Below are 144,179 nucleotides of genomic sequence, written 5' to 3'. Positions count from 1 at the left end.
ACATTTCAAAATTAAATTTTCAACGTTTCCCAGACTGCTGCTCATGTTGTTAGTGACATTGGAATATACACGACATCCCTTTTGCACAGTAGGCAAGCCATAGTTGAAATCGCTGCTGATATACATACATATATAAACCAAATTCAGATCGGAAAACGCTTCCATGCAGGGCACAACATTGAGAAAGCTTAGGGAGTTGATAAAACTTGTCAGTGGTATATATCCACCTTCAGAGCTTTTTTACTGCGTCTTCAAAGAACAACAGTTCAAGAATTGAGTCTGTAGATCGATCATATTGGATTTAGGACGACGACTGAGCAACTATGGAATTGAGATAGCTGGAGCACTATGGAATTGAGATAGAGAGAGCTGGACCAAACGCTTGAGCACTATGGAATTGAGATAGATAGCTGGACCGTCAAAGGCTCTACAGACAGACTGTTGCTGGGTTGACATCAGAACGTGATGGTGAAGTTCGAAAAGCTGCAAACGGGGAAGAACTGGAAAATACCCAAAACGAGCGACACACCTGCTTGATGGACTTGGGCGCGGTAAACAACACGATATCTGATCAAGTCAATGCACGGCTAATCAACCGAATAGAATATAGAAGACAAAATTTCATTTCATTCAACATTTAACAACATTCATTTATTTGGTCTTGTCTTGGTGGGGTATCAGATATTAAACTGATAAGAACAGATACTACACTTGATCTTAGCCAAAAGGCCGAGAAAGGTATGCTTTTCCTCTTCTCTTTCGGTTATTTTACTATTGCTCCCCTTCTCCTCTATCCCACTCATTTATGCATGTGGGATAACTCATTTCTATTTCTTCTGATACCACTTACCATTTAAATAGACATGCTCTTTAATATCAAACTTATATTTTCTATATTTTCACCATCTTCACCTCCTTAGATCTATTTTACTTTTCGAATTGAGGGATCAAATCTCTTTTCACCTTAAAAGAGGTTTGCCACATTTGATGCCAATCTCTTTTCACCCTAAAAGAGGTTTGCCAGATTTAATGCCTTACCGCTGAATTCACATGGATGTTATAATTAAAATTATCTAGAAAGTACAAATATGAACTTTATTGCTTTTTATATATAAATAAAATTAATTAAATATCATAATATTATCTACAATTAAAAATATGAAACTTCATATATATAATATCAAAATAATTAATTATATGGGAAACAATCACTAAAGATTTTTATTTTTATTTTTTCCCTTTCCATGTTATCTTAAACTTGTGGTGGATGTTATCGTAACATAATAATAATTTATATATTAATATCAAGGAAAAAATTACACTATCTAACAATCCTTTAGTGTGATGTTTAATGCCATTGGACATAATCAATGGAGATCATTGCTTATCCATTCCTTGAAGTCAAATTCACCGGGATGTGTCTTAACTTAGTCAAATTTAATCAACAACCTATTGTTATGTTGGCCTTTCCATATTTAATCGCCCACCGCGTCAACGTATTGATCATGTTGTAATTGTTGATTATGATACAATATAGCGTGTTTAGTTGTCTTTGAGAAAGCATAATGAGTTTACTACCAAGTTAACATAAAACAAATTTATTAATGGTTTTGAAAGATTAATCCACTGAGACATTTATATTAACTACTTGTGGAGAGTATATCATGATTTGATTTTGGTTATTCACGAAAGGTATATCAAGGTCTAATTTCGCTGCGATGAATATATATATATATATATATATATAATTCACCGTTACAAACTAAACTAATACTCACATAAACTAAACTAGCATAAGAATTAAACCTATACACTTATTGAGTCAGTTCTTGGGTTATAACACTTAATCTATTTGGTGCTTCACTCACACAAAACACTCGTCAAAGTTTAAGCTCTCTCGCACAGAAGCCTAGTCAAAGTTTAAGTTCGTGTGCAATGTACAACACTTTCAAAACTCTGCTCGTGAGTAACTTTCACATCTGCGTTGTTTCGAAAATGTGTTGCTGACCATTTTACAAAACCCTAATCCCAAGTCCCCTTCTCCACTTCCCCTTCTCACCCAAGTCCCCTTCTCCACCTCTGCGTTTGTCTTCACACAACGGGCGGGCGCTCACCCGAGCTTCCCAAGAACCCGTGCCAAGTCGTCGCACAAACCGGCGCCCATGCCTTTGTTCAACCGTCGGGCGCTCCCTTGCACAATCGGGCGCCCACACCCGTGCACGCCCTACTCCGACCGGCGGGCGCTCCTCTACCCACGCCCTCACCCAAAACCAAGACAGTGCGTTCCTCTTCGTGTAGCCTCGCCCAAGGTTGGGCGCATCACTGTTCTGCGTCTTCCCTTTATTGCTGCGGCTACTCTTTGTCTACGCACTTCTCCTTGTTGGATGAGCGAGTTCGTTCGCTTGCCAAATGAGCCCAACTCGCATACAATATGTACGATGTCCAACGGTTATGCCATTCCCTTGGCCGACCCGTTCAATTCATCAACCAACGTTTCTGTTCATGCGTGTGGCTTGGTCGGCCCGTCGACCAACGCCCTCAACCATAACTTCCAACTGTCGGCTTCATAGATGGATTGCCCATGCTCATCCATCGTATAAATATGTTCGTTCAACCTTCTTTCATGCGTGTTATAATATACCTTCACGCACTTTAAGTCTGAACTTGCGTTCGCTTATGTTCCCCAACTCGTTTGCTCACCAACCGAGCCGCTCTCCGTGCCGGTGGGCGTGCCAAGGACTGCAGGTCCTTACATCCCCCTCCACCTGAAGTCGTTGTCGTCCTCGACAACATACTATCCTGGTAGCCATCCACCAAGATCAAGATTTCCATATCTGAACAGTCTTATCCATGATATCAACTCCTCCAGATACTGCAAACATCCCTGCACATATGTAGAACCACCATCTCCATCATGTCTCGTCCTCATCCTGTAGTCTTTCATCAGATGCCAACACACTTCCATCATGTGCCGACATTGCCTCGTCCTGATAGTCACATCTTTCTGCACACTGGTACCCCTCATGACTCGAACTGGTCGGGTGATCAGTCCAACTGTCACGCTCAAATCATAAGAATGCACATCCTTATGTCCCCATCAGCCTTTCCCTGACTTCTGCTACGTCTCGGACTCATCAAGAATCTGTCCAGTTCCCATGCTCAGGTCCATGGAAACTCCATCCCATCTGCAACATGTTCAAGCCATGGCCTTGTTGCACAAGAGTGTACAACCTCTCCACCAGCTCATACATTTCCATGTCACAACAGCATCTGCACAACATCCTTTGCTTCGGCATTCCCCATAGAATGTCCATGAATGACACCTCTACACATGCTTCTACATAATGTCCCTGCATAACTGTCATGCTCCATGTCTCCAACCTGATGTCCATGACTCTAATTGTCCATGATGTCCAACCCATGTAGACTCCATCCCAACATCTGGCCATCTGCATCCAAGTCTGCAATCTATCATAAAGAAGCCTCCTCCCAAGGCCCCTTGCTAAGTTGGTGTAGCCCCTCCCAAACAAGGTCCCTACACCAACCCTTCTCCAAGGTTGTCTATAGAGAAAGGAGGGCCAGGAAGTTTCCTCCCTGACTCTCATCCACCCATGTATCAGATTGATGTTGTGTCCTCAAGTATCTGTGCACAGCCTCAATCTCCTCACATGTACACCCAAGCTCCCCAAGCTTGGCTTTCGTCAACTGAAAGTCATATATGCCCATAGCATACCTGCAAAAATCCACTACGCCAGCCGGATCTCTACCTTCATAATCTTCTCCAACCACTACTTCTGAAGTAGTACTCGGACTCCCTTCTTTTGCAACTCCATTATGAAGATCATCAGTAGAAGATGTCTCTGTCAAGTGCTCCAAGGTTCGTGAGATTGCCCTCTCACTTACTTCATTCTTCCTCGCTCTTGCAACGAAGTCAATCAACTTCCCTTCCTTCGTTGTTTGAGTCATACTCCCAATTCCTCTTTGCTCCACATCCTCATGCTTCACATTCGGATCTTTGGGATACAAAGTCATAGAATTCATCCTCGGTCTATACCCCAAGCAACTCCTTCTATTCATCGGAACCAACATGGTTCTTCCTTCAGCTGTGATCAAGAGAATGTCCCGGTCCACCATTGGTATGGCTTGTGCAAGTCTCATGAAATCTTGCCCCAGCACCATAGAATGATCATCCATGTCCATGATCCTCAAGTCCAACTTTCCAAACCACGATCCCACTCTCACCTGAGTGTTTTCCATCACACCAACAACAGCTTTCGTGGTAGAGTTGACTCCTTTGAAAACACTCCATTCCCTCTCCATCTTTGCTTTCTTTCCAAAAGACTTTGTTGCTTTCCTGCTTAAGAAGCTATGAGTAGCTCCCGTATCCACCAAAGCTGCAAATCTCTTGCCCTTCACGGTCACCTGCACAAAACTCAGCTTCAAGGCATCACCTCCTTCTGTCGACTTTATCTTGTGTCTCACATCAGCAACCTTCTTCAAGAATTCGGCCTCAGAAGTGTCAATTGGCTTGTGCTCCAACTTGACATTCCTCCTAAGGTACTTTACTTCCTTGCTTGGCTCTTCTAAGCAACTCGATCCTGGTCTAGCTTGATTCCCTTCAAGCTTGTCCTCCATCGCATTCTGCTCAAGTGCACCAACCAAGTATCCATTGACTACTTCCATAGAACTAAGCTTCCGAACATCCTCTGGATTGTCTCGGTAGTGAGTTCCCAGCCTGTCAATGTAGTCGAGCTCTTCCTGCTCTATTACAACGATCTTCTTTCCAAGAAGACTCTTCCTTATCTCTTCCTCAATTTGCTTGATTTCGGCTTCCATCATGGCACTTTTCTTCCTTAACCGGGCTCTTCCATCCAAGAGCTCTTGCAGACCAAGACGACTCTGTCGGATCTCCTCATCAAGTTCCTTGAGTTTGCCATCCATCGTAATTTCGCATTGGCTCTTGAGTTCTTCAAGTTCCTTCCTTAGTTCCGAACAGCCTTCCCGAATCTTCATGTTCTCAGCCTTCATCGAAACCCAGCTAGAACTCCATCAACCCATCTGTTCCAACACCTTGTACCGAAAGACTTCACCTGCATTATGTCTAGATTCACCTGTCGTAGGTTCATCCACCATCTTTGCCTTTCAGCCTTCTCCAAGTTCCTTGCAAAACATGAACCAGCTCTTGTCCCACTTGTATGTGAAATCATCTTCCTTCACCTGCAAGTACCTGTCACGAGCAACCCTTTGCTCAAACACCAACTGTCAAGTGTTTACACACCTGCTTCACCCAGCTTCCTACAAGACTCCTCCAAGTCTTCAGACTAGCTCTGATACCACCTGTCACAACGTCGGAGCCTCGGTAGTCTTTCAACCGCGCTTGGCGAGGTGCAGCACCACCAAACACTTTCTTTTCACCAATACTTATGTTCGTGGACTACGCCTAACCATATATCCTACTTAGTTTGTGTTTCGCAACCAAGTAATTATTAATGTTTCCTTTATACCAATGAACACCCATACACATCCATTAACATCAACAATATACAAGAGAACACAATTGCACAGTATAAAGGGAGGGGCAACTCCCTAAACAATGAGTCTGCTCCAATAATATATTATTCAACTTTGCAAAGTTACAATGCTTTACAAGTATACTTGGAAACACCAAGTTTCATACTTAACCAAATTTACAACTTCATCACACCTCCGTGTGATAACCAAGATTTCCTTGCCCAAGTCGGGCGGACACGCCCTCACACGCGCTGCCTTCCGCACTTCACAACCGAATCTTGTTTCTTCGTGCACGACGAGCGGGTGACTCCACAAAGTCACCAAGACACCCTTCGTTTAGCTCCGCACGGTGGGCGACCTCACCCCAAGTCCCCTTCTCCACCTCTGCGTTTTTCTTCACACGATGGGCGGGCGCTCACCCGAGCTGCCCAAGAACCCGTGCTAAGTCGATGCACAAACCGGCGCCCACGCCTTTGTTCAACCTGTTAGCGCTTATTTCACCTAGGCTGAGATAGACAAATCTCAAGGCTACATCAAACCATTACACCTCGTAGCTAGCCCTACGAGGAAGGAGAAGGCTCTCTCCGGTCAGACTCTAGGTATTTTCTCAATGGGGTGAGCTGACCAATTAGGATCAAAGATATTAGGCTAGTAAACTGATAAGGAGGATTGATTTAAAGTTTTTGGGGTTTTTGGTGGCAATTGGAGGGAGTGCAATTCAGGGTGCGGGGATTGGGCTCAGTTTTTGCAGGGGGGTCTTTGGGGCAAGGTAGGAACTTGTGCTGATGCCTTTGGCTTGGATGAGTGATCAGGGAAGAAAGAGAGGGGGGCTAAAGAGGGCAAACAAGGACTTTGAATCCTCTTTAGACAGTGGAAAACATCAATATTAAACAAAATTGAAAGCTGAGCATGTAAACATGAGTTCAAACTTTATCACTTCTTTTGTTTAATCAGCAACAATAGATTAAGAGATGTAACACATAAACAAACTTACAGTAACAAGTAGGAGACACACCATCAACACAATGATCCACAAGAATCCACAATGAAGTCTGCAAAACCCTGGCCTTCCTTTTCCTCAAATTGCAGAGATACAAGTAAAATATACAATAGGAGCTTCTCCCTCAAGAGTCCAACCATCAAAATGAGGATGATAAGGCATCATATAGCTGATCTAACTCCTTTCCCCACCTCTAGGGGTCGAGCTCAGCTTCCTAGGAGCAGTTTGAACTAATTCTAAACTAAGAACTAGATAATAGGCAGTCAAAACAACTTGCCTCTAAAACTTAGGAAACTAATCCATGCATTAAATTTTCACTATTTACATCAAAGAAAGTTCTAGAAGTGTCAAAGGAGAGTAAATGCATCCATGTGCCATGAAAATTACACCAAAGTTTCTTATTTACATGCCCAAAAGTCATCCAAGAGTAAAAACAGTGTTTTGCTGGCCGAAATGGTCAAATCTGGGAATTTTCCCTGAGTGGTCGCGCCCCTGATCCTGAGTGGTCGCGCCACTTTGTAGCTCTGGTTGAAGGCCTTCCCGGTGTCCAAATCAGGTGAAAGATAGCTCGTTGGAAAGGTCTGGGAGTCTACTTTCCAACCCAAGTGGAATTTCTGAATTTGGAGTTGATTTGACCCCTCAAAAATCATTTCTCCCAAGGCAGCTTTCTGCAACTCAAAAAAAGGGGCAGAAAGTCAAAATTTGCATGTATTTTGAGCTTTTGGAGGCCCAAATCTCCATAAAATTTGAAACCCATCCATATCCAAGTGTATTTTGTCATGAAAAATCCAAATATGTAGAGTTTTCCTCAATCTGAGCTGTCCCCATGAGTGGTCGCGCGGGGGGTGAGACCACTCAAATGACCAAAACCTGTAAAATGCCAAAAAATACCAAAAATGCCTCAAAATCCTCAAAATTTCTTGTGTTTGCTGCTGGGAGGATACTAATGAGTATCATGGTGAGTGAGTGATGCCTCAGCCAAGATACGGAGTGGGTTGGCCTTCTTCTTCCTCGAAAGAGCCTCGTTCAACCGCCGTTGAAGGATCTTCATCCTTGCTTTGCAAACATGCATTCTTGCCCAATAATGATCCTTCATGTGTCTGAGCAACCTTTTGTCTCGGTTGGCTCTCTCCAACAGCTGCTGCAAGTGTACATTTGAACTGATGAGCCTTGATTCCCGGTCCCTAGGCCACAAGTCACCCGGCCTCCTACGGTTCAAGTCTCGGTTGCTACGAATTCTCCATAGTTCATCCAACTCTTTTTCCTCTTCTAGTTGCTTGTTGCGCTGCCCCAAGTAATTTATTGTCCACTTGGCCCTATCAAGCTTCTCCTGCAACAAACGGTTTTCCGCCTCTCTTTGTCGGATGATCTCGTGCAAATCTGATGTAGGGGAGCGAGCATCAAGATCAATGATGTCAACTGGCATGTCAATGGATCTCTCCTCCTCGGTCACGGGCTGTTTGCCCTCTCGTACCGCTGATGAAGAATGCGAGGCCCCTTCCACCTGATGTGGAGATAACACTCGCTGACCTGTAGCTGATGATGATGGCGAGACCCCTTCCACCTGCTGTGGAGAAAGTACTCGCCGAGCTGCTGCAAACAAGGCCCTCGGGCCTTTCTGATAAGTGAGGCGAGGTGAGAAAGCCATGTGTCTCGGAACAATAATCTCGGGCTGGTGTGATGGACCTCCCTCCTCATAAATGGTCTCTGGCTGTGGCTGTGGCTGTGTAAAGAAATCCCGAGAAATGAAGTCTGCCCATGCAATGCCCTGCTGAGTCAACTGATGGGCAACAATAAGCTGGATAAGACCGTGATGGCACAAACTCCGATACTGCTGAGCTGGAGACCGCCTCTGGAACACTGACATCATCCTCTGAATATCATGGAAAAAGAAAACCGGGATGTTCATCATCCTCACCCGGGTGAAGTGCATCAGCAAGCGAATGTGATAAGAGAAGACCCGAGAAAATCTCCCCTCGCATGTGAAGTAGTGCATGATAAGCCGCATAATAGAAGCATACTCCGCCCGGAGGAACCTGAAAGGAAAGATCCCTGACAAATGACTCATGAATGCTGGCCTGACATATGGCTCGAAATATACATAGTCCAGCATCTTGCGCTTTGACCACACCTCACCCACATTGGGTATCCCGGTAGCCTCTGAAATCATTTTAGGAGAGAACACAAAATTCACCCCTGCAAGAGTGACCTGCCCGTCATGAAGGTGCAAAACAAATAATCGGGCCAACTCCCTGTGGTGCTGAATCTGGGCCAGTCTCTCACAAAACTCCAGACATGACATGTACCGGAAAAAAGTCACTGCCAAAGGGCAAGCCTGTAACTCTGCTAGAGAAGTGGGCTCTTCTCTCTTATGATGACCACCTTTGCCACCCTTCCGAGGCCTCTGTACCTCAGACTCCGAAGAAGAAGACCGGTCATCACCTTGCTCATTAGTTTCAGTGGTTGACATGATGTTATTGAGCAAGGTGGAGAAAAAGAACACAACTGATTGCTGCCCTGCCTGCAAAATGCTGAGAAGTATGTTGTTTTCAAGGGGAAAAAATCATGAAGGAAATGTTAGGGGTGGGGACTTTTAATAAGGAAAGGGAAATATATAAAAACAGGGAATTTAAAGGACTGATTCACAAAATATCAAACATGTTCCTCATCTCTTATCATTTGGAAATCATTTGCAAATAAATACTTTATTAGGGAAAATATGTGTAATGATCACCAAGGGAAAGGACAATATTTTTTTTTTTTTAACATGGGGTAAAGGACAACATGATCATAGGGGTATGGGGTAGCATCAATCACTAGCATCAACAGGCTGCTCCTTTAATTTGTCTTTGAATGTACTTTATAAGCATACTCTGTTTTTTCAAGTTTATGTGCTTTTGATGCTAAGGGGAAACAAAGCATTAGTTTGTATCTGTCATGAGGGAAAAAGGGGCTTTAGTTACATGTTGACAAAAGGGAAGAGGGAATTCAATTGCACTGGGATTTTTAGGGAAGGAATAGAGCAATTGAACTGGGATTTTAATGAAGGGAAAAGTAGGGAAAACAGAGTTTAAAATTGGGGAGATGCAACAATTGTTCCTGTGCAAACCCTATCACAGCAAACTGTCCATTTTGAGCATCATGTACAGCTGTATATTGTTGATTTTGGCATGAATGTTTACACATCATCCTTGCCTCAGATTTTTACACAACAATATGTCTTTTTGCTCTTGTAGTGGCTAGGCTATGGCATGGTAATACTTGACTCTGTTTTTGTGGTGAACATGCACATGCATTTGCCATATATATATACTCTTCTTTTTCATAACATTTCTTTTTATCTTTGCTGTGTTTTTATATATCTTTTGTTTATTAACTGTTGTGTGATAATGCTTTAGGGTTTGAGTAGGGTATATAGGCATTAGGGTTTGGGATTTTTAGTATAGTTTGCAAATGAGATAAAAGAGAGAGACACACTGACATTTGTGAACCAAAATGGGAAACCAAGGAGGGAAAAAGGAATTATAAACCTTGAAAAACAAACATAACCCTAGCATAATGCCTACAACACAAACAATCATTCCTATCCTTTCTCCATGCATTTTTTTCTGTGATAACATACATATCAAGCCCATGAATTCATATCTCTAGCTTTCAAATGTATAAAGAGACCCTACCTCGACCGATTGAGTGAATGAGAGAGAGTTTGGGTCGATTTTGGAGGTTCTTGGGCAAATTGGCATGAGTGGTCGCGCCCCCGTGCTGAGTGGTCACGCCCCTGCTGAGTGGTCGCGCCCTTGTAAATTTACACAGCAAAAATTGCGCTGAGTGGTCGCGCACCCTGCCTGAGTGGTCGCGTACCAGGCAAATACCCAATTTTGCTGCAAATTGCCTTCTTCGACCTCTCAAGTGTGTTTGCTTGCTCTCAAATGCATAATGAGGCTCCTTAGAGGGAAATTTGGCCTTTATATGCCCAAATTTGAAAAAATTAACTCACCAAACCCACTTTGTAATGTTTTTGCTTTGGCATTCATTTTAACACTGTTTTTGAGTTCATTTTGTCCTGATTTTGGCCTTTTGAATGTTTTAACTCCGTTCTTTTTGCAGGTTAGCCATCTGAGGGATGCTAATGAGGAGACCAGGGTTATTGCCGGCATTTTGGAGAATTTTGAAAATTTTCTTTATTTTTGCAAATTTCACATGACCTTGGGTTTAAAAACAGAGTTTTTAAAACCAAGGTATAAATGAGCTGCAACTGATGAAAAATATTAATGAAACATATGTACATGCTTCCTTCTGGTTTGCTGGGCACATGAACCTTTGACTCATGACCTTGCAGTGATTTTTTACTTAAAACCCTAGACCTAAGACTTGGGATCTCAAGACCAAAATAAACAAGTATAACACAAGCTCATTAAATGACATGACCTGCTCCAGCAAAACCAAGAAGGGAACAAAAGACCAGCTCCTCCATCAGTGTTATGGCATGCCTAATGGGATGCAAGACTGACACTGATGAGACACCTACTTATGCAAAATGCAAAGAGCTTTTGATCACCGATGGAGGGCTCAAGACCGACACTAACATTGGCTCCGTTTGGGGATGGTAGCTCCTTGGAGGTGCCAAGAACCTTAGACCTCTGGGAGAGCAGACTAGTGCTTTATTTATCGGGCAATGGAGTCAACTTGTAAACCTATGACCAACCATGGAAATGACTTTATTTGACTTGGACTAAACTGAAAATGTGAAAGGACTAAGACACACACACTGACCTACTTTTGCAGAAAATAAACAATCTGAAAACTTCACACCAACTAATCACCATCCTTAGAATTATAGCCTTCACCGCGGGCCCCAAACTAAGAATGAGAGATCAGTTCACACTTGCTGTAATGAAAGGAAAACGGTAATTACAATGAGAGTGATTAGAGCAGCATTTGCTCAAGCATGATATCTCTTAAGAAGTCTGCCATTCACCGACCCACCGGGACAGTCATCGCCATTCATCTCCTTGAGAAGGAAAGCATTTGGACCACGGTATGCAGCAATCTTATAAGGACCTTTCCACAAATTATCAAATTTACCGTGCTTACCTTTGTCCTCATTTCGGGCATCCCATCTCAAGACAACATCTTCCAGCTGAAAGTTATCCGACTTTGCTTTCTTGTCATAAATTTTCTTGATGCGCTCTTGTAACTTCAAAGCATTTTGGAGCACTTCTTCCCTTGTCTGTTGTAAGTGAACCATTTGATTGATGCGCCTTTGCATTGGATCCGGATCTTCACCTGCCTCTTGAAGCAATCTTGTAACCGGTACACTAAGTGATGTTGGAAAAACTGCATCAGTGCCATAAACTATTTCAAATGTGGACATGCCAATTGACTTCTTTTGACTTACCCGATCAGCCCATAATGCATTCACCAATTTCTTGTGCCAATTTTTCTTATTAATTTCCAGCATTTTCTTGATGATGTTCACTAGTGATTTATTCGATGATTCAGCCAGCCCATTACCTTGCGGATGATAAGCGGTTGAGTGCCCCAAGTTGATGTTATACTTATAACAGAAATCAACCATCTTTTTGGACTTAAACGCTGCTGCATTGTCTGTGATCAATTTGAATGGGCAGCCAAAACGGGACAAGATATTATTTTCAAGAAAAGAGATGATTACCGAATCTGTAGCCTGGCGAGTGGGAATTGCCTCTATCCACTTTGTGAAGTAATCGGTAGCGGTTAAGATCCAACGGTGCTGCCCGGATGATGCTGGGTGGATTTCGCCAATAAAGTCTAAGCCCCACTGCTGAAATGGCGCACTAATCTCCACCGGTTTGAGAGGCAATGGCTGCAACTTTTGCTTTCCTTGAAATATTTGGCATTCATGACAGCTCTTCACCGCTTTGTACACATCAGAAAATAGGGAAGGCCAATAAAAACCAGCTCGCAAGATCTTGTTGGCCGTTGTCTTCCAAAACAAATGACCTCCACAATCACCTTTATGGAAGTCTTCCACTGTTGCCTTCGCTTCCTCTTCGACCAAACAATTCAGCAAGATGCCTCCGGGATCTTTCCAATAAAGTGCAGATTTCAAAATGCAAAACTTAGCAGCCTTTAGCTTTAATGTTCTTGCCTTATTTCTTGACATTTCGGGAGGTGCAGATAAGTTTTGAAGTACATAAACTATATCAGCATACCAAGGTGAAGAAACAAAGATGTCTGATACCTGAACTGCTGAATTTTCTTCGTCACCATCAGATAAGGCAGCGATCAAGTTGATGTCAAGAGCATGAAGTTTTGTTTCAACCATTAATTTCGCGAGACCTTGACCTTTAATCAGCTTGGTAGGCTTGATTTCAACATCATACTCTAAGAGAGCAGCAATCCATTTGCCTCTCCTACCTTCCGGCTCTGTTTGTACCAAGACATCCTTTACGGCCGCATTAGGAACATATGCCAACACATGAGAGTTGAGAATATATACCCAGAAATCTTTCAAGGCTTTGATCAGCGCCAAAGCTTGCTTCTCAATGATGTTATAGTTTAGTGCTCCATCTCTAATAATCCGGCTGAAAAAAGCTATTGGCCTCTCAACTCCTTCTCTTTTTTGCATCAATACTGTTGCCAATGTATGCTCGGAAGCGAAAGAGAACAAGATGAAATCTTGAGTATAATCGGGGCTGATCAAGGTAGGGGCTGAAGACAAGATTACCTTGATTAGATTGAAAGATTTGACTGCCTCCTCGGTCCACTTAATCTCGCTGTCCTTCCGGAGCATATTGGTTATTTCTCTAAGGTGCTCTGCAAGGTTGGGAATGAAGCGGCGCAGAAAATTTAATTTGCCATTAAAAGACTGTATTTCCTTCTTGTTTCGGGGCTGCTCTAGCTGCTGAATTGCTTCCACCCGTGCGGGATCAATTCGGATGCCATCTTTGGAAATGATATGTCCCAGCAATTTGCCTTCACTCATGGCAAAAAGACTCTTTTTCGGGTTCAAGGAAATGCCATATTTTCTGCACTTTTGGAACACTTTAGTTAAGTGAAATAGATGCTCTTCATCTGATTTGGAAAACACGGTTAGATCGTCAAGATACACAACTAAAAATACATCCTTTTCATTAGCGAAAGCCATATCCATAGCTCGCTGAAATGTGGCACCCGCATTTTTCAACCCAAATGGCATTTTGGCGTAGTGAAATGTTCCCCATGGTGTAGTGAAGGCTGTCTTATCACGGTCATCCTCGTGCACTAAAATCTGATTGTACCCGGAGTATCCATCAAGCAATGAAATTCTTGAAGCGCCCACTACCCGCTGCAATATGTGGTCCATTTTAGGCAGCGGATAGTTGTCCTTTAGCGACACTTTGTTTAAATTTCTGAAGTCTATGCACAAGCGAATCTCACCGGTCTTCTTTCTCACAGGCACTAGGTTGGAGATCCAATCTGAAAAGCGAATGGGAACTATGATTCCGGACTTGTAGAGCCTATTGACCTCTTTCTCAATCAAAGGCAGCAACTTGGGATTGATCCTCCGCAACTTTTGCCGAAAAGGCTTTTGATTTGGCTTTATAGGAATAGTGTGCTGGACGATGCTTGTATCATATGTCTTTAAGTCTGAATAATCCCAAGCAAAGACATTAGAATAAGATGACAATAATCTGATATATTGACTTTTTACCTTGGGTGGTAATGCTTTAGATAACTTGACCATCCTTGGATTGTCGGCTGTCCCGAGATTCACATCTTCAACACCTTCATCCGTTGGCTTCAAGGTTGGCTTGCGGGCCACATCATCTTGATCAAATAATTCTTCTAAAGGAATCAAACCTTTTGGAATATAATTATCTTTGAGCTGCAAAACATCCATTTGATTAACTCCTTCAAGTTCTATGTCAATTGAGATTTCTTCAAATTTACCTTCTCCATGCAAGAAATCTTTGATCTCCTCGTCATCTTGAAACACTTGCCAACATCTTTGATTATCCGGGACTGTAGGACGGTGCTTTACATAGATTTCGAACTTGTTGCTTGAATTCATTGGTATCTTTAAATTACTTGCTGCCTTTGCCAATGCATCCGCCACACCGTTTTGAATTCGGGGCACACAAGTCAAAGTATGTTCTGAAAACCGCTTCAAAATATCTAGGACAGCATTGCGGTAAGCCCGCATACGAGGGTGTTTGGCTTGAAATTCCCCCTTCACTTGTTTGATAACTAATTCGGAGTCGCCATAAACCGCTATCTTCTTTGCTTTCAATTTGCGAAGGATTTTCAAACCAGCAATAAGAGCCTCATATTCTGCTTCATTATTTGAACAATCAAAAGCTAATTTATAAGAACACACCCGTACCTTGCTTGGAACTTGGTTTTGGACTGAAAATGGACTTCGAATCCATACACCTATGCCAGCTCCATCGCTGCCCACTGCACCATCAAAATCCATGGTCCAAAGACCATCCTCATCATCATCTAATTGCTGCACTTGTGATGCTGTTTCAGTCATAATTTGCTGCCCATTTGTCTCAGCGATTGATCTTATGACAGCAGTCCTTTCTTCGCTTTCCGTTCTCAAAACTTCTCTGAAATTTTCTGCAATACCTGGGATATCTTCTACTTGAACCAACTGACTATCTACCTCACTAAAATTATCAGCAAATAAAACAAAGGATTCTAAATCTGTTTGTACATAATTTACAGGATGATTTACTGGCTTTTCCTTGCTAGTAATCATATACTTCATCTTTTGCTCTCGGTACACCTTTCTCATTTGGCCAAACACCGGAATAGTAGCATATGAAAAATCAAGCTGAAGTGTACCCTTTAGCTTAGCTCCCCATGACCTTGAGAGCAGCATGCCAAACCGTGGAGGAATGTCCGCCACCACAACATCCATCAAAAGATTCTTTGCTGGGATTTGATCTAGACTCACAACCAAATCTTTAATCAAACCGATGCATCTCACCCGGCTGGAATCAAATGAGTATAGATCATGGTACTTTCTGGTAATGTCAAGTCCCAACTTCTCCATAATCGCCTTAGGCATTAGATTGTGTGATGCTCCCGAATCAAACATGGCGTTGTGAAGAATAAAATCATGAATTCTCAAACTGATATAGAATGGAGGAACATCACTTTCGGGAGACTCACCATTTAGAGCTGGCCCAAAGATCAATTCCGGCTGGTCATCCTCTACGTTCACCACATCTAACATTGGGTCAATGTTGAACACTTTAGAAATTTATGCACGATATGTACTGTTCTTCATGACTTCTGTCAATGGAATGGTCAATTTCAATTTTGCAACTTCATTCTCAATGTTGAATGCTTGACTCTTTTCACCTTCCTTTGCCGGATTGTCTCGTTTTTCTGCTCTATCTTTGGGTACATTTGATGGCTGATCCATCTTGTTTGCTGGAACTGTTTGAGTTGATGAAGGATCCATGATTTCTTTACCTTTTCTCTGTGGAACAGCAGCACCATTTTTTGCCAAGTTTTCCGCCTTCTTTTGAATCGGATGTATGGGAATTGTTCGGTTTCTCAATTGTCTCTGTTGTCCTTGCTGAGCTGATAAAGCGTGTAAGTAACCTCTTTGATACTCTTCTGACTCTTCTTGAAGTACAACATCATTAGATAGAATGTAATGCTCATCTTGAGGTGTATAAGCATTACTTACCAGCTCTTCTTCTTCCGTGATGTATGTGGGCAGATCATCGGGAGTGAAAAAGTGATTTTCTTCACCCACACCTTCACCTTCATCTTCTGATTCTTGAGTGACATAATTTTGCTGAAATGGAGGTTGGATTGGCTGCTGCACGGCCGCTTCTTGTGCTCGTGATTCCCGCTGCTTGATTCTATATTGGGGCTGCTGTTGTTGACCTCTGAAATTTGGGTTTCGAACTTGAGGTTCCGGTTTGCCAAGACTAAGATTTTGGAATGCCTTTTTCATCTCTTCCACTGTCCGAAGAACTTGAGAAGTGGATGCTGCCTCTTCTTTGATTGTGACCTTCTTCTCCGCCTTCATTCTTGCCCTTTTGTCATTCAAATTAGCCTCCACACTGACTGCAATTTTCTGCATTTCCTCCAAGGTAGGAGGATCTCGGTCCCGCAGTGAGTAGGCCATCTCCGGATCGAAACCATCCGGGAACTTAAGCAATGCGGACTTTCTTCATGGTTTCAAATCATCGGGTATAACGTTATACACTGAATTAAATCTGATGATATAATCTTGAACCGACTCACCCGGATTTCGCTTGAGGTTGTTGTACTCGGCATTGATTTGCAGCGGGTCTTTCCTTATTTCCCATCGGTCCAAGAATTGATTCTCGAGTGCTTCTAAGGTGGTGATGCTGTTAGCTGCCAACCCTCTGAACCATTTTCTTACTTCTTCGGCAAATGTTTGCACGAACAACCGCATGGTAACATCTTCTTCATCTAACTCATATAGATCAAAGAAAGTGGACATTTTATCGATATGTTGCTGTGCTGTAATACTTTGCGGAGTGCCATCAAACATGGGAATTTTGCTTTGGTAATCAGCAGGCATATCATGAAGATTAGCAGGCAATACAAGTGGGGCAAAACGGGCTCCCATTTTTCTAGGTAATGTGGGTCTTGGAGTAGCAGGCGGAGTAGGTGTGGCAGTATGAGGAGTAAGAGGAGGAGAAGTAGTATGTGAAACCGACGGCGAAACAACTGTAGATGGGGGATGAGTAACTATGGGAGTGATGGCAATATAAGGGGGATTTGACTGTTCATGCACCGTGATAGAGGATCCAATATGACCAGAGATATTTTCAAGGAAATCAGCAAGAGTTGTAGCTTGTACACGTGTCTGGAGATTCCTCAAAATGAAATTTTCAACTAATTTATTATGCCTCTCAAATTCAATGGCAGCTGCAAAATCAGGATTAGGAACTAGAGTAGCAAGTGCACTTTCAGATTTAGCTTTAAACAACGACAACTCGAAACTTTCATCGAAATCAAGATCTTCAAGATACTCAAAAATAGCTGGGCATGAATTAGATCTAACAATTGGTCTTGGACCAGTAGCCAGCTTGTTTTCGCGGATAAACTAGGAAAGGAAAAACCGCTCAGCCGTATGGAAACTCTTAGCCCATCATCCGAAGCTTAGAGTCCATAATGATACTGGGATAAAGATGTCACTGAAGTGAGGGTTTCAGAAGCTCACGGAGATTGACTGAAGCAACGTTTATCTACTAACGCTGATGTAAAACAAGAGCGTGTTCAAAGGCTACCTGGTGTGACTTCAGGCTCCGTCTAAGACTTGCGAAACACACACATCAACACACAAACAAGTTTGTTCTTCCCCAGTATGGTCGCCAGTATGTTAGCGCTTGAAATTTCACCTAGGCTGAGATAGACAAATCTCAAGGCTACATCAAACCATTACACCTCGTAGCTAGCCCTACGAGGAAGGAGAAGGCTCTCTCCGGTCAGACTCAAGGTATTTTCTCAATGGGGTGAGCTGACCAATTAGGATCAAAGATATTAGGCTAGTAAACTGATAAGGAGGATTGATTTAAAGTTTTTGGGGTTTTTGGTGGCAATTGGAGGGAGTGCAATTCAGGGTGCGGGGATTGGGCTCAGTTTTTGCAGGGGGGTCTTTGGGGCAAGGTAGGAACTTGTGCTGATGCCTTTGGCTTGGATGAGTGATCAGGGAAGAAAGAGAGGGGGGCTAAAGAGGGCAAACAAGGACTTTGAATCCTCTTTAGACAGTGGAAAACATCAATATTAAACAAAATTGAAAGCTGAGCATGTAAACATGAGTTCAAACTTTATCACTTCTTTTGTTTAATCAGCAGCAATAGATTAAGAGATGTAACACATAAACAAACTTACAGTACCAAGTAGGAGACACACCATCAACACAATGATCCACAAGAATCCACAATGAAGTCTGCAAAACCCTGGCCTTCCTTTTCCTCAAATTGCAGAGATACAAGTAAAATATACAATAGGAGCTTCTCCCTCAAGAGTCCAACCATCAAAATGAGGATGAGAAGGCATCATATAGCTGATCTAACTCCTTTCCCCACCTCTAGGGGTCGAGCTCAGCTTCCTAGGAGCAGTTTGAACTAATTCTAAACTAAGAACTAGATAATAGGCAGTCAAAACAACTTGCCTCTAAAACTTAGGAAACTAATCCATGCATTAAATTTTCACTATTTACATCAAAGAAAGCTCTAGAAGTGTCAAAGGAGAGTAAATGCATCCATGTGCCATGAAAATTACACCAAAGTTTCTTATTTACATGCCCAAAAGTCATCCAAGAGTAAAAACAGTGTTTTGCTGGCCGAAATGGTCAAATCTGGCAATTTTCCCTGAGTGGTCGCGCCCCTGATCCTGCGCGCCCCTTTGCAGCTCTGGTTGAAGGCCTTCCCGGTGTCCAAATCAGGTGCAAGATAGCTCGTTGGAAAGGTCTGGGAGTCTACTTTCCAACCCAAGTGTAATTTCTGAATTTGGAGTTGATTTGACCCCTCAAAAATCATTTCTCCCAAGGCAGCTTTCTGCAACTCAAAAAAGGGGCAGAAAGTCAAAATTTGCATGTATTTTGAGCTTTTGGAGGCCCAAATCTCCATAAAATTTGAAACCCATCCATATCCAAGTGTATTTTGTCATGAAAAATCCAAATATGTAGAGTTATCCTCAATCTGAGTTGTCCCCATGAGTGGTCGCGCGGGGGGTGAGACCACTCAAATGACCAAAACCTGTAAAATGCCAAAAAATACCAAAAATGCCTCAAAATCCTCAAAATTTCTTGTGTTTGCTGCTGGGAGGATACTAATGAGTATCATGGTGAGTGAGTGATGCCTCAGCCAAGATACGGAGTGGGTTGGCCTTCTTCTTCCTCGAAAGAGCCTCGTTCAACCGCCGTTGAAGGATCTTCATCCTTGCTTTGCAAACATGCATTCTTGCCCAATAATGATCCTTCATGTGTCTGAGCAACCTTTTGTCTCGGTTGGCTCTCTCCAACAGCTGCTGCAAGTGTACATTTGAACTGATGAGCCTTGATTCCCGGTCCCTAGGCCACAAGTCACTCGGCCTCCTACGGTTCAAGTCTCGGTTGCTACGAATTCTCCATAGTTCATCCAACTCTTTTTCCTCTTCTAGTTGCTTGTTGCGCTGCCCCAAGTAATTTATTGTCCACTTGGCCATATCAAGCTTCTCCTGCAACAAGCGGTTTTCCGCCTCTCTCTGTCGGATGATCTCGTGCAAATCTGATGTAGGGGAGCGAGCATCAAGATCAATGATGTCAACTGGCATGTCAATGGCTCTCTCCTCCTCGGTCACGGGCTGTTTGCCCTCTCGTACCGCTGATGAAGAATGCGAGGCCCCTTCCACCTGATGTGGAGATAACACTCGCTGACCTGTAGCTGATGATGATGGCGAGACCCCTTCCACCTGCTGTGGAGAAAGTACTCGCCGAGCTGCTGCAAACAAGGCCCTCGGGCCTTTCTGATAAGTGAGGCGAGGTGAGAAAGCCATGTGTCTCGGAACAATAATCTCGGGCTGGTGTGATGGACCTCCCTCCTCATAAATGGTCTCTGGCTGTGGCTGTGTAAAGAAATCCCGAGAAATGAAGTCTGCCCATGCAATGCCCTGCTGAGTCAACTGATGGGCAACAATAAGCTGGATAAGACCGTGATGGCACAAACTCCGATACTGCTGAGCTGGAGACCGCCTCTGGAACACTGACATCATCCTCTGAATATCATGGAAAAAGAAAACCGGGATGTTCATCATCCTCACCCGGGTGAAGTGCATCAGCAAGCGAATGTGATAAGAGAAGACCCGAGAAAATCTCCCCTCGCATGTGAAGTAGTGCATGATAAGCCGCATAATAGAAGCATACTCCGCCCGGAGGAACCTGAAAGGAAAGATCCCCGACAAATGACTCATGAATGCTGGCCTGACATATGGCTCGAAATATACATAGTCCAGCATCTTGCGCTTTGACCACACGTCACCCACATTGGGTATCCCGGTAGCCTCTGAAATCATCTCAGGAGAGAACACAAAATTCACCCCTGCAAGAGTGACCTGCCCGTCATGAAGGTGCAAAACAAATAATCGGGCCAACTCCCTATGGTGCTGAATCTGGGCCAGTCTCTCACAAAACTCCAGACATGACATGTACCGGAAAAAAGTCACTGCCAAAGGGCAAGCCTGTAACTCTGCTAGAGAAGTGGGCTCTTCTCTCTTATGATGACCACCTTTGCCACCCTTCCGAGGCCTCTGTACCTCAGACTCCGAAGAAGAAGACCGGTCATCACCTTGCTCATTAGTTTCAGTGGTTGACATGATGTTATTGAGCAAGGTGGAGAAAAAGAACACAACTGATTGCTGCCCTGCCTGCAAAATGCTGAGAAGTATGCTGTTTTCAAGGGGAAAAAATCATGAAGGAAATGTTAGGGGTGGGGACTTTTAATAAGGAAAGGGAAATATATAAAAACAGGGAATTTAAAGGACTGATTCACAAAATATCAAACATGTTCCTCATCTCTTATCATTTGGAAATCATTTGCAAATAAATACTTTATTAGGGAAAATATGTGTAATGATCACCAAGGGAAAGGACAATATTTTTTTTTTTTTAACATGGGGTAAAGGACAACATGATCTTAGGGGTATGGGGTAGCATCAATCACTAGCATCAACAGGCTGCTCCTTTAATTTGTCTTTGAATGTACTTTATAAGCATACTCTGTTTTTTCAAGTTTATGTGCTTTTGATGCTAAGGGGAAACAAAGCATTAGTTTGTATCTGTCATGAAGGAAAAAGGGGCTTTAGTTACATGTTAACAAAAGGGAAGAGGGAATTCAATTGCACTGGGATTTTTAGGGAAGGAATAGAGCAATTGAACTGGGATTTTAATGAAGGGAAAAGTAGGGAAAACAGAGTTTAAAATTGGGGAGATGCAACAATTGTTCCTGTGCAAACCCTATCACAGCAAACTGTCCATTTTGAGCATCATGTACAGCTGTATATTGTTGATTTTGGCATGAATGTTTACACAGCATCCTTGCCTCAGATTTTTACACAACAATATGTCTTTTTGCTCTTGTAGTGGCTAGGCTATGGCATGGTAATACTTGACTCTGTTTTTGTGGTGAACATGCACATGCATTTGCCATATATATATACTCTTTTCTTTTTCATAACATTTCTTTTTATCTTTGCTGTGTTTTTATATATCTTTTGTTTTATTAACTGCTGTGTGATAATGCTTTAGGGTTTGAGTAGGGTATATAGGCATTAGGGTTTGGGAAGGAAAGATAGGCATTAGGGTTTTAGGAACTTTGGGATGGGATTTTTAGTATAGTTTGCAAATGAGATAAAAGAGAGAGACACACTGACATTTGTGAACCAAAATGGGAAACCAAGGAGGGAAAAAGGAATTATAAACCTTGAAAAACAAACATAACCCTAGCATAATGCCTACAACACAAACAATCATTCCTATCCTTTCTCCATGCATTTTTTTCTGTGATAACATACATATCAAGCCCATGAATTCATATCTCTAGCTTTCAAATGTATAAAGAGACCCTACCTCGACCGATTGAGTGAATGAGAGAGAGTTTGGGTCGATTTTGGAGGTTCTTGGGCAAATCGGCCTGAGTGGTCGCGCCCCCGTGCTGAGTGGTCGCGCCCCTGCTGAGTGGTCGCGCCCTTGTAAATTTACACAGCAAAAATTGCGCTGAGTGGTCGCGCCCCACCCAAGTGGTCGCGCACCCTGCCTGAGTGGTCGCGCACCAGGCAAATACCCAATTTTGCTGCAGATTGCCTTCTTCGACCTCTCAAGTGTGTTTGCTTGCTCTCAAATGCATAATGAGGCTCCTTAGAGGGAAATTTGGCCTTTATATGCCCAAATTTGAAAAAATTAACTCACCAAACCCACTTTGTAATGTTTTTGCTTTGGCATTCATTTTAACACTGTTTTTGAGTTCATTTTGTCCTGATTTTGGCCTTTTGAATGTTTTAACTCCGTTCTTTTTGTAGGTTAGCCATCTGAGGGATGCTAATGAGGAGACCAGGGTTATTGCCGGCATTTTGGAGAATTTTGAAAATTTTCTTTATTTTTGCAAATTTCACATGACCTTGGGTTTAAAAACAGAGTTTTTAAAACCAAGGTATAAATGAGCTGCAACTGATGAAAAATATTAATGAAACATATGTACATGCTTCCTTCTGGTTTGCTGGGCACATGAACCTTTGACTCATGACCTTGCAGTGATTTTTGACTTAAAACCCTAGACCTAAGACTTGGGATCTCAAGACCAAAATAAACAAGTATAACACAAGCTCATTAAATGACATGACCTGCTCCAGCAAAACCAAGAAGGGAACAAAAGACCAGCTCCTCCATCAGTGTTATGGCATGCCTAATGGGATGCAAGACTGACACTGATGAGGCACCTACTTATGCAAAATGCAAAGAGCTTTTGATCACCGATGGAGGGCTCAAGACCGACACTAACACAACCGTCGGGCGCTCCTTTGCACAACCGGGCGCCCACACCCGTGCACGCCCTACTCCAACCGGCGGGCGCCCACACCCGTGCACGCCCTACTCCAACCGGCGGGCGCTCCTCTACCCGTGCCCTCACCCAAAACCAAGACAGTGGGTTTCTCTTCGTGTAGCCTCGCCCAAGGTTGGGCGCATCACTGTTCTGTGTCTTCCCTTTATTGTTGCGGCTACTCTTTGTCTACGCACTTCTCCTTGTTGGATGAGCGAGTTCGTTCGCTTGACAAATGAGCCAAACTCGCATACAAATATATATGATGTCCGACGGTTATGCCATTCCCTTGGCTGACCCGTTCAATTCATCAACCAACGTTTTTGTTCGTGCTTGTGGCTTGGTCGGCCCGTCGACCAACGCCCTCAACCATAACTTCCAACCGTCGGCTTCATAGATGGATTGCCCACGCTCATCCATCGTATAAATATGTTTGTTCAACCTTCTTTCATGCGTGTTATAATATACCTTCTCGCACTTTAAGTCTGAACTTGCCTTCGCTTATGTTCCCCAACTCGTTTGCTCACCAACCGAGTCGCTCTTCGTGCCGGTGGGCGTGACAAGGACTGCAGGTCCTTACACTCCTGCTCTCCATTGATGATGAGGGCCAATGTCTGCTCATCAACCTCCACCGTCGCGTCCTCCTGTGGCTGGATTTCCTTCAAGAACGGCGTCTGGCCTATCAAATTTAGCCGCGACCGGAGGAGGGTTGACCGGGAGGAGAGCTCGGGGAGGATTCGATCTATATCTTCCTCCACTATCGACGTTCTATTCCATTCATATTAATATGTTAAATTAGCGAGAAGTTCTGGCATCGAGGTAAAATAGAGTTTGGCCCTAAAACAAATCACAACCACCTACCACCTGTAATCAACAACTTGACCGCTCATATTCCTTTCGCATATGGCAAAGTGTCAGGACCCCGAGCTGGCACCAAGGCCAACGGGCGACGCTGATGGGTCGTGCTCACTTGATGGCGAAAAACCGACTTGGAGGTACGATGAGAGTGCCCAAGTGTGACGAGCTCGCCCACACGGAGGAGAGGCGCCCAGGTCGACACAAGGGGCAGCGTGCACGAGTTGAGGGGCGCACGCCCTAGGCGCGCACACACGAAGGCGGGGCACCGAGAGAGATGTAGTGGGCACGACATATGTGGTATATCGAAGGGCACATGAAGAAGAGTGCCCGCCCACAGCGGAGAGCGTGCAAGGGAGAACGCGCACATCACAACGTAGCGACAACCTAACTCGATGGACCCGTACCCACGAGCGCGCCCGCACACAAGGTGTGGCGCCCGGGCGCCGCGACGGTGCAAGGCGCAGCGGAAGTGCGACCGAGACATAGCGAGCAGGTGCGTGACGGGCGAGCGAGCAGGCAGCGCAATGTGGAGTGTGCGACACAGAAGTGACCAGAGGTGGTAGCGTGGGCAGCACGGTAGGCGAAGCTCCTAGGGTGGGGTGCGTCAGCACACCCACAAGCAGGTCGGCCCAGGGGCGCGCCCGCACAAGATGAAGGGTCGACTCAAGAAGTGAAGCGGTGTGGGCCCACTAAAATCAAACGACTAGAGCATCTATAAGATGAGGAGCTCGACACTTGGAGGAGGTAGCAAGCAAGTTCGCACAAGATAAGTAATATCACAAAGCTAATCGCAGAAAGGACAAAGTCAGCGATATCGCAGAAATGTAAGGGGTCTGATATCGCAGAACCGCGGGGTTTACATTGCATAATTTGAGAACGTAGCTAAGGCACGTCGCAGAAGGAGGAGACCTCACCCAAGCGAGCTGGTTTCTGGGCAGGGCTGAGGGTTGGTTTTCTGGGCTGTTTTGGGACTCCAGTTTTGGGGTTTCTGTTGGGAAAGGTGCACACCTTGGGTAGGACACACCCTGGTTGCGAAACTTGGCACTTTTCACTAGTGAGTTGGGTTGGGCCAACCACTGCCACTCTTTGTACTTGGGCAGCGCATGAATTTGGACACGGCTGGCCCCTTTCTATCTCCACTGTAAATATTATTTCAAGTTTAAGAGTAAAGGGGGGAAGTGTTTTGGGAGTTGCCCCCTCCTATCGCAAATACTTGTGTTCATATTGTTCTTTACGATATCGAAGACTGTTAATGAGTGTTATTCCGCTGCTTGTACTGAGGTTACAGTATCACATAATTGTATAATTGTTGAATGAAATAATTGAATATAATATCACTTGAATGAAAAATTGGATAATTGTTGAAGCGAATGAGAAGTTAGGTGCAGTCTGGGTTAGAGTAGTTGTACAACTGCGACGAAATATCACCGGTGGCGCACATCGCCCACAGTGATCATAAGGCATCACAGCGTGGGGCCGTGACAAAAAGGAATCCATCTCCAAATGACTTGGTGCATCCAAATCCCCGTGGACTCAAGGAAAACGCGCCAAAGGGGAAGATAAAATCGGTGGACTATGAGAGGTAAAAGACCCCTTCAATCTTTATCACTCACATGGAACTCTCAAAGAACAACGTTCAAGCTCGAGACTAAGATTCTGACAATATGCTTTTAGGGGTGAAATGTAAGTGCACACTCAGTGACACTGAAAAGATCAGATTAACCTTCAAAAGACAACGCACTTTAAGGGATACAACACATTGACAACAAAAAACGATGAAGTAAACAATGAACATGGTCATTCAAAGTTCCTCCTAGTAGGATTTGTATCCAACACAATCAATAAACATCTCCTTAATCGCACATGAACGTCATCACCATCCAACTATTTGCTACAAGAATATGTGAAGAAGACAGAGGAAAAAAATGCTCCCATTTCCCCGAACAATTTAATAGAGAAGAGTTATCGATCACTGCAAAAGCATTGGATTAAGTGTTTTCCTTGCTGTAAGAGCCTTTAAAAGGAACATCTCTTTTTGTTATTGTAAAAACATTTGCAAAATAAATTATCTTGGTTGGAGTTGAACCCGTGTCTCTCAGATGAGAGATGAGTATCCCAGTCAACTAAAATGCAACAAAGAAAACATTGAAATATAACTAGAAGTAATTCCAAAGACGATTTAGTTTTAGATTCAAAAAATTTGGGAATCTTTTTATTTGTTTGCATCGTTAGTTTAATAAATTAGTCACTTGAATTTGTTCAAGGCAATGCAACCCAAATATCGAGCTTGTGTTTGTCATTGAAAAACAAAAGGTGTATATTGGCAAATATCCAAAGCCATCCTTTTATCTACCCTCAACTTTGTGGTGATGGATGATATCGATTCTACATATTGTATTATTCCTGTGGTCTGCATCGATAATTCCAGAGTATCTTCTACTTTCTCCACCCTCCCCTCATTGGGTGCTAGTCATGCTGATAGGGATTTCGCTGGTCATTTGGGGGTCGACGACACTTATATCCGGGAAGGGTATTGCTCTCCTTCAGTGTATCCACCCACTTTGATGCTTCAATTTGGTTCCATTAGTGGACATCAGCCGCCTACTAATTCGATGGGGCGTGATACTGAACTTTTGAAATTAAACCCGACACTTGATTTGGAGCCTCTTGCCATCCACTTGAAAGTGTCGCCATCAGATGGGGTGAATGTGAGCCACCACTCTCGACTATATTATAAAGAAGCGACGGGTGAAGCATAAAGTAGATGGTATTTGGGGGTTGCTCCTACAGGTGTCTCTTTAAATTTTTGGAGGGGTCAAATCCTACCTTCCCATCTTCTCGTGCGAATTCACCCACTCAGGACTTAGAGATCTCAAGCTCGTCAGTAAACTTTCGATATGAGTCACTGAATATTTGGGGCCTGGGAAGCTCCGTTAAACGACAATGCCTGGAATATTTTATTAAATTCCATCATCCTTTTATCATTCTTTTGCAGGAGACCATGATGCCCGGCCTTTACTCTTAAAAAATTGTCATGGGTGGAGGGTTTATGCTACAGATGCTTCAGGACAATCGGGGGGTTTGGATGTGTTATGGGATCCATGGGTTGTCAACTTCTTGGCCTATAAATATTTTGCAGGTATTTTACTATCCGGGTTTGCCAGGGATGCTAAGCTCCGGTTTCATATATTGAATATATTATGGGGCCGAAATTACTTCTTTTAGCTGAGGAGTTGAGAACAACTTGCGTCATATCTTGTGAGCTAAACTCTACATTCATCATGTTGATTGCAAAGGTCTCAGGCCCAATTTCTTTCAAGGACTCTCGACCCATAGCATTGTGCAACATTGTGTATAAAATGATCTCTAAGATCATTGCTAACCGGTTGAAAGTTACCCTATAGAAACATATTGCGTCGGAACAATTCAGGTTTCTTAAAAATCATCAAATCTAGGATGTCGTGGCCATTGCCCAGGAATGTTTACATTGTATCAAAATGAAGAAAAATGATGCTTTATTGTTGAAATTGGACCTTCACAAGGCATATGATTGTGTTGATCGGGAGTTTCTGCGTTCGGTGCTTCATAAGATTGGCCTCTCTAGATTGGTGATTGAGTGGATTATGGCTTGTATAGCTACTGCAAATTTTGGTGTCTTAACCAATCGGGTGCCTTCATGCTTTCTGAAGGCATCTCAGGGCTCACTCTCTCCACTGTTGTTTTTACTTGTCATTGAAGGCATTGGCAGAATGATTTCGGCGGCACACTCCCGTGGGTCATTCTCGGGTATGGAGATTACTAGGAACATTTTTATTACCCATCCCATTTTTGTGGATGATGTCCTCATATTTGGGAATATTTCAGTTATGGAATGACATGTATTGCAAAATATTATATGCACTTTTGGTGATGCCACGGGTCTATACATGAGAAAAGCTAAATCTCAGTCGATTTCTTCGTCTCAGGCGGAGGCCAATGTTTTGGAGACAACGAGATTATTTGATGCTGAGAAGGTTTCATTGTGCGAAGGGTTTAAGTATCTTAGTTTCTCCCTTACACCTAATAATTATGGCATTAAAGATTGGGTTTGGCTAACCAAAAAATTTGAGCATAGGTTGTTATCATGGTCACACGAGTGGCTCACAATTGGCGGAAGGTTGATTATGGTGTAAGCGGTTTTGCAGAGTATTGCAGTATACTGGTTGCATCTATATCTGATGCCCAAATACATCATCGAGAGGATTAAATCCATTATGTCTAAGTTCATTTGGGCTTGTACTAAAGATGGTTTCAAATTTCAACTTGTTTGATTGGAGGATATCACCTCAAGTAAGGAGGGTGGGGGTTGGGGAATCATGGATATTGGAAAATCCAATTGGGTTTTATCGATGAAGAGTTTGTGGTGTTCTTTAAATCGTGTTGGTATTTGGAAACGAATCATTAAGGATAAGTATCTGAAAAACCAGTCTTTGGTAACTTGGATTAAGGATGGGGCTGGTGTCCCAGGTGCTATCTCATATATTTGGCGGCGCAAGATGAAAATTAAACATTGGCTCTTGGGGAACTTAAAATGGCATATTGGGTCTATTTTCGGGGTGGATACCGGTCTAGATCCCATCTATGGTTTTGTCGGTGAGCATACATTACCTTTCCCACTCATTCAACATCTTCACAATCTCGGTATTTATTACATTAACCAATTGCAGGTCCCAACCAGCCCTTTTATATTGCATCCTATGTGGCCTGGTTTGTGGGACCTTGGCTTATTTGGTACACTGGCTATGGCTTGGGACATATATGTGTACAATCTTAATACAAATGAGATATTTTTAAGTGGTTGTGAGGATATTTATTCGTGGGATGGAAATACATTATTGGGACAAGTATTAGTTGAGGAAGCATATTTGCACATCACATTGACGTCTCCTTTTTCTATGTCTAAAAGATGGTTCAAAAAGGTATGGAGTTGGAACATTCCATTAAAGCTCAAATGATTTGGCTGGTTAGCTTGGCATAACAAGATATTCACTTGGGACAATCTTTGTCGGCGGGGGGGGGGATTCTGTGGTCCTGTCAGATGTACCTTGCGCAAATCGGACCTGGAAGATGTGGCACATTTTTTTTTAAATGTTCGTTCGTGGCGTCTATCTGGTTTGATGTGACGCATAGTTAAACATTTTCGCTGATTTGAACTCATATACATTGGAATTATGCTTGTAGGAATGGATGTCTGAATGTAAAGGATATCGTTCCTTGCCTCTATTTATCATCTGGGGTATTTGGAGATGCCGAAATTCATGAGTTTTTTAAGTGCAGGTTCAGAATATCAATAGTATCTGTTATTTATCTTTTTTGCTTATTTCAGAGAATTTGGGCCTGTTCTTGACAAGGCCTCTTAGAGACATCTATGACTCAGGAATATCGGTGGTTGTTGTCTGGGTGGGTTTTTTGGTGGAGCTGCCAAGAATAACAAATGTGGTTGTGGCACACACATCATTATTAGTCCTCGTGCACATTGTCATTTTTGTTGGCATGGGGGTGAAGTTTCCAACACTCGTGCGTAGATTATTCCATTATGGGGATTGTTATACTCTGCTAAGTGGCTATCTAAAGAGACTTTGGAGGTATTTGGAGATTCTAAGGTGATTATTTAGTGGGTAGCAAAGCAATCTTCTTTCAATCCTCCATTAATGACAAGCTGGTTACAAAGAATTCGGAGGTACTTTTTTATGGGGGTGAACTTCTCTCATATACACAGGGAGCAAAATAGAATTGTGGATGCAAAATTTAAGGAGGGGCATCCCCAATTGCCCGAGGAGATCTTATAATCGGCCTTCATAGACAACACATTTTAGGGTTCGGGGAAGATCTACTTCACATAAGCTAATATTTTTCATGATGTGGATATGTTTGTTTTTCTTTAGAGTTGTTTTTTATGGCTTTCTATTGTTATGTTGTACGAGTGACAAAATTTGAGCAAATGTTTTTGTTCAAACATAGCTAGTTTAGATCTGTGACTGGGATATATTTTTGCGGATTAGGATGTATGCTGGAAATGGTGGAATTTTGACACATGCTACATGTAAACAACCTCATCTTAATATAAAGTTGTTAGTTTTTTCTTTGTTGAATAAAAAAGTATACAAAGGCATCCTAATTGGTCGTGCCAGGTGCAATGATGGTTTAGAATATGACATGGCTAACATGAAGATCACACCAACAAGCCAGAAGCAAATTTGAATATCATCGAGAACAAAACACACTATAGGAAGTTCATAAGGTGTCATTATGACGTCACTTTGTTTATGGATGAACTTCCCCAACAAAATGTTGAACTTTCATTCTCAAACGATTCCCAAGAATCCCTTGATTTGTTGAAGAAAAATTTAGGCGAGGCTCTTACTCTAAGAATTCATGATTGAAACAAGTCGTTTAGTGCGCAAGGGGATGCCACAAATAGTGTTGTTTGTGCCATCCTACCTCAAACCGAGGAGGGAAATATTGGCATCCACATCGTTATGTCAATAAAAAAATGAATTAGGCAGAAAGGAACTATTTGACGATACAGAGAGGTGGCCTTGGAACATCACTCTCTCTGCATGAGTTATAACATTACATCTCGTGGCTCTCTTTTATCGTCCATGCATATCAAGTTACACCGATTTACCTTGTGAACGAGTGAGTGCATCATGACCACCTTTGCATGTGGCTCTTGCTCTTCCAAGAATTCAACTTTCAAATTCTTGCATAGACGCGCAAGTTTTGCCACAACCTAGACCACTTGCTAAGAATGAACTCGAGAGAAGAACCAACGATATAGATGATTGAATTCCATGTGCACATGTAGTCGAAGTCAAATATTTCGTAGAGGATCTAGTGTAGATTTCATTCTTTCGTGATAGCCAAGTAAACTTAGACATGCAATAACATAAGACATGTGTGTCGTTTTGAATGTTGTTTGCTACACATTGACTCGTGGAAACTTGTACAATTGGGAGCGAATGATACCTTGAGGAGATGTGCCCCTAGTCATGAAAGTTGGGCATCAACGAATGAGCACATGGTGAGGTTTCGGGTGGACATTACCGGACCTGCATAACTTTCTCGTACAAGCTCCGATTGAGGCGATTCTTGCGCCAATGGAAAGGTATTGGCGTGTATATTATGGAATATGGGCACATAGTAAGGCCAGGACCACAAAAGGCGTTCATTTAAGGCATGAAAATGGCTCTAGAAGTTGTTGACTTGAAATTTTTCGAAATGGGACCACCCGTAAAAATGGTCCCGTGAGTTGATTCTTCCACTTCTCCCACTCTGAAAGCATCAAGATGGATGGAAATTAATATAATGATCCAAACCATATCACCCATGTAATAACGTGGTAGCCTAATCTGCACAGAGATTGCATGCCTTTTTTTTCCTTGGTGACTTCTTAGGGAAACCTAAAGGATGCTTCCTCACATTTGTGGACGACTTCCTTAGTAACCCCGTTGGCATAGACTAGTGTACCTCGCCCAAGGGGATTCACACTGAGCACCTGCTGGCACAAAACTACCCGAATGCCCAAAAAAATTTGTGACAACTGGTCGAGCTAATCCCCTCGGTTACAAAGACTATAGAACTTGTGTAGGTACTTGACGTAATTCTCAAGGAGTGGGTAGATCTCTATAGAGATATGAGACCCCATTATAACCCCTTCTTCCATAGCCACCATTTGAGATGTGGGCAATTGAGTTTTTTTGGTCCATTTTTTAAGAGAGGAGGATGATTGAAGCGACTGACGTAAAAGTAGAACTATGACATGAACAAAGCGGGTAGAAATGGAGCTACTTTTGGGACTATATCACAAAGACAACAAGTAGGTTTATTTATGAGAATATCATTATAAGGTTTTGATGCCCCTTGTTAATAATATGTTATCAAGGGACCCACTTTTAAGTCATACCACTAAGATATTAATGCAAGAATTCATCATTCAACATATAAAGAGCTCTCTTTGCCACGCTCGGGCCAAAGGAGTAGCACCGTCTTCCAGCGAGATTTCGATGAAGAGCCCGACCAAAATTTGAAAGATCAGCAGGGATAAAAAGGATGACAAAGGCTTGAGATTGTTAAGAGCGTGTAGGAAAACCCACAAGAACAAGCATGCCATATCCCATTTAAAATTACGCGAGGACAAAAAGCAGTGGCACTCGATGCCTCCGACAACAAAAAATACATGCGTGCTTAAACTTGACAAAAAGTAGAACTATGACATGAACAAAGCGGGCGGAAATGGAACTAGTTTGGGACTATATCACAGAGACAACAAGTAGGTTTATTTATGAGAATATCATTATAAGGTTTTGACGTCGTAAGACGTTGAAATTAACTTTGTAGAATTTTGAGTCATTGATTTTCATGTTAGACGATAGAAATGGTTTCAGCCATCAGATTGATTGAAAACTGTTATTTATCGGTTACAATTCGTTACCCAATGGCCTCAGCCATCCTTTGAAAAAATTTCTAGCTTGGTTATGGAAAAAACCGCAAGCTTGGTTATGGCTTACACGGCAAGACGGAGTGAAATATGTTTATCAGACACAGGGCAGGGGATAAACAATAAAAAAGGCAGTAGCAGGTCAAAGGATTGAGACTCCTGAGAAGCATGGGTAGTAGAAATGCAGAAGTGAACTTACATTTCCCTTTGGGATTAAGATCCTTCCCTACAGAGGAAGAGCTCGTGGTCCATTGCTTGTGCAAGAAAGCGACCTTGCAGTCACGCCATGTTTAAATAATAGCAAATGTGGACCTCTACAAATATGATCCATGGCAACTTCCAAGTAATTTTTCAAATAATAGCAGATGTGAACCTCTGCAAATATGATCCATGGAAGCTTCCAAGTAATTTTTCATTTTTCCTCTGTAAGCTTTGTAGCCCAATTCCTGGAATGTGTAAATAGAAATAATTCGGGGCTTACTGAAGAGCTTGTTCTGTTCTTTTATTGTTTACAGATAAAGCCTTGTTGGATAGAAGGAATCGTACTTCTTCACTCCCCGGATAGAAAGTACCAAAATGGGTCAAGGCCTAATAGGGCGGCTAGTTCTGGATACTAGAAAGTTGTTGGTTCTTATAAGCCCATCACTGCTAAAGGAGGAAAGAAAAGAGTAGGCATGCCGCATCAAAAATTCTCTCGTCTTCTATTTTGGGAAGGCACCCAAAGACTCAAAGACCAATTTGCTCATGCACGAATACCGTCTTGCTGATCTTAATAGGCCTGCAAGCAAGAAATGCAAGGAAGAAAGGCAACTTAAGAGTAATTTATTCTGGTTAGACATGGTTCTTTTTTTGGAGACATGTGTTCGGATTTTGTTCCATACTAATATTTTCTCTCTTCATTTCTTCCATGTCTCGTAATTCGTAATATGGCCATGGGCAATAAAGATATTGAGGTTGAATTACACTTATTTTTATGTCTACTTTAAAGAATATTTTAGAATCTTATAGATAGATATAGAATGGATTACACCACAAAATCAAGTGAAATATATTTATCAGACACAAGACAGGAGATAAACGTTAAAAAAGGCAGTAGCATGTCAAAGAATAAAGACTCCTCGCAAGCATGGGCAGTAGAAATGCAGAAGCGAACTTGGATAATGCCTCGGGGATTTAGATTCTTCCCTACAGAGGAAGAGCTGGTAGTGCATTACTTGTGGAAGGAAGCAACCTCGCAGTCACTCCCCCTTCAAGTAATAGCAGATGTGGACCTATAAAAATATGATCCATGGACTCAAAGACCAATTTTCTCATGCACGAATGTCGTCCTGCTGATCTTAATAGGCCTACAAGCAAGAAAGGAAGCTTAAGAGTAATTTATTCTGGTTAGACATGGTTCTTTTCATGGAGACATGTGTTCGGATTTTGTTCCATACTAATATTTCCTCTCCTCTTTTCTTCCCTGTCTCGTAATATGGCCATGGGCAATAAAGATATTGAGGTTGAATTAGGTTTATTTTTTTATATTTTTATTTTTACTGTAAATTTCAAGAATATTTTAGAATCTTATAGATAGATATAGAATGGATGGCCATGGGCAATAAAGATATTGAGGTTGAATTACGCTTACTTTTATATTTTTATTTTTACTGTAAATTTCAAAAATATTTTAGAATTTTATAGATAGATATAGAATGGATTGCACCACAAAATCAAGCGAAATATCTTTACCACAAAATCAAGTGAAATATCTTTAACAGACACAGGACAGGGGATAAACATTAAAAACAGGTAGTAGCAGGTCAAAGAATCGAGACTCCTGAGAAGCATGGGTAGTAGAAATGCAGAAGCGAACTTAGATAATTCCTCCTGGATTCAGATTCTTCCCTATAGAGGGAGAGCTGGTAGTGCATTACTTGTGCAAGAAAGCAACCTCTCAGTCGCTCCCTGTTCAAGTAATAGCAGATGTGGACCTCTACAAATATGATCCATGGCATCTTCGAGGTAATTTTTCATTTTTCTTCTTTAAGATTTGTAGCCCAATTCCTGGAATGTGTGCTTACTGAAGAGCTTGTTCTGTTCTTTTATTGTTTACAGAGAAAAGGCAGCTTAAGAGTAATTTATTCTGGTTAGACATGGTTCTTTTCTTGGAGACATGTGTTCGGATTTTGTTCCATACCAATATTTCCTCTCCTCGTTTCTTCCATGTCTCGTAATATGGCCATGGGAAATAAAAATATTGAGGTTGAATTACACTTATTTTTATTTTTACTGTAAATTTCAAGGATATTTTAGAATCTTATAGATAGATATAGAATGGATTGCACCACAAAATCAAGTAAAATATCTTTATCAGACACACAACAGGGGATAAACGTTAAAAAAGGCAGTTGTAGGTCGAAGAATCGAGACTCCTGAGAAGCATGGGCAGTAGAAATGCAGAAGCGAACTTATATAATGTTGTGTTTAACAAAATATTTATGTTTTCTTTTGGTTAATTCTTAACCTGTTTCATAGGAAAATGATATTTATGTATCAATCCACAAATTAGAGCAGTTATTATATAGCATCAATTATAATAAGCATGGAAATATAATTAAGGAAGCCATATAAATTATATTTTTGAAGCTGCTAAAATTAAAGAAAATTGTTATAACTTATTTCAAATAACCATAGATAATTAAATCTTGGTTGATTTTGCAAATTATTAATCTAGATTTGTGAATTATTAATAGTATCCACAGAAAAAACAATAACAACAAAAATAAAAGTAAAAATACTTATAATTAAGTAATATCTATATATATATATATATATAGGTATATGAGATTAAAATAAATAAATTAGAAGGAACAATATAATGACTTAACAACTTAACACAATCACATTAATAAATGTGGTTGATATACTAATCATTATTATTGTTAATTATAATTTTTATTATAATAAAAAGAATGTTTTTTGTTTGTTTGTTTGTTAATTTAATAATTTATTACCATTAATAATAATTATTCAAATTATTATGTAATATAGAAACTTCAAATATTTTTGAAAAAAAATGATATTTATTAAGAAAACAATATACAATATTTTTTCTAAATGTAATGTCCATAAGCATAAAATTTCAGTTTGAAACATCTATAGGCAAGGAGGAATTACCGTTGCTTTGAAAATAAATTTGATTTTTACTTATAATCTTAGTTTATTACCATTATAATTATATATATATATATATATATATATATATATATATATATATATATTGAGATTAATATTAATTATTTTTATTTATAATTATAATAATTAAGTAATTAGTTATTATAAATAATCATGGCCATTGTTGACCATGGACGCCTATAGTGGATGGGCACGAATAGGCATAACCACCATTTCAATGGTGACCATAATGAAGTCATGGTTAACTATAGAGACAAAATAGTTGAAATATGGTTGAAATCAACCATGGTCCAATGTCGCATTATCACAAAGATTATCTCGATATGAAAATCAATCATGGCCAACCATGGTCAAACGTCATATTGTGACAAAGATTGTGTCAATAAAAAAATCAACCATGGTCAACTGTGTTTATTTTAGGGTTTATAATATTTATCTTAGGGTCTCATATCACTGGGTCAAGTGTGATCAACCATGGTTCATTATTGTTAACCATGGTCGACCATGGTTAGCCATGGTCCAACGTTGTAGGGTTTATAATATTTATCTTAGGGTCCCATGTTACTGGGTCAAGTGTGGTCAACCATGGTTCATTATTGTTAACCATGGTCGACCATGGTTAGCCATGGTCCAACGTTGTATTATGACAAAGATTATTTTAATATGAAAATCAGTATTGGTGAACCATGGTCGGACCTCGTATTGTGAAAAAGATTGTCTCAATCCCTCGGGTTCTAATATCAAAATATGAAAAATATTGTCTCAATCCCTTGGGTTTATTAATCCAAGGGTTCAAATTCCTAGGGTATAATACTATTCACATGGTTTATAATAGTAATCGTAAGGTTTAATATAAATCCCTTGTGTCTATAATCATGGTCAACCATGGTCCAATGTGAAGAAGAAGACTAGTTGCCTGTTCCAACGTCTCATTGTGACAAAGATTGTTTCAATATGAAAATCAACCATGGTCAATCATAGATCTAAAGGCTTTAGGAAGATATGCAAATATAAACATAGATCTATCTTAAGTCCTAATCTACCAAATTGCACCAATTGGGTAGTCGAATTGGCTTGGGAGTAAAACCAATTTGTTGTTATGTTGCATGTGGAATCTTAGTTTTTTTTTCATTCATTTACAACCAAAGTTCTAATTTTGGCTTATAATTTGAGATTTCTGGTCGTTGTTTCAAACTGTATGTGTTTGAGGAAGATAAATGAGTTCCCTAAAACAAAAACAAAAAAGTCTTAAACTTGTAGGTAGGATAATGCCCTACAAAAAATATATATTTCCTTTTCCAAATTGTTGGAGAAATTCAAAATTTATTTACAAAATTGTTATAGTCCTTTGTACACACATGTTTTAAACTATAAAAAATTTCTTTGTACCGTTGTCTAGCACGAGGAAGTGATCAAGAATAAATATGGACGAATTGTACCAAAACAACCTTAGGTAGCAAATCAAGATCTATTTCTTCAACAAAGGACTCATGATTTGTTTTCTTCAACATAAGACTCATGATTTGTAAGGCTCAAGGAGGCAGTAAGATTTCATTATAGCATGGTCCTTCTATTTTTTTGGTCTTTCAACAGTTGTCAAAGAAGCAATAATTAGTGTTATATGCTATCTATTGCCTTACAAGCATTAGTTAGTGTTATATGTTATCTATTGCCTTACATAGGAATCATGATTTGTTTTCTACAACATAAGATTCGTGATTTCTAAGGCCCAAGGAAGCAGTAAGATTTCATTATATCACAGTCCTTGCCTTTTCTTGATATTTTTTTGTCTTTCAACAGTTGCCAAAGAAGCATTAATCAGTGTTATATTCTATCTATTGCCTTACAACACTTCCTTTGAAACATATGGCGCAAGTGCTAGTTAATAATATGTTATCAAGGGTGTTATGAAACCAACTCACAAAAATATAGAAAAGTGAGATAAATGCCTTAGAATTCAGCCTCTTCGAGGGGGAAACCTCCTTTACATCACAAAAATGAACAATTCTTGGATGATACAAATGACAAGACCTCCTTTCTATATATAGGAGTCTAAGGGGTCATAATATAATCGGAGCCGACATAACAATAATAATGTAAGGGCACAACAATAACAATAGTGGGTTTCTATGGGGTACATTAGTAACAATATGGGGACTGCATGGGTACATCAATATAATAATGGGGTTGTACAAATAACAATAGGGGGTTACACTAGTAGTACAGGTGCCTAACAAAGGGACCCACTTTTAAATAATACCATTAAGATATTAATGCAAGAATTCATCATTCAACATATAAAGAGCTCTCTTTGTCACCCTTAGGCCAAAGGAGTAGCAGCGTCTTCCAACGAGATTTCGATGAAGAGGCCGACCAAAATTTGAAACATCAGCAGGGATAAATAGGATGACAAAGACTTGAGATTCTTAAGAGCATATGGGAAAACCCACAAGAACAAACATGCCATATCCCATTTCAAATTATGCAAGGACAAAAAGCAGTGGCACTCGATGCCTCTGACAACAAAAAATACATGCGTGCTTAAACTTGACATGATGGCGCCTATGGAAGATAGACCAATAGATATTACGACTTCACAACATGCATTACAATGCCTATAAAAACAAAAGACGCACCGAAATCTCGCCATGATCAAATATAAGAAATGAGCAATTCAAGAATGGAGACCTTGTACCAATATATGGCAGTAAAACTAAGGGTAAGATGAGAAAATTGGAAATCACTAGACTTGGAACTTATATTGTCAAAGACATTAGAGCTAATTGCCTCGTCCAAATAGAAACACCCATTCGCATTCTTCGAGCGATGTTAGTCATCTCGCCGCTTCATTCCATTTTGAGCTAAATCCAAATCGTCCCATAGCGTGCGAAGAATGGCTTCTTTGGTGTGAAGCGTGAAGTCAACTTTTTGTAGCTATGGTGTGCCTGGTAAATAGGAAGCCATTGCTAGGAGTTTTTGGCCACAGGCAGCAACACATGGCGTCATTTAGGTAGCACCGTGATGAGAGGTATTACGCCACAATTCTGTAAGGGGTGGCCATCATTCTCATTGGTGTTGCCCTTTCGAGGCAAAGCATCTCAAACAAGTTTCCACGCACTCATTGACCACCTCTATCTGGCTATCAATTTGGGGATGACGACCAGTGCTCACTTTCAATTGAGTACCCTAAAGTTTAAACGAATCCTGCTTGAAATTGTTGGTGAGTGCGGGATCTCGATTCAATGCAATGGAAAGTGTGATGGCATGCAACTTAAACATTGGGTCCACAGAAACATGAGTAACCACAGAAGGTGTAAATGGGTCCGATAGGGTACAAAAGTGAGCACATTTGCAAACGTGGTCGAAGAACACCATGGTGACATATTGGTTGTCTGTTTTCAGAAGGTCCACTGTGAATTCCATGGAAATGTCGGTCCTGATGGTGGTTGATATTGCTAGTGGTGGCGACACTTCTTCACCATCTCACCCTTGTTCCTTTAACAAGCACCACATGTAGGTACAAAATCCTAGATGTGTGTTTTCAAGCCTTCCCGCAAGGAAGAGCGCGTAGTCGATTTGTAGGTACGTTGAAAGCCAAAGTGCCCGTGGTGGGAGATGAACACAACTCCTCTAAGAAGGGCATTGTTTTAAAGCACAATTTTGAATCAAAAGAATGCACGCTTTATGCTTCAAGGTATCGTGTTGCCGCGTGTAGCCCTCAGGGGGATTGGGATTCTCTTGAAGCACTTGGATGAATTGAACCGCCATGTCAATATCGAGCCATTCTTGACAAGCGTTGACGAGGCAATCAAGTACTGTAAGGATAAGGCAAAGAGAGATCCTTTCTCCTCATATTTCTGCAATAAAGCAGATGCCTCGTTGCCTTTGTTGTATATGATCTCATAATCACGTCGATGCATCTTAGTGACCCATCTGTGTTTCTCCAAGGATGGTAACCTATCGTCGAGAAAATACTTCAAACTATGACGATGATCTCGATTTGGAAGCAACTCCATATAAGATATGGGTGTCAAGTCTCGACTACGCGAAAGATGGCCATCATCTCTTTTCTCATAGGTGGACTTGCCCACGTTTTTGTCAATTGCATCAACATAGCGCCCACACCCCTGCCTGATGCACCACATTCCAAGCGCAATTGGGCACTAGTAAAGTGGGTGCATTGCACATGGCTTCCTTTAAAGCTGAAAAGGCCCACTCGACAACATCGTTCCATACAAAAGGCACTTGTTTTTAAAGCCGAAAAGGCCTACTCGACAACATCATTCCAAAGTTACCGACAATATCTTACACGTAGCCGCAACAATTATTCCGTACATGGACGCATGTCCACAATGGTAAGAACAAGCATCGGGCAAGGTTTGAACCTCAATGAAGGCCATGTTACCTACCCACTTTCACTAACGGGTATCAACAACGGCGATAATAACAGGGACGAAATTAACGAACTGAGAGTGCACCATGTTACCTACCCACTTTCACTAATGGAGATGAACAACAAAAAGAATAATAAGGATGGAATTAACAAATTGAGGGTGAATATCAACAGCAAGAATAATGTAAGGATGAAATTAAGGAATTGTGAGTGAATATCATCATCAACAACAAGAATGATATAAGGATGGAATTAACCAATTGGGCATGAATATGATCAACAAGAAGAATAATAGAAGCGTTAACGAATTGTGAGTGAATATGATCAACAACAACAAGAATGATGTAAGGATGGAATTAACAAATTGGGCGTGAATATGATCAACGAGAAGAATAATATAAAGATGAAATTAACAAATTGAGCGTGAAGAAAAATATAAAGATGAAATTATCAACAAGAGCAATAAGAATAAGGATGAAATTCTTCATTCAACACCACCAATAGTAATAAGGATGAAATTAAGCAATTGGGTGTGAATATTAATGAGGATGAAATTAAGCAATTGAGTGTGTATTTTTTAATTATGGATTGAGACATTATTGTATGGTGGATATATATATCCCACATTCAAAGTGGGGATGCACGGAAGGAAAGGAGGGGGTATAGAGGGGTAAGATGGGAATGTTCAAAACATACTTACCTGGGCGGGGTCAATCGATGATCAAGAAGGTCGATGGCCTAGGAAGACCACTTCCATTGCACTTGGGAGGGGGGTCGAGGAGAGTGCACGTCATAATTTGTGGCAGCGGAGGCTCGCGTTCGCGCGGCCTCCACACAAAAATTAAAATCAAATAAAATTAACTGCAAACTACGGGAGCTTCTCTAAATCTAACAGTCTGTAAGTCCAGCGGGAGCTTCTCTAAATCTAACAGTCTGTAAGTCCAGTTAAATTAATTAGCGGCAGCAACGCGGGCCTCCACACAAAAATTAAAATCAAATAAAATTAACTGCAAACTACGGGAGCTTCTCTAAATCTAAGAGTCTGTAAGTCCAGTTAAATTAATTAGCGGCAGCAGCTGCCTGCCTTAAATCAAACTATTTGTAAATCCAGTTGAATAAATTGCCGGAGGTCTTACTCCATGATTACATACATAGTTGAGTGCTCTGCTCTGCTGCGAGGCGAGAGAAGAGGGATGCTACGCGATTCCGTCCTAAATCTTCTTGTTACTGTTTGCCCATTCCTTTCAGAGATTGGTATTGGGTGCTAATCTTCTTGTGTTCCTGTTTGTTAAATCCTTGGTCGCCATGTCCCCTGCCGCTGCTGCTGTCATGTTACAAGTGAGCTTGAGTTTAATTGTAGCTTTCAAGAGGGTTTCCGTTGTTGTTACCATTCGCCGTAGAAGGCTCCTTGTGATCATAGCCTCTTGGAGCCGTTCCTCCATGCTACTATCCCCACATTCTCAAGTTCCTATATTTCTCTGTTCTTGTTCTTGGGGGGAAGGGGGAAATTGACCTATGAGTGGGGCCCAGGGACAACGAAAAACAACCCGGCAGAGGCGTGTGCTCTACTTCATGGATTGTTATCGTTGTACGCAGATAGAGTGAGGACGTTGATCGTCATTGGCGATTCAAGCATAATTATCAACCTTTTGGACCCTAAAAATGCTCCCAGGTCCAAAAATGCTCCCTCTTAAAAGCAAGTTAGCATCGCTCATCGCTAGAATTCGAAAAGAGACCCTTCGTTTCCAAGAGGTTACCTTCTTCCGGGCCCCGAGGGCTCTCAATAACCTCCTTCCAGTGCCCGAGGGCTCTCAATAACCTCCTTCCAGGGCCCCGAGGGCTCTCGACCGACAAGCCGGCAGTCTTGCAAATGGAGGCACCACGCTGAATGAGGGGATCTTGGAAAATGTACTAAACAACAAGTTGGCATCACTCCTCTCAACGGACAAGCCAACAGTGTTGCAAATGGAGGCACAATGCCGAATGAGGGGATCTCGAAAAGAATAACAAATAGCAAGTTGGCATCAATCATCGCGAGAATTCGAAAAGAGATCCTTCGTTTCCAAGGGGCTTGCCTTCTTCCAGGCCCAGAGGTTTCTCAACCCATAGGCCAGGCCGTGGGTCTTGCAAATGGAGGCTGCACGCTGAATGAGGGGACCTTGAAAAATAAAAATACAAGAATTTGGGGGTTTTATATTCCTATCCCATCCCCTAAATTTATTTTCAATTCACCAAACGTGATGGCATGTTTCGAGCTCGGTAACAACCAACCCGTGTCAAGTCAATTACTTTTGAGAGAAATTTTCGGATGAAACTGTGTGGAGGATCAATTACTTTTGAGAGAAATTTTCGGATGAAACTCTGTGGAGGATGTTTAATCCTGTCCAATTACTTTTCAAACTTTTCAATTCGCCAAACATGAAGGTGTTTGTTTTCGAGCTCCACACACGTCGAGTCAGTTCACATGAGCTCGGTAACTGAAGGAAGGAGACCTAACAAACCGATCAAGATCAAGATTGGGTGTCGTCAAATGACAAGCCCAAGAAGGAGGTGTAGCTCCCACAACTGTGGCTAGGAGTAGCAGCGCTCTGTTTGTTGGCAGCAAATAATAAATTTCTATCTCAAGTAGGAATAAGGAAGGGATGCTTCCGAGGGCCAAACGGGTGTAGCGGATGCCTGGAGGAAGAGGAAGACTGGATCATTTACAAGAAACCTAGATAGGATCCTCCATGATAGCAATCACAAAAACCTGGGTCAAACAGGGAGGAAGACTCAATCTTCTACTAGTGCACTAAAGAAACCTAGATAGGATCCTCCATGGTAGCAATCTTCTACTAGTGCACTAAAGAAACCTAGATAGGATCATCTCCAATGATGATTAATTTGATCAAGGGGTTTCCCCACCTCTCACATGCAGATGTTCTTCAAGTGCCATGATGGATGGATTCATTTTGTGACAAGGTGGATTGACGGCTTGAATTGCCATCATTAAAGTTCCTTGATCCTCCCACATTATTCCTATATGATGCTCTCTATGCATGATTCTCGATGTGGAGTTGTTGATTTTTGTGTTTTCGTATCCCCCGGAGGATGCTCCAAATCTGGATATCTTCTTGCACCCGTCCTTCCTGCTCCTTACCTGTTTGAGTTTCAAATTGGCTATGAGGGAAGGCGACAATGGACTCCAACCTCCAATGGTCCGTGGAAGATTTTCGATTCCTTAATTGCTCACGGTTGAGTTTTGAGTCCCCTTTCAGGTTTATGCTTCCACATTCAAACAAATTTATGGACGCTTCCGTTCCTTCTTGGATGCCACAACGTCGACATAATCCTTGGCAGGTTAGACTATATTCCCTACAGCAACATAGGCTGGTTCTTCCATGCGATTCCTCATTACAAACTCAAAAGCTGCATTGCTAGGGCAACCTCTTGAAGAACCATCAAGATCGAAATCGAATTTAGAATGGAGACTTTCACAACTGGACATATAGTAATTGGATTTCTGGTTTTTACAGCGTGAAATATATGTTATATCTATTTTTTGAGCCAACGTGGTTCAAGTGAAACACGGGCTAACAGAACAGTGGAAGGGCAGAGAACAGTTTTGCAAACGTTTGGCTCAGCAATATTTCATGCATTCCAATGTCACAATTGATTTTTGTTACCTTGAAAGAAGGGGCCCAAGACCAAAGTTGCAAATTCCCATTCCTATTTGCCCATCGTGTTTGGATGATGTTGTTCAAAGTGTCATCTGCCTTTTGCCCAAAACGAGTCCAGCAATCCTATGTCTGTGGAGAGGAGAAAATGCAGAGACAGGGTAACCATAGATTTTCCAAGTTTTAAAAGGAGCCATTGACAGCTGTTTTGAACAGTGAATGTGAGTGCGACCGAGACTCAGACCTATGGGTAAGTTGGGAGAAAAAAAGGACTTGGTCGTGCTGTGGTTTTAATTGTTATTGTTGTAACAGCAACAGCCATTGGAGGTTGCAAGTGCAAGCATTGTAAATTCCATTACCAGGATAACTAATAAAATAAAAAGGAAAACCCGTTGTGTTTATTTCTTTCTATTATTATTCCTTGAGCACATGCACATGCTTGAGTTTGTGTCCCACCCAACTTCCCAGTGAACTGAACTGAACTGTGCGTGATGCTCTGTAGGCAGGGGCGGTCTTTGTCCAATCACCCTTGCTGCACCAAATAGAGTCAGAGCACAGAGCATCTAAATCTTTACCAATCAAAGTGAACTTCACATTCTTTTGCCCAAAATGAGTTCAGCAATCCTGTATATATATTTTTGAGCACGCACCCTGCACTCTCCCTAAGAAATCAATCCCTATTCTGCCCTCGTCGCAACATCATCTCATTGACTGTTCTGCCCTCTTCGCAACATCATCTCATTGACAATGAAAAAAAATCCCTGAACTCTCTAGAAACGTACTCACCCACATTGTCACATTTCAAAATTAAATTTTCAACGTTTCCCAGACTGCTGCTCATGTTGTTAGTGACATTGGAATATGCACGACATCCCTTTTGCACAGTAGGCAAGCCATAGTTGAAATCGCTGCTGATATACATACATATATAAACCAAATTCAGATCGGAAAACGCTTCCATGCAGGGCACAACATTGAGAAAGCTTAGGGAGTTGATAAAACTTATCAGTGGTATATATCCACCTTCAAAGCTTTTTACTGCGTTCTTCAAAGAACAACAGTTCAAGAATTGAGTCTGTAGATCGATCATATTGGATTTAGGACGACTGAGCACTATGGAATTGAGATAGCTGGACCATGCGATTGAGCACTATGGAATTGAGATAGCTGGAGCACTATGGAATTGAGATAGATAGCTGGACCAAACGCTTGAGCACTATGGAATTGAGATAGATAGCTGGACCGTCAAAGGCTCTACAGACTGTTGCTGGGTTGACATCAGAGCGTGACGGCGAAGTTCGAAAAGCTGCAAACGGGGAAGAACTGGAAAATACCCAAAATGAGCGACAGTTATACACCATAATAATACCTGCTGGACTTGGGCGCGGAAAACAACACGATATCTGATCAAGTCAATGCGCGGCTAATCAACCGAATAGAATAGAATTTAACATTTCATTCAACATTTAACAACATTCATTTATTTGGTCTTTGTCTTGGTGGGGTGCGCCAGGCTGGTGCTGTAGTGCAACGCAAAAGCGACGCCCGAGAGCCCCAATAGCAACCTATTGTAAGTGGGCCCTTCCCCTAGAAAAATACATTTAATATCATGTGATTCTATGAACCACGTATCAGATATTAAACTGATAAGAACAGATACTACACTTGATCTTAGCCAAAAGGCCGAGAAAGTTATGCTTTTCCTCTCCTCTTTCGGTTCTTTTTCTATTGCTCCCCTTCTCCTCTATCCCACTCATTTATGCATGTGGGATAACTCATTTCTATTTCTTCTGATACCCCTTACCATTTAAATAGACATGCTCTTTAATATCAAATTTATATTTTTTATATTTTCACCATCTTCACCTCCTTAGATCTATTTTACTTTTCGAATTGAGGGATCAAATCTCTTTTCACCTTAAAAGAGGTTTGCCAGATTTGATGCCAATCTCTTTTCACCCTAAAAGAGGTTTGCCAGATTTGATGCCTTACCGCTGAATTCACATGGATGTTATAATTAAAATTATCTAGAAAGTACAAATATGAACTTTATTGCTTTTTATATATAAATAAAATTAATTAAATATCATAATATTATCTACAATTAAAAATATGAAACTTCATATATATATATATATATATAATATCAATTATATGGGAAACAATCACTAAAGATTTTTATTTTTATTTTTTCCCTTTCCATGTTATCTTAAACTTGTGGTGGATGTTATCGTAACATAATAATAATTTATATATTAATATCAAGGAAAAAATTACACTATCTAAAAATCCTTTAGTGTGATGTTTAATGCCATTGGACATAATCAATGGAGATCATTGCTTACCCATTCCTTGAAGTCAAATTCACCGGGATGTGTCTTAACTTAGTCAAATTTAATCAACAACCTATTGTTATGTTGGCCTTTCCATATTTAATCGCCCACCGCGTCAACGTATTGATCATGTTGTAATTGTTGATTATGATACAATATAGCGTGTTTAGTTGTCTTTGAGAAAGCATAATGAGTTTACTACTTGTGGAGAGTATATCATGATTTGATTTTGGTTATTCACGAAAGGTATATCAAGGTCTAATTTAACAGCGATGAATATATATATATATATATATATATATATATATATTCACCGTTACAAACTAAACTAATACTCACATAAACTAAACTAGCAGAAGAATTAAACCTATACACTTATTGAGTCAGTTCTTGGGTTATAACACTTAATCTATTTGGTGCTTCACTCACACAAAACACTCGTCAAAGTTTAAGCTCTCTCGCACAGAAGCCTAGTCAAAGTTTAAGTTCGTGTGCAATGTACAACACTTTCAAAACTCTGCTCGTGAGTAACTTTCACATCTGCGTTGTTTCGAAAATGTGTTGCTGACCATTTTTACAAAACCCTAATGAAGCAATCTTTCGGTTCAGAGAGCCCTACAAAATCCCATTGTGATTGGTTTACCTGAGAGAGAGAGAGAGAGGCATGAATTGCAGGTTAAGAAGCTGCTCCATGCCCCATACAGGGGAAAAAATGCGATCCTGTGAAATAGCGTACGACGCCCATGGGCAACCGCATCTCTATTGTGGATCTCGAGAAGTCGAAGACTGCGACGATCCCCTACGAGAACACCAAGAATGCGATGTAGATCGCTGTCCCCCAATAGGACCCTCCTTGTCACGACGCTGGAGCCTCGATAGTCTTTCGACCGCGCTTGGCGAGGTGCGGCACCACCGAACACTTTCTTTTCACCAATACTTATGTTCGTGGACTATGCCTAACCATATGTCCTACTTAGTTTGTGTTTCGCAACCAAGTAATTATTAATGTTTCCTTTATACCAATGAACACCCATACACATTCATTAACATCAGCGATTATACAAGAGAACACAATTGCACAGTATAAAGGGAGGGGCAACTCCCTAAACAATGGGTCTGCCCGAATAATATATTATTCAACTTTATAAAGTTACAATGCTTTACAAGTATACTTGGAAACCCCAAGTTTCATACTTAGCCAAATTTTCAACTTCATCACACCTCCGTGTGATAACCAAGATTTCCTTGCCCAAGTCGGGCGAGCGCGCCCTCACACGAGCTGCCTTCCGCACTTCACAACCGAATCTTGTTTCTTCCTGCATGACGAGCGGGTGACTCCACAAAGTCACCAAGACACCCTTCGTTTACCTCCGCACGGTGGGCGACCTCACCCAAGTCCCCTTCTCCACCTTTGCGTTTGTCTTCACACGACGGGCGGGCGCTCACCCGAGCTTCCCAAGAACCCGTGCCAAGTCGTCGCACAAACCGGCGCCCATGCCTTTGTTCAACCGTCGGGCGCTCCCTTGCACAACCGGGCGCCCACACCCGTGCACGCCCTACTCCGACCGACGGGCGCTCCTCTACCCGCGCCCTCACCCAAAACCAAGACAGTGCGTTCCTCTTCGTGTAGCCTCGCCCAAGGTTGGGCGCATCACTGTTCTGCGTCTTCCCTTTATTGCTGCGGCTACTCTTTGTCTACGCACTTCTCCTTGTTGGATGAGCGAGTTCGTTCGCTTGCCAAATGAGCCCAACTCGCATACAATATGTACGCTGTCCAACGGTTATGCCATTCCCTTGGCCGACCCGTTCAATTCATCAACCAACGTTTCTGTTCATGCTTGTGGCTTGGTCGGCCCGTCGACCAACGCCCTCAACCATAACTTCCAACTGTCGGCTTCATAGATGGATTGCCCATGCTCATCCATCGTATAAATATGTTCGTTCAACCTTCTTTCATGCGTGTTATAATATACCTTCGCGCACTTTAAGTCTGAACTTGCGTTCGCTTATGTTCCCCAACTCGTTTGCTCACCAACCGAGCCGCTCTCCGTGCCGGTGGGCGTGCCAAGGACTGCAGGTCCTTACATCCTCCTCCACCTGAAGTCGTTGTCGTCCTCGACAACATACCATCCTGGTAGCCATCCACCAAGATCAAGATTTCCATATCTGAACAGTCTTATCCATGATATCAACTCCTCCACATACTGCAAACATCCCTGCAACATATGTAGAACCACCATCTCCATCATGTCTCGTCCTCATCCTGTAGTCTTTCATCAGATGCCAACACACTTCCATCATGTGCCAACATTCCCTCGTCCTGATAGTCACATCTTTCTGCACACTGGTACCCCTCATGACTCGAACTAGTCGGGTGATCAGTCCAACTGTCACGCTCAAATCATAAGAATGCACATCCTTATGTCCCCATCAGTCTTTCCCTGACTTCTGCTACATCTCGGACTCATCAAGAATCTGTCCAATTCCCATGCTCAGGTCCATGGAAACTCCATCCCATCTGCAACATGTTCAAGCCATGGCCTTGTTGCACAAGAGTGTACAACCTCTCCACCAGCTCATACATCTCCATGTCACAACAGCATCTGCACAACATCCTTTGCTTCGGCATTCCCCATAGAATGTCCATGAATGACACCTCTACACATGCTCCTACATAATGTCCCTGCATAACTGTCATGCTCCATGTCTCCAACCTGATGTCCATGACTCTAGTTGTCCATGATGTCCAACCCATGTAGACTCCATCCCAACATCTGGCCATCTGCATCCAAGTCTGCAATCTATCATAAAGAAGCCTCCTCCCAAGGCCCCTTGCTAAGTTGGTGTAGCCCCTCCCAAACAAGGTCCCTACACCAACCCTTCTCCAAGGTTGTCTATAGAGAAAGGAGGGCCAGGAAGTTTCCTCCCTGACTCTCATCCACCCATGTATCAGATTGATGTTGTGTCCTCAAGTATCTGTGCACAGCCTCAATCTCCTCACATGTACACCCAAGCTCCCCAAGCTTGGCTTTCGTCAACTGAAAGTCATATATGCCCATAGCATACCTGCAAAAATCCACTATGCCAGCCGGATCTCTACCTTCGTAATCTTCTCCAACCACTACTTTTGAAGTAGTACTCAGACTCCCTTCTTTAAGGCTAGCACTTGCCAAATATTCCTCAAATTCACAAGAGGTCATGCCAAACTTTAAGGCTAGCACCTTGACCAACCAATACCCACAAATATGCACCCTTGGGCAACCCAAGTAAAACCCAACCCTTAGAAACTTTCAGAAAAACTTGTTCGTGCTGGGTCATTGGGTGAACCTCACTGCCCTGTGTTCTTCCTCTTTCTTTAGTTGTGATTCTCCTTGCGTCCTGCGCGTTCGACCTACGACCTTCTTCTTCTTTATTGTGCGAACTCACATCCGAGCCCTTTGTTGGTTCTCTTCACTACACAATCTTCTTCTTCTTATATGCATCCTTGGGAGAGTTATTTCCTTGGGCCGATGCCCGTTCATCGTGTCGATCTGATCTGTCGTGTGTCGCGCAAGCGCGCCTCTTGTCAGGCACCTTATCTTGCATAACACGCGACTCTGCTTTAGGCACCCAAATGTTGTATGGGCACGCCCGCACACGGTCGTGCTATTTTGTGATGCACGCCACACCCCCCACCTTCGCTTCATAAATCTTTGACCGACTGATCTTCCTTCAGCCGCATGTCTCTTATCTTCCACATTACGTAAAGCCCACGCTGACGCACTGGTGCCCCGCCTTTGTGCGGGCGTTCCTAGGGCGCGTACGTCTCTTGGCATGCACCCAACGCGATGTCTAATGGACCACTTCGTTCCAACTTGTTCCGACCTTCTAGCTCGCATGCCCGGTGCGTCACGTATTGTGCTGGAAGGTTAACGTCCAACCTTCATGTGGGCGCATCTGGGGCATAGGGCCCATCCGTTCCATTGGGGGGAAACACATCCAAATGAATCAACAGCTATATCTTGCGTTCAGTTCATTCAATTTGCTTCATGCTGCATGCACCTTCCTTCATGTAGTTAACCTCACCCATACTTCACCATCTTTCGGATGCCCTCTCAGTGGGACGTGCTTGCCTTTGTGTTGGCCTCACGTCCCACCACTTCGTCCCAGCCAACCTGGGCGCACCTCTTGGGTGCGCTCAGGTCAAGGGATTAACATCCTCCCCTAATTCAAAATGGTTGTCATCCTCGACAACAACTCCACTCGGAAAACTTCTTCGCCAAGACCGAACTTCATGAAGTCATCAACTCTGAGATGCACTCATCCTACTGCTCAAGTCGTTGCTTCACGAATTCTTCACTTCCTTTGTTTGAACCTTCATCAAGGCCCATGTCTTCATGCATGAAAGACTCCTCAACCTCACTCTCATTAGCCACAATTCATCTCAATCATTCGCACTGCCCCACCTCACAGAATGTCGCCCCCTCCAACGTGGTTGCAATGCATCAACTGCAACTTGTATTGTGCCAACCCACCGCACATCATCATGTGAAATTTTGTTGCCATACTCCAACTTAACTCCAACACACCTTAGCACATTGAGCTCCCTCGTGACTCAAACTAGTTGGGTGATTAGTCCAGTCTACACGTCAAAACCATGAGAATGTAACTCCTCATGCCTTCGTCGGTTGTTTCTCCAACACTTCGTTGCATCTTCAACTTTGATCAAGAAATACTCCCATATTCACGCATGAATCCTTGAACCAACACTCAACTGTTGTGTCATATCTCAGTCCATGAAGAAAATTCATCTCATCTCAGATATATTGCTCTTCGAAATTGTTAGAGGGGCAAGTCTTCACTTGCCTCATCATCTCGTCTATGTGTTTCCCTTGGTCATAGACCAACAACCGCATCCATCAAAATGTTAAGTCTCATCAGTCCCAACCCATGCGCGAGTGCCTAAACCAAGGCCAATTCATCGCTCGAAGTCTTCATTGGCTGCAACTTCCTTCAAGTTCCTCAAGTCATCCTAGGATTCTTCGAACCATCTTCCTTTCATCACTTCAGGCAAATGAACTTGTCTTGGTCACAAGTCCCATTGCAAGTCGCCTCTACCTTCCTCGTCGTATGAACAATTTGTCCATGTCTTCCTTAAAACTGACCATGGCTTTGCTGCTTGAATGCGCCCAACATCCCCGTTGGTCCTTCTGCAAAACTTCTTTATATGGCATTGCCACGTCCATCTTGTGAAACATTCTTGCTTGGCACTTCTGCTTGATTCCTCTATGCGACATCCCCTTGCTAGCGCCCTTGCTTAATGTCCCTACGTGATTTATGCCATGGCCTTCTCTTCAACTTGAGTGAGTAGGTGCTTGGTTTCCCTCACTCATCATCATCGCAAGTCCCTTCCTCCAATGTTGTCTCCCCTACTAAAGGGTTGCCAAAGACTTCTCCTTGCATTAGAGAATTTTTGATGTCTAAAATAGGCCTCAAAACAAAAATGTACAACCAAAATCAACTTTACAAGAACCTATGGGATTCAAGATAATTATGTCAATCATGGGGGATGATTAACCATTTTTGCAGTAAAAAATTGAAAAGGTGAAAAAAATTTAAAAACTACTTTTTCAACTTATCTCCCTAGGGTTTTACTCAACTTTAAAATGGGAACACTCATTGGATGTAGAATTTAATTCCTCATCCAAGGAGTACCCATGTTGCATACTTTGATGGATTGAGCTACACAAAAAACGAGAAATACATGAAAAACATGATTGCAATAACGTTTTTCATGTATTTCTCGTTTTTCGTGTAGTTAGGTCCATCAGAAGTATGCAACATGGGTCTCCCCTGGATGAGGAATTTATTTTTGCGTCCAACGAGTGCTCTCGCTCAAAATTTGAGTAAAACCATTGGGAGATAAGTTGAAAATACGAGTTGAAAAAACCAGTTTTGTTTCTGTTTTTGTTTTGGTTTTTTTTTTCCCTCTAAAATTTGATGATGTAATCTAATATTATTTGATTATTTCCACTATTATTTCATAATATTCCTTAGGAGGGCCCATTTTAGACCTTAGAATTTCTCTAATTGGTGCAAACAACGCTCCAATGATTAAGTCCACCCAAATATGTGTCATGACGCCTTCCTCTTTGATATGCCCTTCCTTCCTTATTTGCATGAGTTGTGCTGGGCATTGGCCAAGTCTTCACTCAACCGAACATGACTCATCCATCACATAAGTTCATCATGTTTCACGCTTGTCTCGGGCATTCCCACTGTCTACCCCGAGGTCGAATACCACTTGAGCAAGACCTGCATCAAAAAACGTCCCTCTGCCCTACAATCAAACAGGGTGTCATCCCAGCCTGCAAAAGGAAAGTCGCCCATCGCATCGGAAAACACAAGCTTCCTTCGCCCATTTCTGCATAAGAACCAACTTCCACGAATTTGGCTCAACCTCTACAAGCTTCATCCCACAAAGTTCTTCCTCTTTCGTCGACACGTTCACAACACTTTCTTCACACTTAACCATCGGGCCAACTTCCTTTTCATATGACACAACTTCTTCTTCATCACGGCTAGCAGCTTAAATCTTCCCAACCGAATAACCAACGCTAAGAAGATCCCTTCTAACCCTATCTTCCAAAAATTCAAGCTCTTCTCGCAACCTTGGCCTCTCTTCCCTCATACAGCCCTACCTGATTATGAGATGCATAAGTCTGTCACGACTCTATTCCACGGCCCTATTGCAGACCTGCCATTGTTTATCACTCACATAGAACTCTCAAAGAACATGCTTTAATCTCGAGACTAAGATTCCTGCAATATGCTTGTGGGGGTGATATGCCAAGTATCCTTGGACAAAAAATAACATAAGAATTTGCATCATCGTGAAGGTTGTTTGCTACACGTTGACTCACGGACACTTGTACAATGGAGACCGAATGATACCTTGAGGAGATGCATCCCTAATCATCAATAAAGAAGCACACATTAAGGTGTCAAGTGGACATTACAGGACTGACATAACTTTCTCATACGAGCTCTGATTGAGGTGATTCCCGCGCCATTGGAAAGGTATCAGCGTGCATGTTATGTAATTTGGGCGCACAGTAAGGTGAGCGCGGGACCACAAAAAGTGTTCATTTAAGGCATTGAAACGACTCCTGAAATTTTTAACTTGAAAGTTTCCAAATTGGGACTACTCGGAAAAATGGTCCTTTGAGATGATTGCTCCACTTTTCCCATTCTGGAAAGCATCAAGATGGATTACAAACGACATAATGATCCAAACGATATCGCCCATGTAATACTTTGGTAGCCTAATCTGCACATAGACTAGATAACTTCTTTTCTCCCAGAGAGACTTTGTAGGGAAACCTAAAAGATGCTTCCTCACATTTTGTGGATGGCTTCCTTAGTAAACCTCGTTGGCATAGACCAGTACACCTAACCCAAGGGGATTCACACTAAGGACCTGCTGGAACGAAACTACCCAACTGCCCCACAAAATTTGTGGCAATCGATCGAGCTAACCCCCTCGGTTACGATGACCATAGAACTTGTTTAGGTACTTGACATAAGTCTCAGGGAATGGGTAGATCTCTATATAAATATTAGATCCCCACCATAACTCGTTCTTCCACACCACCCATTCGAGCTGTGGCCAACAAAGTTTTTTTGGTCCATTTCTTTATGAGAGGGCGACGATTGAAGCCAAACAAGTAAAAGTGAAACTATGATGCGAAGAAAGCAGGTAGAAATAGAACTAGTTTGGGAAAACACCACGAAGACAACAAGGAGGTTTATTTATGAGAATATCATTATAAGGCTTTGATGCCCCATGTGAATAATAAGCTGTCAAGGGACCCACTTCTAAGTCATACCAATAAGATATTAATTTAAGAATTCACGATTCAACGTATAAAGAGTTATGTCTGTCACCCTTAGGCCAACGGAGTAGCAGAGTCTTCCAACGAGATTTCAATGAAGAGCCTGACCAAAATTCGAAAGATCAGTAGGGATAAATTGGATGAGAAAGAGTTGAGATTTTTATGAGCATATGGGAAAACCCACAAGACAAACATGCCATATCCCATTTAAAATTGTGTCGGGAAAAAAGTGATGGCTTGAATGCAATCGATGCCTTCGGCAACAAAAAATACAAGTGTGCTTAAACTTGACATGCCGACGTCTATGGAAGATAGACCAATAACTATTATGACTTCTAAACATGCATTGCTATGCCTAAGAAAAGAAGAAGAACAAGCAACGCAATCCCGCCATGATCAAAATATAAAAAAGAAAAGAAAAGAAAAAAGAAGAAGCAATTCAAGAACAGAGACCTTGCACCAATATATGACAATAAAACTAAGGGTAAGATAAGAAATTTGGAAATCACTGGAGTTGGAACTTATATTTTCAAATACATTAGAGCCAATTGCCTTGTCCAACTAGAAACACTTGTTCCCCTTCTTCAAGCGATGCTAGTCAGCTCGCCACTCCATTACTCTTTGAGCCAAAACCAAATCGTCCTGCAGGGTTTGTAGAATGGTTTCTTTGGTGTGAAGTGTGAAGTCAACTTCGTGTAGCTAGGGTGTGCCTGGTAAATACGAAGCCACTGCTAGGATTTTTTGGCCACAGGAAGCTGCATATGGTGTCATTTTGGTAGCATCGTGATAAGAGGTATTACACCAGAAATGAGTAACAGGTGGCTATTATGCTCATTGGTGTTGCGTTTTTTAGGCAAAGCATCTCAAAGAGGTTTCCAAGCACTTATTGACCACCTCTATCTGGCCATCAATTTGGGGATGATGATCGATACTCATTTTCAATTAAGTGCCCTAAAGTTTAAACGAATCGTGCTTGAAATTGTTGCCGAGTGTGGGATCTCGATTCAACGCAACGGGAGGTGGGACGACGTGCAACTTAAACGTTGGTTCCACGAAAACATGGGTAACTACAGAAGGTGTAAATGGGTGTGATAGGGTACAAAAGTGAGCACATTTGCAAACGTGGTCGACGAAAATGATGATGACATATTGGTTGTATGCCTTCAGAAGATCCATGGAAATGTCGGTCTTGATGGTGGTTGATATTGGTAGTGGTGACAATGCTTCTTCGCCATCTCACCCTTGTTCTTTTAACAAGCACCACATGTATGTACAAAAGCCTAGATGTGCGTTTTCAAGCCTTCCCACGAGAAAGAGCGCATAGTTGATTAAGAGGTACGCTGAAAGCCAAAGTACCCGTGGTAGGAGATGAACACAAGTCATCTAAGACGAGAATTGTGTTAGAGCAGAATTTTGAATCAAAAGAATGCACCCCTTATGCTTCAAGGTATCTTGTTGTCATGTTTATCTCTTAGGGGGGTCGAGATTCTCCTAAAGCATTTTGGATGAATTGAATCGCCTGTCGATATCCAGATACAATTGACAACCTTTGACGAGACGATTGGGTACCGAAAAGGATAAGGCAAGGAGAGATCATTTCTCCTCATATCTTTGCAATAAAGCAGATGCCCCACTGCCTTTCTTGTATATGATGTCACAATCATACATATGCATCTTAGTGCCCCATTTGTGTTTCTCCAAGTATGATAGCATATCGTCCAGATAATACTTCAAACTATGAGGATGATATCGATTTGGAAGCACCTCCAAATAAGATATGGGTGCCAAGTCTCGGCTACATGAGAGATGGCCATCATCTCTTTTCTCATAGGTGGACTTGCGCAAATGTCTGTCAACCGCATCATCATAGCTCCCAAACCCCCGCCCAATGGATCACATTCCAGGGCAAAAGTGTTAGTTAAATAGGGCACTACTAAAGCGGGTCCATTGCACGTGGCTTCCTTTAAAGTTGAAAAGGCCTACTCGACAACATTGTTCCATACAAAAGGCACTTATTTTTAACGCTAAAAAGGCCTACTCGACAACATCGTTCCATACAAAGGGAACTTGCTTTTAAAGATGAAAAAGCCTACTCGACAGCATCGTTCCAAAGTTATCAATATCTTACACGAAGCCCCAACAACTATTGCGTGCATGGTTGCATATCCACAATGGTAAGAGCAAGTAGCGAGCAAGGTTTGAAGCTTAATGAAGGTCGTGTTACCTACCCACTTTCAGTAATGGATATCAACAACAACAACAATAAGAGGGATGGAATTAACGAATTGTGTACCATGTTACCTACCCACTTTCACTAACGAATATTAACACTGACAATAATAATAAGGATGAAATTAACCAATTGAATGCGGATATTAACAACAACAACAACAATAAGGATGAAATTAACAAATAGAGTGTGAATTTTAACAACAACAACAATAACAAGGATGAAATTAACAAAAAGAGTGTGAATTTTAACAACTACAACAACAATAATAAGGCGAAAATTAACAAACAAAAAAAAATTAATGAGGAGGAGGAGGATGAAATTAAGGAATTGAGTGGGCATTTTAATTTTGGATGAAGACATTGTATGGTGGATATATCCCACATTCAACGTGGGGATACATGTAATGAAAGGAAGGGGTATAGAGGGGAAGATAGGGAAGGTGCAAAACATACTTACCTGGGCGGGGTCAATTGATGATCAGGAAGGTTGATGGCTTAGGAAGGCCATCTCCGTTGCACTTGGGAGGGAAATTTCTATTTCCACCTCTATAGCATTATAAATGCCCTCTGACATGCGAGGGAAATAGCGCTTGCCCTCTCTCTGTCACTCGCTCTATTTCCCCCTCTCTCCACACTCTATTCATTTGTTCACGTGGGCATTTATAGTTTCCACTTGGGAATATAGAGGTGGAAATAGGAGTTTTCACTTGGGAGGGGGGTCTACCTACCAAATGGGAGAGTGCACGTCATAATTTGATTTGGTAGAGCGCACGTCATAATTTGTGTCAGCGGAGGCTCGCGTTCGCGCGGCTTGCCTCCACCCTAAAACCAAAATCAAACACGACCTGAGTGCACGTCATAATTTGATTTGGTAGAGCGCACGTCATAATTTGTGTCAGCGGAGGCTCGCGTTCGCGCGGCTTGCCTCCACCCTAAAACCAAAATCAAACACGACCTGAATCAAAGTATTTGTAATTCTCCTTATTAACCAATTACCCCAATTTTAGACTCTTTGAAATTCCACCCCAAATTATTGGAGACAGCTTATCCTCGTACTTCATCTTTTACATCTTGATTGCATCTTTCGAGGGTTGAGAGACAGCTCATCCTCGTACTTTATCTTTTACATCTTGATTGCATCTTTCGAGGGTTGAGAGACGAGAGGAGCGGAGTGGAGTGCCGCAAGACAAGATGCTACGCGATTCTGTGCTCCAATCTTGTTGTTATTGTTTGTTAGCAAATGCCGTTCCTTTCACAGATTGATTCTAGTCTTCCAATCTTGTTTCTAGTCTATAAAATATATAAATAGCCATAGCCATTGCTGGACAACGCCAATTTCCTAGTCTATAAATAAGCCAGTGCTGGACAACGCCAATTTCCTAGTTGTTATACTTTGTTTGCAAGTGCCGTTCCTTTTAGTTGTTATACTTTGTTTGCAAATGCCATTCCTTTCACAGATTTAGATTTATATTTACATTAGTGTTCCAATCTTCTTCTATTCTATAAATATATATAATAAAAAAAACCAACTACACACGCATTGTCTTCAAAGTTACTCCATACACTTTATGCTCAACCTAATTGTTTGCTCCGTTTTAAAAAGTCTAATTTAATGACTCTGGTTTGGTTCATGTCCCAGCGGTGGAACTTATTCGTCAAAAAATTTCACAGTAGACACAAAAGCGAGGCAATCGTTTCTTATTTGTTTGTAGTAAACTGTTGGATATATTCATGTTTCTTATTCGTTTGTATTCATTTAATTAAATCTCTTGGATATTCGTGATTTGTTTGCATTCTTGTACTAAACTGGTGGATATTCCTGATGCGTTCCCCGTATCAAGGGGACGTTGTGTTTGTGCTGCGTTTCCTTTCTTTTGGGGGAAAATATAAATTGTATATTTACTGTATGAAAGAGAAATTCTAATATGCATTGCAATGCGCCTGAGCATTCAGGAAAAGCTCTTTGTCATTATCAAAACCTGACAAAAAAAAGCCCAGTTACTACATACATACAAAAGAATTAATTGTCATACAAGCTCTTCTAACAAAAACTTGGATCCAGATCTTCCTTCCCAGTGGAAAAACAAAGAAACGAAACAGCGCAGATCTATCAGCGTCTGTCATGCAGTTTTTAGCCACTTGTTGTTGCTAGTCTCCATATAACCATCTCACAGTTGCAGGGTGTTAGTCATATAAGCATCTGACATTGGCCGAGAGTTGGGACTCGGCTTCTTCCTCCTATGTAGGAAGATTTTAACTCTACAAACGTGTTGAAAAGAAATTTTATTGAAATTCTCTCTCAGCTCCTTGGAAAGAACCTTCCAGGATTGGGGACGTTACTATTGATCTGGTCAATGGCTATCTTCAAATCTCTTCGAATTTGAATGTGTAGACTTCTTTTTACTATTGCCAGCCCTATCAGCAATGCAATGAAAGAGAAATCAGGTTTGCCCAGTTGTTTGTAGCCTCTCCGAATGCTGCTTTGAAACTTGCTCCAAATACGAAATTCTTCTTGCCCCAACTTCAGGTTTGCCCAGCTGTTTCTAGCCTCTCCGAATGCTCCTTTGAAACTAGCTCCAAATATGAAATTCTTTCTGCCCTACCTTCAGGTTTGCCCAGTGGTTTGTAGCCTCTCCGAATGCTTCTTTGAAACTTGCTCCAAATGCGAAATTCTTCCTGCCCCAACTTCTGTTGCTCTCCTTGTCACAATCCATAAAAAATGTTCTCATGCATACCACTTCTGTGAATATGTGGGTATACATTTGTCCTTGCAGGCCTTTTCTTTCGTGGTCTCCACACCCCTCCATATGCAAATATAATTTAGTGGATGGCCATTTGTCCTTGCAGGCTTTTTCTTTCGTGGTCTCCACACCCCTCCATATGCGAATCTAATTTAGTGGATGGCCACCTTTCCGGGTCTCCACGCCCCATGGACCCACCTTTCGGTCACAACATCAATAAAATTATCTTTCTTTCTTCTTCTTCTGTTTTTTTTAATCTTATCTTCCGGTTCAGGGGTTTCAACTTTTCACCTATCTCTATTTGAATCTATTGTTCAATTAAGGTGGTCTCTTCCTTTTTGTATCATTTGTCAGAGGTTTTTAATCATGCCCAGCGTCACTAGTTTGTACGGGGGAGTTTTGAATTGACTGCCCCCTAGACCCATGACTTGGGAGGCGTAGCGCGACGGGGGAGGGGATTTCATCATTGTGGTTATATGGTACTCTGTGGTCTAGGCTCTTTAAGTTGAAGACACTTGACGTCTTCCCCCAATGGCACTGGAGGTTAAATCCCTGGTTGCCGTGTAACATTCAAGAGGGTTTGTGTTGTTATTACCTTTCGCCGTAGAAGGCTCCTTGTGATCATAGCCTCTTGGAGTTGTTCTACTATCCCTGGACAAGTACATTGTCAAGCTCCCATATTTCCCTGTTCTCCGCGGGGAGGGAAATTGATTTATGCGTGGAGCCTAGGGACAACATAAACAATCAGGCAGAGGCATGTGCTCTACTTCAGGGATTGTTATCGCTGTACACCGATAGAGTGAGGATGTCGACTGTCGTTGTTGATTCAAGCATAACTATCAACCGCTTGAACCCTAGAAAAACTCCCTCAGAAAGCAAGTCCGCATCACAGAATTCGAAAGGAGACCTTTCGTTTCCAAGAGGTTACCTTCTTCCAGGCCCTGAGGGCTCTCAACCCACAAGCCGATAGTCTTGCAAAATGGAGGAACAATGCTGAATGAGGGGATCTTGGAAGAAATACTAAACAACAAGTTGGCATCACTACTCTCAACCGACAAGCCAACGGTGTTGCAAACAGAGGCACAATGCTGAATGAGGGGATCTTGAAAGATTAATAAAATGCAAGTTGGCATCGCTCACCACAAGAATTCGAAAAAGTTACCTTCTTCCGGGGCCCGAGGTTTCTCAATCGGCATGCCAGGCTAGGGGGCCGGTCTTGCAAATGGAGGGACAACGCCGAATGAGGGGATCTTGAAAAATAAAAATAAAAGAATTTGGCGTTTTATATTCCCATCCCATGCCCTAAATTTATTTTCTAGTCACCCATCATGAAGGGCATCCCTTCCTTATTCCTACTTGAGATAGGATTTTATTATCTGCTGCCAACACACAGAGCGCTGCTTACTTCTAGCCACAGTTTTGGGAGCTACACTTTCTTCTTGGGCTTGTCATTTGACAAGACCCAATGTGAAGTCAATTATTTTCAATTCACCAAACATGCCTTCATGTTTGGAGCTCAGCAACCGACACATGTCAAGTCAATTCACATGAGCTCTGCAACCAGAGCATGTCGAGTCAATTCAGCAAACATGAAAGCATGTTTGGGGCTCAGCAGCGAACACATGTCAAGTCAATTCACCAAACATGAAGACATGTATTCAACTCAACGGCCAAAAAATGTCAAGTCAATTCAACGAAGATAAAGGCATGTTTCGAGCTTTGGAACCAACACATGTCAAGGCAATTCAACGAACATGAAGCCTTGTTTTGGGCTCACCAGTCGTGTGTCAAGTCAATTCACAAAACATAAGGCATGTTTCGAGCTCACCAACAAACACATGCCAAAGCAACCAGATGAAAATGGGAAGAATGTCAAAGACCACTGGACAATTTTGGGAGGGGAGGGCTGAACATTTCAGATTAAAAACATTAAAAGGGACAATATTGGAGCAATGCTCGATATCTTTGGAATCAAAATCATCAACATTAAACACGGAAAGAGAAAAGTGATTCGTTAAAAAGTGTATAATTCAAAATTGGTTGGAAAGCCTAAAGAGAAAGGACAATAACTGTTGAGAATGCAACAAGATGATGGAGCTTAGTGGAAATAAGTCGCCTTCACTAAGTGGGCCCGCAGGGTCTTTTTGGCGCAAAGTCTATTTTTAGACATATGGATCATGGTTTATGAGTTGCAGGATGCTATTTATGGATGATTGGTCATGTTGGGAAAAATAGATGGATTTCTATTTCTGGTTCACAACGGAGTGATCAGAGTCTATTTTTAGACTGCCAGGCTAAAAATAGAAAAGTCAAATATTATTGTTTCATAATAATATTTAGACTATAAACATTATTTTATCCTCTTGGAGCACTTCAGTTTGAGCTACAGATGTGGTACATGCAACTGTCAGAAGGAAATACGCTTTTCTTGTGGGTCAGTTGAGCTATTGCATGCAGGACTTCAATTAGAACTCATGTGGTTGAGTTTGGTGGAGTTGGATGTGGAGTTGATGGAGTTGTGTTCAGTTTGACTTGGTTAAACTAGTTGTAATTAGTCTAACTGCAAATAGACTAGTGATGAGTGATGTGAATTAACTGATTAAATTAGTTCACTAATTATTAACTCATAATACAACTGAAGAATACATCAGTGAACTCAGTGCATGTACAGTTCAATGGAGACAGGTGTTAGAGGTTGAGATTGCTATCAGTTGTGACTATAGTTGTGCATGAGATCTTGCACAATCAATGGATTGAGTATGCCCATGAGGATTATGCAGTATATGCCCAGTGAAATAGCCTGTGCTCACGTGATTTTCACTATGTATTGTGCAATAGAGGCAGGCAAAGCAGTGGAGAAGATTTGAACCTGTGACTTGTTCAGATCTGAGCTAGTTTTGTGTGTAACAGGTGGAGATAGTGCTGGATACTTGAGAGGAGTATTGTACTATGTATTGTTACATGTTCTCAATTATTAATATACAGATAGTGTGGGGTTTTCAGCTGTAAGCTTTCCCCGGGTTACATACTGTGTTAATGTGTGCATGCGATTGATATTTCATTGTTTTTAATGCTGCTAAATTGATGATCAACGTAGAGGAGGTTATGTATTATGCATGTATTCCGCAATAGTGTATAATCGGGATAATCTTTGTGAATAAGTGTTTATTATTCAAAATTTCTACAATAACACCTGACAAAGGAAAGAGACGCAACAAACCAATCAAGATTGGGTCTTGTCAAATGACAAGCCCAAGAAGAAGGTGTAGCTCCCAAAACTATGGCTAGAAGTCAGCAGCGCTCTGTGTCAGACTAGGCAGTAACTCCTCAACACAAATTGATTCGTATATTTTATTCCTTCAGGTTGGTCTTTATTATATACATGAGGGAGAGACTGTTCACTTCATCTCTCGATGACTGTTCATATTACTTATTATTTATTTACATTATATTCACCCAATCCTGATGATTAGGTGTCAACATTCCCCCCCTTAATCTGAAGGGATGTTGGTGAGTCCAAGCATCATTCTAAATCGTTCAAGCTTTTCTCTTCCAAGCGCTTTGGTGAAGATGTCTGCAATTTGCTCATTAGTGGAACAATGACGGAGATGGATTGTTTTGGCCTCAACATGATGTCGAATCAGATGATATTTAGTATTGATGTGCTTCATTCGATCATGGAACTTTGGGTTCTTGGCCAACTTTATTGCAGAGGTATTTTCAATCATGAGTGGAGTTGATTGTACTTGTTTTACCTGCAAATCTTCAAGAATTTTCCTGAGCCACACAATTTCTTTTGTTGCTTCCGCTGCTGCCACGTATTCTGCTTCTGTTGTGGAATCTGTTGGAATTGATTGTTTGCATGATCTCCAGGATACAACTCCTGATCTAAGTCTCATAGCATATCCTGAAGTAGATACCCGAGTTTCTTTGTCTCCATCGAAGTTTGAATTAGAGTATCCAATCAAGCTGAAGTCGTCCACTTGTATATACTTGATTCCAAAATCTTGAGTTCCCTTCAAGTACCTTAGAACTCTTTTTGTAGCAGACCAATGTCCCTCACAAGGCTTTTGCATAAACCTGGAGAGGATTCCAACAGCGAACGAAATGTTTGGTCTGGTAGTAGTTAGGTAGTTGAGACTTCCTACAAGCTATCTATACTTTTTTGCATCCTCAAATTCTTTTCCTTCAATAGATGTGAGCTTTAAGTTTTGTTCCATTGGAGTGGTAAGAGGATTACATTCTGTCATGCCAAACCTGTTCAACAGATCTCCAATGTACTTTTGAGAAAGAAATATGGACTTCGGATGTTGGGTTACTTCAATGCCAAGATAGTAATGAACATAGCCCAAATCAGTCATTTCAAAACTTTTCCCCAATTCCTTCTTTATGGATCCAATGTAGCTTTCATTGTTCCCTATCATCAAAAGATCATCTACATATACCACAAGATATACCACTGTTTTGCCAACTTTCTTGACAAATAAAGTTGCATAATCAAGATCATAATGTTTGAAATTGAGTTTTAGAAGATGGTTAGTTAGTTTTTCATACCAGGCTTGTGATGCTTGTTTGAGGCCATACAAGGACTCCACAAGTTTGCATACTTTATGTTCATGTCCTTTCATAGAAAATCCTTCAGGCTGGGACATAAAAACATTCTCTTTTAGATCTCCATTCAAGAAAGCAGTTTTTACATCCATTTGATGGACTTTCCAACCGTTCTGAGCTGCTAGGGCAAAGAGTGTCCGGATGGTAGCCCATTTTGTTGTGGGGGCAAAAGTATCCTCATAAACGACCCCTTCCTTCTGTGCAAAACCTTTTTCCACGGACCTAGCTTTGTGCTTGTCAAGTGAGCCATCAGCTTTATACTTGTTCTTGTAGACCCACTTGCAGCCAATTGGTTTGGTTCCTAATAGAGGATCAACCAGCTTCCAAGTGCCATTCTTTATGAGGGCATCATACTCCTTTTGCATCGCTTCTTTCCATTCATCATGAGAAGCAACTTCTTTGAAGGAAGTTGGTTCAAAATTTGTAGACAAGTTTAATTCACAATCATAAGAAACATCCATATCAACAAGTGAATTAGAGTCATCTGCATCACCTCCAGTTTGCCGGTTTGAATTTCTAGTTCCTGTCTTTCCAACCTCATCAGGATGAACACTTTCAAGTGTCTTTGTCAGGCACTTTGGGGGACCTTTCTTAGATGGTCCAGGCTGCTCCGTTGATTGAGTTGGGACTGAATCAAGATTGAGTCTCCCAATTCTATCAATCACATCACTTAAAGCATCATCTGTTGTTGGAGTTTCATGTAGGGGAGAGTGTTCATCAGAAGAAGATTCCACATGTTGATCTAGCATAGGAATCCCCCCTTCAAGATATGGAATCTGATTATCAAATTATTGAAATGATTTTGCTTTTGCGAATCTATCCAAGAGATCAAGTTGCCGATCAACAACATTGTTAGTTTTGGATGATTCAAGGAAAATTTCATCTCTAGATACAACAAACTTTTTATTTACTTCATCATAGAAACGATATGCTTTGGAGGTGTTTGAATACCCCAGGAAGATACATTTACGACTTTAGCACAAAATTTGTTTCTATGTACCTTTGGTATCAAGGCATAACAGGTGGAACCAAAGACCCTGAGATGCTTTACCGAAGGAACATGTCCATACCACATTTCATATGGAGTCTTGTTTCTAATCGCATTAGATGGAAATCTATTCTTTATATATGCAGCAAATAGAACAGCATCAACCCAAAACATTATCTTTACATTTTTGAAGAAGAGCATGGATCGTACCATATTTAAGATTGTCATATTCATTCTTTCAACTACACCATTCTGTTGGGGATTATAAGGCACAGTTGTTTGATGTTTGATCCCATGTTGACAAAGATAGTTTTCAAATTCATTTGATGTGTATTCTTTTCCATTATCAGTGTGAATAGACACAATATGAGATTGTGCATCATTTTCAATCCATTTATGAAAGTTCTTGAATGTTTGAAAAGCATCAGATTTGTTCTTCAATAAATAAACCCAACACATTCTAGTGTAGTCATCAATAAATGTCATCATATATTTATTTCCATTTACAGAAGGAACAGGCATTGGACCACATAAATCTGAATGAATGAGTTCAAGTTTTCTATGTGCTCTTGAATGTGAATCATGAAAAGACTATTTGCTATGCTTTCCTAGAATGCAAGCATCACATTGCTTAAATTTCCTAGGAATTGTAGGCAAACCAACAACACCATTTTTCGTCAATAAGCAGAGGCTCTCATAGTTCAAATGTCCAAGTCTAGCATGCCATAATAAACTTGATGGAAGTGTACCTTCTTCATGATGAGAATTGTATGAGAAATGTTGTGCACGAGCAGAGGTACCTTGCTGTTTGAGAAGCCTTTCTTCTTCTATTCCCCTCATGACAAGTGAGTGGTTAGATGCTTTTCTCACCTCAAGCTTGCCATCAAACATATGAATTGAGTGACCTTGCGGGCGGATGTGGACCAAGGACAACAAGTTTCTCTTTAGCTGTGGGAGATAGAGAACAAGATGCAGAAGAAAGTCTGGAAGACTAGGCAATTGAAGCCTGATTGTGCCAAGCCTTGATGGCTTGATTTTTGATTGGTCTGCAAAGTATACTGCTCCATCAACATTGTTAGTAAATTCTTCAAAAAAATATTTTCTATGAGTCATGTGGCAGGTTGCTCTTGAATCAAGCAACCAATCATTTTTCCAAGAAGCAAGTGAAGCATTAAATAAATCTTCATTTACTCCAATGTTACATTGTGCCACAACATAGTGAGCGGATTCAGGTGCTTTACCTTTGTCCGTATCATCAATTTTACCTTTCTGTTGGTTTATTTGCTGCTTAATTTTGTCCCATGGTAACTTGCATGTAGAGGCATCATGTGATCCATTTCTTTTGCAGCATATGCAGTGCAAATTTGTCTTTTCTCCTTGAGAGGGTTTGCCCCCTTGCCTCTGAAATATCTTCCTCTTCCTCTTTGACCACCTCTTCCTCTGGAAGAATCTTGAGTAGGATTCTTTTCTTTATGAGCAAGGCACACAACCTCTTCAAAAGATTCAGGGGCTATCTTCTTTCCAAAATCTTTCTCTCTTTCAGCAAACTTTTTCACAAGAGAGTGAAAGATGATATCTTTGAGATTTCCATTTGCTTGCAATGACTCAAGATAATTGGAGTAATTAGGATAAATTGCCTTGAGAAAAGCGATAATAGGAATATCCAATTCAACCTTAGTGGATTTGAGATCATGCATTATAGATTTTAATTCGGATGCAAGAGCAAGAGGATCATTATTTTGCAATTCAAGAGTGAAGAGTTTAATCATGAGTTGAACAACTTCAAGTGCAGAATGTGAGTCATAGAGTTCTTTTAGCTTTTGTAAGGCTTCAAAAGCAATTGAAAATGGCAAAATATGGTGACTCACCTCTTCATTTACAGATGCTGCGATTAATGCATAAGCTTTGTTGTTCTTGTTTTCCCAAATGACGAGCTCTTTGTTTGAGGTAGGCTGTTCTAGCTCTTTGTCTCCGTCGCCAATACACATTCATTTCCACAACTCATTGAAAATAAGGGTGTGTTTTATCATCCGGGACCACTCAGAATAGTTCTCCTTGCCAGTGAGAACTATTCTCACAACGGATATGATTGAATGCATTGTAAAATCTTGTACTGTAAAAAAACTATGTACTGTAAAAAATATACTTCTGCTGGCAAAAATGTACTTCAGAATAATACAGACTCATTCTTCCTTCTTGATTAGGTAAGAATTTTATTTAATATACAGAGAGTATTGTATTCTATATAGAATGTCAACTGTTCAAACACCTATCATAACTTGAATTCTGATGTAATTGGAATTTGTCAAAAAAAATTGGACGGATGCTTTTCTCAAAAGTGAATGGTATCAAAGCGTTCACTTTTCACCGCACGTAGGAGTGCTGATCGTACTTTATAATCATGCTCTTAAATAAATCTTCAAAAAATAAATCTCTATTAAATAAATCTCTTCATTGTTGTTGATACCAGCAACAATGCTCTCAACGCAGCAGCGACACCATTCTCTCAACGCAGCAGCTACACCATGCTCTCAACGCAACAGCGTGGAATGAGCAACCATTCAGCACTCCATCCACATGGACAGTATGGCAAAGAGCCCAGAGAGCGAAGAGAATAGAGGGACAAAATATGGCAGAAAACTAATACAAGGAGTTACAACACCAAAGCTAATTTTGGGAGATGGCTCTGATACCATGTCAGACCAGGCAGTAACTCCTCAACACAAATTGATTCGTATATTTTATTCCTTCAGGTTGGTCTTTATTATATACATGAGGGAGAGACTATTCACTTCATCTCTCGATGACTGTTCATATTACTTATTATTTATTTACATTATATTCACCCAATCCTGATGATTAGGGGTCCACTGTTGGCAGCGGATAATAAAATCCTATCTCAAGTAGGAATAAGAATGGGATGCCTTCCAAGGGCCAAACAGGTGTACCGGATGCCTGGAGGAAGAGGAAGAGGAAGAGGAAGACTCGGTTATTTACAAGAAACCTACATAGGATCTCCATGATAGCAATCACAAAAACCTGGGTGAAGACTCAATCTTTTACTAGTACAATAAAGAAAACCGAGATGGGATACTCCATGGTAGCAATCAAAAAATACTCGCTCAATCAAACAAGGACAAAGATAGACAACATTATATGGGAGAGACAATGTGCGAGCAAAGTTCCATCTACTGCAAACATAAGTTTAGGAGTTTGTGTAGACCGTTGGAGGATAGTAAGGCGTTCATCTTAGTGATCTCCTTGTCAACGACTTTACACATCAGACCATCCAATGTACTTGGCTCTAGGTTCCGTTGTGTAAAGATGATGATTGATTTGATCAAGGGGTTTCCACACCTCTCCCATGCAGATGCTTTCTAAGTGCCATGATGGAGGGATTCCTTTTGTGATAAGGTGGATTGATGACTTGAATTGCCATCATTAAAAGTTCCTTGATCCTCCCACATTATTCCTCTATGATGCTTTGTGCATCATTATCGATGTGAAGTCATTGATTTTTGTGTTTTCATATATCCCAAGGAGGATGCTCCAAATTTGGATATCTTGTTGCACCCGTCCTTCCTGCTCCTTGCGTGTTTGAGTTGCAAACACTGGATGAGGGAAGCCGCCCTTATTTTTATTTATGACAATGGACTCCAACCTCTAATGATGCATGGAAGATTCTCGATTCCTTAATTGATCACGATTGAGTTTTGAGTCCCTTCCATGTTGTTTTATGCTTCTACATTCAAATTCATGGAAGTTTAGTTTTCGTTCCTTCTTGGCAGCCACAACGTGTGACATAATTCTTGGTAGGTTGGACTATATTCCCTACAGCAACATGGGATGGTTCTTCCATGTGATTCCTATTTACAAACTCAAAACCCGCATTGCTAGGTCAACCTCCTGAAGAACCATCAAAATCGAATTTAGAACGGAGGGTTTCACAACTTGACATATTGTCGTTGGATTTCTGGTTTTTATAGTGCGTATATAGCTAACGTGGCTCAAGCGAAACGCGGGCTACCAGAGGAAGAGAAGAGAACAATTTTGCAAGTATTTGGCCTAGCAATATTTCATGCATTCCAATGTCACAATTGAATTTTGTTACCTTGACTCAAGGGGACCAAGACCAAAGTTGCAAATTCTCATTACTATTTTCCCATCGGCTTTGGATGATGATGTTGTTTTCCCAGCACGAGTCCAGCAATCCTATATTTGTGGAGAGGAGAAAATGCAGAAACATGGTATAACCATAATGTTCCCCAGTTTTAAAAGGAGTCATTGACAGCGGTTTGAACAGTGAATGTGAGTGCAACCGAAACTCAGACCAATGGGTAAGTTTCGAGAAAAAAAAGGACTTGGTAATGTTGTGGTTTTAATTCTTATTGTTGTAACAACAACAACCATTGGAGGTTGCAAGCATTGTAAATTCCACTACTCGGATAACTAATAAAAATGAGGGAAAGCCCGTTGTGTTTAGTTCTTTCTATTATTCATTCAACACATGCACACTGCTTGAGTTTGTGTCCGACTGAACTTCCCAGTGAACTGAACTGTGCGTGATGCACTGTAGGCAGGGGTGAGATATTTGTCCAATCCCGCCTTGCTGCACCAAATAGAGTCATAAGCACAGAGCATAGAAATCATTACAGTCAAAATCAACTTCACAGTGTTTGTTTTGCCCAAAATGAGTTCAACAATCCTGTATATATATTTTTGAGCACACCTTGCACTCTCCCTAAGAAATCAATCCCTATTCTGCCCTTTTCGCAAACCTTGTCTCATTGACTATTCTGCACCCTGCACTCTCCCTAAGAAATCAGTCAGTCCCTATTCTGCCCTTTTCGCAACATCATCTCATTGACAATGAAAAAAATTTCTTCAGAACCGTACTCGACCCCATTGTCACATTTCAAAAGTAATTTTTCAACGTATACCAGAGTGCTTCTCATGTTGTTAATGACTTTGGAATATACACAACATCACTTCTTCCTGCACGCCTTTTGTAAAGTCAAGCCATGGTTGAAATCGCTGTTGATAAATATCAAATATCAAAATTCATTTGACATGCACACCTGCTCTGCTTCTGGATTAAAACATCTAATTTCATTTGACATTACACTTGCATCCTTGCTCTGCTTCTGCTTCTGGATTAAAGATGAAAATTCATGCGCTTTGCATCTAAGTTTCAATCAAACAAACCATTCCCCAATTTATTTATTTATTTGGCCTTGCCTTGGTGGGGTGCACCATGCTTGTGCTGTAGTGCAACGCACAAGCAACGCCCGAAAGCCCCAGTAGCAAGCTATTGTAAGTGGCCCTCCCCCTAGAAAAACATGTTTAATATCACATGTGGTTCCATCAACCAGAAAACCCCAATAACAAGCTATTGTAAGTGGCCCTCCCCCTAGAAAAACAGGTTTAATATCACATGTGGTTCCATCAACCACATATTAGATATTAAATTGATGAGAACAGATACTACACTTGATCTTAGTCAAAAGGCCGAGAAAGGTATGCCTTTTCCTTCTCGCGGTGTCCCTTTTCTACAACTCACCTTCTCCTCTAACCTACCCATTCATGCATGTGGTATAAATCATTTTTATTCTTTCCAAAAACACTTACAATTTAAATACAGAGGTCTCTTAATATCAAAACTTAAACCTTCAATATTCTCATCGCCTCAGTGCTCTCTCTTTATACCACTCCACATTCATGTTAATCTAGTATTTACCAAGTCACTAGAGGTATCAAATCTCTTTTCACTCTAAAAGAAGCCATATCCGGAGTTAAGATGGATCTATCTCCCCTCCCTATAATTAAAATTATGTAAGAGTTACAAATATAAACTCTATTGTTTATGTATAAACAAGATTAACTAAATATTAAAATATTATCTAAAATTAAACGAGACGAAACATTTGATATATATTTATGAATAGAATATCAAAATAGTTAATTAAACTTAATTATATGTGGAAAAATCACTAAATATTTTGTTCTCATTTTGCCCCCTTCCAAGTTTTTTTCCAAAGAAAAAATAATTATGATAAAAAGTTACATATCATATGTCGAAGCATCCTTTGACTGTATGATGGATCTTCATAAAGATCTGTATGAAGACTATTTTGCCTCCTTCAGCAAAAGAGACGTGGAGAATATTGAGCATAACAAGAGCCTCCTCTATAGAGGAAAAGAACTCCCTTCCTCAGCACCATAAAAAAGTATCAACAATTTTCCATATATTTAGCATCCATGGTAATAAAAAATAGCAGCAAGCATCTTTCCCCCGGGTCTCCTCTATCAAGGAAAACAACCCAAGTTGAGAAATGATGTCCAAGTCTAGATTTTCAAAAAAGAAACTCTGAGCTGTATACAAAAAGAAACTATATAAACCAGTCTGCTAAGTCTTCAGAAGCATGCATCTATACATAAGGAGGCTAGTTCGAGAGATGGATTTCTCCATTGTTTTCCTCCACTATTCTCCAACTGGCCATAGCTTGTTGTAGACCTTCTTTAGAAAGCCTGTTTGCTGAATCGTTGCGCTTATGTTAATGTGATGAATAGAGAAAACATTAAAAGATAATTTTAAATGCTAAATTTCTTCTAAGAAAGGACACAAGATATAACTTTGACATCTGCTTTGATCATTTGCCCATTTGATAACATTTAATGAATCCCCAAAACTCTGAATTGTGAAGATGTTCCTGTGTATAAGCCAACATAGGAGCAGCTTTAGAGTAGATAATTCTGCAAAATTATTTGAGCCACTGCCTAAGCCCATGGAAGCTTTTAGAGACTATCTTTCATTTATATGGATGATTAATCCTGCTCCAACTTTGTTATTTTGGGATGCTCCATCAAAATAAGCCCATGACACTCCTTCCTTGATTTGTTCTTCTCTAACCTGTCTGGGCATCCTTTCTTCCTCTGAATTAGGTATGTTTGAGTAAATAGATGTACATTGAATGGCGATTGATTCAACAGGGGTTTCCTTGTCTAGAAAGATGGTTCTAATTCTTGCAATCCAGATACCCCAAGAGATAATAGGAGGTAGATTCTGCAATTTCCCATTTGAATATAAGCACCACCATTTATGCCATGCTTAAGGGATATTTCCCCCTTCCCAAGCTGTTGGTAATTGAATAAGCTTCTCAACCTCCACCCATACTTTTTTAACTACAGGACAGCCAATAAAAAGGTGTGCTATAGTTTCAGAGTCATTTTTGCACATAGGGCATCTTCCTGGCCCTGACTTAAACCTGGATTAGAGAATGTCCCATGTAGGGACTTTTCCTTTTAGAATACACCAGAAGAAAAGCTTGGCTTTAGCAGGGCACTTTAGCTTCCATAATGACTTTGCCCACCATTATGGATCTCCCCAACCTTTCTTAGTCATGAGGAACTTGTATCCAAATTTTGGGGAGTAGGATCTAGAATCAGCGTGAGCCCACACCAGCTGATCCGGTTTGTCTTTTAACCTTACATTAGATCTGAAAAGTTCTTGAATGTAGACCTTCCAATCATTCCACCAAGGGGGATGAAGGTCCAATTCCTCTCTTGATTTCCATGCTTGTCCCCATATGGATGAATGACCATTTTCTCTACCTGATTAAGGAAAAAAAATCCTTTTGACTTTAGATGCCTGATCATGCCTGGGGGCAGAGAAAAATTTTCGTTACACCCCACCCAGGGGTCCCTACCAATTCGAATATTTTCACCATTTCCAATCTGCCAGGACAAGCCTTGTTCAATAATCTTGAAGGCATCTATAGTCGCCCTCCAGACTACCGACACATTTCCTCCTTTCTTTTCTGGGTTCCTTATCCAATCTTCAAGAGGGGTGGGGTCAATGTATTTCCGTTTTACCACTTTCGTCCAGAGATTTTCCATATTGATGATTCTCCACCCTAATTTTGCCGCCAGGGAGGTTCCGAAAGCAGTGAGGTCTTTTATACCCCACCCTCCCCATTCTTTCGGTCTTGCCACTTTCTCCCAGGCAACCCAGGGAAGCACTGAATCCTCCTTTGATCTAGCCCATAGAAATCTACTACAGATTCTTCTTATCTTTTCCAAAATACCTTTAGGAACCCAGGTCAGCGCAACCCAGTAAACTGGAATTGCTAGAAGGACTGATTTAATTAAAGTTAGCCTTCCTGCTCTGGAAAGCCACCTGAAGCTCCAATGAGAGATTCTGGTTTCAATCTTCGCTACCAACCAATTCCAGTCCTGTTTCCTGTAATTATCTGGTTTCATCCAAAACCCTAGATATTTGAAAGGATCTTCGAGCTTATAAACATCAAAAGGAAGAACTGAGGTAATTTGGCTTGTCTCCTGTCTGTTAAAGCCTTCCAGAATGAGCTGAGATTTCCTATGATTCACTTGCATCCCAGTAGCTTTCATAAAAATCTCAAGAATCTTCTTAATCTCCTTTATTTTAGACTAGTTCCCATTGCTGAAAAGTAAAATATCATCGACAAAGAGAACGTGCGAAATGAATAAGTTGACTGCAACCTCCAACCCTTTTAAAGTTCCTTCCCTTTTGGCTTTTATAATTAGTTGACTCAGCCCTTCTGTTATCAGAAAGAAGAGCAGTGGGGACAAAGGGCATCCTTGTCTTAACCCTCTTTGTCCTTTGAAGAAGGGAGAGGCTGCTCCATTAATAAGGACCGCATAACTGACACTGGTGATACATCCCATAATCCAATTGATAAAGTCAACTTTAAATCCCAGATGTGTTAACAACATTCAGAGGTAGGTCCAGCTGATTCTGTCGTAAGCTTTTGACAAATCAATTTTCACCACTGCTCCTTTCCTTTTCATCTGTTTAACACTATGAATTGTCTCTTGAGCCACCCCAATGGCTTCATGTATTTGGCGACCATCCAGAAAACCAAATTGTTCGTTTGAAATGCATCTAGACAAAATTGGCTTTAAACAGATAGCAATCACCTTAGCTATAATTTTATAAATGTTGTTGCACAGTGATATAGGTCTGAAATCTTCAAACGATACTGGATCTTCTTTCTTAGGAATAAGGGCTATAAAGGTTGAGTTGAAAGGTGCATAGACCATACCTTTTCTTCTGGATTCCTCAACCACCTCTGTTAATTCTGAGCCAATCTGATCAAAGAAATGCTGGAAGAGTTCAATAGGCCACCCATCAGGCCCAGGGCTTTTGTCTTTGGCCATAGATTTTATAATACTCTCCACTTCTTCTGTTGTGACTTCTCCCTGCAAACCCTCGGCTTCTTCCTCCTCCACATATCGGGGAAAACATTGCGCTGTTATGATAACCTCTGCTAAAGTTGTCTCCCCTTGATTAGAGAATAATTTTTGGAAATGGTTCCTCCCCATGAGCGAGGGAGATTCAAAGGTATTGAACTCTCTACCTTCCTCGTCCTTCAACTTCCAGATGGTATTTGTTATCTTCCTACCTTTTGCATAATTGTGAAAAAAATTCGTATTTTCATCTTGTTAGCGCTTGAAATTTCACCTCAGGCTGAGAAAGGTACACCTCAAGGCTACATCAAACCATTCAGCCTCGTAGCTAGCCCTACGGGGCAGGAGAAGGCTCTCTCCGGTCAATCTCGGTATATATTCAATGGGATGAGATGACCAACAAGGTAACACTGATATTAGGCTAGTAAACTGATTTAAAAAGGTTGATTTGGGGTTTTTTTGGGTTTTTGGTGGCAAATTGAGGAATTGCAATTTTGGGTGTGGGGATTGGACACAGTTTCTGCAGGGGGTTCCTTGGGGCAAGGTAGGAAACAATATTGATGCCTTAAAGTGAGATGGATGATCAGGAATGAGAGATGAGGAGCTAAATAGAGCAAACAATGAATTTGAATTCCCTTTAGACAGTAGAAAACATTGAAATTAAACAAATTTAAAAGCAGAGCATGGCTAGCATGAATTCATACTTTAACACTTCATTTGTTTAATGTGCAGCAGTAAAGAAAGGAAATGAATCACATAACAAAGCTTACAAGAACATTGAGAAACACACCATCAACACATGAGTCCACAAGAATCCCAAAGATGACTGCAAAACCCTGGTCTTCCTTAGCCAAAAATTGCAGAGATACAGTGAAATAATACAATGATAGCTTCTCCCTCAAGAGTCCAACCTTCCAACCCTTGAAAATGATTAAGAAAATACATAATATAGGCAAGAAAACCTCTTTCCTTGCCTCTAGGGGTCGAGCTCATCCTTCTAGGAGCTGTTTCAACTAATTCTAAACTGAGCACTAAAATCTAGGCAGTCAAAACAACTTGCCTCTATAAGCTAGGAAACCAATCCATTCATTAAATATTTACCCTTGACATGAATGAATCTTCTAGAAGTGTTAAACAAGAGTAAAAGTGTCTTAGAGTTACAATAATTACATCAAAGATAATCATCTTCAACTCCAAAAAGTCAAACCAAGTCAAACTGTGCTTTTCCGAGCTGTACAGTGAAACCTGGCAAAGTTTGCTCAACGGGTCGCGCACCCCTGCTCAACGGGTCGCGCACATTGGGAGATCTGTTTGAGGCACTTGCAGGTGTTAGAATTGGGTGTAGGATAGCTCGTTGGAAAGGTCTGTGAGTCTACTTTCCAACCCAACTAGAATTTTTGGATTTGGAGGTCATTTTCCCTGTCAAAATTTAATTCTCCCAAGACTGGTTTCTACAACTCAAAAAAGGGGCAGAAAGTCAAATTTTGCATGTATTTTGACCTTCTGGAGGCCCAAAACTCCATAAAAACTCAAGTCCATCCATGGACATATGTAATTTTACATGAAAAATCTAGAAATGCTGAGTTTTTGCCAAGAGGAGTTGCCATGACAAAGGGTCTCACCGGGGGTGAGACCCGTTGAGGAGCCAAAACCTGTAAATTTCCAAAAAATGCCAAAATTACCCAAAACTTTCAGAATTTTTTGGGATTTGAGCTGTGGCTAGGCTAATGTGTGCCATGATCTTTGAGTGAAGCCTCAGCCAAGATACGGAGGGGATCGGGCCTCTTTCTCCTTTTTTGTGCCTTGGCCAAACTCCTTGGATCCGGCGATTGTAATTTTGGAATTTCTCTAAAACCATGACACCTGTGCAAAAAGTGAAGGAGGTTTTTCTTCTTTGGCATGTTATGGACAAAAACCTCTCTCAGTTTTCCAAAATTCATCTTTTATTGCTCTGAAACATCATTTGAGTGCAACTTGTCCCGATGTGTGAAACAAGGGATTTTGTCGAAATGGAGCGAAATGAAGGGGATAGGGGGCTTCTAAATTCTTGGGGAAATTTTTGGAAGTAGGGAGGGATGTTAGGAAGCAGGGGAAAGTGGAATATCAGAGATTGAGTGAGGGGAAGGGGTCCAAAAGGGCAAAACACAGGCCCAACCTAGAAAATTGCCAAGTTGTAGCTAGAAACTAGGGTTTGTGCAAAAATGAGGAATTTGGCGGATCTAAGGGATGGGAAGTGTTTGATAAGGTACTTTAAGGATAGGGGAATGTGTATGAACATCAGGAAACAAGTTTTTCCGTTGATTTGACCATCCAAAAGAAATTGCCTTCAAAACCCTAGGAGAGGGAAATGACCTTGCCTAGGCACAACTGAAGCATGAATAAGGTGTAACATGACCCAATGGAACCTAATATGATGATAGCAACCCTCTGAATGATTATAGGCTCAGCTGAATGATGACATGGACTGACATTTGGAGAACTTTGAAAAGTGTGAAAGCAAACCCTAGACCTAATACCTAGTGACCAAATTTTGCTTGAAGACTCACTGAAATCACAAAATTTGACCTTGACACTTCAAAATCACTTTGTAAGAGCATATTTGATCACTGGAGGAAGGCTGGAAAGACTGACACTAACACATCTCCAGCCACCAACCAGATTGCCCCGCTTTTCAACCTCCATTCCTCTTCTTTGTCGAGAAGAATTTGACTTCTCTGCTTTTCTAACAACAAGATCCTATCCTTCAACTCCTGAGATTCATATCCATTCGATTCAGGATTTTCCAATTCCCCAAGCTCCAAGTTAATATTGATTAAGTCTTCATTTTGTTTCTGCTTTCTCTTCTTTGCCCGCTCTATAATGGCCTTCTTCAGTCTTTTCAAATTTTCCATGAGAAGAAAGCTCTTGTCATCCATGGCATTCCTACACGGGTGTTGCCAAGTTTCATTAAAAAGCTTTTTGAATGATTCCTCCTACATCCAGGATGCATTGAATTTGAAGGGTGTTGCCGACTTAAGGGGAGGCTTGGATAACTCGAGAAGGACTGGAAAATGGTCCGAATTTCCCCCCTCACCTACCCACTGTCTGAAAACCAGAATTCTGGAAGCTAGATCTTCACATAGAAGAAAACAGTCTAATCTTTTTGCAATTCTAGCTTCACCTGTTCTACGATTCCTCCATGAAGGTTTCAGTTTTAGCAGATTTACATCTATCAGATTATGCGTAGCAAGGGAATTCAAGAAGAAATATGATAGAGGGTCTTCTCTGGCAGAAGGACCCCAAGTCTCGACATTCCCAATAGCGAAATTTAGATCTCATCCTATCACCAGATTTTGACTTCTCATCACTTATTTAGACAAGAGATTGTTCCAAAAAGAGACTCTCTCCTGACATGGGCCGTAGATATTTAAGATCATCAGAGGGAAGTCAAAATCAGGGGACATAGCTTCCATTCCAAACACATGATCCATCCCCCACATATTTAATAGTTTTAGTCTTCCTTCCCTGAAGCCTATAGCCAGGCCTCCCGAGTGGCCAATGGAATCCAAAGCTTGAAATTGCCACCCCGGGAGAGTAGAACAAAGAGATGACAGAACTTCTGAACTCAAGCCTAAAGTCTCCTGCAACATGAGTACGTCTGGGTTACAATGCTGTACCAACTCCTTCAGGGCTAGTTTTTTGGGTTTACTGGCTAAACCCCTGCAGTTCCATGAAAGAAAAATCATTTTGACACATCCATATAGGGTTTCGCCGCTCTAAGCACCCCAGGAATCGACAGTTGTTTACCATCCGCCACGTCAAATTTTGCTTTCACCTGAGCCTTAGACAGGTAAGACTTCCGGCCCCTAGATTTCTTCATAGAGGTCAGGGGTATATCCATGCCTAAACCTCTGATTGGATCTCCAGAAACCGGTCTTTTGTCAAGGGAACGCAGGTTATAATGACATGCCGGTTTGGAAGGAGAGATTTTTACTTCACAGATTTCATTTGGAGCCTCTTCATAGTTCAGGTTAATCTTGGGGATGGATGAAGTAATGCTTTCAACACGAGAGTGTTCAACAGATGAATGACTATGAGAATTTGAATTTAGGCATGCATCTTTTACTTCATAAGGAGGAGGCATAGAGGGAAAACAAGAGTCCAGACGCGTACCCATCGTTTCTTCAAGGGGGACAACAATCCGCGCCGCTTTCTTGGTGTTCACATAGGGGAGCGTCGTAGTCTCCAACATCACAAGATCCATGACGGAGACGCGGTTGCCCATGGACAACAATCCGCGCCGCGATTCAACCACGATTGGTCGCGGGGGGAGGACTCGACCGAGAGGGGGGCTCAGAGAGGATTCGATCTATATCTTCCTGCATTGTTGGCGTTCTCTTCTATTAATATTAATATGTTGAATTAATATTAATATCTTTTATGTCCTATGAATTCAACGTATTAATATGGTCAATATTTAGAAAATATTTACATTTAACGTCTAACACCTACACATCTCCCCTGCACTGCATTGAAGTGTGGCTCTCGGCACAATCCCCCTCCTCATGCTACCCAATGGTTTTGTTGTTTAAGTTTCCTCCTTCACTGCCTCGTGAAACATCCAATGGACTTAGAAGAAGGTAAAAATGATAAATTTATTTCATAAACAGACTGGACTTGTGGCAACGGACACATGCACAATCTTTGAAAGTTCATTCAGCTTTATGATCATATAGCCCATTAATTCCATCCACATGAAAAACTAGGATGTGTCATGCCGTATGAGGCTCATTTTTGTTTCGCGAAAACCTAGCGATTGACATAATTATATAATTTCTTTCGGACATTGGAGGTAAAGGCAAATATTGATGCGACGTGGCTAGGCCAGTTCTACATTACTAACCTTGGATACAAAATAAGGTCTAAATAGAGAATGTTTTTCCCACCGCCCTAGAAAGTGACATTGAATATGCGGGACGAACACAAGGAAAATGATTCTTAATTAAGATGTGTCAACCCTCGTCTATCCAAAAGAGGGAAAATAAAAAGAAAAAAAGGAATTTCATGTTTACACGTTCACTTCTAATACTACTCATGTTTACCATGCCACCATTAGAACCTTGTCAACCATTCTGGCAAGTTTGTGCAATTCAGAGCAAATTTGTGTTTCCCACTTCCGGTGTTGTTTGTGAGTATCGCACGTCATTCTCGGTCCAAAATCATTTTGTTTAGTGTATGCACTGTCTTCTCGTAACCTTTCTCATCCAGATCTTTGGACGTCATCCTCACTACTTAGACAATGGTTAGGCCCATGACAAGTTGACCATCGATTTTCCACCTTAGCACTCGTGGCTCTTGGCCTTCCATGCCTCATATCCTCCCATTCTCGCCTTTTCATTGCCAAAGTGCCTTGTAAACACGGCAGATATATTCTCCCCTTTTCGGGGCCGATTTTCACATGTGGGTAGCTAAGCACGTCTTCTTAGAGATTTTCACCACCACGCAATCAACCATTTGATAGTAATGCTTTCATTCTTGTACAACCGTGCTCGGCTCTGGTTTTGTTCCATTTACAAATTCTTGTAATTGTGGTTATTAAATTATTGATGTATATCATTTATATTAATTATCTGTGAAATGTATATCATGATTTTATTTTGGTTATTCAAGAAAAGTTTATCATGATCTAATTTTGTTGCAATGAGTATTAACTTTTTTTAGAATCTATTGGATCAAATTACAAAGACATTGTTGGAGAAGAAATGGCCTTTTCCGAATGAATTTGAACATAGATTCTGCAACAAAACCATTGGTTTCAGGCTTGTGGGCATCCACGTCTCCATTGTTATTAGACCCTTGGGCTTGAGTGCGCTTGAAGGCACGTCCCAAGATAGTATTGCTTGGCCCATGTTGACTTGACGACGTTGGTGGGATCACGCGAGGAGTCGTGCGGCGAGACCACGAAGTCTGGCGCCTTGTGATGGTGAGAGTGACTGTCCAATGCCACTGTGCGATGGTAGTCGGGCGCCTTGTGATGGTGAGGGTGACTGTCCAATGCCATTGTGCGATGGATAGACCATATATGATGGGCGACCTAGATGACAAGTACGCACGAGGCATGATGAGTACTTTCACGACCCCATGATGGTCGCACCGTCGTGGGCGTGCAACACTGACGAGATTTTGTATCAAGGAACTCAACTACTTTCTCCCAGACTACGCCTGTAGCCTCTGTGTCTTTACAAAATCATTTTCAACTTTGCGGAATTAAGTTTTCAGAACATTTCCAACGCAGCGGCCAACTTCTTAACACCTAGCCAATTATTCACTTCAATCGTTAAGAATTCAATTACTTCATATACATTCATTAAACTTGCGATATCGTAGCTTCACTCAGAATCACCAAACAACATTGGCAACAGAGTAAAACTTCAACAAACACAAGTATATGCGACGAGAGGGGGGGAATCCCAATAAGGACTTCTCCCCTTTATATTAACTTCAATTCGAATATTACACAAGAGTTAGGAAATTGTTGGCTTAGGCCAACGCACTTGCCAAATATTCTTCAAATTCACAAGAGGTCATGCCCAACCATAAGGCTAGCACCTTGACCAACCAATACCCACAAATGTGCACCCTTGGGCAACCTAAAAAAAACCCAACCCTTAGAACCTTTCAGAAAAACCTGTTCGTGCTGGGTCGTTGGGCGAGCCTCACTACCCTGTGTTCTTCCTCTTTATTTAGTTGTGATTTTCCTTGAGTCCTCCGCCTTCGACCTACGGCCTTCTTCTTCTTTATTATGCGAACTCACATTTGAGACCTTCGTTGGTTCTCTTCACTAAGTGACATTCTTCTTTTTATATGCATCCTTGCGAGAGTTATTTCCTTGGGCCGACACTCGTTCATCGTGTCGAGCCGGTATGTCATGTGTCACGCAAGCACGCCTCTTGTTGGGCACCTTATCGTGCACAACACACGACGCCGCTTTGGGCGCCCAGGCACCCCAACGTTGTGTGGGCATGCCCAGGGTGCGCACGGTCGTGTTATTTTGTGACGCACACCACACCCCCCACCTTCGCTTCATAAATCTTTGACCGACTGATCTTACTTCAACTGCATGTCTCATCCACCCGTCTCTTATCTTGCACATTACGTAAAGCCCACGCCGACGCATTGGCACCCCGCCTTTGTGCGGGTGTTCCCAGGGCGCGTACGTCTCTTGGCATGCACCCAACACAATGTGTAATGGACCACTTCGTTCCAACTTGTTCCGACCTTCTAGCATGCATGCCCGGTGCGTCACGTCTTGTGCTGGAAGTTCAACATCCAACCTTCATGTGGGCGCGCTTGGGGCGCAAGACCCATCCGTTCCATTGCCAGGAAACACATCCAACTGAATTGATAACAGTATCTTGCGTTTAGTTCGTTCAATTTGCTTCATGTTGCATGTACCTTCCTTCATGTAGGTAACCTCGCCCATACTTCACCATCTTTCGAATTCCCTCTCAGTGGGACATGCTTGCCTTTGTGTTGGCCTCACGTCCCACCACTTCATCCCAGCCAACCCGGGCGCACCTCTTGGACGCGCTCAGGCCAAGGGATTAACATCCTCCCCTAATTCAAAATGGTTGTCATCCTCGACAACAACTCCACTCGGAAAACTTCTTCGCCAAGACCGAACTTCATGAAGTCATCAACTCCGAGCTGCAATCAACTTGTTGCTCAAGTCCTTGCTTCACGAACTCTTCACTTCCTTTGTTTGAACCTTCGTCAAGGCCCATGTCTTCATGCATGAAAGACTCCTCAACCTCGTTGTCGTTAGCCACAATTCATCTCAATCCTTCGCACTGCCCCAACTCACAGAATGTCGCCCCCTCCAACATGGTTGCAATGCATCAACTGCAACTTGTATTGTGCCAACCCACCACACATCATCATGTGAAATTTTGTTGCCATACTCCAACTCAACTCCAACACATCTTAGCGCATTGAGCTCCCCCGTGACTCAAACTAGTTGGGTGATTAGTCCAGTCGACACGTCCAAACCATGAGAATGTAACTCCTCATGCCTTCGTCGGTTGTTTCTGCAAAACTTCGTTACATCTTCAACTTTGATCAAGAAATACTCCCATCTTCACGCATGAATCCTTGAACCAACGCTCAACCGTTGTGTCATATCTCGGTCCATGAAGAAACTTCATCTCATCTCAGAGATGTTGCTCTTCAATTCTGTTAGAGGGGCAAGTCTTCACTTGCCTCATCATCTCGTCCATGTGTTTCCCTTGGTTATAGACCAACAACCGCATCCATCAAAATGTTAAGTCTCATCAGACTCAATCCATGCGCGAGTGCCTAAACCAAGGCCAATTCATCGCTCGAAGTCTTCATTGGCTGCAACTTCCTTCAAGTTCCTCAAGTCATCTTAGGATTCTTCGAACCATCTTCCTTTCATCACTTCAGGCAAATGCACTTGTCTTGGTCACAAGTCCCATCGCAAGTCGCCTCTACCTTCGTCATCGTATGAACAATTTGTCCATGTCTTCCTTAAAACTGACCATGGCTTTGCTGCTTGAATGCGCCCAACATCCCCATTGGTCCTTCTGCAAAACTTCTTTATATGGCACTGGCACGCCCATCTTGTGAAACATTCTTGCTTGGAACTTCTGCTTGATTCCCCTATGCGACATCCCCTTGCTAGAACCCTTGCTTAATGTCCCTGCATGATTTATGCCATGCCCTTCTCTTCAAATTGATTGAGGAGGTGCGCTTGGTTGCCCTCACTCATCATCATCGCAAGTCCCTTCCTCCAATGTTGTCTCCCCTACTAAAGGGTTGCCAAAGACTTATCCTTGCATTAGAGAATTTTTGAGGTCTAAAATAGCCTCAAAACAAAAATGTACAACCAAAATCAACTTTACAAGATAATTATGTCAATCATGGGGGATGATTAACCATTTTTGCAGTAAAAAATTGAAAAGGTGAAAAAAATTAAAAAACCACTTTTTCAACTTGTATTTTCAACTTAAAGTGGTAACACTCGTTGGATGTAGAATTTAATTCCTCATCCAAGGAGTACCTACGTTGCACACTTTGATGGACCGAGCTACACGAAAAATGAGAAATACATGAAAAACGTGACTGCAATAACGTTTTTCATGTAGCTAGGGCCATCAAAAGTATGCAACATGGGTCTCCCTTGGATGAGGAATTTATTTTTGCGTCCAACAAGTGCTCCCACTCAAAATTTGAGTAAATCCATTGAGAGATAAGTTGAAAATACGAGTTGAAAAAACAAGTTTTGTTTTTGTTTTGGTTTTTTCCCCCCTCTAAAATTTGATGATGTAATCTAATATTATATGATTATTTGCACTATTATTTCATAATATTCCTTAGGAGGGCCCATTTTAGACCTCAGAATTTCTCTAATTGGTCCAAACAAGGCTCCAATGATTAAGTCCACCCAAATATGTGTCATGTCGCCTTCCTCTTTGGTGTGCCCTTCCTTCCTTATTTGCATGAGTTGTGATGGGCATTGGCCAAGTCTTCACTCAACTGAACATGACTCATCCATCACATAAGTTCCTCATGTTTCGCGCTTGTCTCGGGCATCCCCACCATCTACCCCAAGGTCGAATACCACCTGAACAAGTCCTACATCAAACAACGTCTCTTTGCCCTACAATCAAAGAGGGTGTCATCCCAGCCTTCCAAAGGAAAGTCACCCATCGCATCGGAAAACACAAGCTTCCTTCACCCATTTCTTGTCTCAACCTCTACAAGCTTCATCCCACAAAGTTCTTCCTCTTTCGTCGACACATTCACAACACTTTCTTCACACTTAACCATCGGGCCAACTTCATCTTCATAAGACACAACTTCTTCTTCATTGCGGCTAGCAACTTAAATCTTCCCAATTGAACAACCAATGCTAAGAAGATCCCTTCTAACCCTGTCTTCCAAAAATTCAAGCTCTTCTCGCAACCTTGGCCTCTCTTCCCTCATACGGCCAAACCTAACCATGAGATGCATAAGTCTATCACAACTCTATTCCAAGGCCCTATTGCAGACCTGCCATTATTTATCACTCACATAGAACTCTCAAAGAACATCCTTTAATCTCGAGACTAAGATTCCTGCAATATGCTTGTGGGGGTGATATGCCAAGTGTCCTTGGACACAGAATAGCATAAGAACCGTGCATCGTTGTGAAGGTTTTTTGCTACACATTGACTCATGGACACTTGTACAATGGAGACCAAATGATACCTTGAGGAGATGTGTCCTTGATCATAAAACTTGGGCATCAATAAAGAAGCACACGGTGAGGTGTCAGGTGGACATTACAGGACCGACATAACTTTCTCATACGAGCTCTAATTGAGGTGATTCTCGTGCCATTTGAAAGGTATCAGCGTGCATGTTATGGAATTTGGGCGCATAGTAAGGTGAGTGCGAGACCAAAAAAAGTGTTCATTTAAGGCATTGAAACGACTCCTGAAATTTTTAACTCGAAAGTTTCCAAATTGGGACCACTCGGAAAAATGGCCCTTTGAGCTCATTCGTCCACTTTTCCCATTCTGGAAAGCATCAAGATGTATTACGAACAACATAATGATCCAAACAAGATCGCCCATGTAATACTTTGGTAGCCTAATCTGCACATAGACTAGATAACTTCTTTTCTCCCAGAGAGACTTCGTAGGGAAACCTAAAAGATGCTTCCTCACATTTTGTGGATGGCTTCCTTAGTAAACCTCGTTGGCATAGACCAGTACACCTAAACCAAGGGGATTCACACTGAGCACCTGCTGGAACGAAACTACCCAACTGCCCAACAAAATTTGTGCCAATCGATTGACCTAACCCCCTCGGTTACGACGACCATAGAACTTGTTTAGGTACTTGACATAAGTCTCAGGGAATGGGTAGATCTCTATAGAAATATTAGATCCCCGCCATAACTCATTCTTCCATACCCACCATTCAAGCTGTGGCCAACAAAGTTTTTTTGGTCCATTTTTTTATGAGAGGGTGATGATTGAAACCAAACAAGTAAAAGTAAAACTATGACGCGAGCAAAGCGGGTAGAAATAGAACTAGTTTGGGACAACACCACGAAGACAACAAGGAGGTTTATTTATGAGAATATCATTATAAAGCTTTGATGCCCCATGTGAATAATAAGTTGTTAAGGGACCCACTTCTAAGTCATACCAAAAGATATTAATTTAAGAATTCACGATTCAACGTATAAAGAGTTATGGTTGTCACCCTTAGGCCAATGGAGTAGCAGAGTCTTCCAACGAGATTTCAATGAAGAGCCTGACCAAAATTCGAAAGATTAGTAGGGATAAATTGGATGAGAAAGAGTTCAGATTTTTATGAGCATATGGGAAAACCCACAAGAGCAAACATGCCATATCCCATTTAAATTGTGTCGGGAAAAAAGCGGTGGCTTGAATGCACTCGATGCCTTCGGCAACAAAAAATACAAGTGTGCTTAAACTTGACATGCTGACGTCTATGTAAGATAGACCAACAACCATTATGACTTCTAAACATGCATTGAAATGCCTAAGTAAAAAAAATAAAACGCACTGTAATCCCGCCACGATCAAAATATAAAAAAGAAAAGAAAAGAAGAAAGAAGAAGCAATTCAAGAACGGAGACCTTGCACCAATATATGACAATAAAACTAAAGGTAAGATAAGAAATTTGGAAATCACTAGAGTTGGAACTTATATTTTCAAAGACATCAGAGCCAATTGCCTTGTCCAACTAGAAACGCTTGTTCCCCTTCTTCGAGCGATGCTAGTGAGCGCGCCGCTCCATTACTCTTCGAGCCAAAACCAAATCGTCCTGCGGGGTTTGTAGAATGGCTTCTTTGGTGTGAAGTGTGAAGTCAACTTCGTGTAGCTAGGGTGTGCTTGGTAAATACAAAGCCATTGCTAGGATTTTTTCGCCACAGGTAGCTGCATATGGCGTCATTTTGGTAGCATCGTGATAAGAGGTATTACACCAAAAATGAGTAAGGGGTGGCTATTATGCTCATTGGTGTTGCATTTTTTAGGCAAAGCATCTCAAAGAGGTTTCCAAGCACTTATTGACCACCTCTATCTGGCCATCAATTTGGGGATGATGATCGATACTCATTTTCAATTGAGTACCCTAAAGTTTAAACGAATCGTGCTTGAAATTGTTCGCGAGTGTAGGATCTCGATTCAACGCAAGGGGAGGTGGGACAACGTGCAACTTAAACGTTGGTTCCACGAAAACATGGGTAACTACAGAAGGTGTAAATGGGTGTGACAGGGTACAAAAGTGAGCACATTTGCAAACGTGGTCGACGAAAATGATGATGACATATTGGTTGTAGGCCTTCAGAAGATCCATGGAAATGTCGGTCCTGATGCTAGTGGTGACAATGCTTCTTCACCATCTCACCCTTATTCTTTGAACAAACACCACATGTATGTACAAAATGTTGGGAATTTCTGTTAATTCCAAACAAAACTGACCAAAATAGAACAATACTCTGTTTTAACACAGCGGAAATAAAAATCGTTTGCGGAATACGGTGTTTCGGCAACGCAGTTTCGTCAATTGCTGAATGCAGTGTTTCAGCAACGGTGTTTCAGGAACGTTGAAACTGGTGTTTCAGCAACACTCTATTTTGACGCCTCGTAACAAAAAAAAAAAAAAAAATCTGATAATAAAGTTTCAACAACGCACAACAAAAGGGACTTTGTAGTCATTAACGATACTTCCTCTAACAGAGGGATTACTACAAGGCTGCTTTAAAGACAGTTCAAAAACTTAAAAAAAAAACTTCACGCTGTAAAAAAAAATTAAAAAAATTACATTACTGTGTCTGCACTTTGCACTGGTATGTCTGCACTCCTGTGCATCTACAAAACACTTTGTTTCTGCTCAAAATTAACGCTACTGTAACACTTTTTTTCTTTCTTGAAAAATTTTACACTGCTGTGTGTAAGTTTTTCATTCTTTCATACGTGCTGCTGCGTATTACAAAAAAAAACTTCTGCATTGCTGTGCATTAAAAAGAAAACTCTCTATCAGTCTTTTCTACACCGTTGTGTCTGCGTTTTATAGTGCGGGAAGCGGTCATAACTTATCCATCAACTGCTTTAACTCGCTGATGAAGTCTCTACTACAATCTGCTGCTCATGATGAACAAATCTGATCTTTTGTTGTATTTCTTGAGTCGGTGGTGTTGAAACCCATGGCTGATAAATGCTGCGACGGCTCGAGGCTGGTTCTTTTCACTTTCGGCCATTCTGCTCTTTAATGCGGTTGTTTAGAAGTAATGGCATAGCGGTGGATCTGATCTTCCTCCTTCGGGAACACAAAAACAATTAAAGGGTGAAAAGACAGTGATGGCGGTGGCCCTTTTTTTAAGTAAAGTAGTTGTTGTTGTTCAACTGTTCACTGCAGTTGAAATTATAATTTCAACACTCCCCTTTAATTTCAACTGTTGGGTTATCAGTCATACCCAGACGTTTCCTTAAAAACTCAAAACTTTTCTGGTCCAATGGCTTGGTCAGAATATCGGCAACTTGTTCCTGAGTCCTGCAATGTTGTAAAATGATTTCTCCATTGTTCACCAATTCTTTGATGTAGTGAAACTTTGTGTCTATGTGTTTCGTTCTCTTGTGGAACATAGAATTCTTGGACAACGCAATAGCTGAGCTATTGTCACAAAAAATAACCGTTGCTATTGCCTGCTCTTGGCATAGACTTCTTAACATTCTCCTCATCCAAACTGCTTGACACGCTGCTGCTGTAGCTGCCACGTACTCTGCTTCTGCTGTAGACAAAGCCACAATTGGTTGTTTCTTGGAAGCCCATGAAATGGCTCCTGAACCTATGTGAAAAACGTAACCAGATGTGCTTTTCCGGTCATCTACACTTCCAGCCCAATCACTATCTGTGTATCCAACTAAATCTGAACATTCTGAAATAGTATAAAAAATGCCATACCTTTTTGTACCTTTAACATACCTCAGAATTCTCTTTGTTGCCTGCCAATGTGTTTCTTTTGGCCTCTCCATGAATCTGGAAATTAAACTAACAGCATGCATTATGTCCGGCCTAGTTGCAGTTAAATACATAAGGCTGCCAACTATGCTCTTGTACACGCTAGGGTCAAAATCCTTGCTGTTGTCCTCTTTGCTGAGTTTTAATCCCATCACCGTGGGAGTGATTGCTGCCTTGCTGTCCTGCATGTTAAATCTGCCCAACACTTCATTTACATATTTTGCCTGCGAAATAAAAATTCCATTTTTATTTTGATCTACTTGTTGAGATTGCAACAAGATGATGGAGCTTAGTGAAAAGAGTCGCGTTCACTAAGTGGGCCCGCAGACTATTTTTGGCGCAAGTCTATTTTTAGACATATGGATCATGTCTATGGATTGCAGGTTGTTGTTTATGGATGATTGATCAAGTTGGGAAAAAATAGATGGACTTCTATTTTTGATGAAAGTGTGAGTGATCACAGTGTGAGTGATCAAAATCTATTTTTAGACTGGCTGTCAAAAATAGAAAAGTCAAATATTATTATCTCACAATAATATTTGGACTATAAACTTAATCTTATTCTCTTGGAGCACTTCAGTTTGAGCTACAGAGGTGGCACATGCAGCTGTCAGAAGGAAATACACTTTTCTTATGAGTTAGTTGAGTTGTTGCATGCATGACTTCAGTTAGAACTCAATCAGTTGAGTTTGGTGGAGTTGATTGTGGAGTTGTGTTCAGTTTAGCTTTGTTAAACTAGTTGTATTTAGTCTAACTGGCAAATAGACTAGAGATGAGTTGGGTGAATTAGTTATTAATTAATTCACAAGTTATTAACTCATAATACAACTAATGAATACATCAGTTAACTCAGTTGCATGTCAGTGCATGTTCAGTTCAACAGGGACAGGTGGTAGAGAATCAGATTGCTATCAGTTGTGACTATAGTTGTGCACCAGATCTTGCATAATCAAGGGATTGAGTATGCCAATGAGTTTGCTCACGTATTTTCCCACATTATAGCTTGTGCTCACGTCCAACAAAGTGTGAGTGACTATTTTGCAGGTAAAAAACGAGTTTGCTGAGCCATTCTCATCAGTTCTTGAGCAGTGGAGGCAGGCAAGCAGTGGAAGAGATTTGGAGATCAGATCTGAGCTGTATTGTGTGTAACAGAGGTGGAGATACTTGTGAGAAGTATTATGCTGTGTAATGTTACATGACTCAATCATTAATATACAGATAGTGTGGGGTTTTTAGCGAGATGCTTTCCCCGGGATACATACTGTGTTAATGTGTGAATGCTCTTGATGTTTTATTGTTATTGATGTTGCTATATTGATGATCAACGTAGAGGAGCTTATGTATTGTGTATGTTTTCCGCAATAGTACATGATCAGGATAATCTCCATTGAATATGTGTTAAATTATTCAAAATTTCTACATGGTATCAGAGCTAGATGATTTGTAGAAAAAGTTTCTACATGGTATCAGAGCTGTTGATCATCAGATCTACTATTCAGGAAGTGTTTACATTCTATTTCTCTAGGCAGAGCCTGTAATCGGGCCAGGTAGCCTCTGGATTCATCCTTCCTTTGGAAGGTGAAATATCCGGTAAAAGCCCATACAGTCAATCTCTGTACGAGAAATATTTTGTTCTCACGAATTCTAGATCGGAAGCAGTTGAGTTGGTTGCTGGTGGAATTCGAATTTGCAGCAGTGTTTTCTTGGTGACAACACATCAATGTCTTTCAACAAATTGCGATTGGAGTATGCTCTTGAGGGCAGCTCAAACTATATTGCATGGAAGGACAGGATGGAGGCAGTATTGGATGATAACGGGCTGAAGGAGTTCATAGATACAGATATCCCAAAGCCTATTGATGCTGCTGAGGCGGAAGTTTGGCAAAAGAAGACTGCAAAATGTCAAAGGATTCTGTTGGAGGGCGTGAAGGATCACATTGTGTCCAGCCTCCATGGAAAGGCTACTACATATTTGATGTGGAAATCATTAACAGAATTATTCCAAAGCAAGAGCGATCAGAGGAAGCTGGCGCTCAAAGATAAACTCAGAAACATCAAATGCGAGAAGGGTGGCAGTATTCCCAAGTATCTCACGAAGTTCACTCAGTGTCGAGATGAGATGGGAAGTGTGGGGGTTACTGTCGATGATGAGGACTTGGTGAGCTTGGCTCTCCTTGGTCTTCCGAAGAGTTGGCATTCCTATCAGGACTCTGTCAATGGTCGGGAGAAGTTTCCAGGATGGGAAAGACTATGGTCAGATCTTGTGCAGGAGGAGATCAGGCGGAGTACCAGGGACGGATCTTCGTCAAAGGGAGTTGATGAAGAGAATTGTGCTTTGGCTGCCAAAGCAAAGAAAGGGAAGAGCAAGAAAGCTTCTTAGTCTGGTGCGAAAGGCAAGAAGCAGGATATGTCCAAGGTGAAGTGTTTTCATTGTCACCAGCACGGACACTATGCCACAAATTGTCCGCAAAAGAAGAAGAACAAACAAGCTGCTGGATCTGCAGGGGGAGAGGGCTTAGCTTCTCGGCCTGAGCTTGATTTTTCATTGATCGCATGCTTGGTTTCAAGTGTGATGGGATCAGTGTGGTTCTTGGACAGTGGTGCGTCTTTTCACATGACGGGAGATAGAGATTTGTTCTCTGATCTGGAGGACAAAGATCTTGGAGTGCACATCGAGATGGGCGATGATGGTAGATACAGTGCGACCGATATCGGTACCATTTCCTTTGAGAGGGAGTCTGGTAAACCCTTTGTATTGAAGGAAGTCATGCATGTTCCAGGATTGAAGAAGAATCTCATCTCAGTGGCGATGTTAGAAGACAAAGGGTATGATGTTGTTTTCAGCGAGGGAAAGGCCTTCCTGCGCAGCAAGACAACTGGTGAGACCCGAAAGATAGGGGTTCGAGTGAGGAACCTTTATCAGTTGCATGTAGATGGATGCGCAGCAATGGCAGGCAAGGCAGAAGGATTGGTGAGCCGGGATGATGGCGAGTTGTGGCACAGGAGGTTGGGTCACCTTCACCATGGAGCCTTGAAGATACTGCAGCAGATCACTACAGGGCTTCCTAAAGGCACACTTACGCAGTCAGATCAGTGCAAGGGGTGTACTTTGGGGAAGTTTGTGAAAGCCACCTTTCACAAGAAGGATAGTCGCGCCACGACGATCCTTAAGAGAATTCACACAGACGTGTGTGGACCTTTCTCAGTTGCTTCGACAACAAAACACAGGTATTATGTGATTTTTTTTGATGATTTCTCTCATAAGTGCTGGTTCTTCTTCATGCAGAAGAAGAGCGAGACATATTCAAAGTTCTGTGAATTCAAAGCACTGGTCGAGAAGGAGTCGGGGAAGAAGGTGAAGGCTCTTAGGAGCAATAATGGTGGTGAATACATCTCGGATGAGTTCAAGGATTTCTACAAGACAGAATGGATTCGTAGAGAGCTCATAACTCCCCATAACCCACAGCAGAACGGGGTAGCTGAGCGAAAGAACAGAACGATTGTGGGTGCTGCACGGGAAATGTTGCATGATCAGGGCCTACCCCTTCACTTGTGGGCGGAAGCATGCAATACAGCAGTTTATGTGCAGAACCGTTGTCCTCATAGGATACTTGGCATGAGTACACTTGAGGAGACTTATTCTGGTAAGAAGCCTGATCTTTCTCATTTGAGGATTTTTGGTGCTAACGTTTACATGCATGTGACGGAGGATGCCAAGAAGAAGTTGGAGCCGACCACAGAGGTTGGGATATTTATGGGGTACACTGATACGCCCCACAACTATCGTGTGTATTTGCCAGACAGTGGTAAAACTGTTGTGCGACGAGATATAAAATTTCAGGAGGAGAAAGCCATGAAGTGTTCGCTTGAGAGGGAGCTACACTTGCATGCAGATGAGGAGCTATTAGTTCCTAAGGATGAGCTTCAGGACGTGGATCAACCACAGGACGAGGTTCATGGAGTGGAAGAGACCACTCATGCAGCGCCAACCATCAGAGGGCGAAAGTGCTTGACAGAAGCTGAGTGACTGGCTCAAGATGCAGAGAAAGTTGTAGGACCACCTACAGCCCAACGCAGGTAGAGAGAGTCACCTGATCGGTACACTGGATACATGGCTCTTATGAGCAAGTGTGTTGTGACTAAGCCATCCTCTTTCGAGGAAGCTGTGGAGGATCCCGCATGGGTAGACGCCATGGTGGAAGAGTATGATTCTATTGTCAGAAACAGTGCATGGGAGATTGTTCCTAGACCGGAAGGGAAATCAATGGTGGGTTCGAGATGGATCTACAAAGTTAAGCAGGCAGCTGACGGGAGTGTGGAGAAGTACAAGGCAAGATTTGTTGCCCGAGGCTTTTCACAGATTGAGGGGATCGATTATGAGGAGACCTTTGCACCTATCGCAAGGTATTCTTCCATACGGACGATTCTTGCTTTTTCAGCGCAGATGGGATGGCACATTCATCAGATGGATGTGAAGACTGCGTTCCTCAACGGAGTCATTGAGGAGGAGGTGTACATTGAGCAACCTGAAGGCTTTGAAGTCTTCAGCAGCGAGTCGCATGTGTGCAGGCTCAAGAGAGCGCTGTATGGGTTGAAGCAAGCACCACGTGCTTGGTACACACGGATAGACAGCTATTTCACAGGACTTGGATTCTCCAAGAGCGAGGCGGATCCGAACCTATACCAGATTGTGGTGGAGGGTAAGTTGCTTATCATTGTACTATATGTTGATGATTTGATTCTAACGGGTGATGAGCTGTTGATACTGTCATGCAAGAAGGATCTTGCTACAGAGTTTGAGATGAAGGATTTGGGCCTCCTTCACTATTTCCTGGGATTGGAAATATGGCAGCGCAGTGGTGGACTGTTTGTTTCTCAGGGCAAGTATGCTCGGGAGATACTGGAGAAGTTCAACATGCATGGCTGCAAGCCTGTTGATACCCCTCTTCCTGGAGGTTGGAGGAAGGAGGATACCACTTCGGGAGAAGAAGTGGATGCCACTGTTTATCGACAGTTTGTGGGGTCGCTGATGTATTTGGTCAATACACGACCTGATATATGCTATGCAGTTAACCAGCTTTCACAAGCTATGGTTAAGCCTACCAAGCTCTTCTGGAAGGCGGGCAAGCATGTATTGCGCTACTTGAGAGGCACATCGAGATATGGTTTGTGGTATAGAAAGGAGGATGAGGTGAAGCTATGTGGCTTCACGGATGCAGATTGTGCAGGGAGCCCAACAGACAGAAAGAGCACATCAGGAGGGGTCTTCAGTATTGGATCGACAGCAGTTTCTTGGTACAACAGGAAACAAAGATCCGTGGCACTCAGTTCAGTGGAGGCCGAGTATATGGCAGCAAGTTTGGCTGCATGCGAGGCTATATGGATGAGGAAGATCCTAGTTGGTTTGTTCGGTTCTCATTTGGATCCTACTGTGATTTACTGTGATAACCAGAGTTGCATTAAACTCTCGGCTAATCCTGTATTTCTTGATAGATATAAACATATTGACATCAGGTACCATCATATCAGAGATTGTGTGCAGCGGAGGATCATGTTACTTTCGTACATTCCAACGGAGGATCAGGATGCTGATATTCTGACGAAGGCTCTCACCAGGAGCAAATTCGAGTACCACCGAGGTAGGATATGGGTTGCTGATAATCCATATCTTGTTGAGAGGGAGTGTTGAGATTGCAACAAGATGATGGAGCTTAGTGAAAAGAGTCGCGTTCACTAAGTGGGCCCACATGCTATTTTTGGCGCAAGTCTATTTTTAGACATATGGATCATGTCTATGGATTGCAGGTTGTTGTTTATGGATGATTGATCAAGTTGGGAAAAAATAGATGGACTTCTATTTTTGATGAAAGTGTGAGTGATCATAGTGTGAGTGATCAAAGTCTATTTTTAGATTGGATGTCAAAAATAGAAAAGTCAAATATTATTATCTCACAATAATATTTGGACTATAAACTTAATCTTATTCTCTTGGAGCACTTCAATTTGAGCTACAGAGGTGGCACATGCAGCTGTCAGAAGGAAATACGCTTTTCTTATGAGTCAGTTGAGTTGTTGCATGCATGACTTCAGTTAGAACTCAATCAGTTGAGTTTGGTGGAGTTGATTGTGGAGTTGATGGAGTTGTGTTCAGTTTAGCTTTGTTAAACTAGTTGTATTTAGTCTAACTGGCAAATAGACTAGAGATGAGTTGGGTGAATTAGTTATTAATTAATTCACAAGTTATTAACTCATAATACAACTAATGAATACATTAGTTAACTCAGTTGCATGTCAGTGCATGTTCAGTTCAACAGGGACAGGTGGTAGAGAATCAAATTGCTATCAGTTGTGACTATAGTTGTGCACCAGATCTTGCACAATCAAGGGATTGAGTATGCCAATGAGTTTGCTCACGTATTTGCCCACATTATAGCTTGTGCTCACGTCCAACAAAGTGTGAGTGACTATTTTGCAGGTAAAAAACGAGTTTGGTGAGCCATTCTCATCAGTTCTTGAGCAGGTATTAAGCAGTGGAAGAGATTTGGAGATCAGATCTGAGCTGTATTGTGTGTAACAGAGGTGGAGATACTTGTGAGAAGTATTATGCTGTGTAATGTTACATGACTCAATCATTAATATACAGATAGTGTGGGGTTTTTAGCGAGATGCTTTCCCCGGGATACATACTGTGTTAATATGTGAATGCTCTTGATGTTTTATTGTTATTGATGCTGCTATATTGATGATCAACGTAGAGGAGCTTATGTATTGTGTATGTTTTCCGCAATAGTACATGATCAGGATAATCTCCATTGAATATGTGTTAAATTATTCAAAATTTCTACATGGTATTAGAGCTAGATGATTTGTAGAAAAAGTTTCTACATGGTATCAGAGCTGTTGATCATCAGATCTACTATTCAGGAAGTGTTTACATTCTATTTCTCTAGGCAGAGCCTGTAATCGGGTCAGGTAGCCTCTGGATTCATCCTTCCTTTGGAAGGTGAAATATCCGGTAAAAGCCCATACAGTCAATCTCTGTACGAGAAATATTTTGTTCTCACGAATTCTAGATCGGAAGCAGTTGAGTTGGTTGCTGGTGGAATTCGAATTTGCAGCAGTGTTTTCTTGGTGACAACGCAGCAATGTCTTTCAACGGATTGCGATTGGAGTATGCTCTTGAGGGCAGCTCAAACTATATTGCATGGAAGGACAGGATGGAGGCAGTATTGGATGATAACGGGCTGAAGGAGTTCATAGATACGGATATCCCAAAGCCTATTGATGTTGCTGAGGCGGAAGTTTGGCAAAAGAAGACCGCAAAATGTCAAAGGATTCTGTTGGAGGGCGTGAAGGATCACATTGTGTCCAGCCTCCATGGAAAGGCTAATTCTCATCAGTTCTTGAGCAGGTATTGAGCAGTGGAGGCAGGCAAGCAGTGGAAGAGATTTGGAGATCAGATCTCAGCTGTATTGTGTGTAACAGAGGTGGAGATACTTGTGAGAAGTATTATGCTGTGTAATGTTACATGACTCAATCATTAATATACAGATAGTGTGGGGTTTTTAGCGAGATGCTTTCCCCGGGATACATACTGTGTTAATGTGTGAATGCTCTTGATGTTTTATTGTTATTGATGCTGCTATATTGATGATCAACGTAGAGGAGCTTATGTATTGTGTATGTTTTCCGCAATAGTACATGATCAGGATAATCTCCATTGAATATGTGTTAAATTATTCAAAATTTCTACACTACTTCTATTCCTAAGAAGTATCTCAGCAAACCCATGTCAGTCATCTAGAATTCTTCTTTCATGACTGATTTGAAATTTTCAATGAGGTAGTCATCATTACCTGTAAAAATCACATCCTCAACATATAACACAACAATTAAAATTTTACCATCCTTTTCTTTGATGTAAACGGTGGGTTCTCCCTCACACTTCTCAAATCCGTTCTCCAGTAGATAGGAATCTATCCTATTGTACCACGCTCTTGGCACTTGCTTCAACCCATAGAGAGCTTTCTTCAATCTGCAAACTTTGTGCTCTTGGCCTTTCTTCTCATAGCCTAGAGGTTGTTCAACGTAAACCTCTTCCATTAACACTCCATTCAAGAATGCTGACTTCACGCCCATTTGGTAAACTTTCCATTTGTTTTGTGTTGTTATGAATAGCACTGCTCTCACGGTTTCCATTCTTGCAACCGGTGCGAAAGTCTCCTCATAATCTCTCCCATACTGCTGCTTGTATCCCTTGACAACAAGTCTTGCCTTGTGCCTTTCTATCTTGCCTTCAGCATTACTCTTGGTCTTGTAGACCCATTTAACTCCAATGACTTCTTTACCTTTTGGTAGCTCAACTAAATCCCATGTCTTGTTTCTTTCTATGGCATTCATCTCCTCATCCATAGCTTCTATCCATTTCTCATCTTTAATTGCATCTTCGAAATGAACAGGGTCATCAACATGACAATACAAAGCAAACAAAGAATTCATTCCTTCATCATAAATGTCACTTAAATTTCTGAATTTCTTACCTCTTTCATTTGGTGTGCAAGTGCTTGAGGACGCACTTGAATTTCCTCCTTGTGGTGTGCTTAGAGAAGCACTCTCATTTCTCCTCAAGGGTGTCTCTTGCTATCCTTGTGTTGGCGCTGTTGTTTGGGGTGTTTCAGCCATCTCCTCATCTTTTTCATCATGAGACAAAGAATTTTTAACATTCACTGTTTTCTCTATGCTTCCATCCCAAGCTTCCTCCTCAATAAATTGAACATCTCTGCTCACAAAAAAACTTCTTGGTAGATGGGATATACAACCAGTAAGCTTTGGATTCCTCACTGTATCCAATGAAAATACATTTCTCCCCTTTGTTGTCCAATTTCTTCCTTAGCTGATCTGGTATGTGTGCATAAGCCACACAACCAAAAACTTTCATGTGGGTGACTCCTTGCTTTCTCCCACTCCATGCTTCTTCCGGCACTTTGTTAATCACTGCTTTTGTAGGACACCTATTCAAAATATATACTGCACAGTGTACAGCTTCAGCCAAATAATCATTTGGCAAATGCTTTGCCTTCAACATGCTCCTCGCCATATCCATGATGGTCCTATTCTTCCTTTCAGCAACTCCATTTTGCTGCGGGGTGTACCTTGCTGTAAATTGCTTACGAATTCCATTTTATCTGCAAAAACGTAAAAATTCTTTGGAGATATACTCACCTCCTCTGTAAGTTCTAAAAACCTTGATACGCAGCCCACTTTGATTTTCTACAAGTGCTTTGAAATTTTTCAAACACTTCACTTTTGTTCTTCAAAAAATAAACCCAAGTCTTTCTGGTGAAGTCATCAATAAATGTTAGAGAGTATTGGCTGCCTACAAGTGATGGAGTTTGCATCGGTCCACATAAATCTGAGTGGAGAATCTCTAAGGGTGCCTTTGCCCTTATGCTTTTCCCAGTTGGAAAACTTTCTCTGTGTTGTTTCCCCAATATACAACCTTCACAAAGGTTGTCTGGCTTCTCTATCAATGGTAATCCTCTTACCATTCCTTTTCTACTCAACAAATTAAGACCTCCAAAGTTGAGATGTCCAAATCTCAAATGCCACAACCAATTTTCATCCTTTGGTACGCTTTGGAGAGCCTCTTGTGTCACTGCTGCAATTACTTCTTTATTTTTCAAATCTGCCCTTATTCTAAGAGGGAACATCCTGTTCCTCGTCATCTTCACTTCAACAATACATCTTTTGCTAGGTTTTCTATCCATGATGGTGCATACATCATTCTCAAAGAAAACATTGTAACCCTTTTGAACAAGTTGTCCAATACTCAAGAGGTTACACTTCATTCTGGGAACATAATAGACATCTGCTATGGTTTTCTTTTCACCTTTCTTTGTAAATATTTTAACTTCTCCTTTTCCCATAACAGAAATTTTACTATCAGTCCCAAGTGTGACTTGTGACTGCACACTCTGATCTAAAGCAGAAAACAAGGCTATGTTTCCTGTCATATGGTTGCTGCAACCAGAATCTAGAAACCATATATCTTCACTGTTTGTTTCAGCCATATTACAAACTAACAACACATTATCTTGGTTGATATTTTCTCTAGTGATATTTGCACTAGATCTATTACTCATATCATGCTGCTTTTTCTTACATTCATTTGCATAGTGCCCATATTTTTTACAGTAATAACATTGGACATTGGATTTTTCATACCTTTGTCCTTGAGCATGATATTGTCCACTTTGTTCGTTGCTGCCATGGCCTTGGTTCTGATTTGGATTGCTGCCTCTTCCTTGAACGTTTGCTGAACTGTTTCTTCCACCTCTGTATTAACTTATGCATTTTCCTCTCTTGTTTCCTCTGCCTTGGCCTCTTCCTCTTCCAAATGACATCTGGGTCTTGAAGACTTGCTCTAGAGATGAGTTTTCATTTCTACTCAACCTCTGCTCATGTGTTATCAGTGATGCATGAAGTTCATCAACTGAAAAATTTGAGAGATCCTTTGTCTCTTCTATGGTAGTGACAATCACATCAAACTTTGAGGGTAGGCACCTCAATAGTTTCTCCACAATCCTCCTTTCTTCAAGAGTTTCTCCATGAGACCTTATCTGTGTGACCAGACCAATTGCTTGTGTGAAGAATGAGTCAATATTGTCTGACTCCTTCATGCGCAGGTTCTCAAAATCTTTCCTCAGCAACTGTAGTTTTGTTGTCTTCACTCTCTCCATGCCTTGATAGGCTGTCTTGAGAGTTTGCCATGCTTCTTTAGATGTCTTGGCTGCTGCTATCCTTGGAAACACACTCTCATGCACTGCTTGATATAAAAATACAAGGGCTTTTGAATCCTTCTTCTTATTTCTCTTCAATAGCTCTTTCTCTACCTGAGTTAATCCATTAAACTCATCTTCATTTGCTGGCTCTTCAAATCCATATTCAACAAGTTCCCACAAATCTTGAGAAGCAAACAGGGCTCTCATGGTTATTGCCCAATAGTCATAGTTTTTCCCATTGAACTGTGGGAGATGAGTATTAAAGATACCCATGCTAGTGCTGGTGCTGGCCATTCTTACAATACTTGACTGTGTTACACAAAAAACTAATCTGAAAAATACCTTGACAGTGTTTTCACTCTGCTGGATAATTTGCTGCAGCAAGAAACCTTCCTTCAGCTTCTTTGACGTCTTCAAAGAGCCTGGACAAGCTCTGATACCATGTTGGGAATTTCTGATAATTCCAAACAAAACTGACCAAAACAGAACAATACTCTGTTTTAACATAGCGGAAATAAAAATCGTTTGTGGAATACGGTGTTTCAGCAACGCAGTTTCGTCAATTGCTGAATGCAGTGTTTCAGCAACGGTGTTTCAGCAACGCTGAAACTGGTGTTTCAGCAACACTCTGTTTTGACGCCTCGTAACAAAAAAAAAAAAAAAAAAAAACTGATAATAAAGTTTCAACAATGCACAACAAAAGGGACTTTGTATTCATTAACGATACTTCCTCTAATAGAGGGATTACTACAAGGCTACTTTAAAGACAGTTCAAAAACTTAAAAAAAAACTTCACGCTGTAAAAAAAAAATTACATTACTGTGTCTGCACTGCTGTACATTACAGAAAGCAAAATACTCTGTCTCCTTTGAAAATCAACACACTATTTTGCACTGCTGTGTCTGCACTTTGCGCTGGTATGTCTACACTCCTGTGCATCTACAAAACACTCTGTTTCTACTCAAAATTAACGCTGCTGTAACACTCTGTTTCTTTCTTGAAAAATTTTACACTGCTGTGTGTAAATTTTTCATTCTTTCATATGTGCTGCTGCGTATTATAAAAAAAACTTCTGCACTGCTGTGCATTACAAAGAAAACTCTTTATCAATCTTTTCTACACCCCTGTGTCTGCGTTTTATAGTGCGGGAAGCGGTCACAACTTATCCATCAACCGCTTTAACTCGCTGATGACGTCTCTACTACAATCTGCTGCTCATGATGAACAAATCTGATCTTTTGCTGTATTTCTTGAGTCGGTGGTGTTGAAACCCATGGCTAATAAATGCTGCGACGGCTCGAGGCTGGTTCTTTTCACTTTCGGCCATTCTGCTCTTCAATGCGGTTGTTTAGAAGTAATGGCATAACGGTGGATCTGATCTTCCTCCTTCGGGAACACAAAAACAATTAAAGGGTGAAAAGACAATAATGGCGGTGGCCCTTTTTTTTTAAGTAAAGTAGGTGTTGTTGTTCAACTGTTCACTACAGTTGAAATTATAATTTCAACACAAAAGCCTAGATGTGCATTTTCATGCCTTCCCACGAGAAAGAGCGCATAATTGATTCATAGGTACACTGAAAGCCAAAGTGCCCGTGGTAGGAAATGAACACAAGTCATCTAAGACGGGAATTGTGTTAGAGCAGAATATTGAATCAAAAGAATGCACCCCTTATGCTTCAAGGTATCTTATTGTCATGTTTATCTCTTAGGGGGGTCGGGATTCTCCTAAAGCATTTTGGATGAATTGAATCGCCCGTCGATATCCAGATATAATTGACAACCTTTGACGAGACGATCGGGTACCGAAAAGGATAAGGCAAGGAGAGATCATTTCTCCTCATATTTTTGCGATAAAGCAGATGCCTCACTGCCTTTCTTGTATATGATGTCACAATCATACAGATGCATCTCAGTGCCCCATTTGTGTTTCTCCAAGGATGATAGCATATCGTCCAGATAATACTTCAAACTATGAGGATGATATCGATTTGGAAGCACCTCCAAATAAGATATGGGTGCCAAGTCTCGGCTACATGAAAGATGTCCATCATCTCTTTTCCCATAGGTGGACTTGCGCAAATGTCTGTCAACTGCATTAGCATAGCTCCCAAACCCCTGCCTGATGGATCACATTCCAGGGCAAAAGTGTTAGTTAAATAGGGCACCACTAAAGCAGGTGCATTGCACGTGGCTTCCTTTAAATTCGAAAAGGCCTATTCAACAACATTGTTCCATACAAAAGGCACTTGTTTTTAATGCTGAAAAGGCCTACTCGACAACATCGTTCCATACAAAAGACACTTGTTTTTAAAGATGAAAAGGCCTACTCGACAACATCGTTCCAAAGTTACCAATATCTTACACGAAGCCCAACAACTATCGTTCCAAAGTTACCAATATCTTACCTGAACCAAGGTATTTGTAATTCCCCTTATTTTAACCAATTACCCCAAATTTAAACTCTTTGTAATTCCACCCCAAATTATTGGAGACAACTCATCCTCGTACTTACGCTCTAATCTTGTTGTTATTATTTGTCAGCAAATGTCGTTCCTTTCACAGATTGATTCTAGTCTTCCAATCTTCTTTCTAGTCTATAAAGTATATAAATAGCCCAATTTCCTAGTCTATAAATAAGCCATTGCTTCCTAGTTGTTATACTTTGTTTGCAAATGTTGTTCCTTTTAGTTGTTATACTTTGTTTGCAAATGTCGTTCCTTTCACAGATTTCACAGATTTAGATTTATATTTACATTAGTGTTCCAATCTTCTTCTATTCTATAAATATATATAATAATAAAAAAGCCAACTACACACGCACCCGCCATTGCTAGACAAACGCCAATTTCATAAATTACACAAGTTTCTCTTCAAAGTTACTCCATACACTTCATGCTCAACTTAATTGTTTGCTCCATTTTAAAAAGTCTAATTTAATGCTCCTGGTTTGGTTCATGTCCCAGCGGTGGAATTTATTCGTCAAACGTTTTCACAGTAGACACAAAAGCGAAAAAGTCTAATTTAATGACCCTAGTTTGGTTCATGTCTTAGCGGTGGAATTTATTGGTCAAACGTTTTCACAGTAGACACAAAAGAGAAAAAGTCTAATTTAATGACCCTGGGTTGGTTCATGTCCCAGCGGTGGAATTGATTCGTTAAACGTTTTCATAGTAGACACAAAAGCGCAAAAGTCTATTTTAATGACCCTGGTTTGGTTCATGTCCCAGCGGTGGAATTTTTTCGTCAAATGTTTTCACAGTAGACACAAAAGCGAGGCAATCGTTTCTTTCTTGTTTGTAGTAAATTGTTGGATATATTCATGTTTCTTATTTGTTTGTATTCATTTAATTAACTCTCTTGGATATTCGTGATTTGTTCGTATTCTTGTGCTAAACTGGTGGATATTCCTGATGCATTCCCCGTATCAAGGGGACGTTGTGTTTGTGCTGCGTTTCCTTTCCTTTTGAGGGAAAATAGAAATTGTATATTTACTATATGAAAGAGAAATTCTAATATACATTTCAATGCACCTGAGCATTCACGAAAAGCTCTTTGTCAATATCAAAACCTGACAAAAAAAAGCCCAATTACTGCATACATACAAAAGAATTAATTGTCATACAGGCTCTTCTAACAAAAACTTGGATCCAGATCTTCCTTCCCTGTGGAAAAACAAAGAAATGAAACAACGCAGATCTATCAGCGTCTGTCATGCAGTTTTTAGCCACTTGTTGTTGCTAGTCTCCATATAACCATCTGACAGTTGCAGGGTGTTAGTCATATAGGCATCTGATAGTGGCTGGGTGTTAGTCATATAAGCATCTGACATTGGCCGAGAGTTGGGACTCGGCTTCTTCCTCCTATGTAGGAAGATTTTAACTCTATAAACGTGTTGAAAAGAAATTTTATTGAAATTCTCTCTCAACGCCTTGGAAAGAACCTTCAAGGATTGGGGACTTTACTATTGATATGGTCAATGGCTATCGTCAAATCTCTTCGAATTTGAATGTGTAGACTCCTTTTTACTGTTGCCAGCCCTATCAGCAATGCAATGAAAGAGAAATCAGTTTGCCCAGTTGTTTGTAGCCCCTCCGAATGCTTCTTTGAAACTTGCTCCAAATACGAAATTCTTCCTGCCCCAACTTCAGGTTTGCCCAGTTGTTCCTAGCCTCTCTGAATGCTCCTTTGAAACTAGCTCCAAATATGAAATTGTTCCTGCCCCACCTTCAGGTTTGCCCAGTTGTTCCTAGCCTCTCTGAATGCTTCTTTGAAACTTGCTCCATACGAAATTCTTCCTGCCCCAACTTCTGTTGCTCTCCTTGTCAAGATCCATCAAAAATGTTCTCATGCATACCACTTCTGTGAATACATGGCTATACTTTGTCCTTGCAAAATTTTTCTTTCGTGGTCTCCACACCCCTCCATATGCAAATCTAATTTAGTGGATGGCCACCTTTCCGGGTCTGCACGCCCCATGGACCTACCTTTCGGTCACAACATCAATCAAATTAATCTCTATCTTTTTTTTTATATATATCTTATCCTCGGTTCAGGGGTTTCAAGGTTTCACATATCTCTATTTGAATATGTTGTTCAATTAAGGTGGTCTCTTCCTTTTTGTATCATTTTTCAGAGGTTTGTAATCATGCCCAGCTTCACTAGTTTGTAGTGGGGAGTTCTTAATTCACTACCCCCTAGACCCATGACTTGGGAGGCGTAGCGCGGCGGGGGGAGGGGATTTCATCATTGTGGTTATATGGTACTCTGTGGTCTAGGCTCTTTAAGTTGAAGACACTTGACCTCTTCCCCCAATGGCACTGGAGGTTAAATCCCTGATCGCCATGTAGCATTCAAGAGGGTTTATGTTGTTATTACCTTTCACCATAGAAGGCTCCTTCTAATCATAGCCTCTTGGGGTTGTTCTACTATCCCTCGTTAAGTACATTGTCAAGCTCCTATATTTCCCTGTTCTCCGCGGGGAGGGAAATTGATTTATGCGTGGGGCCTAGGGACAACATAAAACAATCAGGCAAAGGCATGTGCTCTACTTCAGGGATTGCTATCGCTGTACACCGATAGAGTGAGGATGTCGACCGTCGTTGCCAATTCAAGCATAATTATCAACTGCTTGAACCCTAGAAACACTCCCTCGGAAAGCAAGTCCGCATCACAGAATTCGAAAAGAGACCTTTCGTTCCCAAGAGGTTACCTTCTTCCGGGCCCTGAGGGCTCTCACAACCCACAAGCCGATAGTCTTGCAAAATGGAGGAACAACGCTAAATGAGGGGATCTTGGAAAAAATACTAAACAACAAGTTGGCATCACTACTCTCAACCAACAAGCCAACAATCCTGCAAACGGAGGCACAATGCTAAATGAGGGGGTCTTGAAAAATTAATGAAATGCAAGTTGCCATCGCTCACCACAAGAATTCGAAAAAGAGACCCTCCGTTTCCAAGGGGTTACCTTCCTACGGGCCCCGAGGTTTCTCAATCGGCATGCCAGGCGAGGGGGACGGTCTTGCAAATGGAGGCACAACTCGAATGAGGGGATCTTGAAAAATAAAAATAAAATAATTTGGGGTTTTATATTCCTATCCCATGCCCTAAATTTATTTTCAATTCACCAATCGTGAAGGGCATCCCTTCCTTATTCCTACTTGAGATAGATTTTATTATCCGCTGCCAACACACAGAGCGTTGCTTACTTCTAGCCACAGTTTTGGGAGCTACACTTTATTCTTGGGCTTGTCATTTGACAAGACCCAATGTGAAGTCAATTTATTTTCAACTCACCAAACATGAAGGCATGTTTGGAGCTCGACGACCGACACATGTCGAGTCAATTTACATGAGCTCTACAACCAGAGCATGTCGAGTCAATTAAGCAAACATGAAAGCATGTTTGGGGCTCAACAGCCAACACATGTCAAGTCAATTCACCAAACATGAAGCCATGTACCCAGCTCAACGGCCAAAAAATGTCAAGTCAATTCGACGAAGATGAAGGCATGTTTCGAGCTCTGGAACCAACACATGTCAGGTCATTTGACATAGTTACCGGAGAATCCACAGTAAAAACCATTTTCCTTATTTGACCTTTATATTTTTTGGTTATTTACTGATAATCTATTATTTTGATCCTGGTCCTTTGGTCAATTTTAGCGGATGGTCAAACTAGCCGTTGGAGGCTCTGCTCGGTTTATATAACATGCTAAGTTGGATCTGTTTCTTCAACTTGTCCTGACGATGAACCACACTGGTTGGTTCGAAACGCGTCGATAAATGACATTCCATGTGATTTTCGCCGAAATCTTTCTCTAACTTATTATGGATCACAGAAGTTTAAACTCTATTATTGAAAACCATTTTCCGTCGACGTTTCAAATCCCAACTAGAATCCATCATCAGGACTTCTTGAATGCTTGATAGTAGAAGAGCTTAATTGAGGGTGCAGCGCTTCTTGCTATCTTCACTCTAAATTTTTCGAGTAAAATGATTTCACTCCACCTATCCCCTCTGTATAGGGAAATGATTATGGATTTAAGACATCTGTGGTTTATATCTTTTGACTTAGTTACCGGCGAATCCACAGTAAAAACCATTTTCCGTCAACGTTTCAAATCCCAACCGGGACCCATCATCAGGGCTTCTTAAATGCTTGATTGTAGAAGAGCTTAATTGAGGGTGCAACTCTTCTTGCTATCTTCACTCTAAATTTTTCGAGTAAAGTGATTTCACTCCATGTGTCCCCTCCGTATAGGGAAATGATTCTGGATTTAAGACATCTGTGGTTTATATCTTTTGACTTAGTTACCAGAGAATCCACAGTGAAAACCATTTTTCGTCAATGTTTCAAATCCCAACCGGGATCCATCATCAGGACTTCTTGAATGCTTGATAGTAGAAGAGCTTAATTGAAGGTGCAGCGCTTCTTGCTATCTTCACTCTAAATTTTTCGAGTAAAACGATTTCACTCCATGTATCCCTTCGGGTCAATTCAACGAACATGAAACCCTGTTTCAGGCTCACCAACCGTGTGTCAAGTCAATTCACCAAACATAAGGCATGTTTCAAGCTCACCAACAAACACATGTCAAGGCAGCCGCGATGCCGGGTGAAAATGGGAAGAATGTCAAAGACCACTGGACAATTTTGGGAGGGGAGGGCTGAACATTTCAGATTAAAAAAACTAAAAGGGACAATGTTGGCGCAATGCTCGATATCTTTGAAATCAAAATCATCAACATTAAACACGGAAAGAGAAAAGTGATTCGTTAAAAGTGTATAATTCAAAATTGGTTGGAAAGCCAAAAGAGAAAGGACAATAACACCCGGCAAAGAAGAGAGACGCAACAAACCAATCAAGATTGGGTCTTGTCAAATGACAAGCCCAAGAAGAAGGTGTAGCTCCCAAAACTGTGGCTAGAAGTCAGCAACCCTCTGTTTGTTGGCAGCGAATAATAAAATCCTATCTCAAGTAGGAATAAGAATGGGATGCCTTCCAAGGGCCAGACAGGTGTAGCGGATGCCTGGAGGAAGAGGAAGAGGAAGACTCGGTCATTTGCAAGAAACCTACATAGGATCCTCCATGCTAGCAATCACAAAAACCTGGGTGAAGACTCAATATTTTACCAGTGCACTAAAGAAAACCGAGATGGGATCCTCCATGGTAGCAATCACAAAAGACTCGCTCAATCAAACAAGGACAAAGATAGACAACATTACAGGGGAGAGACAACGTGCGAGCAGAGTTCCATATACTGCAAACATAAGTTTAGGAGTTTGTGTAGACCGCTGGAGGATAGTAAGGCGTTCATCTTAGTGATCTCCTTGTCAACGACTTTACACATCAGACCATCCAATGTACAACAATGTAAACTATGAAACGGGAACTGATACTGTTACCCGTTTCGTAGAGATAGCTAAAAAGTGACCTGATTTTGAAAATGGGTGATGCAGAACGCACATGTTTTTTCTAGAGCATAGTTTTTGGCACTTTAGTTTTTTTTATGTACATCATGTTTTAGAATGGTAGTGATTTTCATGCTGATTTTAAAAAGTGAGCATTTTGCATCACACTCCTTTCATAAAAGCCCTGTTTTTTGGCTTTAAATTTTTTAATGTATAAAATGTAAATAATTATTTAGTAAATTTGATAATTTTTGAAGTGGTCGTTTTCTTCACATTTCCTTGTTTTTTATTATAATTTAAAAAAAAAAAATCGTGAGGTTTTTACTGTTTTGCATTTTTAAATTAGAAGGTCGATATTTAGACTTTTCGATATTCTACATATTTATACATCCTTAATTAATTTTTCAATCGACATGAAATAATTGTTTCTAAAAAACAATATTTTTTAACAATGGACATAAAAATAACCATTTTTAACATAAATATAACTAAAAAACTACACGTTTTGATAATTTTTTGTTAGAATTGACATGTCAAAATCACAATTTTTATACGATTATTTTAACTAAAAATGGTTAAATAATAGTTTTTTCTATGAATTTCATGTCAAAAAAATAATAAAAATCACTTTTTTTTTTTCAAAAAATAATGATTAACTTAAAAATCAATGCAAAAATCACATATTACCAATATTGAACGTATAACAACCATAATTGAGTGTTTATTCTTCTCATAAAATGTCAAAGTCAAAACATTGCAAAGCTTGATTTACAAGCATAACTTAAATTTAATCAACAATGTCACGTAATCCAAACTCTTCGTCCTCTAGAGTTTCATCATTGTCCTCTTCCACAATATTTTCTGTTTCATTTTGCTCATTTTCCTCTTCTAATGGGTCTTTGATGTCTGCGAAACTCCCAATGTATGTCTTTCCAAACATTCCATGTAATGGTGGTTGGGGTTCCTTTGCCTTTTTTGCCACACGTGATTCACTAAAGTCCCCTTTCTTCAACCCAATTTCTTGCATTGCATCTGGAAGAAATTGAAGAGCATTAATTATTTGCTGAATGAAATTGCACTGTACTGGATCTTTTTCAATTGCAATGCAATTTCTTCATTTTTGAAGGCAACATGCTAGTGTTGTACCTAATTTTCAAGCACAAAAGAAATAATGAACTAAATTAGTACAATGACATATTAATTAAAAAAATAACATATTGAAATTCAATTCCATATAATAAAACTTACCTGAGCCAGAAAATAAATCCAAAACCCAATCTCCTTCATTTGAACAAATGTCTATAAGATAGTTAATCAATAACTGTGGTTTTTGATAAATGTTAACTATCTCTCCTTTTGCTTCTTTGTCTTCATATGTTAGTTTTCTCACAACAGCATCATAACTCAGTATTTGGCTATGACTCTTTCTGTCTACCCGATTAAAAATCATAGACATATGGCTATCATCTTTTGCCCAACTATCAATATGAATGAACTCACAATCATTTATAAATTGTTGATCTTCATTGTGAAGAAGATTTGGCTTTTCCCTGTAACACGAAATAGTAAAAGTTAAATTAACTTGTACATAAATAAATTTTTCAACATTAATCAAATATACATTTTAAACGTCTTACCATGTAAGCTGCATCCTTGAATTTGTTTTCCCCTTGAAGCTTGACAATATCATTGTCAATTGTGTGTCTGAATGAAATGTCACAAATCTCCATAATGGTGATGACGTGACTTCTACAAATCCCGCAACCACTTTACTAAAAGCTTGATAAGTATAAGGGTCACTATCATAGTCAATGTTTGGAATATTGAAACCATGGGGAATATCTGCAATGACTAGGGCATAATCCCTTTTAGGTATTAGTTTAGCAATGTCTTCACAGTCGCCTTGTATTACTTGATATTGAATAGTGTCTAGCCCATTCCAAATGAAATGATTAAGAGTTGGATCAAGTTGAATATCCTTAATACGTTGCTTCCTCAGTCTTTCGATCTTTATCTTTTCGATAAAGGTTTTGAAACTATCTGGCACTCCATTATCATCCTTCCTCATCTTTTATAAAATAAACAAATATATGTGTAAGTTATAAATTAAAAATAGTACACAGGTGAATAAAAATGAATGTATAAATCAAGATACCTTTTTAAATGCAAGATAAAAAGATTTTAATGTTGATGTAGAACTTGCATCTGGATAGTTGCGTACGACATCATCCCAACTATCTTCATTCAACAATCTAACCATTTGTTCTTGAATTTTCATGTAAACTTTGTGACTGCATAGATAAAGTAACAAAAAGTTAATATAATGATATGTATAACAAATACTACCAAGAACAACATGTTTTATTTAAAATATAATTATAATCTAGAAATAAATAAGAATATTTCAAGAAACTTACTTTTGAAATTCTTCAGACATTTCCTCCATTGATAATTCCCCTGACCTCACACGAGATAATATTGTTTTGACAATTTTCTCATCTTTCACTCCTTGCATCGCCCTCCAAGGCGTGATAGTCATATCGTCTGGAAGATGCTTCATTTCAGGGGCTAATTTACTGTTGCCACATATGAATGGCTTAGACTTTTTGACCTTCTGGTTTTTAATGGCAATGTCTTCCCACATGCCAAAAATCTCATCAATCAACCTCCAAACATCTCCAGTTCTAAATGCCAATTGGAAAATGTTATCAACACCTCTGAATAAATCACTATGTTTGTTGCCCTTTCCACCTTTTGAATTGGTTTTCTCTTCAATTTGATATCCTATTTCCATACAACATTCCTTTCGGAACTCTGCAGTAACTTTTGCCCTATCCCCACCACATTTTTCTTCAAATTCACTATGAATAAATCTAACCCTTTGGATGAAAGTCATAGACATCCTATATTCATTATCTGAATTATGATCCCATGCCACTAACTTTGCTTCTGTATCAGATAAACCAGCGTAAATGATACATTTCATTGTTTCAAAACGTGGGTTATTAGGATATTCCTCCATCAATTGTCTTTGAGCTTCTACAGAATGGTTCCCCCCAAGCACATAATAATTGTATTCAAAACATTTTGACTTATCAAATGCTTCTTTGTTGGGAACTTGAAGTGGATCAACAAGAAGCACATAACTAACCACATGAGCATATGGATTGTACCTCATCAATGTCTTCAAGTTGTGAACATGTAGATGATGTGGCTTTCTAACTTGATATTGACATTGTCCTTCACTTGCTTTATAGGTTTGCTTGACATTAAGCTGAAATGTGTGACCACCATCAGTTAAGTTTCTCTTTGTCAAATTCTCTCGAATGACATTTTGTTTTGTTTTGATAATGCCATCTTCTAAATCAGCTCCTGGTGTAATGATTTCTCTGCTTTCTTTTGAAGTTTCACTAGGTTCTTGACTGCTGGTAATGACTGCTTCAAAATCATCAACTCTACTTTTCTTGGTCATAACATTCCCACCAGAGTTATTCTTGGGCATTGTTACTTTTGGATTTTTATGGCTCTTCTCAGTTCCAATGTCATCTTCAGTAATGACAACATATGTTTCATCGTCAATTTCAACTTCATCGTTCTCAAAAGTAACTTGTTTACCCTTGCTAGATTTATCCACCAGAGACCTTTTTTTCTGATTCTTTGGATGTAGTTTTGTAGCATTATCAATTACTTCATTTTGCCTCTTTTCCATATTTTCTTCTGACACTGAGTAAAAACTGCTGACAACTTTCATGATATCAGTCTCAATGAAATGAATGCCTCCCAACCTAATAGAACAACTTTCAACGAAATTCTGCCAAACAAAATATCATATGTCAATAAAAAACAAAGTTAAAAAATATAGTGAGACACTTTAAAAAACGCAAAATACAAATATAAATAATAATACTTACGATGTTATCTGTCATCTCATTTACGATTTGACTACACAACTTTGTAGATACCTCGCTCGTGTCATACAATGAATATGATAGTTGGTATTTAACCCTTTCATGTGACTTGGGAGCTTTTGTAAGTACGTAAACAACTTCAGTGTTCGTTACCGAACACATATCTACGACTCTTCCCATCACCTCAAAAATTCCACTATCATTCGGTATATCGATATATAGATATATATTCACATTTGTGCTTTCTCTTTCTTTACATACCACATGCTTGATGGAAATTTCACCTCTTTCGAATTCTTCCAGTCTGAAATCATCTTCTTATCACTTGAGGCACTTGATAGATTTGTAGTCATGAGCTGAGGTGGAGTTCGTTCACCAATGTTTCTTTTAGATGCACCTTTATTAGTCTTCGGTCCAGAAAGATTCACTGAAATTCTTTTTGATGCCATTTTCCTGAAAAATAGAAACACATAAATCAGTAAATAATAAAAACATATTGACTTAAAGTAACAACGAAAACTTATCATAAATTTTAATCAACATTCGCCCCCCGCCCGGCAACCTCACCCACCCGCCCGCCTCACCCGAACCCCCCTCCGCCCGGGCTCCCTACCTCTTCCCACACCCGCCCACCCCGCACCACCTCACCCGCCCGCTCCAAACCTCCTGGCGCCCTCACCCCTTCGGGTGCCCTCGCCCGCCCGTCCGCCCGACGCCCTCACCCAACCACCCGCCTCAACCGAACCCCCCTCCACCCGGGCTCCCTACCTCTCCCCCAACCCGCCCACCCCGCAACCCATCATGCACCCTCACCCAACTGCTCAACCCCGCCCAGCGCCCTCACCCACCCCCCCGCCCGGCGCCCTCACCCACCCGCCTGCCTCACCCGAACCCCCCTCCGCCCGGGCTCCCTACCGCACCCCCTCACCCCGCACCCCTTCACCCGCACACCCCGCACCCCATCACCCGCCCGCTCCTGCCTGCCGGGCGCCCCGCCCTGCCTGCCGGGCGAGGGCGCGGGCGGCCCGGGTGGCGCCTGCACGAGGGAGGGCGCCCTCGTGCAGGCGCCACCCGGGCCGCCCGCGCCCTCGCCCGGCAGGCCCGGGTGGCGCCTGCACGAGGGCGCCCCTCGTGCAGGCGCCACCCGGGCTGCCCGCGCCCTCGCCCGGCAGGCAGGGCGATTCCCGGAATCGCCCTGCCTGCCGGGCGAGGGCGCGGGCGGCCCGGGTGGCGCCTGCACGAGGGCGCCCAACCTCGTGCAGGCGCCACCCGGGCCGCCCGCGCCCTCGCCCGGCAGGCAGGGCGATTCCCGGAATCGCCTTGCCTGCCGGGCGAGGGCGCGGGCGGCCCGGGTGGCGCCTGCACGAGGGCGGCCCTCCTCGTGCAGGCGTCACCCGGGCCGCCCGCGCCCTCGCCCGGCAGGCAGGGCGATTCCGGGAATCGCCTTGCCTGCCGGGCGAGGGCGCGGGCTGCCCGGGTGGCGCCTGCACGAGGGCGCCCAACCCTCGTGCAGGCGCCACCCGGGCCGCCCGCGCCCTCGCCCGGTAGGCAGGGTTGCCCCTCGCCCGGCAGGCAGGGCAACCCTGCCTGCCGGGCGAGGGCACGGGCGGCCCGGGTGGCGCCTGCACGAGGGCGCCCAACCTCGTGCAGGCGCCACCCGGGCCGCCCGCGCCCTCGCCTGGCAGGCAAGGTCGCCCTGCCTGCCGGGCCAGGGCGCGGGCGGCCCGGGTGGCGCCTGCACGAGGGCGCCCAACCCTCGTGCAGGCGCCACCCGGGCCACCCGCGCCCTCGCCCGGCAGGCAGGGCGACCCTGCCTGCTAGGCGAGGGCACGGGCGGCCCGGGTGGCGCCTGCACGAGGGCGCCCAACCTCGTGCAGGCGCCACCCGGGCCGCCCGCGCCCTCGCTCGGCAGGCGGGAATCGCCCTGCCTGCCGGGCGAGGGCGCGGGCGGCCCGGGTGGCGCCTGCACGAGGGCGCCCAACCCTCGTGCAGGCACCACCCGGGCCGCCCCCGCCCTCGCCCGGCAGGCAGGGCGACCCTGCCTGCCGGGCGAGGGCGCGGGTGGCCCGGGTGGCGCCTGCACGAGGGCGCCCAACCTCGTGCAGGCGCCACCTGGGCCGCTCGCGCCCTCGCCCGGCAGGCAGGGTCGCCCTGCCTGCCGGGCGAGGGTGCGGGCGGCCCGGGTGGCGCCTGCACGAGGGAGCCCTCCCTCGTGCAGGCGCCACCCGGGCCGCCCGCGCCTTCGCCCGGCAGGCAGGGGGCCGCCCATGCCCTCGCCCGGCAGGCAGGGCGACCCTGCCTGCCGGGCGAGGGCGCGGGCGGTCCGGGTGGTGCCTGCACGAGGGGCGGGCGGGCCGAGGGTGGGTGAGGCCGAGGGCGGAGGGCGGGTGAGGCGGGCGGGCGGAGGGCGGGTGAGGCCGAGGGCGGAGGGTGGGTGAGGCGGGCGGGCGTCGGGCGGGTGAGGCGGGCGGGTGAGGGCGCTCGTGGGTGGGTCGGGCGGGCGGTTGAGGGCGCCCGGGTGTGGGTCGGGTGGGCGGGTGAGGGCGCCCGCGGGTGGGTGGGGCGGGCGGGTGGGTCAGGGCGCCCGCGGGCGTTTGTGGAGGGCGGGTCAGGGCGCCCGTGCCGTGCGGGCGTGCGGGTGAGGGCGCCCAGGGGTGGGTGGCCCATCCAAAGGGGTGAGGTGCCCGGGTGAGGGCGCCGAGAGGGGTTGGGCGGGCGGGTGAGGGCGCCCGGGCCAGGCGAGCGGGTGAGGGGGGCGTGGGTAGTTCGACCGGAGGGGTGGGGCTGGGGGGTTAGGGCACCCGGGCCGAGCCGGGCAGGCGGGTGAGGGGGGACGGTGTGTGTGGGCCGGGCGGGTGAGGGGGCCCGGGCCGGGCAGGCAGGTGAGGGGGGCCTGTCAGGGCGCCCAGAGGGGCCGGGCAGGCGGGTGAGGGGGGGCGCTGTTAAAGTGCCTGGAGGGGCCGGGCCCACCATGCTCACGATTTTTCATGAAACTAATTTAATATGAAAGTTTTCAAGAAAAAAATTTAACTTACCTTTTAATTACGAGAATTCTTCGTTGATTATGTTGTTGATAGCGATTTAGCTGCTCCACAAATTCACGACCTCTTTCAACGATTTTCAGAAAACCTGGATGTGATGTTAGTAGTAGTGATAATGAAATTTTAATATGTAAGTGAAGTTACAAGGATGTTTTACTGTACAATTAATATGGGATAATTTGTTTTACAATATTATAAAGTGAATATTATTGATTTGTTTTACAACAGGTTGAATGTGGGATAATTTGTTTTAAAATATTTTAAAGTGAATATTGTAGTATTGGAAAGCGGCTATTATATGGTTTAACTATTATAATAATTGTAGAAGTTGTAGTGTACAATTTTAATTATGATTTCATAAAAAAAATTAGTTTATATTTTCCAATAAATTGTAGAACAAAGTAATAAAGGTAAATAAATTTAACAAATTTTTTGGAGGGAAATATTTTCGCGAAACTTTTTGGAGGGAAATATTTTCGCGAAATTTTTTGGAGGGAAAAATCCATTCTTTAAGCTATATAATATCTTTAGGAGACTCTCCATTTGTATCATTCAACATCTTCTATTTGAAAGGGATGGATAGTTTTGATAGTGAAGTTTCGATTTATACACCATCAACTTCTGCATCGCGTAACAACTCTATTCATATTGATGAACATAGCGGGAATTCTTCCACTATGAATAGAAAGTCACTTCTTCCACTTAGTCCTGATTCTAAGGACTATGAGAGCAGCACTGATGAAAGAGGAGATGGAGAATTTCAAATAAATAAAGAGTCACATATTCCACTTAGTCCTACTTCTAAGGACTATGAAAGCCGTAGTGATGAAGAGCATGATGGTGAACTTCAAAAGAACAGAGTGTCACGATGTCCACTTAGTCCTAATTCTGAGGACTATGAGAGCAACAGTTTTGAAGAGCATGATGGTGAAGTTCAAAAGAATGGAGGGTCACGGTGTCCACTTAGTCCTAATTCCGAGGACTATGAGAGCAGCAGTTTTGAAGAGCATAATGGTGAAGTTCAAAAGAAGGGAGTGTCACGGTGTCCACTTAGTCCTAATTCCGAGGACTATGAGAGGAGTAGTTTTGAAGAGCATAATGGTGAAGTTCAAAATAAGGGAGTGTCACGGTGTCCACTTAGTCCTAATTCCGAGGACTATGAGAGCAGCAGTTTTGAAGAGCATAATGGTGAAGTTCAAAAGAAGGGAGTGTCACGGTGTCCACTTAGTCCTAATTCCGAGGACTATGAGAGCAGCAGTTTTGAAAAGCATAATGGTGAAGTTCAAAAGAAGGGAGTGTCACGGTGTCCACTTAGTCCTAATTCTGAGGACTATGAGAGCAGCAGTGATGAAAAGCATGATGTTGATTTTCAAAAGTATGGAGTGTCAAAGTGTCCACTTAGTCCTAATTCTAAGGACTATGAGAGCAGTAGTGATGAAAAGCATGATGTTGATTTTCAAAAGCATGGAGTGTCACGGTGTCCAGTTAGTCCAAATTCTAAGGACTATGAGAGCAGCAGTGATGAAGAGTGGGATGATGAAATTCAAAATATTGGAGTACCACAGTGTCCACTTAGTCCTAATTCTGCGGACTATGAGAGCAATAGTTATGAAGAGCGTGATGATGAATTTCAAAATAATAGAGTGTCATTGTGTCCTCTTAGTCCTAATTCTGCGGACTATGAGAGCAGCAATGATGAAGGACAGGATGATGCACTTAGTCCTAATTCTAATGAGTATAAAGGTAGCAGTGACAAAGGACGGGATGTAGCATCTTCAATAAGTAAGTCACATTTTCAACGTAGTCCTAATTCTATGGACTATGAGAGTAGCACTGGCAATGCATATGAGGAAGAATATCCATTAAACATCGAGTCAGATTTTCCATTCAGTCCGAATTCTAAGGACTACGACAGTAGCACTGAAGAAGCAGAAGATGAAGAATATCCTCCAAGTCAATATTTGAAAAGCAAGGATGATCATAGTGTGGATAACATTCCTCTTAATGATGATGAAAATCCTTATACAAATGATGATCAAATGATGGAGATGTTGCCAAGAAACATTGTATCAAGGAGTAGGAGGAGGCCTTTTCGTATCAATGCAAGTTGTTCTAGTTATACAAGGGGTAGAGCAGAATATCTGACGAGAAGAAGTTCTATCAGTGCTCTCATTTCAAGTGAATGTTGCCAAAAAGATTGCTTGAAACATATGGATTTCAAATTTGCATTAGAAAGCAGGAAGAGATATTTGTCAATGAATAAAAGCATGCAAAATTCATATTTAGTTGGGTGCATGCAATCTACATTGTCAGGTTATGATTATCATATTGGGACTTTTTTTATCTGTAGAAAAGGTTTCAAAATGTTTCATTCGATTGGGAATTTTCGTCTCTCGAGAATTCAAGAAAATTTGGAAAAGGATCCCACATTTTATTCAGAAGTACGTCATAAAAAACACTTTGGTCCATTATCAAATATTGCAATGTCATGGATGAAAGATTTCTTTTCAAAGCATGGAGAGTGTATGCCAAATGGAGAGACAATACATATTCCAGATAATTTTTCAAGACGAGAAATCTACAACTTATACAAAGAATATGCAGAAGGTGCTGAGGGACATGGCCAGTTTATTACATATCAATATTTTGTGAAGGTATGGAAGAAAGAATTCAACAATGTCCGTATTCCTAAGAAGACAAGGATGGGGATTTGCAGTGCATGTGCTTCTCTTAAATAAAAAAGGGACAAAAGTGAAGGCTCAGAAAGAGGTAAGCGTTTATAACTTTAACTTTTAAAATTGTATAGTCATCAACTATGAAAACATATTTCTTAATGAATCTCTTTTATGTTGTGTAGATTTAATTGTCAAACAACTTCAGGAGCATCGCGAACAACAAACAAACGAAAGGAAGAAGTTGTACAAGCATCGAAAAAAGTGCTATGATAATCCGAATAAATATTTGGGTTTGATAATTGATGGTATGGACCAGAAGAAAACACTTTTACCACATTTTGTTCGCACACCCAAAAATTTACAGGAGGAAAACTTTATTCAATTTCACTTGGTCGGTTGTATGGTCTTCAATGGGAAAATGTTGCCAAGGGTGTACTTCACAGCTCCAAATATTCACAATGATGCAAATATGACCATAACTATAATTCATGATGTGATTTCTCATTGGTCTGGTAATCTTCCTGAAGTTTTGTATCTACAATTGGACAACACTTGCCGTGAAAACAAAAATCAGGTTGTTTTTGGATATCTAAACATGCTTGTTGAATTGGGAATTTTTCAGAAGGTAAAGGTTGGTTTCCTTCTTGTTGGGCACACTCATGACCATATTGATCAGATGTTCAGCCGTTTTTCAGTCACATTGAGGAGGAAGGAAGTTGGTAGCTTGCCATCACTAATTGAATGTATTAAGAAATCATACATGCCAGAGCCTACTTTTGATGTGTTGGAAGAAACTATTGACATGCGAAGGTTTATTCTGGGATCATATGGTGAGGGGAGATGCATTGAACAACTTAATGACATTAGCTTCCAACATCAATTTCGTATCAAAAAAATTGATGGGAACACACTAATATGGGGCAAGAAGTATTCAACTACTACAGAATGGGCACCGTCATCAGGATTGAAATTTTTGAAGTTCATTCCAGATCATCCAATATTTGCATCAAAAATATTGTTATTACAATCAGTTGGTGAAGTTCGGAATGCACGTAGACAGAACAGGGCTATAAATTATTCTGATTGCCCGGAAGAAATTAAAAAATGTATTAGATATACATATGAGTACTTTGACATTGCTGATTCTGTTTGGTGGGAGTCGTTTTTCAATAATCAAAGTGATATCATTTCGACAACAATAAATGAAGATATACCTTTGAAAAATCCATTTATTTGGCCACATAATGTGTCGAATGAACATGAGGAAGTAAACATTGTTGAACAACAACAATCTCAAGGTATTATTAATTCTTCATAGGCAGAGGAAAGAGAGATGTATATTGGTTCCAGAAGATCTCGTGCACAACGTGAAGCCATGGAAGACCTTTATAGGGGTTCAGTACAGGATATTAAGGAGGGTTGCATGATTGCAGTGCTAGCAGATGGAGATCCCAATGGCTATCCATTTTGGGTTGCTAAAGTTATAAAGGTCTTTACAGAAAATGAGGATGTTACAAGTGTTGAAGTACATTGGTATGCCACAAATACACACCCATTCAATGGTGTGTATAAGCCAGAGATGGTAGTTGACAAAAAAAATGGCGGAAAAAGAAAAAGAAAGGGTACAAATGTAAATCGCCGCCGCACAGACATATTAAAATTGGAGGATGTAGACATACTTGTTTATGACTTCAATTTAACAAAGAGAGGAACTCTTCGCTTTAAGACGATAGAGATTCTGAAAAGGTTGTTACCAGAAGGAACAGTGTTGACATGGGAGTCACCTGAAACCAGTCGTAGATCTAGAAGAATTTTGAGACCTGAAATGTTGGGCATGCATGTGGACTTAGATGGGGCACTAGTTGATGAAAGAGAAGAATATGGAACATCTTCGTCAGCATCCAGTCACTCATTTGAAGATGTGAATTCTGATGGTGTTCCAGAAAACATGAGTGATTTTGAATAGTTGTTTAAGACAGTTTATATAACTGATGTATGCATCGTATCTTCAAATAAAATTAATGTTTTCCATATGGTGTTAAATGAGAAGTTATGAGGCATTTTTATGTTGTTGGATTATATGTCTTAGTTATGATAAATTTTATTGTTTAAAATATCTACAATGCAATATTAAATTAGAGATATAAAATATGTTTTATTCAATATACAAATAATGACTTTTGAATGCATTTAGTGATGTAATTTATTCATAATGTCATGGTTTTTTTTATTTTATAGTTGAAAAATTTTCAATTTTTTTTGTATCTAGCATGTTATGGTTGAAAACATGTTAAATTTATACTTAGGAAAGAAAAATGATATTCTACCAAAAACATTAGTGTGTTTTTTCCCGCATAAACAACTTTGTTTGACACATAGAAATTTGGTTTTATTAGCATTTTTTTTAAATACTGAAAATTGACCCTAAAAAAAAAATCATTGTTCCAGTGTCATCAGTTTCATTTTGAAGCTATATTTTGCACGAAAATTTCATAGTAAATTTTGTAGTCATTGCCAATTTTAAAACATGTTCAAAATTGACGCCTAAAAAATAAAAACATCGTTCCAGTATACACACTTTTCGTTTTGAGCACTGTTTTTGATGTTTTTTTGGGGTTTTTTGGCCAGAGTTCCCGTTTTGAGTTTATAGTTCCCGTTTCATAGTTTACATTGTTGTACTTGGCTCTAGGTTCCGTTGTGTAATGATGATGATTGATTTGATCAAGGGGTTTCCACACCTCTCCCATGTAGATGCTTTTTTAAGTGCCATGATGGATGGATTCATTTTGTGACAAGGTGGATTGATGACTTGAATTGCCATCATTAAAAGTTCCTTGATCATCCCACATTACTCCTCAAGTGCATCATTCTTGATGTGAAGTTGTTGATTTTTGTCTTTCCATATATCCCCTGGAGGATGCTCCAGATCTGGATATCTTGTTGCACTCGTCCTTCCTGCTCCTTGCGTGTTTGAGTTGCAAATACGGGATGAGGGAAGCCGCCCTTATTTTTCTTTATGACAATGGGGACTCCAACCTCTAATGATGCATGTAAGATTCTTGATTCCTTAATTGATCACGATTGAGTTTTGAGTCCCTTCCATGTTGTTTTATGCTTCTACATTCAAATTCATGGAAGTTTAGTTTTCGTTCCTTGTTGGCAGCCACAACGTGTGACATAATTCTTGGCAGGTTGGACTATATTCCCTACAGCAACATGGGATGGTTCTTCCATGTGATTCCTATTTACAAACTCAAAACCCGCATTGCTAGGTCAACCTCCTGAAGAACCATCAAAATCAAATTTAGAACGGAGGCTTTCACAACTTGACATATTGTCGTTGGATTTCTGGTTTTACAGTGCGTATATATAGCCAACGTGGCTCAAGCGAAACGCAGGCTACCAGTGGAAGAGAAGAGAAAAGTTTTGCAAGTATTTGGCCCAGCAATATTTCATGCATTCCAATGTCACAATTGATTTTTGTTACCTTGACTCAAGGGGCCCAAGACCAAAGTTGCAAATTCTCATTACTATTTTCCCATCGGCTTTGGATGATGATGTTGTTTTCCCAACACGAGTCCAGCAATCCTATATTTGTGGAGAGGAGAAAATGCAGAAACAAGGTATAACCATAATGTTCCCCAGCTTTAAAAGGAGTCATTGACAGTTGTTTGAACAGTGAATGTGAGTGCAACCGAAACTCAGACCCATGGGTAAGTTACGAGAAAAAAAGGGACTTGGTCATGTCGTGGTTTTAATTCTTATTGTTGTAACAACAACAGCCATTGGAGGTTGCAAGCATTGTAAATTCCACTACCAGGAGAACTAATAAAAACGAGGGAAATCCCGTTGTGTTTAGTTCTTTCTATTATTCATTCAGCACATGCACACTGCTTGAGTTTGTGTCTGACCGAACTTCCCAGTGAACTGAACTGTGAGTGATCCACTGTAGGCAGGGGTGAGATATTTGTCCAATCCCGCCTTGCTGCACCAAATAGAGTCATAAGCACAAAGCATCCAAATCATTACAGTCAAAATCAACTTCACATTGTTTTTTCTTGCCCAAAATGAGTTCGACAATCCTGTATATATATTTTTGAGCACACACCCTGCACTCTCCCTAAGAAATCAATCCCTATTCTGCCCTTTTCACAAACCTCGTCTCATTGACTATTATGCACCCTGCACTCTCCCTACGAAATCAGTCAGTCCCTATTCTGCCCTTTTCGCAATTGACAATGAAAAAAATTTCCTTAGAACCATACTCGACCCCATTGTCACATTTCAAAAGTAATTTTTCAACGTTTACCAGAGTGCTTCTCATGTTGTTAATGACTTTGGAATACACACAACATCACTTCTTCCTGCATGCCTTTTGTAAAGTCAAGCCATGGTTGAAATCTTCTCATGTTGTTAATGACTTTGGAATATACACAACATCACTTCTTCCTGCACGCCTTTTTTAAAGTCAAGCCATGGTTGAAATCGCTGCTGATAGATATCAAATATCAAAATTCATTTGACATGCACACCTGCTCTGCTTCTGGATTAAAACATCTAAATTCGTTTGACATTACACTTGCATCCTTGCTCTGCTTCTGGATTAAGGATGAATATTCATGCGCTTTGCATCTCGATTAAAGATGAAAATTCATGCGCTCTGCTTTCGGATTAAACACGAAAATTCATTTGACATACACACCTGCCTCCTTGCTCTACTTCCAGATTAAAGATTTGACATACACACCACCTGCATCCTTGCTCTGCGTCAAAAGCAAAGCTCTGTGATCAACAAAATCTCAAAAAAGATGAAGGCGAAAGATTTCATATTTCATTTCCTTCACAAACCATTCCCCAATTTATTTATTTATTTGGTCTTGTCTTGGTGGGGTGCGCCAGGCTGGTGCTGTAGTGCAACGCACAAGCGGCGCCCGAAAGCCCCAATAGCAAGCTATTGTAAGTGGGCCCTCCCCCTAGAAAAATTCATTTAATATCATGTGGTTCTATGAACCACGTATCAGATATTAAACTGATAAGAACAGATACTACACTTGATCTTAGCCAAAAGGCTGAGAAAGGTATGCTTTTCCTCTCCTCTTTCGCTTCTTTTTCTATTACTCCCCTTCTCATTTTTATACACGAAAAATGAGAAATACATGAAAAACGTGATTGCAATAACGTTTTTCATGTATTTCTCGTTTTTCGTGTAGCTGGGTCCATGAGAAGTATGCAGCATGGGTCTTCCCTGGATAAGGAATTTATTTTTGCGTCCAACAAGTGCTCCCGCTCAAAATTTGAGGAAAACCATTGGGAGATAAATTGAAAATACGAGTTGAAAAAACTAGATTTGTATTTGTTTTGGTTTTTTTTCCCTCTAAAATTTGATGATGTAATCTAATATTATTTGATTATTTGCACTATTATTTCATAATATTCCTTAGGAGGGCCCATTTTAGACCTCAGAATTTCTCTAATTGGTCCAAACAAGGCTCCAATGATTAAGTCCACCCAAATATGTGTCATGCTGCCTTCCTCTTCGGTGTGCCCTTCCTTCCTTATTTGCATGAGTTGTGTTGAGCATTGGCCAAGTCCTCACTCAACCGAACATGACTCATCCATCACATAAGTTCATCATGTTTAGCGCTTGTCTCGGGCATTCCCACCATCTACCCCGAGGTTGAATACCACCCGAACAAGTCCTGCATCAAGCAACGTCCCTTTGCCCTACAATCAAACAGGGTGTCATCCGAGCCTTCCAAAGGAAAGTCATCCATCGCATCGGAAAACACAAGCTTCCTTCGCCCATTTCTTGACTCAACCTATGCAAGCTTCATCCCACAAAGTTCTTCCTGTTTCGTCGACACATTCACAACACTTTCTTCACACTTAACCATCGGGCCAACATCCTCTTCATATGACACAACTTCTTCATCACTGCTAGCAACTTAAATCTTCCCAACCGAACAACCAACGCTAAGAAGATCCCTTCTAACCCTGTCTTCCAAAAATTCAAGCTCTTCTTGCAACCTTGGCCTCTCTTCCCTCATACGGCCCAACCTAACCATGAGATGCATAAGTCTGTCACGACTCTATTCCAAGGCCCTATAGCGGACCTGCCATTGTTTATCGCGCACATAGAACTCTCAAAGAACATCCTTTAATCTCGAGACTAAGATTCCTGCAATATGCTTGTGGGGGTGATATGCCAAGTATCCTTGGACACAGAATAGCATAAGAAGCGTGCATCGTTGTGAAGGTTGTTTGCTACACGTTGACTCATGGACACTTGTACAACGGAGACCGAATGATACCTTGAGGAGATGCATCCCTGATCATAAAACTTGGGCATCAATAAAGAAGCACACGGTGAGGTGTCAGGTGGACATTATAGGACCGACATAACTTTCTCATACGAGCTCTGATTCAGGTGATTCTCGCGCCATTGGAAAGGTATCAGCGTGCATGTTATGGAATTTGGGTGCATAGTAAGGTGAGCGTGGGACCACAAAAAGTGTTCATTTAAGGCATTGAAACGACTCCTGAAAATTTTAACTCGGAAGTTTCCAAATTGGGACCACTCAGAAAAATGGTCCTTTGAGCTGATTCCTCCAATTTTCCCATTCTGGAAAGCATCAAGATGGATTACGAACAACATAAAGATCCAAACGAGATCACCCATGTAATACTTTGGTAGCCTAATCTGCACATAGACTAGATAACTTCTTTTCTCCCAGAGAGACTTCGTAGGGAAACCTAAAAGATGATTCCTCACATTTTGTGGATGGCTTCCTTAGTAAACCTCGTTGGCATAGACCAGTACACCTAACCCAAGGGGATTCACACTAAGCACCTGCTGGAACGAAACTACCCAACTGCCCAACAAAATTTGTGGCAATCGATCGAGCTAACCCCCTCGGTTACGACGACCATAGAACTTGTTTAGGTACTTGACATAAGTCTCAGGGAATGGGTAGATCTCTATAGAAATATTAGATCCCCACCATAACTCGTTCTTCCATACCCACCATTCGAGCTGTGGCCAACAAAGTTTTTTTGGTCCATTTTTTTGTGAGAGGGCGACGATTGAAACCAAACAAGTAAAAGTAAAACTATGACTCGAGCAAAGCGGGTAGAAATAGAACTAGTTTGGGACAACACCACGAAGACAACAAGGAGGTTTATTTATGAGAATATCATTATAAGGCTTTGATGCCCCATGTGAATAATAAGTGGTCAAGGCACCCACTCCTAAGTCATACCAATAAGATATTAATTTAAGAATTCACGATTCAACGTATAAAGAGTTATGGTTGTCACCCTTAGGCCAACGGAGTAGCAGAGACTTCCAACGAGAATTCAATGAAGAGCCTGACCAAAATTCGAAAGATCAGTAGGGATAAATTGGATGAGAAAGAGTTGAGATTTTTATGAGCATATGGGAAAACCCACAAGATCAAACATGCCATATCCCATTTAAAACTGTGCCGGGAAAAAAGCAGTGGCTTGAATGCACTAGATGCCTTCGGCAACAAAAAATACAAGTGTGCTTAAACTTGACATGCCGGCGTCTATGGAAGATAGTCCAATAACTATTATGACTTAAAAACATGCATTGCTATGCCTAAGAAAAAAAGAAGAAAAAGCAGTGTAATCCCGCCATGATCAAAATATAAAAAAGAAAAGAAAAGAAGAAAGAAGAAGCAATTCAAGAACGGAGACCTTGCGCCAATATATGACAATAAAACTAAGGGTAAGATAAGAAATTTGGAAATCATTGGAGTTGGAACTTATATTTTCAAAGACATCAGAGCCAATTGCCTTGTCCAACTAGAAACACTTGTTCCCCTTCTTTGAGCGATTCTAGTCAGCTCGCCGCTCCATTACTCTTTGAGCCAAAACCAAATCGTCTTGCGGGGTTTGTAAAATGGCTTCTTTGGTGTGAAGTGTGAAGTCAACTTCGTGTAGCTAGGGTGTGCCTGGTAAATACGAAGCCATTGCTAGGATTTTTTGGCCATAGAAAGCTGCATATGGTGTCATTTTGGTAGCATCATGATAAGAGGTATTACACCAGAAATGAGTAAGGGGTGGCTATTATGCTCATTGGTGTTGCATCTTTTAGGAAAAGCATCTCAAAGAGGTTTCCAAGCACTTATTGATCACCTCTATCTGGCCATCAATATGGGATGATGATCGATACTCATTTTCAGTTGAGTACCCTAAAGTTTAAACGAGCCGTGCTTGAAATTGTTGGCGAGTGTGGGATCTCGATTCAACGCAATGGGAGGTGGGACGGCGTGCAACTTAAACGTTGGTTCCACGAAAACATGGGTAACTACAGAAGGTGTAAATGGGTGTGATAGGGTACAAAAGTGAGCACATTTGCAAGCGTGGTCGACGAAAATGATGATGACATATTGGTTGTATGCCTTCAGGAGATCCATGGAAATGTCGGTCCTGATGGTGGTTGATATTTCTAGTGGTGACAATGCTTCTTCGCCATCTCACCCTTGTTCTTTTAACAAGCACCACATGTATGTACAAAAGACTAGATGTGTGTTTTCATGCCTTCCCAGGAGAAAGAGCGCATAATTGATTCATAGGTACGCTGAAAGCCAAAGTGCCCGTGGTAGGAGATGAACACAAGTCATCTAAGACAGGAATTGTGTTAGAGCAGAATTTTGAATCAAAAGAATGCACCCCTTATGCTTCATGGTATCTTGTTGTCATGTTTATCTCTTAGGGGGGTCGGGATTCTCCTAAAGAATTTTGGATGAATTGAATCGCCCGTCGATATCCAGATACAATTGACAACCTTTGACGAGACGATCGGGAACCGAAAAGGATAAGGCAAGGAGAGATCATTTCTCCTCATATTTTTGCAATAAAGCAGATGCCTCACTGCCTTTCTTGTATATGATGTCACAATCATACAGATGCATCTTAGTGCCCCATTTGTGTTTCTCCAAGGATGATAGCATATCGTCCAGATAATACTTCAAACTATGAGGATGATATCGATTTGGAAGCACCTCCAAATAAGATATGGGTGCCAAGTCTCGGCTACATGAAAGATGGCCATCATCTCTTTTCTCATAGGTGGACTTGCGCAAATGTCTGTCAACCGCATCAGCATAGCTCCCAAACCCCCGCCCGATGGATCACATTCCAGGGCAAAAGTGTTAGTTAAATAGGGCACCACTAAAGTGGGTGCATTGCACGTGGCTTCCTTTAAAGTTGAAAAGGCCTACTCAACAACATTGTTCCATACAAAAGGCACTTGTTTTTAACGCTGAAAAGGCCTACTTGACAACATCGTTCCATACAAAAGGCACTTGTTTTTAAAGATGAAAGGCCTACTCAACAACATCGTACCAAAGTTACCAATATCTTACACGAAGCCCCAACAACTATTGCGTACATGGTTGCATATCAACAATGGTAAGAGCAAGTAGCGAGCAAGGTTTGAAGCTTAATGAAGGTCGTGTTACCTACCCACTTTCAGAAACGGATATCAACAACAATGAAAACAATAATAAGGATGAAATTAATAAATAGAGTGTGAATTTTAACAACAACAACAACAACAACAATAATAATAAGGATGAAATTAACAAAAAGAGTGATAAGGATGAAATTAACGACTAGAGTGTGAATTTTAACAACAACAACAACATCAAGGATGAAATTAGCAAAAAGAGTGTGAACTTTAACAACGACGACAACAACAATAAGAAGGCAATTAACAAATTTCACGACAACGAAAAAAATAATGAGGAGGAGGAGGCCTGTTATTTATATCAATAGTATCTGTTATTTATCTTTTTTGCTTATTTCAGAGAATTTGGGCCTGTTCTTGATAAGGCCACTTTGAGACATATATGACTCAGGAATATCGGTGGTTGTTGTCTGGGTGGGTTTTTTGGGGAGCTGCCAAGAATAACAAATGTGGTTGTGGCACACACATCATTATTAGTCCTCGTATGGATTATCATTTTTGTTGGCATGGGGGTGAAGTTTCCAACACTCATGCGTAGATTATTGCATTATGGGGATTGTTATACTCAGCTAAGTGGCTATCTAAAGAGACTTTGGAGGTATTTGGAGATTCTAAGGTGATTATTTAGTGGGTAGCAAAGCAATCTTCTTTCAATCCTCCATTAATGACAAGCAGGTTACAAAGAATTCAGAGGTACTTTTTAAAGGGGGTGAACTTCTCTCATATGCACAGGGAGCAAAATAGAATTGTGGATGCAAAATTTAAGGAGGGGCATCCCCAATTGCTCGAGGAGATCTTATACTCGGCCTTCATAGACAACACATTTCAGGGTTCGGGAAAGATCTACTTCACATAAGCTAATATTTTTCATGATGTGGATATGTTTGTTTTTCTTTATAGTTGTTTTTTATGGCTTTCTATTGTTATGTTGTACGAGTGACAAAATTTGAGCAAATGTGTTTTTTCAAACATAGCTAGTTTAGATTTGTGACTGGGATATATTTTTGCGGATTAGGATGTATGCTGGAAATGGTGGACTTTTGACGCATGCTACATGTAAACAACCTCATCTTAATATAAAGTTGTTAGTTTTTTCTTTGTTGAATAAAAAAGTATACAAAGGCATCCTAATTGGTTGTGCCAGGTGCAATGATGGTTTAGAATATGACATGGGTAACATGAAGATCACACCAACAAACCAGAAGCAAATTTGAATATCATCGAGAACAAAACACGCTATAGGAAGTTCGTAAGGTGTCATTATGACGTCACTTTATTTATGGATGAACTTCCCCAACAAAATGTTGAACTTTCATTCTCAAACGATTCCCAAGAATCCCTTGATTTGTTGAAGAAAAATTTAGTCGAGGCTCTTACTCTAAGAATTCATGATTGAAACAAGTCGTTTAGTGCGCAAGTTGATGCCACAAATAGTGTTGTTTGTGCCATCCTACCTCAAACCGAGGAGGGAAACATTGGCATCCACATCGTCATGTCAATAAAAAAATGAATAAGGCAGAAAGGAACTATTTGACGATATAGAGAGGTGGCCTTGGAACATCACTCTCTCTGCATGAGTTATAACATTACATCTCGTGGCACTCTTTTATTGTCCATGCGTATCAAGTTACACCGATTTACCTTGTGAACAAGTGAGTGCATCATGACCACCTTTGCATGTGGCTCTTGCTCTTCCAAGAATTCAACTTTCAAATTCTCGCACAGACGTGTAAGTTTTGCCGCAACCTAGACCACTTGCTAAGAATGAACTCGAGAGAAGAACCAACGATATAGATGATGGAATTCCATGTGCACATGTAGTCGAAGTCAAATATTTCGTAGAGGATCTAGTGTAGATTTCATTCTTTCGTGATAGCCAAGTAAGCTTAGACATGCAATAACATAAGACATGTGTGTCGTTTTGAATGTTGTTTGCTACACATTGACTCATGGAAACTTGTGCAATTGGGAGTGAATGATACCTTGAGGAGATGTGTCCCTGGTCATGAAAGTTGGGCATCAACGAATGAGCACATGGTGAGGTTTCGGGTGGACATTACCGGACCTGCATAACTTTCTCGCACAAGCTTCGATTAAGGCTATTCTTGTGCCATCGGAAAGGTATTGGCGTGTATATTATGGAATATGGGCACATAGTAAGGTCAGGACCACAAAAGGTGTTCATTTAAGGCATGAAAATGGCTCTAGAAGTTCTTGACTTGAAATTTTTCGAAATGGGACCACCCGTAAAAATGGTCCCGTGAGTTGATTCTTCCACTTCTCCCACTCTGAAAGCATCAAGATGGATGGAAATTAATATAATGATCCAAACCATATCACCCATGTAATAACGTGGTAGCCTAATCTGCACAGAGATTGCATGCCCTTTTTTTTCCTTGGTGACTTCTTAGGGAAACCTAAAGGATGCTTCCTCACATTTGTGGACGACTTCCTTAGTAACCTCGTTGCATAGACTAGTACACCTCGCCCAAGGGGATTCACACTGAGCACCTGCTGGCACAAAACTACCCGAATGCCCAAAAAAATTTGTAACAACTGGTCGAGCTAATCCCCTCGGTTACAAAGACTATAGAACTTGTGTAGGTACTTGACGTAATTCTCAAGGAGTGGGTAGATCTCTATAGAGATATGAGACCCCATTATAACCCCTTCTTCCATAGCCACCATTTGAGACGTGGGCAATCGAGTTTTTTTGGTCCATTTTTAAAGAGAGGATGATGATTGAAGCGACTGACGTAAAAGTAGAACTATGACACGAACAAAGCGGGTAGGGAGCTAATTTTGGGACTATATCACAAAGACAACAAGTAGGTTTATTTATGAGAATATCATTATAAGGTTTTGATGCCCCTTGTTAATAATATGTTATCAAGGGACCCACTTTTAAGTCATACCACTAAGATATTAATGCAAGAATTCATCACTCAACATATAAAGAGCTCTCTTTGCCACCCTCGGGCCGAAGGAGTAGCAGCGTCTTCCAACGAGATTTCGATGAAGAGCCCGACCAAAATTTGAAACATCAGCAGGGATAAATAGGATGACAAAGGCTTGAGATTCTTAAGAGCGTGTAGGAAAACCCACAAGAACAAGCATGCCATATCCCATTTAAAATTACGCGAGGACAAAAAGCAGTGGCACTCGATGCCTCCGACAACAAAAAATACATGCGTGCTTAAACTTGACAAAAAGTAGAACTATGACATGAACAAAGCGGGTAGAAATGGAACTAGTTTGGGACTATATCACAGAGACAACAAGTAGGTTTATTTATGAGAATATCATTATAAGGTTTTGATGGCCCTTGTTACGTCGTAAGGCGTTTCCCTCTGAAATTAACTCCCTTCTTATGCCACTTGTAGAATTGAGAGTCATTGATTTTCATGTTAGACGATAGAAATAGTTTCAGCCATTAGATTTTTTGAAAACTGTTATTTATCGGTTACAATTTGTTACCCAATGGCCTCAGCCATGCTTTGAAAAACTTTCTAGCTTGGTTATGGAAAAAACCGCAAGCTTGGTTATGGCTTACACGACAAGATGGAGTGAAATATCTTTATCAGACACAGGGCAGGGGATAAACAATAAAAAAGGCAGTAGCAGGTCAAAGGATTAAGACTCCTGAGAAGCATGGGTAGTAGAAATGCAGAAGTGAACTTACATTTCCCTCTGGGATTCAAATTCTTCCCTACAGAGGAAGAGCTCGTGGTCCATTGCTTGTGCAATAAAGCGACCTCGCAGTCACGCCATGTTGAAATAATAGCAAATGTGGACCTCTACAAATATGATCCATGGCAACTTCCAAGTAATTTTTCAAATAACAACAGATGTTAACCTCTGCAAATATGATACATGGAAGCTTCCAAGTAATTTTTCATTTTTCCTCTGTAAGCTTTGTAGCCCAATTCCTAGAATGTGTAAATAGAAATAATTCAGGGCTTACTGAAGAGCTTGTTCTGTTCTTTTATTGTTTACAAAGAAAGCCCTGTTGGATAGAAGGAATTGTACTTCTTCACTCCCCGGATAGAAAGTACCAAAATGGGTCAAGGCCTAATAGGGCGGCTGGTTCTGGATACTAGAAAGTTGTTGGTTCTTATAAGCCCATCACTGCTAAAGGAGGAAAGAAAAGAGTAGGCGTGCCGCATCAAAAAGTCTCTCGTCTTCTATTTTGGGAAGGCACCCAAAGACTCAAAGACCAATTTGCTCATGCACAAATACCGTCTTGCTGATCTTAATAGGCCTGCAAGCAAGAAATGCAACTTAAGAGTAATTTATTTTGGTTAGACATGGTTCTTTTTTTGGAGACATGTGTTCGGATTTTGTTCCATACTAATATTTTCTCTCTTCATTTCTTCCATGTCTCGTAATTTGTAATATGGCCACGAGCAATAAAGATATTGAGGTTGAATTACACTTATTTTTATGTTTACTTTAAAGAATATTTTAGAATCTTATAGATAGATATAGAATGGATTACACCACAAAATCAAGTGAAATATCTTTATCAGACACAGGACAGGGGATAAACATTAAAAAAGGCAGTAGCAGGTCAAAGAATAAAGACTCCTGAGAAGCATGGGCAGTAGAAATGCAGAAGCGAACTTAGATAATGCCTCGGGGATTTAGATTCTTCCCTACAGAGGAAGAGCTGGTAGTGCATTACTTGTGCAAGAAAGCAACCTCGCAGTCACTCCCTCTTCAAGTAATAGCAGATGTGGACCTATAAAAATATGATCCATGGACTCAAAGACCAATTTGCTCATGCACGAATACCGTCCTGCTGATCTTAATAGGCCTACAAGCAAGAAAGGAAGCTTAAGAGTAATTTATTCTGGTTAGACATGGTTCTTTTCATGGAGACATGTGTTCGGATTTTGTTCCATACTAATATTTCCTCTCCTCTTTTCTTCCCTGTCTCGTAATATGGCCTTGGGTAATAAAGATATTGAGGTTGAATTACGCTTACTTTTATATTTTTATTTTTACTGTAAATTTCAAAAATATTTTAGAATTTTATAGATAGATATAGAATGGATTGCACCGAAAAATCAAGTGAAATATCTTTAACAGACACAGGACATGGGATAAACATAAAAAACAGGTAGTAGCAGGTAAAAGAATCGAGACTCTTGAGAAGCATGGGTAGTAGAAATGCAGAATCGAACTTAGATAATTGCTCCTGGATTCAAATTCTTCCCTATAGAGTGAGAGCTGGTAGTGCATTACTTGTGCAAGAAAGCAACCTCTCAGTCGCTCCCTGTTCAAGTAATAGCAGATGTGGACCTCTACAAATATGATCCATGGCATCTTCGAGGTAATTTTTCATTTTTCTTCTTTAAGATTTGTAGCCCAATTCCTGGAATGTGTGCTTACTGAAGAGCTTGTTCTATTCTTTCATTGTTTACAGAGAAAAGGCAGCTTAAGAGTAATTTATTCTGGTTAGACATGGTTCTTTTCTTGGAGACATGTGTTCGGATTTTGTTCCATACCAATATTTCCTCTCCTCGTTTCTTCCATGTCTCGTAATATGGCCATGGGAAATAAAATTATTGAGGTTGAATTACACTTATTTTTATTTTTACTGTAAATTTCAAGGATATTTTAGAATCTTATAAATAGATATAGAATGGATTGCACCACAAAATCAAGTAAAATATCTTTATCAGACACACAACAGGGGATAAACGTTAAAAAAGGCAGTAGTAGGTCGAAGAATCGAGACTCCTGAGAAGCATGGGCAGTGGAAATGCAAAAGCGAACTTATATAATGTTGTGTTTAACAAAATATTTATGTTTTCTTTTGGTTAATTCTTAACCTGTTTCATAGGAAAATGATACTTATGTATCAATCCACAAATTAGAGTAGTTATTATATAGCGTCAATTATAATAAGCATGGAAATATAATTAAGGAAGCCATATAAATTATATTTTTCAAGCTGCTAAAATTAAAGAAATTTGTTATAACTTATTTAAAATGACCATAGATAATTAAATCTTGGTTGATTTTGCAAATTATTAATCTAGATTTGTGAATTATTAATAGTATCCACGAAAAAAACAATAACAACAAAAATAAAAGTAAAAATATTTATAATTAAGTAATATATAAATAAATGAGAAAGAACAATATAATAACTTAACACAATCACATTAATAAATGTGGTTGATATACTAATCATTATTATTGTTAATTATAATTTTTATTATAATAAAAAAATGTTTTTTTTTTTTAATAATTTTTTACCATTAATAATAATTATTCAAATTATAAATTGAAATTGGTCTCCCTTGATTAAAGAGGAGGCCAAGAGCTATTTTGTGGGCAAAGGATTCTTCGTATCCATCTTCGAAAACCCGGACGATAGACGTCTAATCTTCAGAAATGGCCCTTATTTTATGGGACTGCAAGGCCTGTATCTAAACAAATGGTCCCCTGATTTTGTTCCCTCCCAGGACGTTCCCTCCGCTGTCCCGGTTTGGGTGCGACTTACCCATTTGCCCCTCCACTGCTATAACCAAAAAACCTTCCAGATCATTGGTAACGCTCTTGGAAAGTACATGACCAAGTTGCAAGAAAAGACCAGTACTCATGTGCCCGAATCTATGTAGAAGTCGATCTAGAAGAGGGTTTGCCTGAAGCAATTAAGCTCATTGTGGCTGGGTGGACACACGTCCAGGAACTGGATTACGAACAGCTCCCTTTCAAATGCAGACACTGCCATGGTCACAGTCATTTTGCAAATCACTGCAAGAAAAAGGCAGAGGAGTAGGCAGACAAAATAAACGAGGAACAATGGACAGTAGTCCAAAAAATTGCCCACCAGAAAAAGGGAAATGGCAAAGGGTACACCTCCGGAGCTCTAGGCAATTCCAAGACCAATCAAGAAAAGGATTCAACCCCGAACATCTCAGGAAAAACTCATATCAACCCAGCAGGCTCGATCCAGGAAAATCAAGAACACATAAGAGTCCCTCCTCCCAACAAAGAAGGGGAAGAAGCTTTGAGGCCTCACAAGGTAGCCCCTCCGACCCATCTTATGCTGAAGTAACAATGAAAAAACCAGTAGATAGCTTGAGTTCCTCAGAGGATGAAGCCTTCGAGCATCCCTCCAAAAGAGCAGGCAGGAAATCCTGAAAAGAACTAAGGGAAGAGGAGGCTAAACAACTCAAAGTTCAAGGAAGCCAGTCCACCATAGAAATGTTCATTGGAAGAAACACCAGACCAAGGCCTTCTAAGGGAGGCCCTATCCCGCCCCTCAAGTAAATTATGAAGCTCGTCTCTTGGAACTGCAGAGGATTGGGGAACGCCTCTAAAAGTGAAGCAGTCATGGACCTCCTGAAAATTGAACCCTCAGACATCCTCATGCTCCAAGAGACGAAGATAGAAGGGTGAGCTCTTCTAGACATCAGAAAGTCAAAATCGAAGAAAAGCGCAGGCAAAGCAGTAAGTTCAAGGGGATCTTCCGGAGGGCTGGCAACTCTTTGGAGAGAAGATTTATTTTTGCTAAAAAAATCTCATGAAACCCAGCACTGGATCTTCACGGAGCTGACACATTGTGCAAGTACGCTGTCTATCTCTCTATTTAATCTTCATGTCCGTGTCACATACTCTGAAAAACGAGAATGTTGGAACTCCCTCTCAGTGTTTTTAGAACAACATAATCCAAGTAATATTATCATAGCAGGTGATCTCAATATAGTCTTGAAATCAAAAGAGAAAAGGGGCGGCTCCAACAGCAGAGATCCTATGCTGGCCTTTGTGGAAGAACTCTCTCAGCAATGGGACCTTTTAGACTTGGTCTAATAATAGATCTGGGCTGGACCATATTTCTGCTCGCCTGGATCGATTTCTGGTCCAAGGCTCCCTTATGATGAATAAAAAGATAATCAAGACCAAAATACTACCTAAGCTGACCTCTGATCACAAGCCGATCCAGCTACTCCTTGAAGATGAAGAAGATCTAGGCCCTCTACCATTCCGCTTCAGTCCCTTATGGATTGAGAGAGAAGGCTTTACCGATACTGTAAAAGAAGCTCGGGCCAAATCCTTCTTAGGGTCCTCTAGTTTTGTTTGGGAGCAAAAACTTAAGGCCACAAAACAAGCTCTGAAGGAGTGGATAAGGAAACCAGTCCCTACTCCAACCAACATAAGGAAAGAAGCAGTGTATGCTTTGGAGACCCTGCAAATAGATATGGAAAGCAAAGAGATTACAACGGATCTTTTGGAACAACAAATAAAGGCTCAATGCTCAACCTACTGATCCTTCCGAAAAGAAGAAGAATATTGGAGAATCAAATCCAGCAGTCTGTGGCTAAAAGCAGGGGATCGGAACACCTCCTTCTTCCACAGACAATATAGAGCCCGGCTGTCCAGGAACCACATATCAGAAATAAAGACAATAGAGGGCCATGTCAGCAAAGGCTTCACCCAAGTCAAAGCTGCTGCGGATAGCCACTTCAGGAATCTATATAGTGAGGGAACTTAGGCCTCCGAGGAGGAAACAACAGATTTCCTCTCGAACATTCCTCATCTAATTAGATCTGAAGACAATGCTGCCCTTACCAGCGAGGTAACAGAGGAGGAAATCATCAAAGTTATCTGGTCCATGGAATCAGATAAGGCTCCGGGGCCAGACGGATTCACGATTCATTTCTATAAAGCCTGCTGGAATATCATCAAAATAGATCTCCAAAAAATGATAAAGGGGTTCATGAGAAAAGCTAAGATCGGTGGAGGAACCAACTCCACTTACCTAGCATTAATCCCCAAAGATTCCAATCCGGAAACATTTGCTAGATTCAGACCCATATCGCTTTGTAACGCATCTTATAAAATTCTGGCCAAACTGTTAGCAAACAGGATCAAGCCTCTGCTTAAAAGGCTGATCTCCAGTCCCCAAGGTGGTTTCGTGGAAGGCAGGCATATCCTCGACAATGTCATTCAAGTCCATGAGACAATCCACTCCAGCAAAAAGTGAAAAGAGAAAGGTATGTTGATTAAATTAGATATGGCGAACGCGTTTGACAGAGTTAATCGCTCTTTCCTCATCAAGGTTCTCCTCTCCTTCGGCTTCTCTCCCCATTTTGTCCAGCTTATAAATGCTTGCATCGATAACCCATGGATCGCCCCCCTAGTCAATGGTCGCCCCTCCAATTTTTTCCAAGCCCGGAGAGGCATCAGGCAGGGATGCCCTCTCTCTCCCTTCCTGTATATCTTAATGGCCGACTCCCTCAGTAGAAAACTCACAGCTGGAAGAATTGTTGGCTCCCTCCCTGGTCTCAAACCCTCCTCAGATGTCGCTCCTCTGAATCATGCGCTCTTTGCAGATGACTCACTTCTCCTCGGAGGTGCGTCCGCCAGAATTGCCAAAGCCTTTGACTCGGTCCTAAAAAGCTACTATACAGTTTCAGGAGCACTAGTCAATGAGAGAAAGAGTGAAATTTACAGCTGGAACACAGGTCAACAAGAGCTCATAAGCATCTCGAACCTCCTGGGATTCAGAGGACATGCTCGTTGGGATCGGATTAAATATCTGGGTCTCCCTATCACAAATGGAGCCAACAGAAGGTCGCTATGGACAGATATCATATGTAAAATCAAAACAAAAATAGCAGCCTGGGGTGGCTTCTGGTTAACTAAAGGAGGAAAAGTCATTTTAATCAAGTCACTGTTGTCCGCGCTCCCAATTTATCAAGCCGCATTCTTACTGGCCCCCAGAAATGTTATGGAGCAGATATCTAAACTTTTAAGGGACTTTTTATGGCAAGGAGGGAAAGGTAATGAAAGCAAATTGCATTTAGCTAATTGGGATCTGGTCAAAAGGCCGATCGCAAAGGGTGGCCTCCAAATTCGAGATCCCTCCCTTGTTAATCTGCCATTGGGAGGAAAGCTCTTCTGGAAAATGGCACATGAGCCCAACCATCCAATCAGCACTACACTGTTGTCAAAATACGCCCACAATTCGTCCTTCAGAAACCTGCAATTCGATCCCTCTGTTAACAGCACGCATGTCTGGAGACTCTGCTGTAAAAGCAGTATTTTATTTAAAAAATTTCTGTACAGAGTGTCGGGCAATGGCAAGCGTATTAAATTGTGGCAGGACAGAATAATAGGGAGCGATCCTTTGGAGGGGAACGAGGATATCGCCGACATCAGAGATTGGTTGATACGCGCAGGCATAAACAGTTTATACGATCTTTCGGTTTGGGATCACCGGGGAGCATGGGCAGGCTGGGACTTCCATGGCGTCCTTGCTTGGTTAACGCCCCAAAAAAATCTGCTTGCCGAACTGCTGGAAGGCTCCACACCTGAAAACCGTTATACGAAAGACAGCTGGGCTTCGGGACAGTCAGGCACATACACCGCAGCAGCTGGATATAAAGCTCTTCAGGACCCAAAGAACAGCAGTCACTCTCCGGCCTTTTGGAAACTAGTCTGGGACAATCTAGCTCTCCCTAAAGTGAATTTCTTTTTCTGGACGCTGGTGCACAACAAACTTCTTACAGGAGACAATCTAGAGAAAAGGAACATTGCAGGGCCTCATAGGTGTGAGCTATGCAGAAGCAACCTTGAAACAGCCCAACACTTATTTTTGGATTGCAATTTCGCTAAGGAAGTATGGGGTCTCATTCTTTTGGATCTGTAGATTCCTGCTTTCCCTCAGAGCACTGTTGCTGAATTGTTCGCCTCTTGGAGAAATTTCTATCCTCACAACATCCCCACCAAATCCTTCTGGCATAAAGTTTAGACAGTAATTCCCAAAATTGTTTGCTGGCAGCTATGGTTGGCCCGTAATGATCAAATCTTTAATGGAAATCGACACTCCCCTCTTCAGGTTGCAGTTAAAGCTAAAGCATTCCTCTTGGAAGTTGCCCAACAACAGTTCTTCAAAGAAGATCCACTGCTCCTTCCTGACGAAAGGAGATGGTTTTTCCCCCTTGAACCTTCTCCTCGTAAGTTCCTCCTCACTCCTCAAACAACAAATCCTGAATGGCGAATAAGAGATCTCGAGGACTTTTTCATAAACTGGTGGAGATCCAAAAATCTCACCACAATCTTCTTTGACGGGGCCTCCAAAGGAAACCCCGGGAACGTTTGTTCTGGAGGGGTCATTTACTCTTCGGATGGGAATTCAAGAGACTGCTTCTACTGGGGTTTAGGCCAAAAAACCAACAATCAGACAGAGATTTTTGGTCTCCTCAAAGCTTGTCTTATAGCAAGAGAAAAGGGGGTTAAAGACCTCCAAGTCTTTGGAGACTCAGAGATTATAATAAAAAAATTAAACACGAAGGATCTCTTCATCAATGCTAGTCTCAATAAAATTCTGGGCAGATTGAAAAGAGTTCTTCAAGAATTCACCTCCCACAAGTTCTACCACATTCTTAGAAATCTGAATGGCGAAGCGGACCAGATGGCAAACAAAGGATGCTCCCTCATGAAAGGGCAGCTATTTATAAATGACGATAATTTCTTTCAAATTCCTTGAAAATGCTGTAAATCAAAAGCTGAATATGCTGGTTATTTTCTTTGTAACTGGGGCTGCCTTGGCAAAGACCACTCCTATCTTTTTCAAATAAATAAAATTCATAACCGTTACAGTTAAAAATAATAATAATAATAATTATTCAAATTATTATGTAACATAGAAACTTAAAATATTTTTGAAAAAAAATGATATTTATTAAGAAAATAATATACAATATTTCTTATAATATTTTTTCTAAATGTAATGTCCATAAGCATAAAATTTCAGTTTGAAACATCTATAGGCAAGGACGAATTACCGTTGCTTTGAAAATAAATTTGATAAATTTGTTTTTTACTTATAATCTTAGTTTATTATCATTATAATTAATATATATATATATATATTGAGATTAATATTAATTATTTTTATTTATGATTATAATAATTAAGTAATTAGTTATTATAAATAATCATGGCCATAGTTGACCATGGACGCCTATAGTGGATGGGCACGAATAGGCATAACCACCATTTCAATGGTGACCATAATGAAGTCATGGTTAACTATAGAGACAAAATAGTTGAAATATGGTTGAAATCAACCATGGTCCAATGTCGCATTGTCACAAAGATTGTCTCGATATGAAAATCAATCATGGCCAACCATGGTCAAACGTCATATTGTGACAAAGATTGTGTCAATATAAAAATCAACCATGGTCAACTGTGTTTATTTTAGGGTTTATAATATTTATCTTAGGGTCTCATATTAATGGGTCAAGTGTGGTCAACCATGGTTCATTATTGTTAGCCATGGTCGACCATGGTTAGCCATGGTCCAACGTTGTAGGGTTTATAATATTTATCTTAGGGTCCCATGTTATTGGGTCAAGTGTAGTCAACCATGGTTCATTATTGTTAACCATGGTCGACCATGGTTAGCCATTGTCCAACGTTGTATTGTGACAAAGATTATTTTAATATGAAAATCAGTAATGGTGAACCATGGTTCGACCTCGTATTGTGAAAAAGATTGTCTCAATCCCTCGGGTTCTAATATCAAAATATGAAAAATATTGTCTCAATCCCTTGGGTTTATTAATCCAAGGGTTCAAATTCCTAGGGTATAATATTATTCACATGGTTTATAATAGTAATCCTAAGGTTTAATATAAATCCCTTGTGTCTATAATCATGGTCGTCCAATGTGAAGAAGACTAGTTGCCTGTTCCAACGTCTCATTGTGACAAAGATTGTTTCGATATGAAAATCAACCATGGTCAATCATAGATCTAAAGGCTTTAGGAAGATATGCAAATATAAACATAGATCTATCTTAAGTCCTAATCTACCAAATTGCACCAATTGGGTAGTCGAATTGGCTTGGGAGTAAAACCAATTTGTTGTTATGTTGCATGTGGAATCTTAGTTTTTTTTTCATTCATTTACAACCAAAGTTCTAATTTTGGCTTATAATTTGAGATTTCTAGTCGTTGTTTCAAACTGTATGTGTTTGAGGAAGATAAACGAGTTCCCTAAAACAAAAACAAAAAAGTCTTAGACTTGTAGGTAGGATAATGCCCTACAAAAAAATATATTTCCTTTTCCAAATTGTTGGAGAAATTCAAAATTTATTTACAAAATTGTTATAGTCCTTTGTACACACATGTTTTAAACTATAAAAAAAAAATCTTTGTATCGTTGTCTAGCACGAGGAAGTGATCAAGAATAAATATGGACGAATTGTACCAAAACAACCTTAGGTAGCAAATCAAGATCTATTTCTTCAACAAAGGACTCATGATTTGTTTTCTTCAACATAAGACTCATGATTTGTAAGGCTCAAGGAGGCAGTAAGATTTCATTATTGCTTGGTCCTTCTATTTTTTTGGTCTTTCAACAGTTGTCAAAGAAGCAATAATTAGTGTTATATGCTATCTATTGCCTTACAAGCATTAGTTAGTGTTATATGTTATCTATTGCCTTACATAGGAATCATGATTTGTTTTCTACAACATAAGATTCGTGATTTCTAAGGCCCAAGGAAGCAGTAAGATTTCATTATATCACAGTCCTTGCCTTTTCTTGATATTTTTTTGTCTTTCAACAGTTGCCAAAGAAGCATTAATTAGTGTTATATTCTATCTATTGCCTTACGACGTTTCCTTTGCAACATATGGTGCAAGTGATAGTTAATAATATGTTATCAAGGGTGTTATGAAACCAGCTCACAAAAAGATAGAAAAGAGAGATGAACGCCTTAGAATTCAGCCTCTTCGAGGGGGAAACCTCCTTTACATTACACAAATGAACAATTCTTGGATGATACAAATGACAAGACCTCCTTTCTATATATAGGAGTCTAAGGGGTCATAATATAATCGGAGCCGACATAACAATAATAATGTAAGGGCACAACAATAACAATAGTGGGCTTCTATGGGGCACATTAGTAACAATATGGGGACTGCATGGGTACATCAATATAATAACGGGGTTGTACAAATAACAATAGGGGGTTACACTAGTAGTACAGGGGCCTAACAAAGGGACCCACTTTTAAATAATACCATTAAGATATTAATGCAAGAATTCATCATTCAACATATAAAGAGCTCTCTCTGTCACCCTTAGGCCAAAGGAGTAGCAGCGTCTTCCAACGAGATTTCGATGAAGAGGCCGACCAAAATTTGAAACATCAGCAGGGATAAATAGGATGACAAAGACTTGAGATTCTTAAGAGCATATGGGAAAACCCACAAGAACAAACATGCCATATCCCATTTCAAATTACGCAAGGACAAAAAGCAGTGGCACTCGATGCCTCCGACAACAAAAAATACACGTGTGCTTAAACTTGACATGATGGCGCCTATGGAAGATAGACCAATAGATATTACGACTTCACAACATGCATTACAATGCCTATAAAAACAACAGACGCACCGAAATCTCGCCATGATCAAATATAAGAAATGAGCAATTCAAGAATGGAGACCTTGTACCAATATATGGCAGTAAAACTAAGGGTAAGATGAGAAAATTGGAAATCACTAGACTTGGAACTTATATTGTCAAAGACATCAGAGCTAATTGCCTCGTCCAAATAGAAACACCCATTCGCATTCTTCGAGCAATGTTAGTCATCTCGCCGCTTCATTCCATTTTGAGCTAAAACCAAATTGTCCTGTAGCGTGCGAAGAATGGCTTCTTTGGTTTGGTGTGAAGCGTGAAGTCAACTTTTTGTAGCTAGGGTGTGCCTGGCAAATAGGAAGCCATTGCTAGGATTTTTTGGCCATAGGCAGCGGCACATTGCGTCATTTAGGTAGCACCGTGATGAGAGGTATTACGCCACAATTCTGTAAGGGGTGGCCATCATTCTCATTGGTGTTGCCCTTTCGAGGCAAAGCATCTCAAACAAGTTTCCACGCCCTTATTGACCACCTCTACCTGGCTATCAATTTGGGGATGACGACGAGTGCTCACTTTCAATTGAGTACCCTAAAGTTTAAACGAATCTTGCTTGAAACTGTTGGTGAGTGCGGGGTCTCGATTCAATGCAATGGAAAGTGTGATGGCATGCAACTTAAACATTGGGTCCACGGAAACATGAGTAACCACAGAAGGTGTAAATGGGTCTGAGAGGGTACAAAAGTGAGCACATTTGCAAACGTGGTCGAAGAACACCATGGTGACATATTGGTTGTCTGTTTTCAGAAGGTCCACTGTGAATTCCATGGAAATGTCGGTCCTGATGGTGGTTGATATTGCTAGTGGCGGTGGCACTTCTTCACCATCTCACCCTTGTTCCTTTAACAAGCAGCACATGTAGGTACAAAATCCTAGATGTGTGTTTTCAAGCCTTCCCGCAAGGAGGAGCGCGTAGTCGATTTGTAGGTACGCTGAAAGCCAAAGTGCCAGTGGTGGGAGATGAACACAACTCCTCTAAGACGGGCATTGTTTTAAAGCACAGTTTTGAATCAAAAGAATGCACGCTTTATGCTTCAAGGTATCTTGTTGCTGCGTGCAGCCCTCAGGGGGATTGGGATTCTCCTAAAGCACTTGGATGAATTGAACCGCCATGTCAATATCGAGCCATTCTTGACAAGCGTTGATGAGGCAATTAAGTACTGTAAGGATAGGGCAAAGAGAGATCCTTTCTCCTCATATTTCTGCAATAAAGCAGATGCCTTGTTGCCTTTGTTGTATATGATCTCATAATCATACCGATGCATCTTAGTGACCCATCTGTGTTTCTCCAAGGATGGTAACCTATCGTCGAGAAAATACTTCAAACTATGACGATGATCTCGATTTGGAAGCAACTCCATATAAGATATGGGTGTCAAGTCTCGACTACGCAAAAGATGGCCATCATCTCTTTTCTCATAGGTGGACTTGCCCACGTTTTTGTCAATTGCATCAACATAGCGCCCACACCCCTACCTGATGCACCACATTCCAAGCGCAATTCGGCACTAGTAAAGTGGGTGCATTGCACATGGCTTCCTTTAACGCTGAAAAGGCCCACTCGACAACATCGTTCCATACAAAAGGCACTTGTTTTTAAAGCCGAAAAGGCCTGCTCGACAACATCATTCCAAAGTTACCGACAATATCTTACACGTAGCCGCAACAATTATTCCGTACATGGACGCATATCCACAATGGTAAGAACAAGCATCGAGCAAGGTTTGAACCTCAATGAAGGCCATGTTACCTACCCAGTTTCACTAACGGGTATCAACAACGGCGATAATAAGAGGGATGAAATTAACGAATTGAGAGTGCACCATGTTACCTACCCACTTTCAGTAATGGAGATGAACAACAAAAAGAATAATAAGGATGGAATTAACAAATTGAGGGTGAATATCAACAGCAAGAGTAATGTAAGGATGAAATTAAGGAATTGTGAGTGAATATCATCATCAACAACAAGAATGATATAAGGATGGAATTAACCAATTGGGCGTGAATATGATCAACAAGAAGAATAATAGAAGCGTTAACGAATTGTGAGTGAATATGATCAACGACAACAAGAATGATATCAGGATGGAATTAACGAATTGTGAGTGAATATGATCAACAACAACAAGAATGATGTAAGGATGGAATTAACAAATTGGGCGTGAATATGATCAACGAGAAGAATATTATAAAGATGAAATTAACAAATTGAGCGTGAAGAAAAATATAAAGATGAAATTATCAACCAGAGCAATAAGAATAAGGATGAAATTCTTCATTCAACACCACCAATAGTAATAAGGATGAAATTAAGCAATTGAGTGTGTATTTTTTAATTATGGAATAAGACATTATTGTATGGTGGATATATATATCCCACATTCAAAGTGGGGATGCACGGAAGGAAAGGAGGGGGTATAGAGGGGTAAGATGGGAATGTTCAAAACATACTTACCTGGGCGGGGTCAATCGATGATCAAGAAGGTCGATGGCCTAGGAAGACCACTTCCATTGCACTTGGGAGGGGGGTTTACCTAGCATCTCCCATCGAGGAGAGTGCACGTCATAATTTGTGGCAGCGGAGGCTCGCGTTCGCGCGGCCTCCACACAAAAATTAAAATCAAATTAAGTTAACTGCAACTACGGGAGCTTCCTTAAATCTAACAGTCTGTAATTCCAGTAGCGTCCGCAGCTCTGCTTTAAATCAAACTATTTGTAAATCCAGTTGAATAAATTACCGGAGGTCTTACTTCATGATTACATACATAGTTGAGAGACGAGCGGAGTGCTCTGCTGCTGCGAGGCGAGAGGAGAGGGATGCTACGCGATTCCGTGCTAATCTTCTTGTTCCTGTTTGTTTGCAGATGCCATTCCCTTTCACAGATTGATATTGGTGGTGCTAATCTTCTTGTTACTGCTGTTTGTTTGCAGCTGCCATTCCCTTTCACAGATTGATATTGGTGGTGCTAATCTTCTTGTCACTGCTGTTTGTTTGCAGCTGCCATTCCCTTTCACAGATTGATATTGGAGCTAATCTTTTTGTTACTGTTTTGTTTGTTGTTCAGATGCTATTCCTTTCACAGATTGATATTGGTGCTAATCTTCTTGTTACTGTTTGTTTGCAGCAGACGCCATCCCTTTCACAGGTTGATATTGGTGTTCCAACATATATAATAAACCCCACACCACACACGCCATTGATAGATTGACTCTCCACAACTCCAATTTCCTAAATTACAAGCTTGTCTTCAATATTACTCCATACACCTCACGCTCAACTGAACTTTTTATTCCGGTTTATAAAGTCTACTTTTTCGGCTCTCACCTGAGAGAGAGAGAGAGATCCTGGTTTGGTTCATGTCCCAGCAGTAGCAGTGGAATTTATATTTGTCAAACGTTTTCACTGTATACGGCAAACGTTTCTTTCTTTCTTGTAGTTGGATATTCATGATGTGTTTGTTGTGTCGTATTAAGGGGACACTGTGTCTGTGCTGCTTTTCCTTTTTCAAGGGAAAGAAACAAAAAAAATGGTATATTTACAATGCTGCAATGAGCCTGAGCATTGAGGAAAAGATCTTTGTCAATATCAAAGCCTGACCAAAAAAGGAAAAAAAGGGGGGAAGGCTATAAAGCCCAATTACTGCTGGGATCCAGATCTTCCCTGTGGAAAAGCCAAAAGAATGAAACAGCGCAGATTTATCAGCATCTGTGCTGCAGTTGCTGGGGCTAGCCTCCTCATTGGGTGTTAATCATTTAAGCATCCGATAGTCATATAAGCATCTGACAGTGGCCGAGAGTTGGGACTCTGCTTCTTCCTCCTGACTCTACAAACGTGTTGAAAAGAAACTTTATTGAAATTCTCTCTCAACTCCTTGGAAAGAGCTTTCCGAGATTGGGGAAAGGGTCAAATTTTGGAGATTTACTTTACCATTAAGACCTTTCCAAGATTGGGGAAAGGGTCAAATCTTGGAGATCCTTGCAGGAATTTTTTTCTTTCGCGGTAAGCAACTCTAATTTAGTGGATGACTTGAATGAGAGTACCTTTCCGGGTTTCCACACCCCCATTGGCCTAGCTTTGGGTCATTTGTGGGGGCATTAATAAAACTATCCTTTTATCGTATCAGGGGTTTCACCTATCTCTATTTGAATATGTTGTTCAATTAAACATGTCTTTTCCTTTTTTATCATGCACCAGAGGTTTTCAATCCCGCCTAGCTTCACTAGTTTGTATGGGGGAGTTCTGAA

General features: G+C 41.2%; 3 non-coding genes and 3 pseudogenes across 3 annotated transcripts; 2 read left to right on the top strand and 4 right to left on the bottom strand.

The window, feature by feature from the left end:
* Positions 1-560: 560 nt before the first annotated feature.
* LOC149222604 (U2 spliceosomal RNA) lies at positions 561-742 on the bottom strand (annotated as a pseudogene).
* Positions 743-40,648: 39,906 nt separating this feature from the next.
* On the top strand, positions 40,649-40,790 carry LOC149222603 (U1 spliceosomal RNA; annotated as a pseudogene).
* Positions 40,791-45,111: 4,321 nt separating this feature from the next.
* LOC149222602 (U2 spliceosomal RNA) lies at positions 45,112-45,308 on the bottom strand. Its single transcript, XR_016249855.1, has one exon. It is a non-coding gene; the product is annotated as a U2 spliceosomal RNA (small nuclear RNA).
* A 24,417-nt stretch (positions 45,309-69,725) lies between these two features.
* LOC149222601 (U2 spliceosomal RNA) lies at positions 69,726-69,912 on the bottom strand (annotated as a pseudogene).
* Positions 69,913-120,860: 50,948 nt separating this feature from the next.
* LOC149222600 (U2 spliceosomal RNA) lies at positions 120,861-121,057 on the bottom strand. Its single transcript, XR_016249845.1, has one exon. It is a non-coding gene; the product is annotated as a U2 spliceosomal RNA (small nuclear RNA).
* A 21,324-nt stretch (positions 121,058-142,381) lies between these two features.
* Positions 142,382-142,541, top strand: LOC149222599 (U1 spliceosomal RNA). The gene has a single exon (XR_016249758.1). It is a non-coding gene; the product is annotated as a U1 spliceosomal RNA (small nuclear RNA).
* The last annotated feature ends 1,638 nt before the right edge of the window (positions 142,542-144,179 follow it).

This window comes from Pinus tabuliformis, chromosome Q (genome assembly GCF_031772625.1).
Source record: "Pinus tabuliformis cultivar Carrire ecotype Pingquan chromosome Q, CPIR1, whole genome shotgun sequence".
Lineage (NCBI taxonomy): Eukaryota > Viridiplantae > Streptophyta > Pinopsida > Pinales > Pinaceae > Pinus > Pinus tabuliformis.
Note: the sequence above shows the minus strand (reverse complement) of the source record. Positions and strands in the feature narration are given on the sequence as shown.